This window comes from Pituophis catenifer, unplaced genomic scaffold (genome assembly GCF_029215685.1).
Source record: "Pituophis catenifer annectens isolate HBS135680 unplaced genomic scaffold, rPitCat1.0.hap2 SCAF_2, whole genome shotgun sequence".
Classification (NCBI taxonomy): Eukaryota; Metazoa; Chordata; class Lepidosauria; order Squamata; family Colubridae; genus Pituophis; species Pituophis catenifer.
Genome location: NW_027256882.1, coordinates 277,007,513 through 277,126,619, shown reverse-complemented (window position 1 = coordinate 277,126,619; position 119,107 = coordinate 277,007,513). Strand labels below are relative to the sequence as shown.

At 42.5% G+C, this 119,107-nt stretch overlaps 4 protein-coding genes across 4 annotated transcripts; 1 reads left to right on the top strand and 3 right to left on the bottom strand.

The window, feature by feature from the left end:
• Positions 1-23,028: 23,028 nt before the first annotated feature.
• Positions 23,029-24,378, top strand: RXFP3 (relaxin family peptide receptor 3). Its single transcript, XM_070935960.1, has one exon. It carries the CDS (start codon positions 23,029-23,031, stop codon positions 24,376-24,378), a length of 1,350 nt encoding a protein of 449 aa, XP_070792061.1.
• Positions 24,379-35,130: 10,752 nt separating this feature from the next.
• Positions 35,131-70,532, bottom strand: SLC45A2 (solute carrier family 45 member 2). Its single transcript, XM_070935959.1, has 7 exons — positions 69,927-70,532; positions 65,836-66,012; positions 59,866-60,179; positions 46,650-46,793; positions 42,593-42,716; positions 39,376-39,581; positions 35,131-35,366 (listed from the first exon to the last, which is right to left on the bottom strand). Exons 1-7 carry the CDS (start codon positions 70,309-70,311, stop codon positions 35,136-35,138), a joined length of 1,581 nt encoding a protein of 526 aa, XP_070792060.1. The 5' UTR covers positions 70,312-70,532; the 3' UTR covers positions 35,131-35,135.
• Positions 70,533-77,179: 6,647 nt separating this feature from the next.
• Positions 77,180-92,178, bottom strand: AMACR (alpha-methylacyl-CoA racemase). The gene is made up of 5 exons (XM_070935957.1): positions 91,902-92,178; positions 86,560-86,703; positions 85,113-85,273; positions 82,364-82,550; positions 77,180-77,820 (listed from the first exon to the last, which is right to left on the bottom strand). The coding sequence occupies exons 1-5, from the start codon at positions 92,149-92,151 to the stop codon at positions 77,411-77,413; spliced, it is 1,152 nt and encodes a 383-aa protein (XP_070792058.1). The 5' UTR covers positions 92,152-92,178; the 3' UTR covers positions 77,180-77,410.
• Positions 92,179-100,923: 8,745 nt separating this feature from the next.
• C1QTNF3 (C1q and TNF related 3) lies at positions 100,924-118,654 on the bottom strand. Its single transcript, XM_070935958.1, has 6 exons — positions 118,340-118,654; positions 113,781-113,889; positions 110,425-110,579; positions 108,541-108,670; positions 103,783-103,882; positions 100,924-101,083 (listed from the first exon to the last, which is right to left on the bottom strand). The coding sequence occupies exons 1-6, from the start codon at positions 118,652-118,654 to the stop codon at positions 100,924-100,926; spliced, it is 969 nt and encodes a 322-aa protein (XP_070792059.1).
• Positions 118,655-119,107: the final 453 nt, after the last annotated feature.

Below are 119,107 nucleotides of genomic sequence, written 5' to 3'. Positions count from 1 at the left end.
ATTTGTTAATGGGTTTTAATTCGCACTGTTTTAATTCGGGCCAAAGTATATAATTCTTTTAATTAATTTTAAATTTTGTATTGTTATGTATTTTAGTTTTGGCTGTGCACCGCCCTGAGTCCACTAGGAGAAGGGCGGTATATAAATTGAATAAATAAATAAATAAATAAATAAATAAATAAATAAATAAATAAATAAATAAATAAATAAATAAATAAATTACATGTGGCAGAGTTTCTTTATTGCAAAAGTTTTACAATTACATTTTCACCCCTTTTTTCACCCCCCCACCTCCCTCCCCAAACTTCCCATCCTCCCTAACCCTCCCTAACCCTCCCCCCCCAGACTTCCCTATTACATACTCATAACTAATAACACTAATATATAAACCTGAACCCATCCCTCCCCCTATATAATTTTTCCTCTTTGTCTCTTTACATTAAAATATTTCTAATACATTATTTTCAAATAAAAGCTATTTGATACTTTCTAGTTTGGTATTTGTTCTGAACATATTCTATCCACCTTTTCCATTCCCATTCATAAGTCTCTTGTGAACAATCTTTTAAATACGCTGAAATCTTCGCCATCTCTGCAAAACTGGCCATCTTCAAAGTCCATTCCTCGATAGTAGGCAAAGCTTCATTCTTCCAGTATTTACCTATCAACAATCTTGCTGCTGTTATCATATACAATATTAGTTTTATTTCACCCCGTGTGAAACCCTTAACTATACCCAATAAAAACAATTGTGGAGAAAATTGAATTTTTTTCTTCAAAACATTCTGCATGACCCACCAAATTTTTATCCAAAAAGCCTTAACTTTCCTACAGGTCCACCATACATGATAATACGTAGCATCCAAACATTCGCATCTCCAACATTTTGGCTGAACATTAGGGTACATACATGACAACTTTTTAGGATCCAAATGCCATCTATAAAACATTTTATAAAAATTTTCCCTCAAATTCTGCGACTGTGTGAACTTAACATTCTGAACCCAAATTTTTTCCCATGTTTCCAACATCACTGGTTCTTCAAAATTTTGTGCCCACTTAATCATACAATCTTTAACTAATTCAGTTTCTGAGTCCCTTTCTAACAAAACATTATAAAGCCTTTTAATATGCATTGGACCTTTCTCTCTTATATGTCTAACTAATTCTTCCTCATGCAGTATAATACCAGTTTTTTGGTCCTCTTTCCATCTCATTTGTAATTGATTATATTGTAACCAGGTTAAATTAATCCCTTCGTCCAACAGTGTCTGCAATGTCTTCAGCTGCCATCTGCCCGCATCTGTAAAAAGAACCTCTTTGTATAAAAACCCCCCGAGTGACATTATATTTGTATTCCACAAGGTATGACCAAGATCCAGCCATAGCGGTATTTTATAATCCCATTTGAGTCGGTGCTTCTTCCAAACTCTCATCAAAGAATCTCTGAGTATATGACTTTTAAATACTTTATCAACTTTATCATCATAAAATAAGTAAGCATGCCATCCAAATTCAAGATCAAAACTTTCTGCATTCGATATTCCAGCATGTGGCAGAGTTGACTACACTTGGGAAGTTGCTGACATGTTGCTCCAAATAAATAACTGGATTTCTTTTGAAACTTGGCTCGAGGCTCATGAGTTAATTAGGGCAGCTCTCGGAACCCTGACACCACATGTCATACAAAATATAGTTATTTTTCATTGATTTGATTTGATTTGATTTATGTAGCCACCCATTTCATAATAGTGACTGTGGGCAGCTTACAACATTTAAAAACAATATAACATAATATAAAATATAAACAACAGTCCAGGAGCCATTATATAAATGCCTATTGTACAAATCCATCTGTTAGATCTTTATTCGACCTTCTTAAACTAGGGGTAAGCACAGCCTCTGCCTTCTGCAACCTGTATAATTGCAAATCAATACAAATATTGAAAACAACCTCCAGTGACCTCTAACATCTGTTGCATTTCTGATGCTTCTCAGTGCTCTGGAAAGTAGGACAAGCGTAACTTGTTTGCCCCAGTTTTCCAGTTCAGCCAGTTAAACAGAGCTAAGTATTCCCTTTGTTATATGCTCTGGTCTACATAACCATAGACAATTGGGAACTCAATTGGGGTAGGTGGAAGGGAGAATTCAACTTTTACAAACTTACATGACCAAGTTATTTGTTTTCTATCATCTGTATAATCTAATCTAAGAACTAATAATTAAATATTTCAAAAAATTCCCCTGGGTGCATTGGAGCAAAGGCTAAACAACTATCTGTCAGGAATATTTTAATTGGGAGAAGTAGGGGTTTAGACTTTGATGGCCTAAAGGAGTATTTCTCAACCTCAGGAACTTTAAGATGGGTCGACTTCAATTCCCAGAATTACAGTCAGCTGGCTAAGGAATTCTAGGAGTTGAAGTCCACCGACTTGAAAGTTCCTGAAGTTGAGCAACACGGGCCTAAAATCCCATTTTCAACTTTAGGATTCAATCAGGGATGGGCTGCTGGGGGTTCGCAGGGGTTCGGGAGAACCTCTAGCTAAGATTCTGTGCAGTTTGGAGAACCCCCAAATCCCACTCCTGGCTGGACCCACCCCTCCCAGGAGTCACCTTGGGGCCTGTTTTGGATACAGGAAAGTGCAGAGACTTGGGGAGGGTGAAAAATGGGCCTACCAGAAGTTCAGGAAGAGGGCCTCCAGAGCCGGGGGAAGCCGTTTTCGCCCTCCCGGAGGCTCAAAGAAAGCCTCCAGAGCCCAGGGAAAGTAAAAATGCCCCCCTGCCATGGTGCAGGAGGCCGACTAGGCCACACCCATCATGGCCAAGCCCACCCAGCAACTGGGCAGAGAACCCCTTGCTAAAATTTTTGAAGCCCACCCCTGGATTCAACTACCTGAAAAATATCAGAAGGAATCTGGTTGCACACAAAAGCCATTTTAATAAAATGTGTTAGTGGGGAAAGGTGCTACCAGCTTCCCCCTGATTTTTTGCTACTATTAACCAAGATGGCTCTCTATGATCTAAACAAGTTTTTGAAAGCATACTGTTCGCACCTATGCTGAGCCATCATCTGCTAATCTGCACAACAAATGAAAAGCCCGTTTCTTCTCTCGCCATCCTCCCACACAGTTCTTTTTCCCAAAATGCCTACGACAAACACGTATTATTCATTCCTATCACTTTGCATTTCCTTTTAAAGCCTCTTAAAGGATGGAAGCAGCTTTTCATTTTTATTATTACCATAATGGTGTTCAGAATGGAAATTTTCTGTTCCAGCACTTTGGAAAAAGAAGAGATCTGCATCATCAGGTTGTTTATGCTGCCTCTTCGAAGAAAGCCTTTTAAAAGAAAATATATCTTAAGCCTCATTGGTACACATCATCATCATCATCATCATCATCATCATCATCATTTTATTTCTATACCGCCCTTCTCCCGGAGGACTCAGGGCGGTGTACGGCCTATTAAAAGCACAAAGACAACCATCAATTAAAAATAATTAAAATTATTAAATAGTTTCAGCTCAAATTTAAAACCTCCAAAATTTAAAACACCTAGTTTAAAATCATTACATTGATAGCCCGGCCAGGTAGAACAGCAGGGTCTTGAGGGCACAGCGAAATACACGGAGGTCAGAGATCTTATGCATTTCCGGAGGCAGTTCATTCCACAGGGCAGGGGCTCCCACAGAGAAGGCCCTCCCCCAGGTGTCGCCAGCCAACATAACTTAGCCAATGGCACCCTGAGGAGACCCTCTCTGTGGGAGCGGACTGGTCGGTGGGAGGCTATTGGTGGCAGAAGTTGGTCTCGAAGGTATCCGGATCCTATGCCATGGAGCGCTTTAAAGGTGGTAACCAGCACCTTGAATTGCACCCGGAAGACCACTGGGAGCCAGTGCAGCTCGCGCAGGAGGGGTGTCAGATGGGCACAACGGGTTGCGCCCATAACTACCCACGTGGCCGCTTTCTGGACCAGTTGGAGCTTCCGAGTGCTCTTCAAGGGGAGCCCCATGTAGAGAGCATTACAATAGTCCAGCTGGGAGGTGACAAGGGTGTGAGTGACCGTGCGCAAGGTGTCCCGGTCCAGAAAGGGCTGCAACGGCCATCAGATGCTCTTCTAAAGACAGCGGTGCATCCAGGAGGATGCCCAGATTGCAAGCCCTCTCTGTGGGGGGCAGAGATTCACCCCCAATAGTCAACGATGGCACCAGCTGACTATATCAGGACGCTGGAAGCCACAGCCACTCGGTCTTGGAAGGGTTGAGTCTGAGCATATTTCTTCCCATCCAGACCCGCACGGCCTCCAGGCAGCGAGACATCACATCAAGGGCATCGTTGGGGTGGTCTGCGGTGGAGATGTACAGCTGAGTGTCATCAGCGTACTGATGGACTCTCACCCCAAAACCACGGATGATCTCACCCAGTGGCTTCACATAAATGTTGAACAGAAGGGGCGAGAGAACCGACCCTTGTGGCACTCCCCATGTAAGGCGCCTTTGCCCCCCTGCCAACACAAACTGCCAACGGTCGGAGAGGAAGGAGGAGAACCACTGCAGTACAGTGCCCCCTATTCCTAACCCGCTCAACCGCTGCAGTATGATACCATGGTCGATGGTATTAAAAGCCGCTGAGAGATCTAATAGGACCGGGACAGGGGTTGCTCCTCTGTCCTCCAGAGATCATCCACCAATGCGACCAATGCCATTTCTGTGTTGTACCCCTGCCTGAAGCCCAACTGGTACAGGTCCAGTTAGATAGCTTCATCCAGGTGCCGGGGAAGCTGTCGTGCCACCACACTCTCAACAACCTTCGCCACAAAACGAAGGTTGGAGACCGGATGGTAGTTAGCTAATTCAGCCGGGTCCAGGAAAGGCTTCTTGAGGAGGGGCCTCACCACCGCCTCTTTCAAGGTGGCGGGAAAGGCACCCTCACTCAAGGAAGCACTTATAATCCCCTGGAGCCAGCCTCCTGTAACCTCCCGGGAGGCCAGTACCAACCAGGAGGGACACGGGTCCAATAAACACGTGGCAACACTAATCTTACCCAGAACCCTGTCCAGATCCTCGGGAGCCACAGGATCAAACTCCTCCCAGATAATATTCTCAAGACCTACCCTCGTCTCCTCCCCCGGACTCGCCTAGTCGGAGTCCAAGCCTTCCCGAATCCGAGTGACTTTATCATGCAGGAATTGCACAAAATCCTCAGCTTGACCCTGCAAGGGATCTTCCTGCACTCCCCCCCGAAGAAGGGAGTGGGTCACCATAACAGAGGGGCTGGGCGGTTCTCTGCAGATGCGATAAGAGTGGAAAAATGGTTAGATTTCACCGCTTTTATCACCACTAGGTAGGTCTTGATATAAGACCTCACCTGTGTCCGGTCAGAATCAGATTGACTAGTCCTCCAGATGCTCTCTAGGTGTCTTTTCCAACACTTCATCTCTCTCAGCTCTTCGGAGAACCAAGGAGCCAATTGAGATCGGCATCAGGTTAGAGGCCGCAAAAGCACGACGCGGTCCAAAGCTCCGGCGGCCGCACTCTCCCAGGCGGCCACCAGGTCTTCGGTCGAGTTGTGTGCCAGAGTCTCAGGAAACGGCCCAAGCTCCGTCAGGAACCTTTCGGGGTCCATCAGGCACCTGGGATGGAACCATCTGGTCAGTTCCGTCTCCCTGCGGCGGGGAGAAGCAGCTGGAAAGTCCAAGTGAAGGAGCGAATGATCTGTCCATGACAAGGGTGGACATCTCAGAATTCTTCAGTTTTTAAAAAGGCAAGAGCATTGTTGATTTGCAACTTTGCAGATTTTCTTGCCTGCTTCTACTCTCACTCTACATTACTCTAGAACATACAAGTTAATATATATAACTTCATGTATATACAACTTAATGTGATGTATGAATCAAGCCATAAAATTTTGTTCAACATATACATAGTCCTCCTTATAACCATTCGCTTAGTGACTGTTCAAAGTTGCAACAGCACTGAAAAAAGTTACTTATGACCATTTTTTACACTTACAACTGTTACAGCCTTTCATGGACTATGAACGTTAACATGCTTGTGAGGAAGGCACAGAAGAGGCTGTACTTCCTGAGAATGCTCAGGAAGATAAATCTATCTCAGCACTTACTTCTGTTCTACTATCACAGCACCATTGAGAGTGTCCTGACATACACCATTCTTGCATGGTATGGGAGCAGCTCTGTAGCGGACAAAAAAGCTCTACAGAGAATCATTAAAATTGCCCAGAATATCATCGGGCTCCAGCTACCAGCCCTGGACAACATCTTTGCATCTCGCTGTTTGAGGAGATTGCATAACATTCTCAGAGACTCTTCCCATCCTGCTTACAATCTTTTTGGACTGTTGCCTTCTGGCAGAAAATACAGAACAATTAAAACTCGGGCCACACATCTTCTGAATAGTTTTTATCCCAGTTCTACTTACCTTTACTACCAGTTCGCAGCGGGGCCTTGTGCGCATTCACTTCGCTTGCATGTGTGTGCATGTGCTCTTCTGCGCAAGTGCAGAAGTTTCTGCGCATGCGCAGAAGCATTTTGATGATGTCGGGGTCAGTGGGCGGAGCCTCCCACTGGTTTTACTATTGGTTCTATAGAACCGGTGCGAACCGGGGGCAACCAATCACTGCACTGCAGCTGAAAAAGGAGCTCACGAGGCCCACGGGTGGCCCTCCTGAGCTCTGTTTTTGCTGGCAGAGGTTTGCAGGAGGCCGTCGCAGGCGAAAACAGAACTCGAGAGCCCATTTTCGCTGGCAGAGCGCTCGGGCCGCCACAGGCGCCCCCGACATAAGTCACGTTGAGCTGGCCATGCTCATCCTGGCCACAACCACCCCAGTCTCCTGAGGTCAAACATAACCCTAATGTGGCCCTCAATGAAATCGAGTTTGACATGCCTGGTATAGACTTATATAAGGGTATTGGTCAGCCCCATATAAAAAAACCAGCTAACACAGTTATTTCTGTATTCCCATGTTAAAATACAATTATTTTCAGGTGCTTTGGGTGTTTTTTTTCTTTTCCTCAACCTCATGCAGTGAATCACACATGCAATCCCTTAGCATTCATGTAACATTTGGATTAATTCCTGTAATCAGAGGATCAGTATTACCACAAGATCTGTATTAATTAACAACCCGGAAATTGATTAATTGTACTACACACTATAAAATTCATTAAGATACGGATTGCAATGTAAACATGCTTCAAAGGGAAATGGCAAATGAGCGGGAAACATTCCAATTGATGAAAAATGTGAAGGGCTTAACATTCATAATGTCAGAGAAACAAATTGTGAGGGAAAAAAGGGTTACCCATGCAAGGGAAAGTCAAATCTAACAACAGGAATATTCCAATATGCAGAGGAAATAGCTTGTTGTTTTTAACCTGTAAATAATTTACTAAGAGTTACAATAAATAACTCGTCAACACAGTGACAGGCCAATTCTTCCTTTCAGGTAGGACAATGTGATTCATTCTGCATTATACCTTTGAGACTCATACTGAACAATACAAGCAGGAGCTTAAATTAACACTTAGATTTAGCACAATCTAATCTTATTTAAAAAGAAATTAGTATTACTTCCTATTTATTCTGATGTAAGATCGTTTACCAGAGACACTTTGGTGCAGTGGTTAAGGCATCAGGTTAGAACCTGAGAAATGGCAGTTCTAGTCCCACTGTAGGCAGAAAGCCAACTGGATGACCTTGGGCCAGTCACTCTCCCTCAGCCCTGGGAAAGAGGCAACGGCAAGTGACTTCTGAAAAACCTTGCCAAGAAAACTGCAGGAAAATTTGAAATCGGAAGTCAATACTGACTTAAAGGTCCAAAAAATAAAAAAATAAAAATTTCTAAAGCAAAAATAGTGTGATGGGTTTCTTCAATGTTCAAGCCAACACAGTTCTAGGCTAAGATGTTCTCAACATTCTAAGATGTTTGAGACTCTAGAAAGAGTGCAGAGAAGAGCAACAAAGATGATTAGGGGACTGGAAGCTAAAACATATAAAGAACGGTTGCTGGAATTGGGTATGTCTATGTCGAGCCCAAGCCTCCGCTCGACAATAATGGGATGGGGAGGAGGAGAAAAAGAATGGGCACACGTACCTGATACTGCAAGACTGCGCCCAGCGAACCAAGCAAACAAGGACGCAGGACTGCAGCCAGATGCTGAACACAGAAACTCACAAGTGGTGGTGGTGGCACCGGGGTTTTGCGGCCGGGGCGGCGGGCTAGGGAACGGCGGAGGAGGGGTGGTGACCGGGGCGCTCCCAGGAACGAGGCACCCGGAAGAGAGGCGTGCGTGATTGCCTGTCACAGCTGAATGCTCTCTGACCAGTAAATTAGGGAGGGGGTGGAGCAAATGTATAAAGGGCGCTTCGTAGCCGCTGTTCGTAGCGCCAACTTTAAACTACTATAGCGCTCAGCGTTGTTCCGGAGCTCCTGCTAAGCATTAAACCAACTTCACTGAAGACCCTGCATGCGTCCCGTTGTGTTTTCTTGCTACCTGCGAGTCGCCCGGGAGAAGGAGCTGAGAGTCTAGTTTAATGAAAAGAAGGACTTGGGGTGACATGATAGCAGTGTTCCGATATCTCAGGGGCTGCCACAAAGAGGGAGTCAAGCTATTTTCCAAAGCACCTGAGGATAGGACAAGAAGTAATGGGTGGAAACTAATCAAGGAGAGAAGCAACTTAGAACTAAGGAGAAATTTCCTGACAGTTAGAACAATGAATCAGTGGAACAACTAGCCTCCAGAAGTTGTGAATGCTCCAACACTGGAAGTTTTTAGGAAGAGATTGGATAACCATTTGTCTGAAATGGTATAGGGTTTCCTGCCTAAGCAGTGGGTTGGACTAGAAGACCTCCAAGGTCCCTTCCAACTCTATTATTCTATTCTATTCATGCATTTATAGTGAAATGGCAGTCTTGTAAGGGCACTTGGGTATGATGTTGCACCTAACCAATGGGAGTGAGACTTTTATAAATGTTATTATTCTGTACAGACTTGATGCGATCAGGGTTACTATATTTTTTTTTTTTGTAATTGTGAAGCGACAATTGAAAAGGGATTCCAGCAAGGACACCATTGGAGAGTAAGGCACATATGGTGAATTTTTCTTTTATAAGAATTTAAATGTCAGCACTTCAACCTGCATTTACTCTAGTGCTGACATAAGAAGGAGAAGCGAAGGTGTCTGGAAAGGGATGGCTGACTTTTCACCTACTTATTTTCCCTGGAGATAATGTTTCCGAGGAGATGAGATGGGAGGGGGGAATTCCTTTGAGTTGGAGTAGATTAGGGGTAGAACGACTTGGAAGATGGCCAATGAGTGCAGGGGAGTGGGGAATGGAAAAGGAGGGTTTTGGGGCTGGACATCAGTGTTGGCTTCGTATGGAGTCATGTTAGGATGTCGTGCTCAATAAAAAGGAGTTTTTTCTGCAAAGATTCTGTTTGAAATGCATTTTATTCGAGACGACCACGAAACTTGACATTAAATTTCTTTTCTAGTTCTTTGCATTTTACAAGTATTGGGACAGAAATAGGATATAGATATTTTACTAGCTGTGAGACAAGAGAACTAATAATGACCTCTAATGACCAAACACCCCTTCATGGATTACTGCCTTGTTGTGGTGGAAGGGGCTTGCATAACACAATGAAGCTATGAGCTATGCCATGCAGGGCCACCCAAGATGGACAGGTCCTGCGAGTCCCTTGGACTGCAAGGCAATCAAACCGGTCAGTCCTAGAGGAATCAACCCTGACTGCTTTTTAGAAAGCCAGATCCTGAAAATGAAACTCAAATACTTTGGCCACCTAATGAGAAGGAAGGACTCAATGGAGAAGAGCCTAATGCTGGGAAAGATGGAGTGCAAAAGAAGAAGGGGACGACAGAGAACGAGGTGGCTGGATGGAGTCACTGAAGCAGTAGGCATGAACTTAAATGGACTCCAGAGGATGGTAGAGGACAAGAAGGCCTGGAGGAACGTTGTCCATGGGGTCACAATGGGTTGGACATGACTTCGCAACTAACAGCAACAATGACCAAACAGTGAACTTTGCAATAAACAACCATTCTTTCATTAGGATTCTCATCAATGTAGTCAACCCAAAGAAACAGATAGGATTCAACTGCTGTAAACTAGGGGTGAAATCCAGCAGGTTCTGACAGGTTCTGGAGAACCAGTAGTGGTTGCAGAAATTTTGAGTAGTTTGGAGAACTGGCAAATACCACCTCTGGCTAGCCCCAGAGTGGGGTGGGAATGGAGATTTTGCAATATCCTTCCCCCAGGAGTGGGGAGGGAATGGGGATTTTGCAATATCCTTCCCCTGGAGTGGGGTGGGAATGGAGATTTTGCAGTATCCTTCCCTGCCACGCCCACCAAGCCACACCACACCCACCAAGGCCACACCCACAGAACTGGTAGTAAAAAAAAAAATAGTGGATTTCACCACTGCTGTAAACCCAAACTTGAGCACATTTATAGTAGTCAAATTAAACACAGACACAGATTAACAGAGTGGGAAGGGACCTTGGAGGTCTTCTAGTCCAACCCCATGCCCAAGCAGGAGACCCTTCACCATTTCTGACAAACGGCAGTCCAGCCTCTTCTTGAAAGTTTCCAGTGATGAAGCTCCCACAACTTCTGCAGGCAAGCTGTTCCATTGGTTGATTGCTCTCGCTGTCAGAAAATTTCTCCTTATTTTTAGGTTGAATCTCTCCTTGTTCAGTTTCCATCCATTATTCCTTGTCGGGTGCTTTGGAAAATAGCTTGACCCACTCCTCTCTGTTGCAGCCCCTCAAATATTGGAACACTGCTATCATGTCTCCCCTGGTCCTTGTCTTCACTAGACTAGCCATGCCCAGTTCCTGTAACCGTTCTTCATATATTTTAGTCTCCAGTCCCCTTAATCATCCTGGTTGCTCTTCTCTGCACTTTTTCTAGAGTCTCAACATCTTTTTTATAGTGTGGTGACCAAAACTGGGTGCAATATTCTAGAGTTATGGTCTTATTAAGGCTTTATAGAGTGCTATTAGTACCTCACTTGATCTTGGCAGGGTATAATGTGCAAACCTCTAGGTCAGTGATGGCTAACCTTTTTGCCGTTGCGTGCCAAAAGCGGGGGGGGTGCGCGTGGGGGGAGCGTGCGTGTGCTCACACCCATAATTCAATGCCCCCCCATGCCCCCGCGCATGCACTCATGACCTCCCCCTGCTTTTGGCACGCAACACCAAAAGGGTTAGCGGTGGGCCCAGTAGGCCTGTTTTTTTGCCCTCCCCAGGCCCCAGAGGCTTTCTTGGGTGGGAAGTGGGAGGGCAAAAACGGCCTTTCCCACCTCTCCAGAGGCCGGAAACGGCCCGTTTCCTGACTTCTGGTGGGACTGGAAGGCCCGAAAATCAGCTGATCGGCGCACGGATGCACACTGGAGCTCAGCTAAGACAACGCTCGTGTGCCCATAGATATGGCTCCGCGTGCCATCACGGTTCTAGGTGATCTCTAGATGGCAGCATATCTGATAAACCTGGCAATTATGGTCATAAGTCATAATGTTTGTAAAGCAGGTCACCATGCAACCAGACCCATTTTTATTATCTTTTTGCAGCAGTCCTTAAAGAAACATGGCGGTCATAAAGCAAACGGTAATCATAAAGCAAGTCATTAAGCAAACACCACAGTTGTTAAGTGAACACTGAAGTCATCAAGCAAGGCCATTGTTCAGCCATAAATCAAGGACTTCTAGTATTCTAAATAGTGCTTCTCCATCACCTTAAAAAAAATGCATCAATAACAAAGTGAGATCCCTGCAGGAATAGTACTCAAAAATCAGTTGCACATGCATCCATTTCATTTTAATTTCCAAACAAATTAGTCATCTAGAAAATCATGCTACATGAAGCATCTCAAAACACTTTGGAACTTTTCTAATTGCATGCACCCAAAATAGTTTCCTCATAATTAACAAAATGAGAAGAATGTGAGTAGATACATTTGGCACCTGTGATTGTGCGAGACGGAGCAAGATGATACTTCAGTTGCTGTCGTCATAGAACAACTGCATCCAGATAGTCCTTGCTTAATGACCAGTCAATTTAGTGACCATTTGAAGCTACAATTGATGACCATAATGACTTATTGTGGAACTTCTGGGCTCCATTATGGCCATAACCTGAAGACTACCTCTACTCTCAAAGACTATATGCTTTGCGAGCCAACAGTTTCTCACAGCCAATCTGTTTTTCCAAAGAAAAACAAGAAAAAGAAAACGAAGTTGGAGAAAGAGGACCAGCTTTAGTAAAGTGTTAAATATATAACACGTGGTGGCTCAGTTGCTCGAATGCCTAGTGCCGTGTAACAGGGTGAGCTCCCGTTACTTGTCCCAGCTTCTGCCAACCTAGTAGTTCGAAAGCACGTAAAAAATGCAAGTAGAAAAATAGGGACCACTTTTGGGGGGAAGGCGTATTCCATGCGCCTTTGGCATTTAGTCATGCCGGTCACATGACCACAGAGACGTCTTTGTGCTGGCTCTTTGGCTTTGAAATGGAGATGAGCAACGCCCCCTAGAGTCGGGAATGATTAGCACGTATGTGCGAGGGGAACCTTTACCTTAAATATGTTCCATTCAATAGAAAAACCCAGGCCACGATTCTGTTTGTAAGCAAGGCACTATCAACCAGGGTTCCCTTAGGTCCAATTAGTGTTGGTTCCAGGCAACTGCCTCAACTAGTCCCTACAATTTTCTTGGCAAGATTTCAGAAGTGACTTGCCCTGACCTCTTTCCTAGGGCCGAATAATTTACAGCAAGCCATGAAACAGTTGAGAGGTTAGCTAGAGGTGAATTTATCTGTATTGCCCGGAGCTGCTTGGAAGAAAGAAGAATGGATGAAAAGGAGTTTATATTTAGTAAATGTCTGTACTGCTATATTCAGGATTTGCAATAAATAATAGTATACATGGCTGCTACTTGAGTAATGTCTAGACAACCTCCAAATATTGTGTGTGTGTGTGTGTGTGTGTGTGTCAGTGGTGGGTTTCAAAAATTTTTACTACTGGTTCTGTGGGTGTGGCTTGGTGGGCGTGGCATGGCATGGCTTGGTGGGTATGGATTGGTGGGCGTGGCAGGGGAAGGATACTGTAAAATCTCCATTCCCTCCCCAATCCAGGGGAAGGTTACTGCAAAATCCCCATTTCCTCCCGATCAGCTGAGACTCAGGAGGCAGAGAAGAGATGGGGGCGGGGCCAGTCAGAATTTTTACTATCGGTTCTCCGAACTATATATATATATATAGTTATATAGTATTATAACTATAATATATATATAACTGTATAAATATATATATGACAACTGGCTCTTACCTTATGTGGTATTACATATACAGTAACCTATTTAGATGTTCTTCATATATAATATTATATATACAGTATATTATAGTATTATAGGTTATATATAATCTATATTATATAATAATTTTACATATATATATATATATATATATATATATATATATATATATATATATATATGTCTTCTCAAGTTTTTGCCAGTGTGTGTATGTAAAAAGTTAAAATCTCGGGTGTTTTCCTGTGTCATTAAAAGTCATTAAATAGGCTGAGAGCTCAACAGGCAACCAGTGGTGTTGTGATGCCTACCAGAATTCTTCCCTCTTTGCAGTTGACAGTAATAGAGAACCAGAGAAAGCTGGGCCTTTAGCACACAGTCAGGCTGCAGCTATGATAATGAAGCAGAAGAAAAAAACAGCTGCCCTCCAATCAGGACACAGAGTTGCAGGCTAACCAGCATACGTCAGCAGCAGCGAACAGAGAAAAGCGACAACTCCGACCTCGCAGCATACCCACAGCTTCTAAACTGAAAGTAGGGGCCCGATGATGACAAGTTAGAGAGCTTGTCGAAACGTTGCCAAAAAAAAAAAAACCTTTAAAGTGTTGGTTAGGATTTTAGCCAAAGTTTTAAAAGACCTTACAAAGTGTTTTGTTAGGATTTTAGAGGATTTTGAGCCTTGGTGTATTCAGGTCTTTTCCCGTGTAAGATTGAGAGTATCTTGGCGACGTTTCGACGAGGTGCCACTCGTCATCTTCAGGCTGATGTCTTCGGCTTCGTGCATGTGCGAGCAAAGCGTGATCGGAGATGCTGTCTCTCTATAAATACTGGTGGGGAGGTGTGGAGTGCTGGCTTTGTTGTTGTAAGTGAGTTGGTTGGCTGTGTTATTACATCTTGATTAGTTGATGGAGTTGATGTTTGCAGATTAGTGCAAAAGAATAATGGGCACACAGCTAGGATCTTGGCCACACAGGATGTTACGAAACAGCCGACTAGTTCTAGGTTGCTTCTCTCCTTGATTAGCTTCCACCCATTGCTGCTTCTTCTGCCTTCAGGTGCTTTGGAGAATAGATTGACTCCCCTCTTCTCTGTGGCAGCTCCTGAGATATTGGAACACTGCTATCATGTCTCCTCTAGTCCTTCTTTTCATTAAACTAGACATACCCAATTCCTGCAACTGTTCTTCATAAGTTTTTAACATAATATCATTTCTATTATGCAAATACAACCAATGTTAGGTCTGATTTTGATCTTAACGTCATGCAGAAACCGGGGAAGAGACGTTTTAGAGAAAGTCAGTGCATAAGTCATCTATGGTCACATTTTGCCTTCTTATCCCATTTTTGCCTCTAGTCAGCAAATTCCAAAACTTTTATCAGACTGCTGGAAAAAATATCCATCTGGTTCAGTTCCAAGCAGGGAGAAAGACACTGGAAACATGGAGGGTGATTGGAAAGATGGTTTAATGAAGCAGAACCATCAAGCACATGGTCCTGGTGCAGCTGATCACATGGAGTTGAGAGAGGGGGTTATTTATACCCTCTCTTGGGCTTTTCACTTGAACTTCCTGTTCCTGTGCAAGAACATCTATTCTATTGGCTGTTGTAGGGGGTCATAGCTAACTTTGTGGGTTGTCTTAGTCAAGCTTGGTTGAAGCTTTCTGGGTGATGCAATGAAGGGGTTTGTTGGGCAATTCCTATTGTGGCTGAAGGCTAGTTCTACCTTTGTTCAGAGCTAGACCTTGCTGCAGGCAGTAATGGATTACCAAATCTGCATTTCTAAAGCTGCCCTAAACTCAGTATCTGCTGGCGGGGTGTGGGGTGGGGGTGGGGGAGAGCAGGGAACTGAGGCTCTGAATATCTGTCTTTAAAATATTATTCTTCTTTTATCATCCAGGGAAATATAATATTCTGCCTTTTTAATATTTCTTAAAATATTTCATTCTTCGGGGGTGGGGGTCTCAACTTTCTACAAGACTTCTTTTGATAGACAAGCTTTGCTAAGCTTGGAGAAAGTACGTTACAATTATCTCCAGGATTGTTAAGAAGATCTGACAAACGATGGATAGATAGTCTGAATATATTTTATTTATTTATTTATTTATTTATTGGTTCGATTTATATGCCGCCCTTTTCCGGAGACTCAGGGCGGCTTACAATGCGTTAAGCAATAGCCTTCATACTTTTGTATATAACTGCTTAGTAGGGCTTTCGCCCCCCCCCCAGCAGTGTTCTTTTTTATACAAAGTCAGCTTATTGCCCCCACAATCTGGGTCCTCATTTTGGGTCCTCTAGGTCCTCACCTACCTAGAAAGGATGGAAGGCTGAGTCAACCTTGAGCCTGGTGAGATTTGAACTTGCAGTAATTGCAGGCAGCTGGTGTTACTTAACAGCACTTTAGTCTGCTGCGCCACCAAGGCTCTTGGTGTAGGCTCAAGGCTCATATAGTCCATGTTTGGGCCTCTCTATGTCTCCTGTGGTTGTTAAATTTCTTGTACCCTCTAAAGAAGTGTATCCTCTTTTTACCCACTCAGATTCTTCAGGTTTTAACGTCACTGGATGATTATTATAACTTTATTGTCATTGTACGTATATACACAGTATACCCATACAACGAAATTCACATAACACCTAAAGACCAGGCTCAATACACATAACAATCTTCAAACACCCCACCACCACCACCACAAATTCCCTGCCCCTGAACCACCCAAACATCCACACAACAGACCAACAGCTCACTGATGGTGGCCCTTTAGTTCATTGTTGAGTGCAACAGTGGTGGGTTGCCCCCGGTTTGCACCAGTTCTATAGAACCGATAGTAAAACCGGCGGGAGGCTCCGCCCACTGACCCCGACGTCATCAAACCGCTTCTGCGCATGCGCAGAAGAGCACATACGTGCAAGCGAAGTGAGCATGTGAGTGGCCTCGCTGCGAACCGGTAGTAAAGGTAAGTAGAACCCACCCCTGGAGTGCAATTATAGCTCTGGGATAAAAACTATTCAGAAAACGTGTGGTCCGAGTTTTAATCGTTCTGTATCTTCTGCCAGAAGGCAACAGTCCAAAAAGATTGTAAGCAGGATGGGAAGAGTCTCTGAGAATGTTATGCAACTTTCTCAAACAGCGAGATTCGAAGATGTCATCCAGGGCTGGTAGCTGGAGCCCGATGATATTCTGAGCAGTTTTAATGATTGTCTGTAGAGCTTTTTTGTCCGCTACAGAGCTGCTCCCATACCATGCAAGAATGGCGTATGTCAGGACACTCTCAGTGGTGCTGTGATAGTAGGACAGAAGTAGATGCTGAGATAGATTTATCTTCCTGAGCATTCTCAGGAAGTACAGCCTCTTCTGTGCCTTCTTCACAAGCATGTTAGCATTCATAGTCCATGCGAGGTCCTCCGATCATTTGTCAAGTGACAAAAATCTTGCCTTTTAGATCAGGAAAAAAGCCCTTAAACTTTGCCTTGAATGATGTTGTCTTGCTTCCAGGCTGTAACTGAGTATAGCAAATTTTCTGGAAAGAGCCCCCGACAAGGATTTTTGAAAGTTTAAGTAATATTAAGCAAAGCTTTCTTCATACTTTCAAGCCTGCAACAATGAATAGCTACTACAATACAACATTTCATTATTTGCCCTTGCCAGAACTGTGGTAATCTGTAATAATGTTATAACGAACGCAACAGCAGGTTGCGAGAAGGATATTTATTCTTATTAATTTATATATTATTACTTTCCTCAGTTCCTCTGTAACTCCTGTGACCTCTAGGGGCCAGTGCTAGAACAACACCCAGAATTTCCAAATACAGATTGAATTCCAAAATCTACCTCACGAAAAGATTTTCCGCTCAATAATTTTAGCATTCATCCCTTTAACTCCCTGGATGTTCTCTAAGAGATCCATAAGTTCTGAATACTGAAAAGTATTACGCTACTGTTATAAATTATTTTAGAATTTTAGTAATATGTTTATAAACAGACTCCTCAAACAAGGGATAAACACATGTCTATCATCTGATAAAAATGTAAAGATAAATAAAAAATAAAATAAGTAATAAATAAATAAATTACAAAGAAAACAAAAACCAACCAACCAACAAAAACTCAAATGGACTGCTGGGTCTTTTTCTGCTGTCAGTTTTCTATGTTTCTAAGAGCTCTGACTATCCCACATTCTGTTCTGTAGATCAGCAGCCACCAACTGGTGGTCCGTGGACCACCGGTGGTCTGTAAGAAAATTTTGGTGGTCTGTAGAAAAATTATTTGCATTTTTTTATATTGCCCTAAATCAGGGGTCCTCAAACTACGCCCCTGGGTCAGATACGTGCAATGAACGTTTGTGTTGCTGCAGAGAGTCTCCCCCTTTGAGGTCTTTTTGTGAGGGTCGGAGTGGGACAGAAATTCCTACTTGGGGTCTGCTTCAGCCTCCTGGTGCGGGGCTTTGGATGAAGGCTGGAGGGAAGTGCCGCTGGTGGCGAAGAGCCAGAGGACCTTGTTCCAGTGGGACTGCATCATGGCCTGGAACTGGCTGACCATCTCAGCCCTCTGAGCCTCCAGGTGTCAGTACCTGGCCTTGCACTCCCACAGGTCTTCCCTCTGCTTGGAAAGCCTATGCTCATAGTCCTCAGTGAGGTGCTTCTGCTGAGCCTTCTTCTCAGTCAGATGCAATTTGAACTGAGCCAGCTGTTTTGTCAACTCTTTCTCATGGTGGCTGCTTAGCTCCTACAACTGCTTCCTGTTGGGGCCCTAAGGAGCCTAGGCGGGCAAGTGAGGAGTGGCTGGGAGGGGAGGGGTGAGTAGAGGCTGGCGAAGCACCCCTCGACGTGAGTGACATCAAGTTGGCCACACCCACCCAATCACATGACCACCTAGCCACGCCCACCCAGCCAGTCATTAGGCAGATCATATTAGTGGTCCACAGGATTTAAAATTATGAATTTAGTGGTCCCTGAGGTCCAAAAGGTTGATGACCCCTGTTTTAGATGGCCTGTAATCAGCACTTGTTCTCCAGCAACAGTATTAAAAAGAAATCATATTCTGAAAATTTGGGAGAGAGAGAGAGAGAGAGAGAGAGAGAGAGAGAGAGAGAGAGAGAGAGAGAGAGAGAGAGAGAGAGAGAGAACCTGAGAGAGAGAGAGAACCTGAGAATTTTTAGAAATCCTTCAATAGTTGACGAATTTTAGAAGACCCTTATCTGATTTTGCTTGATCCCAGAAAACCCAACTAGGATAGGATCTGGTTAGAATTTGAGTGGAAAATCATAACATCCCAGATCAAGTTGGACTAAGAAGACAAACAAGCATCATAGAAGGCAATGGCAAACCCATTTCTGTATTGCCAACATAAGTGTGTTTGTGAAGTGTCCAGTATTTGATCCTAACTCAAGAGAAATTTTACCTTTGCTGAACCAGTCAATATTTATTCCATTCATATTCATTCTGAGTATACATAGAGAATCAATTCAAGAAATTGGCTTAATTTATTCAACTGTTGTTAATTAGGGTATAATCGTATGGCATTTTGAATAACCTCCCAAGGGCCATAGAACTTATTTATATTCATCACTTCTAACCCTTAAAGAGCCACTCAGTCCCCAATTTTTGTACCAACAGTGAGTGAAATTGAGGCAGGATAGTACTGGATCCAAGACATTTCAATTCCAACACCTCCTGGATCCTTTAAGTAATCTCTGCCAAAGGAATAATTATTCCAACCATCATTAATGATCTGTTCAATTATTTTTAATCCTGGTAATCAGAAAAAGAAATGGAGAAAATAAATCCAGAAATGCAAAGAATATCTATTTTCTCTCTTCTATTCTTCCTAGTTTCACTGGAGGTTGCTGGGCTTTGGAGAATGTTCTAAAATATACTCTACGATGGCCTTAGCATTAACCTATAAAAATATTTCTAACTTATTTTCCAATTATAGTTGCCCAAGATAGTTTAAACCACTGATTTAGCTTCAATTAAAAAATTCAATATCCAACAAATAAAGGTAAAGGTAAAGGTTCCCCTCGCACATATGTGCTAGTCGTTCCCCACTCTAGGGGCCGGTGCTCATCTCCATTTCAAAGCTGAAGAGCCAGCACTGTCCAAAGACAACTCCGTGGTCATGTGACTGGCATGACTAAATGCCAAAGGCGCACAGAACGCTGTTACCTTCCCACCAAAGGTGGTCCCTGTTTTTCTACTTGCATTTTTTTTTTGAACTGCTTTCGAACTGCTAGGTTGCCAGAAGCTGGGACAAGTAACGGGAGCTCACCCCGTTATGCGGCACTAGGGATTTGAACCGCTGAACTGCCAACCTTTCGATCGACAAGCTCAGCGTCTTAGCCACTGAGCCACCGCGTCCCTTATCCAACAAATACTAAAACTAAAAACAGTAATCTCAATAAAACTAAGCAACCAAATCAAAGGATAATCATATCAAAATTACATAGATAAAGAGAGAGGGGAGGAGAGAGAGATTGAGGGGTGGGCTTTAATTAAATTGTATTACTACAACAAATATTTGAAATTTATTTTGATTAAGATACACTATTTATACAAGTTTAAGAAAATTTGCAAAAAGACATGGGTTGGGTGGATCATTATTAAAACAATGATGGTCCCAGGCATAATCATAATTAGGAAAGCATTATAGACGTACAGGCTACCATAGGAAATTTCTCCTCTTTAATGCCATTTGATTTAATTCTTATGTCAATCTCTGCCTTAGATTCTACCAGAATAGGGAAGCTGATAGATGGCCCTTCAGACATGGCCCTACAGGATATGTAGAGCTTTAGCTATTAGTACTGACTTGCATCTGGGAACTAGTACATATCTGTCAACCTTCTAACTCTACATACTTTAAACCTTCTTAGAGCAGCTTTCATAATAAATTTTTCATTGCACTCCAGCAGTGTGGAACACAACAATGCTAATTGTTAGCACATTTCTTAGTGCTACCCAAGTGGGGTAGCACATTTCTTAGTGCTACCCAAGCACTACCCTTAGTGCTTAGTGTGGAATAATTTAGAGCAGGGGCCTCCAACCTTGGCAACTTTAAGACTTGTGGACAAGTCTTAAGTTACCAAGGTTGGAGGCCCCGGATTTAGAATACAAAGTTGTGGCAGAAGTGATCTCCAATTGCAGTTACATAGCTGGCTTTGCCATAGTGTCCTAGTTTTCACATAAATCTAAGCCATATAACTCCATTTACATATTACAGTGCGCAACAGGTTAAGCCAAAACTAAACAAATTACATAATGATTGATTAGGATCATTCATTTTGCGTTGGCTGGCCATTTTAAGAATGAGAAAGGGATTGATTCTGAGAATTGGGTTGAGTTTACATTACTATGCAAAGCCAGAATGTGGTTTGGTTAGTTTGGACTGAATCTGTTGCATGAACCCAAATACTTAGGGTCTTGCGTGAAAACAGGGTGAAACAAAAACTGATGACCTCCTTTTACCAGTCCACAATAGAAAGCGTCCTCACTTATTGCATCACGGTATGGCATGCCGGTTTGACAGCCTCGGATAGAAAAACATTACAGAGGGTGAGGAGAACAGCACAAAACATCATGTCCTGTCCCCTGATACCACTAGATGAGATCACTAGGGTTCGCTGCCTTAGAAGAATGAGGAAAATCCTCAGGGATGACTCTCACCCTGGTCATCACTTCTTTATCCTCCAACCATCCGGAAGGAGATATAGAAGCATAGCCAGCCACACGAACAGGCTGAAGAACAGTTTTTACCCATGGGCTGTCAGACTCCTGAATGAGAAATAACATCGTACCTACATAGTCCGATGGACTTGCAGGGCCAGCGCAATGTGTAACATGTTCACGCTGGTGCAATAGGACTGGGTGATTGTTAATATGATTTATTGGGTTAGGAATTTTCTGTCTTCACTGTAAGTTGCATTGTGTTGGGGGTTCCACCAATCTCATTGTACATATGTTGTGCGATGACAATAAAGATTTTAATTAAATGCATTGTGAAAGACAGATTTTAATCATTTTTAAAGTATACCAGACAGTTTTATCAAGTCTCTGAAGCCCTTTGCATAGCAAAGAATCCGGACAGTTGACCATAGTCATTCTGGAGCAAGACAATGAAAAAAATTACTTTATATGTGCTCTTGAGCCCACTTTCAAATCCAGTTTAAACTTTTTGCATCAGATTGCATATATATTTACATGCTGATTGCATTCTGTCCACAGGCCCATAGCCAGAATAAGTCCCATTTAGCTTCTTAAAATACTCGTTATGATTGCACTGACTTCTGAAGTGTATCCTACTGAATTCAGTGGGGCTTCCTTTTGAACTAATTTATATACAGTAAGATTACATTGCAAGGCATTGAACAGAGTAACTTGCTCTGAATTATGTTGGTTACCCAAATGGGTAGATGTGGAATATGTAGTTGCATTTTCCTCATTCTTTGATTTTCTAAAACATTTGAAGTTTGCACATATTTTTTTTTTTTTTGCATTTTGGTTGGTTCTAATAAATATTTTATTCACCAGTGGTTTTTGAATGTATTTTTCCACTTTCCTTTTAAAAGTGAATATAATAGCGGAAATCCAAGTTCCACAAATAAGTAAAACATTATAATAACTGAAATCAAAAATGGCTTGTTTGTCTAAATTCTTGTATTTCCACTTGGCACATTAAAAAAAAAAAATTCCCCTCACCATCACTCCCACTGTCCATAAAAAAAAAAATCTCATCACTACCACAGCCCACCAAGTTAAAGCATATTTGTGACCTTTCTTGAAAAAACAACTTGGGGGTGTACTTCGTGATGAATTTATAAATAAATTTTAAAAAAGCACATTTCACGTACCTATGAAATGGGGATAGCAGTCGCGGGATGAAGGGAAGAGAACTGCAAAAACAATACGAAACAGTTCAAAAGAGTTTTACCCAGTTAAGATACGGTACAGTTAAGAAACCTTTGGAAGTTTAGATTAAAGCAGATATCTATCTCGGTGACGGGTAAATTTGGTTGTAAGAGGAGAAGCGGGGAGGGGGGCCGCGGGCGTTGCAGCACCTTGGAGAGCACCAAGAGCGCGTTGTTGCGCGCGCACCTTTAAATTAAAAAAAAAGCAGCCCGCGGAGTCAGATACGCAGTAGAACCGTCTGCACCGGAGCGGGAGGCAAGATTTGTCTTGAGCCGGAGTTGCAGGTTGGACAGAAGGGTCAAGAAACGCCGCTGTTTGGGAGATGGCTGGAAGAAGAGCCGCGCTCAACTTCAACCTGGCTTAGAGTTAGCTGCATGCACGAGCTGAGTAGCCGGCAGCGATGTCTGGAAGGCTCCGCTGCTACATCTACCCCAACAGTGAGTGACTTTCCCTTGGAGCTCCCCCGAAGTCTGTGTCTGGTTCCCCGCTTTTGGATCGGGTCTGGGCGTCCGGCTGCTTGCGCTGTGTTCTCTCTCTCGCTCCCGAGAAGATCAGCTGTGATCTTCTTCGCGCTGCCACCCGCTCCGTACCTTTTCTTCCCCAAGTCCCTGCCAAAGATCTCGCAGCCAAGGTGGACTTGCCAGCTGGCCGGCCGAAAGGAGTCTTTCCTTTGATTGGGGACTTCTGGAAAGAGAGACTTTTTGGGGGAGAGGGGAGGTGTCTCGCAGTAGCAGCTTGTTACCTGGAGCTGAGAAGACCCAAACATTTCCCCCTCTGCCATGGGATGGATGCCCTGTGTGAATACAGCTACTGCTCGCTTGCAGCTAGCATAAAGGAAGCAGAAGCCGGAGAACTCAACGCTTTCCCCAGCCGGCTAGAAGAGAGGCTGTTAAGCAATGGCACCAACGAGTCCCTGCAGGAGTTCTGGAGGAGCTTCCTCAACCTAGAGAGAGCAGATGGATTACAGGGAGGCAGTTCTATCCTCCTACGGATCTTCATCTCCATCATCTACTCTGTGGTGTGCGCCCTCGGTCTAGTTGGCAACGTGCTGGTGCTCTACCTGATGAAAAGCAAATGGAAAAAGTCTTCCATCAATCTCTTCGTGACCTGTTTGGCGGTGACCGATTTCCAATTTGTCCTGACTTTGCCTTTCTGGGCAGTGGAGAATGCTCTGGATTTCACCTGGCTCTTTGGCAAAGTCATGTGCAAGATGCTTTCCTATGTGACAGCCATGAACATGTACGCCAGTGTCTTCTTCCTCACTGCCATGAGCATTGCCCGCTACCATGCGGTGGCCTCTGCCCTGAAAAGCAGGAGGCAAGGAGGGCTCTTGGATGGCTGCTCTTCAGCTAAATGGTTGTGTGCCCTCATATGGATCCTAGCCATTCTAGCTTCTCTGCCCAATGGCATCTTCTCCACCACCTCCACTATCTTCGGTGAGGAACTCTGTCTTGTCAAGATACCTGATAGCCAAGGCAACAATACTCCATTCTGGTTGGGGCTCTACCATGCCCAGAAGGTCCTATTGGGCTTTCTATTGCCTTTGACCATCATCACCCTTTGCTACCTTTTGCTGGTGCGCTTCATCAGTGACAGACATGTGGGTGCCGGTTCCTGTGGGCCAAGCACTAAGCGTCGATCCAAGGTGACCAAATCAGTGACCATTGTGGTACTGTCCTTCTTCCTTTGCTGGCTGCCCAACCAGGCACTCACCACCTGGGGTGTCCTCATCAAGCTGAACCTTCTGCACTTCAGCCATGCCTACTTTCTCTCTCAGGCATACCTCTTCCCCATCACCGTCTGCCTGGCACATTCCAACAGCTGCCTCAACCCCATCTTCTACTGCCTCATGCGCAGGGAATTCCGTAAAGCCCTCAAGAAGCTGTTGTGGAGGATTGCTTCACCCTCCACCACCACCATGCGCCCATTCACTGCTACCACCAAGCCAGAGCAGGAAGAGCAGGCACTGAAGAACCTAATGACCATTCAACCCGCAAGCAGTTCTGCTCCTCCTCCTCCTTCTGCTAGAGCAGGAGATGTTCCTGATGCCGTCTGCTATCCCCCTGGGGTGGTGATGTACAGTAGCTGCTCCAATATCTTTCCTTCCATCACCTCCACTGAGATGCACTGTTGAGTCTGAGGGACCGGCACCGAGGAAGAAAGAAATCACTTGCTGTCCCCTGAATCAGTCGATGTGGTTTCCTGTGTTGGAGCATTCCTGGAACTGCCTTGTTGTGGGATCGGGATGGGGAGTAGGTCCATGTCTGAAGAGCCATGCTTCTTGGTTCTTCTTAGTTGGGTGTTTATCAGCATGGATGAAAATGAGGACGGTGCATTCTAGCACTTAGGGAAGCAATGTGGGAGTGCGGGGAAATTTATGGGATGGCTTCACTTGTAATGCCAACTGCTGCACCTTAAAGGTGGGGAAAGTGCAGACAAGAGTGACCCAAATGATCAAAGCCTGAAGTAACTTCAACAAGAGGAAAGGTCACATTGTTTGCAATTCTTTATATTTGGGGGAGGGGATGTGGAATTAGACATGGAAGGGAAGAAGTGGGCAGGGAGAAAGTCAGGATTCTAGACGACGACAAAGGATGATGGGAGAGTCAGGCTGGATAAAATAAGTATCTAGATAGTGACATTGACACCGTGATGGCCATGACCTTCAACAATTTTATTTGCGAAGGGTAAAGCTAGGCATAATGAGTCCACAGTACCTTCAGAAGTAATGTTTCTGAATACAACAAGGTGAGAGGAAACAATAGTGAGGAAAGCCCTTGCTGTCATATCCTGCTTATGAGCTTTCCATAGGCATCTGGCTTGCCGTTCGAGTAACTGAAGAGTAACTGAATCAACATTAAATTGATTCAGATTAGATGAGCTTTTGATCCAATCCAGCAAGCAGACTGTTTTTATGGGCTTATGAGTACAGTAATGGGGTGTGAAATTGAGTGTTTTAAGGAAGTTGGCTTTTTTTAGATTAGTCCAGATAAAATAATATTTGCATCTCCAATTATCCTGGTCATTGGAATTAAGAAAAACCTCTCTACCTGACTCTGTTTCCCTTCCTCGTAAGAAAAGTGAAAGGCTAAGTTTAATGGTCTGGAAATTCATTCACCCCAGTTAGAGGGGATAATTCATAAATTGGGGGGGGGTATATTTATTGTTGATCCTCATTAAAACAATTCCATCTTCATAGGATGGAACACAGGATTTTAAGATGAACTATATTCGGATTTCATGTATTAGGACTAAGCTCTTTTTAGTTTCTTCAAAGTATAGAAGAAGAGAAGGAGGAATGGAGGAGTGAGAGAACAAAAGAGGGAAAAAGCAGCTCTGCTAAATTGTTCCGCTCTTGAATCTAAGATTGAAAACAGGAGAAATTGTCCTTGTAACTTCAGGATGCTATTGCTCTGCTACTGGACTGCCTGTCCATCATTTACTTTGAAATGATTTCATTTGTAAAACTGTGGGGGAAAACAGACTGGACTTCAAAAGATTGATAAAAGTCAAAGGCAGATTGTGAAAGAGGCTTTGAAGAAAAACCCCAAGAACTGGCATTAACAAACTGTACCTGGCAAGCATGGATTTAAGACTGTCAAAGATCCTCATGGTAGTCCAGGCTGATGTCTATTCTGTTTAGGTAGATGACACCCAGTGGTGGGTTGCTACCGGTTTGCCCCAGATCAGGCGAACCTGTAGCGGCATCTGTGGGAGGCTCCGCCCACCCGCGTCTGTAAGTGTCCACGAGCAAATCGGTAGTGACGGGATTTGCAACTCACTACTGATGACACCTAATTAGAAATATGGAAGTGCTATATAGTTGCTATGATTCTGAGTGTTGGCAGACCTATCTGGATATGAGTTAAAGACATTCAAAATATGCCCTTCGCCATACTTTATCTAGAAAGATGTTCCTCCCTAGCTCCAATTCCAGATAATGATCTTTTAAACTCCATTCCCCATTTAGCAACAACATGGTGGTGATATCAATTGCCCTTGCAGCTGGCAATATTTGTACCTTTGAGCAAATACCTCCTGTAAATTGAAGGACTGGCCTGATGATTAAGGATGGGACATAACTGATTGAAGAAAGAAGGAGGCATAACAGTATATTTTCTGTATCAAGGTTGTCTCATTACATGTGAACTATTAAATCTCTGTATCCATATCAAGCATTGTCACGTCTTTACAAAAACAAGGTGATTCTGTGGCTGGAAAAGGTCTGATGGCTGAAAGAAGCAATTATGCAACTTACTGGAAAGAACCAAAACGAAGAAGTTTTGTGTATAGCTGGTAATTTCAAGTATTTTTTGTCATTATTATGAATAGGGATGCCAAGCTGAACTAGGCAGGAAAAAGTTAAGTTATTCTGATATGAATGCAAGAACACAAGACTTTTTCCTCCTCCTCGGAGTGTACAAGAAACAAAGCAAAATACAGAAAATGGTGAGTCCTACCCTGTTAATACGTCATGTATTTTGCAACAAACACTTGTAATCACAAGAAAGGGTAATTCCCCTTTGTCCACTGCAGTCATATTGAATATGAATTGCTCTAATTTTACACTAAAAATGTAATCTGGAGACGTTTCTCAGCCATTTGCAAATGGCATCACACATGTCAAGCTTAAAGCACTTTGATGTCCTATCAGCAAACAGTTTAGTCTTTGGTCATGGACTAATCAACCCATTCATAGAAATATCGGAAGCCCTGGGGTTTTACTGAAAGGGCCATTTCTGTGTCCAATGCCCATAGGCATTGTGCTCCTTTCCTGTGAAGGTCATCCTCAATTTCTGGAGGGGTTGGGGGAAATGATGGGAAAACATCAAGAAGACCCTGTAGACATATGCCTCCATAAAATTCAATGGGTGAGACAGAGGATTACATGATGAATTCATAACATGACCAATGCAAAGTTACAACATCAAGAGGCCCAGAATGATCTGCTGGTTAAGATGTTGGGCTAGGAGGACCATAGAGATCCAGCTTCAAGTCCACTCTCAACCTAAGAAGCTTACGGGGTGAATTTGTTCTAATCTTTCAACCCAGTTTATCTCACGGAGTGGTTGAGCAGGTGCTCAACCTATATAATTTGCCTTCAGAGGGGACAATCTGCATCTGGTGTCTCATTTCAAAGGTCTCTGCAAGGAATTAGCCTACCCTACTACTCAGGAAAATGGGGAGAGGGGTGTGTAATTGCACAATGTTTCCATCATGCAACCTCCAACAATGATTTATTTTGACATGGAAGGGTGATTGAGAAGTTCAGGCAAGCATTTGTTCCAGGATGTGAACCATAGACATTTTAACACAGGGTATCTCAACCTTGCGAACTTTAAGATGTGTGGGCGTCGACTCCCAGAATTCCCCAGTCAGCATGCTGGCTAGGAAAGTCTGGAAACTGAAGTCCATATATCTTAAACTTTACAAGACAGAGAAACACTTCCTTAGCTTTAGCCTTTCAGTTAGATTCTGAAAAGGATCTCCCTTTCTTGGGGTTTTAAGTGGTGGCTCAGTGGCTAAGACACTGAGCTTGCCGATCAAAAGGTCGGCAGTTCAGTGGTTCGAATCCCTAGTGCCGCGTTAATGGGTTGAGCTCCCGTTACTTGTCCCAGCTTCTGCCAACCTAGCAGTTCAAAAGCACGTAAAAAATGCAAGTAGAAAAATAGGGACCACCTTTGGTGGGAAGGTAACAGTGTTCCGTGCGCCTTTGGCATTTAGTCATGCCGGCCACATGACCATGGAGATGACTTCGGACAGCGCTGGCTCTTCGGCTTTGAAACAGAGATGAGCACCGCCCCCTAGAGTCGGGAATGACTAGCACATATGTGTGAGGGGAACCTTTACTTTTTAAACACCATTCAAAGGAGAGAGAAAAATCTCAGTTGTTCCACAACCGATGATGCAGCCCTGCCTATTTTATCCAGGAAAAATATGCCGAAGTTTCAGCTTGTCCTAAATTAAGCTGTATACAGGGCTGCCTTGGTACAGAATCTCTCTCAGCGGGCCTTATATTGGCTCTTTTTGCCCTTTCCTGGATGTCTTCTGGGATGCCTTGTTTTCCAGCCATCTCTGTCTTCCATTAAGCAGGACTTTGGGGCAGGATGCAAGAAGCTTTGTTAGTCGAATTAGCAAAAGCAAAAGTTGCAGCAGGCCTGCTTAGCACCTTTTAAAGCAATATGGAATTAGAGGTCATAAGATAATTAAGACTAGAGTTGCACATTAGCTGATGGCATTTTAGAGCATCACTTTGAGAGCAAGTAGCTGGTAGCAACAGGCCAGCCTAAGCTGACCTTGGAACTCTAAACTGTCTCAAGCCTCATTAGCACTCGGAGGGGAGGCCACCAGGAAATGCCAAGGCCATGGACCTGTCCCAGGAGTTAAATCAGTTCTGTGTCACTGCCAAGAAAATTACATGGAGGCATCCACAAAGCTGCCTGCAATTGGGTTTGACTTGAAGAAGCCTTGCGCGCAACATCGAAGTGGTGAGTACTGGTAGGACTGAAATTGAAACAGAGACACTGAAAGGGAAGAAGGGAAAGTACAGGTAGTCCTCAACTTACAACAGTTCATTTAGTGACCACTTGGCACTTCTAAAACTGATTTATGATTGTTTTTCACGCATCCATTGCAGCATCCCCATGGTCATGCGATCAAAATTCAGACACTTGGCAACTGACTCATATTTATGATGGTTGCAGTGTCCTGGGATCATGTCATCACTTTTTGCAACTTTCTGACTTAACAACCGTGTTACTAATTTAACAACTGCAGTGATTCACTTAACAACTGAGGCAAGAAAGGTCATAAAATGGAACAAAAACTCACTTAACTAATGTCTCCCCTAGCAACAGAAATTTTGGGCTCAATTGTTGTCGTAAGTCGAGGACTACCTGACCCAGCATGTCTGTAATGGTATGTGGGAATGTCCTTAGGGGGAAGAGCCATAGCCATAGACAATGGTTGGATAAGGGGCAGCTGAGCCCTCGGAAGGAACCCTCTCTAGTGTCTTGGGCTGTAAAGACAAGGGGGAAACAGTTTTATAAGATTCTGCTAATGAAGCTTTAATGAAGCTGACTATAATATAAAGATAACTGTATACACATATAATCAGAATATATTATATTATATTATATTATATTATTATTACAATATAATTATTATACTATTACTAGAATTGTAAAAATATATGAGAAGGCAAATATTGAATAGTGAATTACAAAAGCAGAACATACATGCTGATACAGAAAGCTGTAAAATTATACTATATTGTTGTGTTGTTTGTGTATTTTATCTGTTTGCATTTGTATTTTTTTTTTATTTATGTAATTTATATGCCGCCTTTCTCCTGAAGGACTCAGGGCGGCTTACAAGAATGAACAAAAAATTACATAAACATTAAAATCAAATTAAAATTAATTAAAATTAATTAAAATCATTTAAAATCACCCCTACGGATTCAGCCCATTTGGTGAAAAAGCCACGTCTTCAATTCACAGCAGAAGGAGAGGAGGTCAGGGGCTGTCCTGAGGCTGGTGGGCAGCCCATTCCAGAGGGTCGGTGGTCCTACAGAGAATGCTGTCCCCCTGGGGGCCGCCCCTAATCATCTTTGTTGCTCTTCTCTGCATTCTTTCTAGAGTCCAACATCATTTTTACATTGTGGCGACCAAAACTGAATGCAGTATTCCAAATGTGGCCTTACCAAAACTTTATAATGTGGTATTAACACTTCACGTGATCTTGATTCTATCACAGCCTAGAACTGTGTTGGCTTTTTTGGCAGCTGCTGCACACTGCTGGCTAATAGAACAACTAAGTTTACATAGGTAAAACCTGGCTAGAAAGAATATGCACATAAAAGCCTATGAAAAAAGAAAAAAGATACATTATGCCTTTTACAGGGAGGATAATTGGGAAGTGGGTGTGGCCCACTGATGATGCCTTAAGAGGTAGAAATAGCTATCTGGGTCTCCCAGGAAGCAACACAGAGTTGCAGTTTGTCAGCAGAAAAAGGGCCCAAGAACTTGTGAATGAGATTTCACAGAACCTAGGGCTGAAGAACAACTAAGTTTACATAGGTAAAACCTGGCTAGAAAGAATATGCACATAAAAGCCTATGAAAAAAGAAAAAAGATACATTATGCCTTTTACAGGGAGGATAATTGGGAAGTGGGTGTGGCCCACTGATGACGCCTTAAGAGGTAGAAATAGCTATCTGGGTCTCCCAGGAAGCAACACAGAGTTGCAGTTTGTCAGCAGAAAAAGGGCCCAAGAACTTGTGAATGAGATTTCACAGAACCTAGGGCTGAAGAACAACTAAGTTTACATAGGTAAAACCTGGCTAGAAAGAATATGCACATAAAAGCCTATGAAAAAAGAAAAAAGATACATTATGCCTTTTACAGGGAGGATAATTGGGAAGTGGGTGTGGCCCACTGATGATGCCTTAAGAGGTAGAAATAGCTACCTGGGTCTCCCAGGAAGCAACACAGAGTTGCAGTTTGTCAGCAGAAAAAGGGCCCAAGAACTTGTGAATGAGATTTCACAGAACCTAGGGCTGAAGAACAACTAAGTTTACATAGGTAAAACCTGGCTAGAAAGAATATGCACATAAAAGCCTATGAAAAAAGAAAAAAGATACATTATGCCTTTTACAGGGAGGATAATTGGGAAGTGGGTGTGGCCCACTGATGACGCCTTAAGAGGTAGAAATAGCTATCTGGGTCTCCCAGGAAGCAACACAGAGTTGCAGTTTGTCAGCAGAAAAAGGGCCCAAGAACTTGTGAATGAGATTTCACAGAACCTAGGGCTGAAGAACAACTAAGTTTACATAGGTAAAACCTGGCTAGAAAGAATATGCACATAAAAGCCTATGAAAAAAGAAAAAAGATACATTATGCCTTTTACAGGGAGGATAATTGGGAAGTGGGTGTGGCCCACTGATGACGCCTTAAGAGGTAGAAATAGCTATCTGGGTCTCCCAGGAAGTAACACAGAGTTGCAGTTTGTCAGCAGAAAAAGGGCCCAAGAACTTGTGAATGAGATTTCACAGAACCTAGGGCTGAAGAACAACTAAGTTTACATAGGTAAAACCTGGCTAGAAAGAATATGCACATAAAAGCCTATGAAAAAAGAAAAAAGATACATTATGCCTTTTACAGGGAGGATAATTGGGAAGTGGGTGTGGCCCACTGATGACGCCTTAAGAGGTAGAAATAGCTATCTGGGTCTCCCAGGAAGCAACACAGAGTTGCAGTTTGTCAGCAGAAAAAGGGCCCAAGAACTTGTGAATGAGATTTCACAGAACCTAGGGCTGAAGAACAACTAAGTTTACATAGGTAAAACCTGGCTAGAAAGAATATGCACATAAAAGCCTATGAAAAAAGAAAAAAGATACATTATGCCTTTTACAGGGAGGATAATTGGGAAGTGGGTGTGGCCCACTGATGATGCCTTAAGAGGTAGAAATAGCTATCTGGGTCTCCCAGGAAGCAACACAGAGTTGCAGTTTGTCAGCAGAAAAAGGGCCCAAGAACTTGTGAATGAGATTTCACAGAACCTAGGGCTGAAGAACAACTAAGTTTACATAGGTAAAACCTGGCTAGAAAGAATATGCACATAAAAGCCTATGAAAAAAGAAAAAAGATACATTATGCCTTTTACAGGGAGGATAATTGGGAAGTGGGTGTGGCCCACTGATGATGCCTTAAGAGGTAGAAATAGCTATCTGGGTCTCCCAGGAAGCAACACAGAGTTGCAGTTTGTCAGCAGAAAAAGGGCCCAAGAACTTGTGAATGAGATTTCACAGAACCTAGGGCTGAAGAACAACTAAGTTTACATAGGTAAAACCTGGCTAGAAAGAATATGCACATAAAAGCCTATGAAAAAAGAAAAAAGATACATTATGCCTTTTACAGGGAGGATAATTGGGAAGTGGGTGTGGCCCACTGATGACGCCTTAAGAGGTAGAAATAGCTATCTGGGTCTCCCAGGAAGCAACACAGAGTTGCAGTTTGTCAGCAGAAAAAGGGCCCAAGAACTTGTGAATGAGATTTCACAGAACCTAGGGCTAAAGAACAACTAAGTTTACATAGGTAAAACCTGGCTAGAAAGAATATGCACATAAAAGCCTATGAAAAAAGAAAAAAGATACATTATGCCTTTTACAGGGAGGATAATTGGGAAGTGGGTGTGGCCCACTGATGACGCCTTAAGAGGTAGAAATAGCTATCTGGGTCTCCCAGGAAGCAACACAGAGTTGCAGTTTGTCAGCAGAAAAAGGGCCCAAGAACTTGTGAATGAGATTTCACAGAACCTAGGGCTGAAGAACAACTAAGTTTACATAGGTAAAACCTGGCTAGAAAGAATATGCACATAAAAGCCTATGAAAAAAGAAAAAAGATACATTATGCCTTTTACAGGGAGGATAATTGGGAAGTGGGTGTGGCCCACTGATGACGCCTTAAGAGGTAGAAATAGCTATCTGGGTCTCCCAGGAAGCAACACAGAGTTGCAGTTTGTCAGCAGAAAAAGGGCCCAAGAACTTGTGAATGAGATTTCACAGAACCTATATATATATACTGAGCTGGAGCTACAAAAAAACCTTGGCTACGTAGGGAAAACCTGGCTAGAAGAAAAACATATATATATATTTATGTAAGTTTTCACGGGTATGTATGTGTGTATAGTTAATATTTCGGGTTTCTTCCCGTGTAATTGTGGATATATCCCTAAAAGGGTAGAAGCGACGTTTCGGCAGAATCCCATCTGCCATCATCAGGCTTATGCCAGTAGTCATTTTGCACTAACTGACGTTGGAATTTCAAATCTGGTGTTGGTATTCTGGGATGGCTCAAATATATATATATTTCATAGCATGGGTGGGAACCCCGCCCAGGAGCCCCCTTAACAAGTATTTCCCGAATTTCATCCTGATCTACCAACATTTTTTTTTAAAAAAAGTTTTATCCCAAGTTTTACCATTATTGAGAAATGAATTCTTAACCACAAATTTATATCAGCTTTTATGTATTTAAGAATAAACCTTCTGTTGTTTGAAAAAGTACTGAAAATTCTCATGTAAAACAGAGATTGATGAGAAGGATATCATGATCTGAACAATCTAATAAGACAGGAAAAATACTGACCCCCTGATCCAGAATGTGATAGCACCATCATGATATACATAGGTAATGGTAAAGATTCCCCTTGCACGTATGTGCTAGTCGTTCCCGACACCAGGGGGTGATGCTCATCTCCGTTTCAAAGCCGAAGAGCCAGCGTTGTCCGAAGACGTCTCCGTGGTCATGTGGCCGGCATGACTAAACACCGAAGGCGCATGGAACGTTGTTACCTTCCCACCAAAGGTGGTCCCTATTTTTCTACTTGCATTTTTTTTTATGTGCTTTCAAACTGCTAGGTTGGCAGAAGCTGGGACAAGTAACGGGAGCTCACCCCATTACGCGGCACTAGGGATTCGAACCGCTGAACTGCTGACCTTTCGATCGACAAGCTCAGCATCTTAGCCACTGAGCCACCACATCCCTTGTGATATACATACATGTATAAAATTAAGTGTTGCTAAGGCTAAGAATTAAAATACTTAGTTGTAGAATGAGGAGAAAGATAAACCTCTAAATAACAGAACAGCATATAGAGTTGCAGTAATAAGGCTTGTTAGAATTCTCTAGGATTTTATGTTGTGCCTTTCTCAAAAGTAATCCTTTAAGACCACATTTGGGGACATAAAATTAATTCTGGAAATATTAAATTGAAATAAAATTCCAACACAATTGAAGAAATTATAAAAGAACTCCAGCCAAGCATACCACATTTGTTTTCCTTCTTCATAGATGGCTTCCCTGTGCTGACTTAGCAACATATAGAAGAAAGCATGAATTTCTGTATACACACAAATGATCATAATAATGTATTATACTAGCCAATTTCCAAACTCAATTTCCTCTTTAAGAACTTCATGATAACTTCTATAAATAAATGTATAGCACACGCTGATCAACGGTACAGGTCAATAAAAACAAGGACAAATAGGCTGAAAAACAGCTTCTATCCCAGGGCAATAACCATATTGAATTCTAGGGTATAGTGCAATATCAGGTTTTCAATTTCAATTATATAGAATTTAAAGGATGTATGTTTGTGTTTTTATTTTTATGGTTATAATGTACACTGAAGACGGCATTTAATTTTGTTGTACCATGTGCAATGACAATAAAGTAAACTATAACTATCAGTGGTGGGATTCAATTTTTTTTACTACCAGTTCTGTAGGCGTGGCTTGGTGGGCATGGCATGGCATGGCTTGGTAGGCGTGGCTTGGTGGGCATGGCATGGCATGGCTTGGTAGGCGTGGCTTGGTGGGCATGGCATGGCATGGCTTGGTAGGCGTGGCTTGGTGGGCATGGCAGAGGAAGGTTACTGTAAAATCTCCCTCCCAATCAGCTGGGGCTCGGGAAGCAGAGAATAGTTGGGGGCGGGGCCAGTCAGAGGTGGTATTGATCGGTTCTCCGAACTACTCAAAATTTCCTCTACCGGTTCTCTAGAACTAGTCAGAATCTGCTGAATACCACCTCTGATGCTGATACCTTATTCTGGGTATCACAACCCATCCGTAATCTAACCTTCCAATTTCAATGAATGATTTAATGTCTACTGATCCCAAAAGATTTGTGCATCGTGGTTTGATTCAAGAAGCGATTTCTCATATTGTTAAACCAAGGCATCAATTCCGGGTCCATTTAACACACAAATCCAAAAAGACAGCTAAGAGATCATGTGAGGACTGTCTTAAATATTATTGACCAAAATACACCACTGTTCTTCTTTTTTTTTGAGGTAAGAAAAGGAGCAACGACTGCCACCAATCAACTATTTATTGCTTTCGTCAATGTACCGAACAAACAAGGCTACAAAGCAGGAACCCAGCAAGGCAACGGCAGAGGCAGAGATCACTACCACCACCACACTGCCAGCAGCACTGACCAGGAGACCCAGGCCCACCCCAACGATGATTTGGGCCAGTTGGACCATACAGGTCAAAGCAGCACAGTCAATACCCTTTCCTCGGTTGGCGTCTGCAGCTTCATCGGGTTTCTGATTCTGGAAGCAAACAGAGAAGGATATGAAGCCAACTGAATCAATATTACCATTCAGATCATCTAATCATTGTCTATTCACTGGTGTCACATAGCCAAAGTTCGATCCTAGGTAGAGGCAGATATTTCTCTCTCTGGGCACAATGAGAATATATCTGCTGAACAAAACTCCGCATTGGTGACAGGAAGGGCATCCGGCCATAAGCATTCTGCTAGCTCCATTCAGTTGCCCAGACTCCACCCCGCAAGGGATTATGGGGTCGTTAAAAGGTGATGACACAGCCAAAGCACATCAATATTAAGACCATTTGGAACCAAGTATTATATAAACTTCAGTAATGTGTACATAGAAAGATGGAGTATAAATGTAACAGAAAGAAAAAGACAGTGACTATGGAAAATACCAAAGCAGTTCACTCTCATTACATAATAATTCCCACATAGTACTATAATGATTTTATTCTATTTAGGAATTTTGTGAGGGTGTTAATATTGGAAATCGGTGGGAAGAAATTATTTCTTGATGTAAGATTAAGCATTTAGTTTTCTTTTTCTAAAAAAAAATCTAGGTTAAATTGTTTTACAATGCTGAAAAACAAATAATTTTAATAACAAAAATAACTCCATTGTTAAAAAGTTCCGAGTGATCTTAATTTGATATATACAAATTCATTTACCATAGAAGTTTATAAATATTAGAGATAACGTAGAAATGTTTCTGGAGGAAAAGATCCATTTTTCTCTTAAATCTTTTATTTTGGGGATAGTTTAAAAAGAACAGTTGAAATCAAACTTTCTCATGTAAATCTTTTAAGAAAGCTTCTTAAAAATTGTTCGAAAGATTTTCAAAATTACAAAAGCTCTTAATTATAGTCTTGTGCACTTTCACTGGAAATCTCTGGTTGGTTTTGAGAGAACTGTATTCAGTATGGATAAAACTGTAACAGTTCCATTCCTTGCCATTTTTGCTCAGAATTTTCACTCTATTCAGTGGATCATAGCCCCAGGAAAATTTTGTAAGATGAAATTTTTGTTTAAGATTTACCTCAGGGATGATTGTGGCTTGAAGAAACATGTTGACATGTTGACAGGATAACATTTGGCTCCATATCATATGCTGAGGGATATATACCTTAAAGGATCTGGAGAAATGTTATTCCAGGAGAAATGTCCCCATTGATTTAGACTTTAAAACCTGTGGACTTCAACTCCCAGAATTCCTCAGACAGCCATGGGAATTCTGGGAGTTGAAGTCCATAGGTCTTAAAGTTGCCAACGTTGGACTCCCTTGGTTTTGATAGTGCTCCATTATTTGTTAATGAGGCAATATGCATTTTCTCATGGAAAAATTTGTATTTGAGAAAATATTTTTTGTAAAAACTAATTTACTTTAAAATATCAGTACATGGTAAATAAATATGGTTAGATTCTGCATGAAACTGTAAAAAGACATGTTGAAAACCTTCCTAACCACTTTTGAGAAGCGTTTTCAAAAGATTTTCATGAGAAAGTCTTGTTTCAAGTGTTCTTTCTAACAGCTTATAAAATTAGATGGTAATTGACATTAATCTACAAAGTTATTTTTTGTTCCTCAGAAACCCCATAATGGATAATTTAAACTCTTATTTTCCATGGGATAAAAATCAAGCAATCAAACGGGCAGATATCAAAGTTCACAAAGAACTCTGCTATTTTCCTCACCAGATGAAAGTTTTAATATAAGTGGCGCTAGATGGAAGATTCTTTCAAGTTACCGTTCTTATTTGAAATTGATTAAATAGGTAAAAATTCTCTGATTGTCACGCTGAGATATGAGACACTTTAAACTTAGATTTAGCATATTTAAGAAAGAAAGAGAAAGTCTCCATTCGATTCCTCCAAAACACACACACACACAGGCACTGATTATTGATTCTGGTCATATCCAATTTGCATGTTCAACACAGCACAATAGCAAAGTTCATCGTGAGCCATGGAAGGTTGCTGCATGACTTTGGGGCAGAAACTGTTTCTCAGTTCATCCTGGGCTTTATTCTGGTCACATCAGAGAGGTTGAGAACATGTTCAGCCCAAGAATTTATAAAGATGTGGCATTCTGTAGCGTAGTTATCTTGACTCGCTTTCAGAACAGCCTGAAGATTAAGGATGCTTTATTCAAGAATGTTAATGACATGTAAATGAAATAAACAATACACTCCATCCCATTCTGAGTCTTATCTTGCAGTAATGACACGGAAGTAGATAACAGGTTATAAAACAGAGCATTACATAAATGTGGGGAAGAAATTGCAGACAGTGTGATATTTTGCTTCGTGGGTTATTTTAAATTCAAAGCAACCCCGTTTGAAACGGCATTTAGTAGTAATATGAATGATGTAGGAATAGTACAGGGTCAGCTATATGAACACTGAAGGACCCTCTTTATTCACATTATTATAAGAAAGAAATGTGCTTGTTTAGAGATTACACTAAGTCAGCTAAATTCCATTCTTGGTAATATATATCTTCTGAGGGGCCTAGTTGTCAAGAAGGCAAGGACATCCATATGAAACAAAAGTTACTTATTATCCAAAGCAGCCATGAATCTACGCATCAGCAATCACAGAACTGAGGAAGGTTGTTTAGCTAAGATAATCTTATGAACTAGAAAATAATGTAGGAATTTAGTAATTTAGAAAGTATCAATTATCATGTAACAAATGTAGGTTAACCATATATGGAAAATTGCTGTGCTCACAAAATCCTTTGTCTTGGATATGTATAAAAGCAGTTGTATCAGAGCTCTTCTTGGTTCAGAATTGCAGATACAAATCTGATTCTGAAACTGCGCAATAAACTGTCTCTGGCTGATCAGGAATGTTGTTTGGTCCCATCATTCCATAACAGTAGCATTATGAGAGGTGTCACTGCTTGGTTTGATCAAAATAAAGGTAGTTCTCATTCAAATTTATGATGGGCCTTCCTGGAGGTACAGTACTTACGACCTGGTTCTGAAGCTCTGATGGCCAGGGCACCCCACAGTTAATGGAGCCTGCTGTGCATTTTGGCACTCAACAGGCTCCATTACAGTTGTAACACAAGGACTACCTCTATCCAAGTGCAAAGTGGAAGCAAAGATAATGGAGTGGATTATTGCTTTCTCCTAATCAGGTGAGGGTCAAGTAAGAATGAAACACGTCGATCAATGGTGGTCTTCAAAAATTTTTACTACCGGTTCTGTGGGTGTGGCTTGGTGGGCATGGCAGGGGAAGGATACTGTAAAATCTCCATTCCCTCCCCAATCCAGAGGAAGGTTACTGCAAAATCCCCATTTCCACCCGATCAGCTTGGACTCAGGAGGCAGAGAATAGATGGGGGCGGGGCCAGTCAGAGGTGGAATTTACCAGTTCTCCGAACTACTCAAAATTTCCACTACTGGTTCTCCAGAACTGGTCAGAACTTGCTGAAACTCACCTCTGACATCGATCCCTGGCCTGCGAATCTAAGCTAAGGGTGTCAAACTCGATTTCATTGAGGACCGCATCAGGGTTGTGTTTGACCTTGGGGAGCCAGGGTGGGCATGGCCAGGGTAGGTGTGGCTAGCTCAACGTCACTAGTGTCAGGGGCCCGATCGCTCTGCCAGCAAAAATGGGCTCCCGAGCTTCATTTTCGGCTGCAACGGACTCCTGCAACCCTCTGTCAAGGAAAATGGAGCCCAAGTTCCATTTTCCCTGGCAGAGGCACTGTGAGCCGGTCCTTTGCTGTTTCCAGGGTGGCCCTGTGGGCCAGATCTAAGCACCCCTCGGTCCGGGTCCATCCCCCAGGATTTGAGTTTGACACCCCTGATCTAAGCAGTATCTACAACTGGATTCAAGAGCAGTCAGATAGTTTCTAAGATATTAACAGTAAAGAAAGTTGGTTGGACTCTTTCCTTTACTTCATCTTCACTCACCCACTTCCCTCCACTTGAAGGTGAGCTGCAATGAAGGATTCCACAACCAATGATAAGACAACAGCCTTCCATTTCAACTCACCAATTCCTCCTTGTGGTAATTAGCAACAAGGTTGAATGGTATCGTGTACAGTGTGCTGGACATGACACCGAACAGGGAGCACAGAGTCAGAGTAGGATGGACTTTGGGAAACAGCCCAATAAATCCAGTGCCTAATCCAAAAAGGAGATAGCCAACAAAATAGAGTCCTTTTAATCCTAGGAACGGTAGCAGAGCTCTTTGAACATCTGGTGGAAGAAAAAAGATTGGGAAGAGAAATTAAAATGGCAGCCATTTTTACCTCTGTTGAATATTAATGAAAATCTTTATGGCTCCCCCCCTTTTTTTTGTTGTTAATAACAGTTTCTTTTTTTTTAGAAAACAGATTTTCATTTCATTTTATTGAAAGATGATTTAGGTCAGTGTTTCTCAACCTTGGCAATTTTAAGAATGCTCAAGCCAGTTTCCAAGGTTAAGAAACACTGTTTTAGGTTGCAAGTAGTCCTTGACTTATGACGGAACACTTAGCGACTGTTGGAATGGATGCCCCAGAACTAATTATGACTCGGTTTCAAATTTCCAAGAGCTGGTTTTCCCTTGTGGTCACATTTTGGATGCTCAGCAACCAGCCTGCACTAAAGACTTATGACTGTTTGCACTGTCCCATGGTCACATGACTGCGATTTACATTTTTTGCCAGAACCTGGGGTTTTACTTCTGGTTTCTGGCAGAAAACACCCATTACAGATAATGAATTTGCTTAATGACCATTACAAAACAAGTTGTAAAATAGGGCATGGTGATCTTAACAACCTGTTGTGGCCCATCAGCAGCCGGTGCAGCTGGTGGCTGATTCCAACTGCGAGGAGGCTGGTATGGTGCTGGGCCAGCAGCCTGTGCAGCTGGCACTCGAGTCAAACAATGAGGAGGCTGGAGAAGATGTGGTGCCAGAGGCGGGGATTCAGCCAGGGCCTTTAGAACTTCCAGAAGCTCCCTTAAGTGAAGAGGACGAAGAGGAGGAGCCTCTTCTTGATGCAGGGGCGCGCAGAGCTGCCAAAAGGCAGGAGTGGCTCCTCAGGAGGAGGTCTCCTCGAGAGTAAAGATTGGGGCTAATTGGCCACCACACCAGCCTCCTCGTCGTCAGAATCAGCTACAATCTGTGCAGGCCGCTGGCGGGCCACAACATTATTATTATTATTATTTTATTCATTAAACATGAAACTCAGTCAACTGAACATTTAAAAATGTGTCACAAATATGATTGACAAATTATTATTATTATTATTATTATTATTATTATTATTATTATTATTATTATTATTATTATTATTATTATTATTATCTTCCACATTTCTTTCCATGTGATCTTTGGGATTTGGGGATTTTTACTGTAATCAATGTAGAGGACTAGACTGGACATTTCTTTGCCCAGTAGAAGTCCGTTTCAATCTTTCTTTTTGTATTTATATCAACAGTGAGAACTAAAGAAATCCTAAAGGGATAGGAAAGTCCACTTCTGAAACTAAGCATCTATTCATACATCAAAATGTAATTCTTTATTTTATTTATTAATCACATTTGTTGACGGAACAACTCTGTCTAGCATATACTGTACATTACACATGCCCTCAAAATATTGATGAATAGATGAAATATATACAAAAATGGAGGATTTTTGTTTAACAAAACAACTTCAGAATATTTTAATGATGGAAGGCACATCTTATTAAATTTTCTACCTCTGTGAGATGTTGTCATGCATACATGTATTTTCCATATCCAGTTTTTGAAGTTTTGTTTTCAGCTGCAGGCAAGGGGAGCTTTGTTCCCAGAACTATTTTGGAATTATTTTGGCAGCCAAGCCCAGGTAATCTTGTCCCCAATATTTCATAGTGTGCAGTCCTCAGAATAAGGTATTGTTCAGAAAGCTTGCCACAGAGGATGTGAATGCTATCTAGAGCAGAAAAATAGCTGCTGTAGTTTTCCAAGGGTATCTAATGAATCTAGCTATTGCTCCATGGTGGATAGACAAGCAACGGGAGAATTAGATCTAGCAGGAAACATGGCTCCTTAGCCAATTGGGGGTGGGGATAAGCACCTCTCTGGCCAATGAAAAGGGAGGTGGATATCACATTCACAATCCATCAAAGCATCACATTCTGGCTGGAGGGAGATCGTCATCTGAGTTTAGGGGCACATTCATTGTGGCACTTAGCAAACACACCAGCATATTCAGACCCAAGCTTTATCCTTATAACTGGAATGAAAAGATAGCAATTGCAATAGCAGTTAGACTTGTATACTGCTTCATAGTGCTTTACAGCCCTCTCTAAGAGGTTTACAGAGTCAGCCTATTGCCCCCAACAATCTGGGTCCTCATTTTACCCACCTCGGAAAGATGGAAGGCTGAGTCAACCTTGAGCCTGGTGGGATTTGAATTGCCAGATTGCAGTCAGCCGGCAGTCAGCAAAAGTAGCCTGCAGTACTGCACTCTAACCACTGCGCCACCGCGGCTCTTCTACTGATACTGATCTACCTAAAGAGTTGCCTCCTCCTCTCCCACTACCAAAAAAGCTATATCCTGGTCAGGCAGGGAAGGCATATTACAGATCCCATCAGCTAAAGAATTCTAACTGATAGGGGTCAGGAAAAGAGCCTTCACTGTGGAACATTTTCCCTCCAGAGGTGAGGTAGGCCCCCAGTCTCCTGGCCTTCTGGAAAAGTATGAAAACCTGGCTCTGCAGCCTTGCTTGGGGTGCACAGTTGTGGGGCTGACCAGCACTCTGAAACACTATTTTTTTTATACAACCTCCTCTTTTTAAACGTTTAAATTATATATTTTATGTATTAATATTTCATTTGTACACCACCTAGAGTCCCACTATGAGGGAAATGGGTGGTTATAAAATGTGATAGCTATATGATAGACCAGGGATCGGCAACCCGCAGCTCTGGAGCCACATGTGACTCTTTCATCCCTCTGCTGTGGCTCCCTGTCGCTGGTTGGCTCCACAATTGATAGGGCTTTCAGTTAGGACAGGTGGAGGAAATGGACGCCGCACTAGAAGGAGATTCTATAGTGGGGGAATCGGACTTCCGGTCGGCTCCAGAATTGAATGGGGGGCTTCTGTTAGGACCTTTGTGGCTCTTTGAGTGTTTAAGGTTGCCGACCACTGTGATAGACAGACAGGCAGATGTTTAGCCCTATATATTTAACTCTTGCTTTCAGGAATTTCAGCCAAATTGAAATGATACTCACAGGAATAGACTGAAGAAGAAATGGCATTAATGCACAAACCCCAACATCCAATCTCTACACCCTTTTTATAGGTCAGATAAGCAGTGGAGTTGTGAGGGGCATAAGGATCACCTTCGAACACAATCTGAGAAGAATCAAAAAGACAGGATTAAAAAGTGGTTGTGACATGGAACCTATCCAAATTTCATTGCTAAAGAAAGTAGAAATCCCAAAGACCAGAATTTAATATACAGCTAATCCTCAATTTATGACCACAGTTGGGACCAGGATTTCCATCACATGTTGTCGCAGTCGTAAGTCAATAAGTCACATCACCATTTTAACCACAGTCATTAGTCAAGACACCACAGTCATTAAACCAATCACATGCTTGTTAAGAGAGTCTAGATTCCCCGGTGGTTATTTTTGCCAGAAGCCAGCAAAAGACATCACAAATCACAATGATGTGACTGTGGGATGCTTCAATTGCCATAAATGTGAACTGGTTGCCAGGTGCCAAAATTGCAATCACATGATCATGGGAAACAGTGCAACAATTTGCAACACTCATGAATGCAAATTTAGATCATAAGTGATTTTTTCAGGGGGGAAGCCTCCGTAATTTCAAACAGTCATTAAATGAATAAACATTCATTTGTATAAACAGAGGGATAGAATCAAGATCACGTGAAGTGTTAATACCACTTTATAATGCCTTGGTAATGCCACACTTGGGATACTGCATCCAGTTTTAGTCGCCACAATGTAAAAAAGATGTTGAGATTCTAGAAAGAGTGCAGAGAAGAGCAACAAAGATGATTAGGGGACTGGAGGTTAAAACATATGAAGAACAGTTGCAGGAACTGGGTATGTCTAGTTTAATGAGAAGAAGGACCAGGGGAGACATGATAGCAGTGTTCCAATATCTCAGAGCTGCCACAAAGAAGAGGGATTCAAGCTATTCTCCAAAGCACCTGAGGGTGGAACAAGAAGCAATGGGTGGAAACTAATCAAGGAGAGAAGCAACTTAGAACTAAGGAGAAATTTCCTGACAGTTAGAACAATTAATAAGTGGAACAACTTGCCTCCAGAAGTTGTGAGTGCTCCAACACTGGAAATTTTTAAGAAGATGTTGGATAACCATTTGTCTGAAGTGGTGTAAGGTTTCCTGCCTAAGCAGGGGGTTGGACTAAAAGACCTCCAAGGCAGTGGTGGGTTGCCCCTGGTTCACACCGGTTCTATAGAACTGGTAGTAAAACCTGTGGGAGGCTCCGCCCACCGACCCAACGTCATCAAAACGCTTCTGCGCATGCACAGAAAAGCGTGCGCACATGCGAGCAAAGAGCGTGTGGCCCCCACTGCAAACCAGTAGTAAAGGTAAGTAGAAGCCACTCCTGTTCCAAGGTCCCTTCCAACTCTGTTATTCTATTCTATTCTAATAGTTGTAAGTCGAGGACTACCTGTACTGATCTAGAAAATAGACAATTGGAAATACAAAGCAATGCAGTGGTGGGTTCCAACCGGCGTTACTACCGGTTCTCTTCATGCACGCACTTCATGCGCGATCGCCATGCGCATGCTCGCTTAGCTTGCATGCACGCCAAACTTGTGCTCCGCGCAACACATTAGGTATCTACTCAGCTGAGGTGCGGCAATCCACTCTGCCGCACCTATCAGCTGGACTAAAAAAGAAGAAATAAAAGTAGGAATAACGCGGGGGCGGGCAGGAGGGCCCAGCTCCCAGACAAAGAGAACCGGTTTGGTGACATTACATTGTCATCGCTACAGGTTTGGCCAAACCGGGCCGAACCGGGAGGAACCCACCACTGAAGCAATGGAAATATCAGGACAATATATCTGTAATGGTTTTCTCTTGGTTCATCTAGTTTTGGGATACCTTGCTCAGTCCCCAAGTAAATAATTGCCCAGTGCGGAGTGTATACTGCAAATACACATCAGTATGGAATAAGTGGAATCACTGCCTGTTTGAGTTGATCAATGACATTCATTGCAATGCTGCCATGTTCAGCAAAAAAGTCTTTTGGTAATCCAAATGGGTTGAATGCTCCATCAACTTCAAATCTTGGCAATTTTTTTTTACTAAAGCAGGACTGCTTACTCCTGGAAAAACGTTTTGTAATTGACCAGGGAATTTTTCAATTTAATGAAAAGAAATGTGGCCATCTGAATTTATGTAAAACTGGAAGTCTTCCCCCCCCCCTAAAAAAACCCCACAATGATTAGCTTTTAGGATATATCACAAAGTTATTTATATATTTTTTAGAGTTTCTCATTGTAAGAGAAAATCTAAGAAAAAGGCCTTGTGCATACTTGGAATGACGTCTGTTGAAATCAGCACAATATTCTTCTGGGTAAGCATGCAGAGGACCAGGGTGGATAAAAATCAATGATTTTTTTTTAAAAAAAATCAAAAAAATCAGATTTTTTTTAATTTAAATCGGATTTTTTTTATTTAAATCGGATTTTTTTTATTTTTATCGAATTTATTTTAATAAAAAACTTTTGGGGTAAAAATCTATCATAAGATAGTTTTCTATTTAAGATACATAAATAATTTAGTTTATTCAGCATGAAATGGAACTTAGTTATGTAGCATGAGGCTGTATACTCTGCAACACTGGGACTATCGGTGAGTCAGCAGCGGGTCAAAGGAGTAGCAGAGATGACAGTTGCTCTTTAAAAATTATGATTTAAATCGAGTTGATTTAAATCAAGCCTTTTTATTAGTGATTTAAATCATGATTTAAATTGTGATTTAAATCAGCTCGATTTAAATCAAATCCACCCTGCACAGGACTATATTATATTGTTGTTTATTTGCTCGTACTAGTTTTAGTTGTTTGTTTTTCTAAAGCAGGACTGCTTACTAGTTATCTACTGCCTGCTAGATGACAGCCTCCAACCAACCTTGGTTGATCAGAACAAGCTAAACAGGATTGAGATTACGCGCGGCTCAGCTGGGCATGGGGGGGGGGGCAGGGATTTTTGCTACCGGTTTTCCGAATCACCTGCCGCCATCGCTACTGGATCAGGCGATCCGGTCCAAACCGGGAGCATTTCACCCCTGAAGCTGTTCCATTGGTTGATTGTTCTCACTGTCAGAAAATTTCTCGTTTGTAGGTTGAATCTCTCCTTGATCAGTTTCCATCCATTATTCCTTGTCTGGCCTTGGAAAATAGCTTGACCCCTTCCTCTCTGTGGCAGCCCCTCAAATATTGGAAGACTGCTATCATGTCTCCCCTGGTCCTTCTCTTCACTCGACTAGCTATGCCCAGTTCCTGTAACCATTCTTCATATGTTTTGGTCTCCAGCCCCCTAATCATCCTGGTTGCTCTCCTCTGCACTTTTTCTAGAGTCTCAACATCTTTTTTATAGTGTGGTGTTATTATAGTGTGATCAACTAGTCCCTTCTTAGAATGAAGAAGAAAATTCTGGAATTGTAAGATAGACTAGAAAGTTGAATAAACTTCCCAGTAAACAGTTGCAAACTACTTCCCTATTTTCCCCAAGCAAATCACACGAATATATCCATTAAGTCTTCAGTTGAGGTTGATTCAAAGGAGAAGTTATCACTACTGATGAAAAGCAGAAAATAGGGTCAATAGTACATTTTCAGTCCACCTCTCAGCTTTTAAGTGGAACTGCATGTGTTTGGGAGCTCCAGGGAATCATCATTTTAAACACTCGCTGACATTTCATATTTTGGAGAATATGGAAGATAAAAAAGGCAAAGATTTTCAAATAAAATGCAAATGAATTCCCCAGCAACCCAGCCTTCCCAAATCTATATAGAAAGCCTGAAGTCATCTATTCCCCTGGGATCGCTGCTTGAGCTGTTAATGAATAATTCTGCATGTTGTCAACAAAAATACAAGTATCTTCTGTAAATGAAGAGTCCTGGTCTATTCCTAGGATGATGTATTCAGAAACTCAGAAGCTGAAGAGACATTTGTTATAGTATAGATACTTTTAACTGGATTCTTGCACTGAGCCCACAATTGGATCAGTCACCTATCAAGGACCTTCTAGCTCCAAAACTTTTTTTTAATTTCTTTACCTGTCCCATAAAATCTGTGAAGAAGAGCATGTTGGAAAGGAAAGCTGTCCATCCCATCAAGTGACTCAGGCATAAGCTGCGGTAGTGAGGTGGCATGTTTATAAGAGCTTCTAGGAGAGACGTAATGGTTATCTGCCTTTGAACCTGGAAAGGGGAAAAATGCACAAGCCTTGTAAACATCTGGATAGTAGATAGTCAAATATTCTCCAGTGAAAGATCTGTTTTATGTCTGCTGAAGTATCTAAAATAAATGCCTGGTTTCAAATGCCAACCCAACCCCCACTGCTCAACCTATTGTGAGCCACACCAATCTCCATTGTTGTGTCTACAGAGCAACTACCCAAAGAGCCTCCTGAAATTTGAAAAACTTCTAAACTTAACCTTTTCATCCAGTCATTTCTTGCTCCCATGTTTTAATGAATACCCTTTAATTAATGTTGCTTTTTAGTATTTTAATATATTGCTTTAAGTATTTATTTCTTCTTTTACAGTTTTGCCATTATGTTTTACCATTCCTCTAACTGCAATAAAATACCTTATGCCACCAGACTCCAAATTTTGGGCTTAGACAACTTAGAACTACGCCAATTTCAGTCTGATCTAAGCATAGTACATAAAATTATCTGCCACAATGTCCTTCCTGTCAACGACTACTTCAGCTTCAACCACAACAATACATGAGCAAATAATAGATACAAACTCAAAGTAAATCACTCCAAACTCGATTGCAGAAAATATGACTTCAGTACCAAAGTGATCAATGCCTGGAATGCACTACCTGACTCTGTAGTTTCTTTCCCAAACTCCCAAAACTTTAACCTTAAACTGTCTACTGTTGACCTCACCCCATTCCTAAGAGGTCTGTAAGAGGCGTGCATAAGTGCACCAGCGTGTCTACCGTCCCTGTCCTAATATTCTTTTTTACTTATTCTTTTCATGTATTCAAATTATGTTTATATTTTTACCTGTTATCTTATATATGCTTGACAAATAAACTTATGACTTATGATTTAAAATAAGGTACTTTGACACAGGAAGTAGTATATGAATATGTTAAGTGAATGAATGAATGAATGAATGAATGAATGAATGAATGAATGAATAATAGAAGAGTGCATTAAAATTCTAGCTACATAAATTATATTTAGGTTTCATAGCTGAAGGGTCAAACCTCACATCCAGTCCCCAGAACTGATTTTTCTGGCATCCAAATTTCCTGTCAAATAGACAGGGTGAAATAGTCAGTGTTTTAAGGAGCTAAGGAATGAAATGGGTAATTATTTCATCTCTTGAAAAAGCCCAATCCCTTCCAAAAATTTTTTGAATCCCATCACTGATATAAATGAATAGTTAAGAAATATGGAAGAGTCTAAGGAAAGTTTCTGTATGTATATGCTGCTATGTGTCTAAACCTTTACCTACTTGCATTCCAGGGGTGGGTTCTAAATATTTTTACTACCGGTTCGGTGGGCGTGGCTTATTTTGTGGGTGTGGCTTGGAGGTCATGTGACTAGGTGGGCGTGGCTAGCTGGTCAGAGTCATTTCTGGAAGGTCCTCGCACTTACAACCAGTCCTCGCACTTACGACCCGACTCATTTGTTTGCTTTTAACACTGATCAGCTGTAGGACGGCCCTTTGAAGCCCTGCGGCAAGAGTTTAAACAGTTTTTTTCCCTTTAGTCATCAGCTGGGACTCAGGAGGCAGCAATAGATTGGGGGTGGGATCAAATAAAAGGTAAGAATAACGTGGGGGGGGGGAGGGCGGGGGGGGAGAACCGGTTCGGTGACGTCATATCGTCAAAGCTATCAGCTCGCCTGAACCGGACCGGGGGTGGGAGGGCGGGGGGGGGAGAACCGGTTCGGTGACATCATATCACTGCTACCGGCTCGGCCGAACCAGACCGAACTGGGAGGAACCCACCACTGTTGCATTCCCTAATCTGAGTCCCTTGCTGCAGTTTGCTAAAGAATACATGCTTTTTCTCCAGCTAGCAAATTTAGCTAATGTATATTTGTCACACTGATGACTTGCAATATATTTTCTCCTTGTTCTCTTAAATGAACCGTGAAGCTGCTGGGCGAGATCATCCGTGGCTTTGGGGTGAGATACCATCAGTACGCTGATGATACTCAGCTGTACATCTCCACCCCAGGCCACCCCAACGATGCCCTTGAAGTGATGTCCCAGTGCCTGGAGGCTGTACGGATCTGGATGGGGAGGAACAGGCTCAGGCTTAACCCTTCCAAGACTGAGTGGCTGTGGTTCCCGGCATCCCGATATAGTCAGTTGACTCCATCACTGACTATTGGGGGCGAGTCTTTGGCCCCCACAGAGAGGGCTCGCAATCTGGGAGTCCTCCTGGATACGCAGCTGTCCTTGGAGGAACATCTGACGGCTGTAACCAGGGGGACCTTTTATCAGGTTCGCCTGATCCTCCAGTTGCGGCCCTTTCTTGATCGGGATTCCTTGTGCACAGTCACTCATGCCCTTGTGACCTCTCGCCTTGATTACTGCAATGCTCTCTACATGGGGCTCCCCTTGAGGAGCACCCGGAGGCTCCAACTGGTCCAGAACGCAGCAGCGCGGGTAGTGACGGGAGCAGCGTGGTGCTCCCATGTAACACCGCTCCTGCGTGAACTGCACTGGCTCCCGGTGGTCTTCCGGGTGCGCTTCAAGGTGTTGGTTATCACCTTTAAAGCGCTCCATGGCATAGGGCCTAGCTATCTTCAAGACCGCCTACTGCCACCGACGACCTCCCACCGACCCGTGCGCTCCCACAGAGAGGGCCTCCTCGGGGTGCCATCAGCCAAACAATGCAGGCTGGTGACCCCCAGGGGGAGGGCCTTCTCTGTGGGGGCACCTACCCTCTGGAATCAGTTGCCCCCTGAGATAAGGAGAATCCATGACCTCAGTGCCTTCCGCCGTGCCCTTAAAACTCTCTTTTTTCAACAAGCCGGGCTGGCTTAATTTCTTTTTAAGGGTTTTATTAATTGTTCTGTTTTGCTTATCGTTTTTAATTAATGGGGCCAAATCTATATATATTTTTAAATGTGTTTTAATATTTGTATCTGATGTTTTTATCTGGCTGTTCACCGCCCTGAGTCCTCAGGGAGAAGGGCGGTATACAAATTCAAAAATAAAATAAAATAAATAAAAATAAAAATAAAATAAAATGTCCCAGTCCAGCAACGGAGGTCACATAGACCAGAGTTTCTCAACCTTGCCAACTTTAAGATGCATAGACTTTGGCAGCCCATTTCATTGCTGAGACTCCATTGCTGAGACAGATGTGAATTGGGTTGTGGGTCGAAATCCCCACTGTGAGATTTGTAGAAACTCTTTGACTTGCTTGCTTGGCCTTTGTAAGGCATGCCCTATTTTCCCTGGACTGGTCTTCTTGAACCTGCAATTTCTGGATGTACTATATTGAAAGCACAATGCAAAATTCCCAAGCCACAGATACCAGGAGAATTAATCCTAGATTATACATGCTGTGTCAGGGTGTGCAAGCTGTACAATATACAAGTGTCATTCAATATTCCTTCCATATTAATCCTTTTTCTCTCTCCAAACCATTATTGTCATTCAACTGTCAAGGATCTTGAAGGTCACAAATATACAGGCAAGAGTGTAACACAACAAAGACAACAGTCACAGAATTACAGAATTTCTGCAAAGTTAATACAGAAGTCAACACTGGTCTGTTCAGTTTTGTAATGCTGTAATTTCCCAAGGTCAAGGTTGCTATTGATTGCAGAATGTTGTTTGTGCACTCTTCTTCCTTGATTTGACAGCTTAGTTTTGATTAGAACAAGATAAAGTGAGGCCCACTAGCCTAAACCAATTTTTTTTATGCAGAGAATCCTCTCACAGGAAGGTGGCACTGTTGAAAACACTTAGGCCAAATATGCAGGTGGTGGCTTATGCAGATTTGGATGGAAAGTGATCTGAAAAACATCTTTATTTGTCTTTCAGAAATAAAGTGCATATTAACATTTCATTTTAATTGTATTTCATTAATACAATTGAGCGAGTCCAGAGGTATTTCACGAGAAGAGTCCTCCACTCCTCTGCTCGCAATAGAATCATTTATTTATTTATTTATTTGTTTGTTTGTTTGTTTGTTTGTTTATTTATTTATTTATTTATTTATTTATTTATTTATTTATTTATTTATTTATTTATTTATTTATTTATTTATTTATTTATTTATTTATTTTTAAATTTGTATACCGCCCTTCTCCCTGAGGACTCAGGGCGGTGAACAGCCAAATAAAAACATAAACTACAAACATTAAAATACAATTAAAAAGATATGTATAAATTTGGCCCCATGATTAAAAACAATAACAAACAATTAAAAAACATTTTAAAAAGTGTTAGGCCAGCCCGGCTTGCTGGAAAAAGAAGGTTTTAAGGGCACAGCGGAAGGCACCGAGGTCTTGGATTCTCCTTATCTCTGGGGGCAGCTGATTCCAGAGGGTAGGTGCCCCCACAGAGAAGGCCCTCCCCCTGAGAGTCACCAGCTTACATTGTTTGGCTGATGGCACCCCGAGGAGGCCCTCTCTGTGGGAGCACACAGGTTGATGGGAGGCCGTCGGTAGCAGCAGGCGGTCTCAAGATAACTAGGTCCTATGCCATGGAGTGCTTTAAAGGTGATAACCAACACCTTGGTTATCACCTTGGTTATCACCTTATGCCACCAGGCTTGAAATTTTGGACTTGGATAACCTTGAACTACGCCGCCTACGATCTGACCTAAGCTTAGTACACAAAATTGTCTGCTACAACATCTTACCTGTCAATGACTACTTCAGCTTCAACCGCAATAATACAAGGGCAAACAATAGATACAAACTCAAAGTGAACCGCTCCAAACTCGATTGCAGAAAATACGACTTCAGCAACAGAGTGGTCAATGCCTGGAATACACTACCGGACTCTGTTGTTACGTCCTCAAATTCCAAACCTTTAACCTTAGACTGTCTACCGTAGACCTCACCCCATTCCTAAGAGGTCTGTAAGGGGGCGTGCATAAGCGCACCAGCATGCCTACTGTCCCTGTCCTACTGTTCCCATTTATTCATACTCATTTCTTATGTATATACTTATACCTGTTTATACTTATGTTATATTCATACTTATACTTGTTTTCTCATACATGCTCGACAAACTAAAATAAATAAAATAAATAAATAAAATTTTCCTAGACTTCATCTACTGTAGAATGTAACCCAAGAGTGTCAAACCCATGTTATCACGTTGTCAAGTATCACAACTTTTCCCCCTTTGCTAAAACGGGAGTGGGCGTGGCCAGTGTGTGATGCATCCGGCCCATGGGCTGCGAGTTTGACACCCCTGATGTAACCTATTGCTTTCTAGGATTAAAACTTACTGTAATGTAAAATCAAACTATGCATGCATAATTCGATTTTTTTTCACTGTTTTCATATGAGTGCCTAACTGAATGATATAGCACAACATTGCAAAATTCATTCTTTTCACAACTGCAAAGCATAAAATCAAATCAAAAGTAATCAAGCGAACGAATGTAGCCAGGCACACATATTGCTTTTCTGGAATCAATGCCAAAGATATATCTTCAAAAATTAAAAACGGAAGATTTTATTGAGCAGAGCTTCTATCTTCATAGTTGCATTAATGTAGGATTAGCAGATATTGACATAATAGGTTTAAAAAGGGGAATAAGCAAGCTGACACACAGCCGATGTTATTGATGCCCACGCCTCACACCTGCTATACAGCAAAAACCAATAAAATATTTTTAGCAGATGACTTTTGAGACATCCTTCACAGATTTTGAGGGAGCTAAGATTTAAAATAACATCCAGAAAGGCCTTTTTTCTTTGTTATACTTTACTTTACCCATGTTGAGGCCTACTGCACCAGTCGAGAGCAATACCTCTTCCAGGGGCATTTCCAAAATGTTTTAAAAAGTCAAGACAATGGCTGTGCTTGTTTCAATTGAAGGTTGGTCCCCTTTTTATGTGTGTGTTGCAGGTGCAGTGTTCATAAAAAGGGCTGGGGCTTCAATCCTGTAAGCCCAGTCACCATCTTGATTGTTTTTTCTAGGAGTATATGATATCTGAAGTCTCGTGATCTGTGGAATATAATCCAGAAGAATTTAAGACTGGAATCAAGGGAATTTGGCCACTATCAAAGTGTCAGCCCTGAGACCATTTTGGGAGCATCTTCAGGGCTGCCAACAGCAAGGCTGGGTAGAGCTGTGGAACATGAGAAGGGAGATAGACATAGCTGGGGGATGTGTAGCCAAAATAGCATTCCTTCCCATGGGAGTCAAGGACATTCTACCAGGTGTTGGAGGGCATAGACAAAAGCCAGCTGGAGTTGGGACTGCTGTTGTCCCCAATTCGGGTCTGAGCCTGGTGCCGAGGCCAATGAAGGACACCAGACACGAGGTGCAGGTTTTGATTGCTTTTTATTGGGGTACCCCAAAGAAAAGGGCTCCTGGCCAAAATGCCAAGAGAGCCCAGAACAAAGGATTAAGAAAGCTTTATACATTTTCACTAAAGGAGAAGGCGGGACAAGGCAGGATAACAAGAAATATCATCTAATAAACATTTTAGTAATAATTCTACAATTTGTTCTATTGGTCTCTAGCTGTCCCTATTTCTAAGCCTTGGCTAATGAATGCCCCAGGAGTTTTCTAATGCACATTTTATTTGCTGCAGGCCATCTCTATTCCTAACTTTTAGCTGAGGTGTGCAAGTTGCCTAACTCTTGCTACTTTTATCAGCTTTCTAACTACCCAGAATTGTTAAAAGCTTTACATATGCATATTTCCTGTGGATAAGCAATCTTTGTTCTTGCCAGACAGACTCCACAATTACAGGCTTCTAGATTTACTTTCAAGTATGTGCCATGACCTGGCTTTATTTTAGCAGACAATCCATCACTGCAACCTGATTGGACCACGTGATGGATGTGTGACCTGGGAGAAAGATCTTTGGGTTTTGATTTGGGTGGGGAAAACCTCGGGTCCTTCAGAGTCGGGTTTTCACCAGCTGTGCCAATATGACATTCCTAATAAAATCATGCTTTGAGGAAACTCTAGGCCGCAGGGTTTTAATTGCTTTGGGTTTGTTACTTGAAACCCTGACACAAAGACTGGTAAGTTTACATAATGTAAATAGTTGTGTTTTGTTCCTTCTAACACCAATTTACAGAGGAGTTGTGTGGCTTGGCATCACCTGGCAGGACAAAGTTCCAAATAGCGCAGTCTTGGAATGTGCTGGAATTTCTATATATATATACACTATTGAAACAGCGACGTCTACACTGGCTGGGGCATGTCGTGAGAATGGCTGATGGTTAAGGTGACCAGATTTTAACATTGGTAAAGAGGGACATTGTGGGCGTGGCTTATTTTGTGGGCGTGGCTAGCTGGTCATGTGACTGGGTGGGCGTGGCTAGCTGGTCATGTGACCGGGTGGCCATGGCTATGTGTATAGGGTAAGGTGAACAGATTTTAACATTGGTAAGAGGGACACCATTGTGGGCGTGGCTTATTGTGTGGGCATGGCTTGGAGGCCATGTGACTGGGTGGGCGTGGCTAGCTGGTCATGTGACCGGGTGGCCATGGCTATGTGTATAGGGACTACTCAGAGGGCTGGAAAGTCATTTCTGACAGGTCCTCACACTTTTGACTGGTCCTCACACTTATGACCATCCTCACATTTATGCCCGTGCAGCATTTTTAACAACCATGTCACTCATTTCACAACTGCTTCTCTTCACCATGGTGATAAGATAGGGAAAAAAACGTAAAATGTGAGGACAGTCGTAAGTTCGAGGATTGGTCAAAAGTGCGAGGACCAGTCAAAAATAACTTTTTCAGCCCTCTGAGTAGTCCATATGCACAAAAGGACTAACCAGAGAGCTGAAAAAAGTCATTTCTGACAGGTCCTCACACTTTTGACTGGTCCTCACACTTATGACCATCCTCACATTTATGCCCGTGCAGCATTCTTAACAACCATGTCACTCATTTCACAACTGCTTCTCTTCACCATGATGACAAGATAGGGCAAAAATGTAAAATGTGAGGACAGTCGTAAGTTCGAGGACTGGTCAAAAGTGCGAGGACCAGTCAAAAATAACTTTTACAGCCCTCTGAGTAGTCCATATGCACAAAAGGATTAACCAGAGGGCTGAAAAAAGTCATTTCTGACAGGTCCTCGCACTTTTGACTGGTCCTCACTTATGACCATCCTCACATTTATGCCCATGCAGCATTCTTAACAACCATGTCACTCATTTCACAACTGCTTCTCTTCACCATGGTGATAAGATAGGGAAAAAAACGTAAAATGTGAGGACAGTCGTAAGTTCGAGGACTGGTCAAAAGTGCGAGGACCAGTCAAAAATAACTTTTTCAGCCCTCTGAGTAGTCCATATGCACAAAAGGACTAACCAGAGGGCTGAAAAAAGTCATTTCTGACAGGTCCTCACACTTTTGACTGGTCCTCACACTTATGACCATCCTCACATTTATGCCCGTGCAGCATTCTTAACAACCATGTCACTCATTCCACAACTGCTTCTCTTCACCATGATGACAAGATAGGGCAAAAATGTAAAATGTGAGGACAGTCGTAAGTTCGAGGACTGGTCAAAAGTGCGAGGACCAGTCAAAAATAACTTTTACAGCCCTCTGAGTAGTCCATATGCACAAAAGGATTAACCAGAGGGCTGAAAAAAGTCATTTCTGACAGGTCCTCGCACTTTTGACTGGTCCTCACACTTATGACCATCCTCACATTTATGCCCGTGCAGCATTCTTAACAACCATGTCACTCATTTCACAACTGCTTCTCTTCACCATGGTGATAAGATAGGGAAAAAAACGTAAAATGTGAGGACAGTCGTAAGTTCGAGGACTGGTCAAAAGTGCGAGGACCAGTCAAAAATAACTTTTTCAGCCCTCTGAGTAGTCCATATGCACAAAAGGACTAACCAGAGAGCTGAAAAAAGTCATTTCTGACAGGTCCTCGCACTTTTGACTGGTCCTCACACTTATGACCATCCTCACATTTATGCCCATGCAGCATTCTTAACAACCATGTCACTCATTTCACAACTGCTTCTCTTCACCATGATGACAAGATAGGGCAAAAATGTAAAATGTGAGGACAGTCGTAAGTTCGAGGACTGGTCAAAAGTGCGAGGACCAGTCAAAAATAACTTTTTCAGCCCTCTGAGTAGTCCATATGCACAAAAGGACTAACCAGAGAGCTGAAAAAAGTCATTTCTGACAGGTCCTCGCACTTTTGACTGGTCCTCACACTTATGACCATCCTCACATTTATGCCCATGCAGCATTCTTAACAACCATGTCACTCATTTCACAACTGCTTCTCTTCACCATGATGACAAGATAGGGCAAAAATGTAAAATGTGAGGACAGTCATAAGTTCGAGGACTGGTCAAAAGTGTGAGGACCAGTCAAAAATAACTTTTTCAGCCCTCTGAGTAGTCCATATGCATTAAAGGATTACAGCAATAGAGAGGGATGAAGGAATGGAAATTAGAGTAGGAGTGAGGGTAAGAGAGGGAGGAAGAGAGGAGGAGAAGGAGAAAGAAAGAGGAAGTAGGGAGGAGAAAAAGAGGGTGGGGGGAAGAGAAAGTAAGAAGGAAAGAAAAGAGAGAGGTGGTAGGTTTGAGGAGAAAGATTGCTGTACAATAAAAAAGATGAAAGGGAAGAAAGCCAACCCCAAGCAAATATAAAGATATTAAGATAAAGAATGAATTGTTAAACTTTAAAGAATAAAAGAGAACAAATATGAATAAATAGCAATAATTAGAAACACACATACAAACATACAATGTATTTTCTTTGAACAGAATATTTGGCTGGTTCACAAATTTAAACAGTGGTTAGTCATTTCAATTAAATTTACAATTTCTATATTTCCTTTTTGCCATATTTATTCCTCATCTATTTTTTAAAAAAACCAATATTACCCTTCATCCTCATCTCTAATCTTAATCAAATTCAATTTTTCCCTTCTATTCTATATTATACCCCTTCTCATTTTCATCTATTTTTATATCCATCCTCACATTGTTTAATTATGTAATACAGTTGTTTAATACAAATTCAACATTTTAATATAAATCAATTAGTTATAAAACTATCTTTTTTGTATATTAATCAATATGAACATGAATATTCCAATTATTTCCATGCAATCCAATTTCTTACAAATCAATTAATTATATTTACCAATAATAATAAACCAAATAATTTCTCCCATATATTCCTCCGAACCACAACTTAACCATTTCTGCTTTCAACACAATATACAATTAATAGTATCTCAATTATTACAATTCCCTAGTTAAATACAGCTTTTTTTCCTTTGTGTTTTAAAATCTTGAACTCTCCTCCTAAATTTCCCATGTTTGCAGTTTTTCACCTACCTTTTTTGGGGAGGAAAAATAAAAATAAAAATAAATCTCTCTCTGCCTCATTTTGTCACGCTGCACCAAAGACCCTGGTTTCGGTTTCGTTTTCGTTTCTGAAGCTTAGCTAGGGGGAAAAAAAACTGCTTTACACTGATTGCCTGTAGGGCGGCCCTTTGAAGCCCCGGGCAAGAGTTTAAACAGTTTTTTTTTCTTCTAGCCATCAGCTGGGGCTCAAGAAAAATCGGGACTTTTTTGAAACGCCGCGGGACGCGGGACAAATTGCTCAAAAGCGGGACTGTCCCGCCAAAAGCGGGACGTCTGGTCACCTTACTGATGGTTGGATTCTGAAAGATCTCCTGCATGGAGAATTAGTGCAGGGAAAGCGCCTCAGAGGGAGACCACAGCTGTGATATAAGGATATCTGCAAGAGAGTCCTAAAGGCCCTGGGAATGGACATTAGCAACTGGGAAACCTTGACCTCCGATCGTTCAGCTTGGAGGCTAAAGAGACAGCATGGCCTTCTCCAATTTGAAGAGACACTTGTTCGGCAGGCTGAGGCAAAGAGGCAGTCCCGGAACCAGCGAAATCTGGGGGCTGGGCAGGGGACAGAATGTATCTGCCCTTAATGTGGAAGGGATTGCCACTCTCGAATTGGCCTTTTTACTCACACCAGATGCTGTTTTAGGACCTCTTTCCAGAGCACGATACCATAGTCTCTTGAGACTGAAGGATGCCAATGTATGTGTGGTTTGGGAGTAATTTCTGTAATGCTGATTTTACTTTCCTCTTAACTGAATCCTGAAAGACCTTCAGCAAGAGAGAGTAGGGCCCCTCGCTTAATCACCCTTGCCATCTTTTATCTTTATTTTTTAAGTTTTGTTGAGAGGGTTTTTTAAAATATTTTTTGGATTGTTGTGAGCCATCCAAGTTGCTGAGAATTGGGCAGCATAAGAGTTTAACAAATTATTATGGTTGGTTGCACAGTCAGCCAGACGTTTAGACCGGACTTGGCAGTTTTATTTACCTTTTGAGTCCTTCTCAATAGAGTTGCTATTTTTATTATTACTATTATATGACATGACCAATTTTCCGTTTCTCAGGAATTAGGAATGTAATTCCTAAGAATTCTACTGTATGAACCATCTTGCCATAATTTGATATTCCCTAGATCAGTGGTGGCGAACCTTTTACTCACCGAATGCTAAACAGGTATGCGCTTCGCACGCGAGCATGCTATTCTTGCTAACGCGTGGCTCCTCCCACGTGTGCTGCGTGTGCAACCACATCATCTGCACATGCACATGGCTTTTGCGCGTGCCTCCGTGTCCTGCATGCGCAATGACACCATCTGCGCATGTGTGCAGCTTTCGCGCAGCTCCCCGTGCACTGCTTGTGCATTCACACCATCTGTGCATTTTCGCAAGTACTCATGCGTGCATGCACAAACGCATGTGCAGGTGCGCTCCAAAGACCAGCTGGGTCCCCTGAATTGCGCGCATGTGCACCAAAGGCACAAACACCAGCTGGGGCATGCGCACATATGCAGCTGCAGGTGAGTTGGGCGACAGCTCGCATGCCCAGAAAGATGGCTCTGCGTGCACGCATGCCATAGGTTCGCCATCACGGCCCTAGATGTATTGAGATGGCAGCTGCCATTTGGTTTAGCCCACATGGCTAATGACAAATACCCTTTTTACATTTTTATGTTATTTCTGACAAGAAATATCAAAGTGGCAGTCCAAAACATCTGGAGGACATCAGATCTATCTTTGGTCTAAAATAGTTCTGTCAATCAGACACATAAAGAGAAAAAGAGAGAGAGAAATATTTCTCATGTTTTCACAATCACATGGCAAGCACAAACCTTTCATGTACACAAAATAGTAATATCTTGGAGAATCCATTGGGAAGAGTCAAGCAAAGTCAACAAAACCAACAACAAACCAACAAAGACTACTAGCCTAAACTTGTAGAGATGAAACCATGTCATCAAAGTTAACGCTACGCTACGGATACATTCCATTCAGAAAAATGGATTAAATCTCATCCCAGTTGTTTTTTATACAAGTAGTTCTCGACGTACGACCACAATTGTGCCAAAAATTTATGTTGCTGAGCGAGACAATTGTTACGTGAATTTTGCCCCATTTTACGACCTTTTTTGCTACAGTTATTAAATTAGTAACACGGTTGTTAAGGGAATCTGCCGTTCCCACTGATTTGGCTTGCCAGAAGTTCACAATAGGTGATCACATGACCTCGGTACACAACAACCGTCATAAATATGAGTCAGTTGCCAAGCTTTTTAATTTTCATCGCGTGACCGTGGGGATGCTGTAATGGTTGCAAGTGTGAAAAATGGTCATAAATCACTTTTTTTCAGTGCCGTTGTAACTTTGAATGGCCACCAAATGAAAGGTTGTAACTCGAGGACTAGCTGTCGTGATGACATTTTCTGAATTGTGCACACAAAAAGAATAATTCATGACAATTCACCATTTATTTATTGGATTTATTTGTATACTACCCATTTATTATTTATTATTTATTTATTATTTGGACTTATATGCCGCCCTATCTCCGAAAGGGCTCAGGGCAGCTCACAACAATAAAACCCACAACAAACCCACATTTGCAAAGATTCCAATCCCGATTCAGGATTAGGGCTTTTTCTGGATCACATTGACATTCCCAATGAACTTTTCATGAGATGGGAGACAGCATTTCAATAATTAAAATAAATGGTAAGCTTAAAAAGCGCTGTTACCTGAATGTCTGCTTTTGTGGTGAGTTTCTCCTCTTTGGGTGAAATCTGCATTTCACCGTATTCACTGTTATTCTTGACACTTTCTATGGCACCATATTGATCAGGCTGAGAGCTTTTCACCAGGATTTTAGTCTCGTCACTGGTGTGAACAAGAGGGGATTCACGGATGCTGCACAAGTGCACCGTAAGACAGAGCAGGAACACAAGGGCACCAAAAAAGAACATCACATGGAATTCTGACCCCAAATATTTTCCCAAAATGGTTGCTCCCCAATCAATGGCCCCCGTCAGGTATCCCAGAGCACCTCCAAGACCTACAAGAAAAAAAGAAAGAAAAATGCTGCTCACTTTAACATAGGCAGTTTTGGTCACCACACTATAAAAAAGATGTTGAGACTCTAGAAAAAGTGCAGAGGAGAGCAACCAGGATGATTAGGGGACTGGAGACTAAAACAGATGAAGAGCGGTTACAGGAACTGGGCATGGCTAGTCTAGTGAAGAGAAGGACCAGGGGAGACATGATAGCAGTCTTCCAATATTTGAGGGGCTGCCACAGAGAGGAGAGGGTCCACGATCCAGAGAGAATCAGCTGAATCCCACCACTGATAAAGTCAAGCTAATAGACAGCAACTGTCACCAACTGTACGGCTGAGGGTGGATTTTTTAAACCTGTATCTCTACAGTCCTAGTCCAGCATTCTAAACACTACATTACAAAGGCTTAGCCCCCAACCTGGTTTGACTCCCTGTCATGATTGGTAATTGCCAATGGGCAGAAATCTTAACTGGTAGATTTTGACCTAGGACTAATGTCATTTGGCGTACCAAGGAAGTAAAAGTAGCATGAGTGTGATAAAAACAACTGGTAGTTTCAAGAAATCAAACTGTGATGAGCAAAATCCAGCTTCTGCTGCAAATATACATTAACTTCAAATCAAAATGAATCTGAGCTGCAGTGGGTTAGTTTGGAACCTGGAATGGTGGTAGGTGGATATAACAACATTTTCTCTGGGATTGAAAAGTGCATTTCCATAGCTTTGCCTAAAATAAGAATGAAAATATATTCTTATATCTCCATAGACAGGAAGCTTTAGGAAACAAGTATAACAATATGCTTGCAGTTATTCAAGTGCCATTCAGGGAATGAAACCACCATCATTAACATCATATGACTCAAGCTTCTTTCATCTGAAGTAATATAATATTTGCTATAATTGTGTTTTTGTAGGCGCGAGCAAAGCACACACACATGTTGTAATGTGCTGAAAAGGTCAAATTCACATAATGTGATACGGAAATAATTCTTGATTATTGGCTTGACACTGGGGCAACAGAATGGCCTAATTTGTTCTTTGCTTCAAGGGTGAAGAATTTGGAACCTTTTCAGAACAGAGGTGTGTTCTTTTCAATCTAGTAAGAAAATGAAAGGGAAATGTATAGAAAAAGCTGTAGCAAACTATCCTGTTTCCCCGAAAATAAGACCCAACCAGAAAATAAGTCCTAGCATGATTTTTCAGGATACTTGCAATATAAGCCTTACCCCCAAAATAAGCCCCAGTTAAGATTGTCAGTCAGATGGGTGCTTTTAGTACTGTATTTCCCTCAAAATAAGACCTAACCAGAAAATAAGCCCTAAAGCATCTTTTGGAGCAAAAATTGATATAAGGCATAGCCTTATTTTTGGGGAAACACGGTACTTGTTTTCTTTTTTTCAAGAAAACAATGGTTTTTGTCTATTGGGTCCTCAGCAGATGAACCTGGTTTACAGGAGTCTTTACTTTTAGTGAGACTAAATATATAGCATAATCCTCTTCTCCTTGACTCCAATTGGATTCTGTGAAGTTGATTGCCCTAGGATAGGGGTGTCAAACTCAAGGCCTGTGGGCCAAATCCAGCCCACAGATGCTTAGATCTGGTCCACGGGTCCGTCCTGGAAACAGCGAAGGATCGGCCCGCAGTGTCTCTGCCAGCGAAAACAGCTCATGAGGGAGTCCTCCCAAGCTCTGTTTTCACTGGCAGAGGGTTGCAGGAGCCCATTTTCACTGGCAAAGTGCTCGGGCCACCACAGGTGCCCCTGACATGAGTAATGTTGAGCTGGCCACACCCACTCTAGCCCCCCTGAGGTCAAACACAACCCTGATGCATCCCTCAATGAAATCGAGTTCAGGGTCCGCAGCTGATGTTGTGTAATGCCAGGTCGGTTGTTAATAAAGCCCCCCTCATTTGTGATCTTATTTTAGAGGGGGGTGCGGACCTGGCAGGTATTACGGAGACCTGGTTGGGCCAAGGGGGGGGTTCCCCTCATTGAGATGTGCCCACCAGGTTTCCGTGCATTTCATCAGCCAAGGGCCCAGGGGAGGGGTGGGGGAGTGGCGGTAATTATTAGGGAGAGTCTTTGTCCGAGGGAGACCACTGTTCCTCAGATAGCCGGATGTGAGTCCCTCTTTGTGAAGTGAGGCCATGGGGTGCAGATGGGTTTGCTGACTACGTACCTGGCTCCCTGCCACGTGGCAGCGACCCTGCCCGAGCTACTCGACATCATTGCCGGGGTGGCGGTTGATACCCCCAGACTTATTGTCATGGGGGATTTCAACCTTCCGTCTGCGGGTGAGGCATCAGAGGTGGCTCGGGAGTTCATGGCTTCCATGATGGCCATGGACCTGACCCAGTTAGTTCAAGGCCCGACTCACATAGGGGGACACACTCTGGACCTGATTTTTGTCTCTGGTCAGTGGTTGAATGATCTTGGTAGAGGGGACCTAGACATCAAACCCTTGTCATGGACAGATCATTCGCTCCTTCACTTAGACTTTCCTACCGCTTTCCCCCGCCGCAGGGAGATTGAACCAACCAATTGGTTCCGTCCCAGGTGCCTGATGGACCCCGAAAGGTTCCTGACGGAGCTTGGGCCGTTTCCTGAGACTCTAACACACAACTCGACTGAAGAGCTGGTGGCCGCCTGGGAGAGTGTGGCCACCGGAGCTTTGGACCGCGTCGTGCCCTTGCGGCCTCTGACCCGATGCCGATCTCAATTGGCTCTCTTGGTTCTCTGAGGAGCTGAGAGAGATGAAGCGTCGGAAAAGACTCCTAGAGAGCATTTGGAGGACTAGTCAATCTGATTCTGACCGGACACTGGTGAGGTCTTATATCAAGACCTACCTAGTGGCGATAAAAGCAGCGAAATCTAACCATTTTTCCGCTCTTATCGCATCTGCAGAGAACTGCACAGCCGCCCGGTTTAGGGTGACCCACTCCCTTCTTCGGGGGGGAGTGCGGGAAGATCCCTTGCAGGGCCGTGCTGAGGATTTTGTGCAATTCCTGCATGATAAAGTCGCTCGGATTCGGGATGGCTTGGACTCCAATTGGATGAGTCCAGGGGAGGAGACAGGGGCAGGTCTTGAGAATATTATCTGGGAGGAGTTTGATCCTGTGGTTCCCGAGGATGTGGACAGGGTTCTGGGTAGGATTAGTGCCGCCACATGTTTATTGGACCCGTGTCCCTCCTGGTTGGTACTGGCCTCCCGGGAGGTTACACAAGGCTGGCTCCAGGGGATTATAACTGCTTCTCTGAGTGAGGGCGCCTTTCCCGCTGCCTTGAAAGAGGCGGTGGTGAGGCCCCTCCTCAAGAAGACTTCCCTGGACCCAGCTGAATTAGCTAACTACCGTCCGGTCTCCAACCTTCGCTTTGTGGTGAAGGTTGTCGAGAGTGTGGTGGCACGACAACTGCCCAGGCACCTGGATGAAGCTATCTATCTAGACCCGTGCCAGTCGGTCTTCAGGCAGGGGCACAGCACAGAAATGGCATTGGTCGCATTGGTGGATGATCTCTGGAGGGCTCGGGACAGGGGTTGCTCCTCTGTCCTAGTCCTATTAGATCTCTCAGTGGCTTTTGATACCATCGACCATAGTATCATGTTGCAGCGGTTGAGAGGGTTAGGAATAGGGGGCACCGTTCTGCGGTGGTTCTCCTCCTTCCTCTCCGACCGCTCGCAGTTCGTGTTGGCAGCGGGGGCAGAGGTCGACCTCAAGGCGTCTCGCATGGGGAGTGCCACAAGGGTCGGTCCTCTCGCCCCTCTGTTCAACATTTATGTGAAGCCGCTGGGTGAGATCATCTGTGGTTTTGGGGTGAAGTGTCATCTGTACGCTGATGATACTCAGCTGTACATCTCCACCCCAGACCACCCCAACGATGCCCTTGATGTGATGTCTCGATGCCTGGAGGCCGTGTGGGTCTGGATGGGGAGGAACAGGCTCAGACTCAACCCGTCCAAGACCGAGTGGCTGTGGCTGCCGGCGTCCCGATATAGTCAGCAGGTGCCATCGCTGACTATTGGGGGTGAATCTTTGCCCCCCACAGAGAGGGCTCGCAATCTGGGTATCCTCCTGGATGCACGGCTGTCTTTAGAAGAGCATATGACGGCCGTGGCCAGGGGGGCCTTTTATCAGGTTCGCCTGATCCGCCAGTTGCAGCCCTTTCTGGACCGGGACATCTTGCACACGGTCACTCATGCCCTTGTCACCTCCCAGCTGGACTATTGTAATGCTCTCTACATGGGGCTCCCCTTGAGGAGCACTCGGAGGCTCCAACTGGTCCAGAATGCAGCCGCGTGGGTGGTTATGGGCGCAACCCGTTGTGCCCACGTGACACCCCTCCTGCGCGAGCTGCACTGGCTCCCAGTGGTCTTCCAGGTGCGATTCAAGGTGTTGGTTACCACCTTTAAAGCGCTCCATGGCATAGGACCCGGGTACCTTCGAGACCGTCTTCTGCCACCAATAGCCTCCCACCGACCAGTCCGCTCCCACAGAGAGGGTCTCCTCAGGGTGCCATCAGCCAAGTTATGTCGGCTGGCGACACCCAGGGGGAGGGCCTTCTCTGTGGGAGCCCCAGCCCCGTGGAATGAACTGCCCCCGGAAATACGTAAGATCTCCGACCTCCGGGTGTTTCATTGCGCATTGAAGACCCTGTTGTTCCACCAGGCCGGGCTATCAACATAATAATTTTAATTGGGGTATTTTAAATTTTTGGGGTTTTAATCCGGCCAAATTTATTTAATTATTTTAATTTTTAATCATTGTTGTGTCTTGTGTTTTTTAAATTGGCTGTACACCACCCTGAGTCCTTCGGGAGAAGGGTGGTATAGAAATAAAATTATTATTATTATTATTATTATTGACACCCCTGCCCTAGGACTATAATTTTGATTTTAAAAACAAATTAAAAACCTTCAGTGTTGAATCTTTTCTACCTCTGATAGTAAGCCAAGAGAGAGAAGACCCTTCAGATTATTTTAAAAAGACCCCAAAAATCCACTACTCCTAGAGCAGGGATGGCTAAGCTTTTTGCAATCGAGTGCCAAAAGTGGGGGGAGCCCACACCCATAATTCTATGCGCCCTGAACCCCCTCCCCTGCCTTTTGGCACATGATGGCACGGTGGGCCCGGACCGGAAGTCAGCAAATGGGCCATTTCCGGCTTCCAGAGGGCCTCCGTGGGGGTGGGGAAGGCCGTTTTCACCCTCCCCTGGAGCCTGGGGAGAATGAAAAATGGGCCTTCCCCACCCCCACGGAGGCCCTCTGGAGGCCAGAAACAGCCTGTTTCCTGACTTCTGGTGGGCCCAGAAGGTCCGAAAATCAGCTGGCCAGTGCACATATGCAAGCTGGAGCTGAGCTTGCGTGCCCATTGATATGGCTCCACGTGCCACCTGTGGCACGTGTGCCATAGGTTCGCCATCATGGTCCTAGACTATTCCAGAGTTGTAAGATCGGTGTTCAGTGTTCATTTTGGAAGAGGTTTTCTTCCCTTCCACCAGCTCCAGTAATCACAAGATTACTTTTCTAAATAAGGCTTGCAATGATGCTCTGAATCAGCTGATCCGCGCAACCCAGACCTTAAGGGTGGGAAGGAAAACTCACCGACCAACATCCGCATTTCCGGAGGAGTAAACAAGAAGAACTATTATCTTGGGGTTTACCTGTCAGGAGCGCATGATAATGGAGCCCCTTTTGCTTGTCCTGATGAGTGCAGACATCAAATAAATATGCCTTGATGGGACCGTCAATAAAATCAGCAGCAAAATCAAACAGCACGACTCCCAGCATGGTAATAATTATAGCCCATGTTTTCCAAGTGCCTCGATCAACAACCAGAACTGTAAGAGAAAACATCTGGCTTTGTTGATAGTTATTTTTTTATGCCAACCTTCCCCAACTTGCTGAGGTTCAATTGACCAGGTGAGGAAAGTACTTTTGTAACATAAAAACACATTTAACATGCATTTAACTCAACTGGCACAGCTAATGTTTAATAAGGTGTACCATTACAAGATAGGGATGCGGTGTCTCAGTGGCTTAGATGCTGAGTTTGTCGATTGAAAGGTCAGCAGTTCAGCGGTTCGAATCTCTAGTGCCGTGTAACAGGGTGAGCTCCCATTACTTGTCCCAGCTTCTGCCAACCTAGCAGTTCGAAAGCACGTAAAAAATGCAAGTAGAAAAATAGGGAGCACCTTTGGTAGGAAGGTAACAGCGTTCCATGAGCCTTTGGCATTTAGTCATGCCAGCCACATGACGTCTTCGGACAGCGCTGGCTTTTCGGCTTTGAAATGGAGATGAGCACTGCCCCCTAGAGTTGGGAGCAATTAGCACATATGTGCGTATATTTGCCTTACCATTACTAGATTAAATCATGTGTATCTTTACTAGAGTTTCTATTTGAACACTAATAGCCTTATAAGTAGACTTTGACTTTCAACCACAATTGGGACCAGCATTTCTGTTGCTAAACAAGGTGATTAATAAGTGAGCTGTGCCCAATTTTACGACTGTTTTTTTTGGCTGCAGTTATTAAGTGAATCACACTGTCAAGTGAATTTGGCATCCCCCATTGATTTTGCTTTTCAAAAGTCAGTTAGAAAGACAAAGGCCGCCAACATTGAAAGTAGTACCCAAAAAAGACTTAGCACCTATTATGAAGGATGTGAATAAGGTGTTTACAAAGATTAAAATAACATCTATCAAACGGACTAAGCAGCCTGCTTACAGCTATAGCACTGTTGGTTACAGAAGAATTGGACATCCAAATTAGAAAAATAAAAGCACGATCATATTCAATCTCAAAAATGGGAGATCACACTTGAAGCCAAGACAAAGAAATTAAAATCAGATGTGAGTAATTTAAAGAAAATGAAAGAGCAAAAACTGAAGAACGTAAGGTTCAAGACAAGCCTAATTTTTTTTTAAAAAAAGAAATTGATTTAGCACCAGAAAGAAGCAGCTTTGGAAATCAAAAGCAACACATAAAATTGAACAGTATGAGGTACAATCATCCAAGTTAACCAAACTTCACTCTTTCAATCCGATCAGAGGTAAAAACCAAACAGAAAGGAATCAATCCAGTTTTGGAAATATAACAGTGGACAATACCCAGGATTATTTAGAAGAAAATAACATCTTTCCAGTACAATAAAAGGAAAAGCAGAAGTACAAAAAATACATTTCTGATTGATAAAATAGTTTTGGAAAATTGCAAATAGTGAAAAACCAATTTATATATGGTCTGGATCGATTATTTTTTTAAAAAAGGGTTTGATTCATTATTACCATATAGTAGTAATGTTTGGAAATAATTGGTGTTAGTAACAATATGTTATTAAAATGTTAATAGAAAAAATTGAAGCAATGGAAGACAGAATTGATGGTTAGAAATGAAAAAATATGGGCTTGTTAACATTAGGAAGGGAAATCTTCTAGGACCGTGATGGCGAACCTATGGCCACAGCTGGCACGTAGAGGCCTTTCTGCGGCGTGAGCTGTCAGCCAGTTTAACTCCATCACGCATGCACGCGAGCCTCCCACAGGCCAGCTGATTTTTGCGATATGTGGGGGGTGGGGGCTGCACGCAGACACACGGAGGGTGGGGGGAGCGTGCGGCTGTATGGCGCACCCCACCCGCGCCCTGTTTTTGGGCCCAGGAGACTACAGGGAGGCCTACTTTTAAATTTTTGGGGTTTTAAATTAAGCCAAATTTATTTAATACTTTTAAATTATTTTAAATTGATGTTTATTCTGTTTTTAATTAGGCTGTACACCGCCCTGAGTCCTTCGGGAGAAGGGCGGTATAGAAATAAAATTATTATTATTATTATTATTATTATTATTATTATTATTACTAGGCCCAAAATGGGGCATGGGGGATGCGGCATGCCCCTCCCCCCACAGCCCATTTTTGGGGCCTAGGAGGCTGCAGGGAGGCCTACTAGGCCCAAAACAAAGTGCAGGGGGGTTCATGCGTGCATGCGTGGGGGGAGCATGGGGGGGTCATGCATGCATGCGCAGGGGGGCTGCATTGCATTATGGGTGCTGGCACAGATGCATGCTGTTGCATGTGTGAACGTGCACTTTTGGCACATGACGAGAAAAAGGTTAGCCATCACTGTTCTAGGACAACTCATTTATCCCTCGTATTATTTGCCATTGCTATGATCCACTTTCAGTGATTCTGAAGAAAACAAATCTTGGCTACCAAACAGCAAAAAATGCTACGCAAAAAGAACTCATGTTTGCTTTATATGATCTGAAGCTTTATGGAAAATCAAAAATCAAAATCCAGTCATTGACTGGAATACTGCAAATACTGCAAGAATTTTTAGCGCAGATCTAGCAATGGAATTTAGCCTAGGGAAATGGGCCACGGTAGTAATAAATCAGGGCACACTCACAAACGGTAATGGAATAGAAATGCCAATTGCAAACGGCTACCCTGCTTGGATTCACACATATACAGGTAGTCCTTGACTTACAACAGTTCATTTAGTGGCCATTCGAAGTTACAACGGCACGGAAAAAAGGGACTTATGACCATTTTTCACACTTATGACCTTGAATCATCCCAATGGACATGTGATGAAAGTTCAGACGCTTGGCAAATAACTCATAATGATGACGGTTGCAGTTTCCCAGGATCATGTGATTCCCCTTTTGTGACCTTCTGAAAGCAAAGCCAGACTCATATCCCAAAAACATATCCCAAAGAAATAAAATACTTGATGATACATATCCTAACTGCAGCACGAATAACATACGCAAAAAATTGGAAACAGGAAAAAATACCAACGGAAGAAGAACTAATAGACAAAATCGTACAGTGTGCTAAAATGGATAGATTAACGAAAGAAATTAAGGAAAAAGAAGAGACAGATTATTATAGAATATGGAACAAATGGTATCAATGGCTTAACACCATCAACAAAGAAACATAAATATAAGAAGAACAGAATAAAGATGTAAATATGTATATAAACAATTCCTTATAGGCATATAAATATGAATATGGAAATCCAAAAAATAATGGTATAATCAAAACACATAGATCTCTAAAGGGGGAAGCCCAAAGGGAAAAAAAAAAAGAAAAGAAAAATAGGAGGGAAGGAAAAAGGAAAAAAATTACTAGGCTAAGAAAAAGGGGAAGAAATACAAAAGTATTAGCTGGAAAACCACTATGAAACAATGCTTAAAAAGAATAATTCATCTTTTTATCTTTATGTCGTATGTTGTGTAAATGTTTTATTTGTGTTTTAATAAAGCGTATAATTTTTTTTTTAAAAAAGAAAGCAAAGCCAGACTCACTGAACAGCTGTGTTACTAATTTAACATCTGCAGTGATTCACTTAACAAGTGTGGCAAGAAAAGTCAAAAAATGGGGCAAAACTCACCTAACAAATGTCTCATTTAGCAACAGAAATGTGAGGCTCAATTGTGTTCGTAAGTTGAGGATTGCCTCTACTACATCAATACATTATGATATTCTTGCTGGAACTGGGTATGTCTAGCCTGATGCTAACAGTATTCTTGCCAAGCTAACCCCACATTTAAATCTACCCTTTCCAGCCTGAGATTCAACTAGATTTCTTTCTTGTTTATATATACAAAGTCTATGCTGTTAAACCCTGCTGACCGATCTATTGCACAACTAACACGCGTAACGGCTTCAAAAATGTTCACAATCTCCAATCTCTCTCTTTAACCTTCAGTTTGCTTTTCCTGACTCAGCAACAGGTTGTGTACTCACCTGAGATGAGTGCATCTCCACTGAGGTACAAAGCCATCCCCAGGAGCATCAGAAGGCCAAGGATCAAGATAAAAGGTCTTCGCTTGCCCCACCTAGAAGTACAATTGTCACTGACCGAACCCACCACAGGCTGCAGGAGAAATCCTAGGATGGGACTGATAAGCCATACGAAGCTATAAAGGCTTTTGGGGAGCCCCACGGTGAGCAACACGGGGGTGACAAAGGCAGCTTCGACCGCGTAGCAGAACTCACGGCCAAACATGACTGTGCTGTGCATAATCAACTGGCCTGTTCTCTTCTTGGAGAGCTTCACTGGCTTAAAAGGATCTTTCCCAGGTAAGGGTTTAAACTTTACGGTTTCTTCTTTCCTGCTGAGGGGTCCCATTCTGGCAATGCCCAAATCGCAGGACTGCAGAAGCTCGGCTGTTATCCTGCTGGGTTAGAGTCATTGGGCTCTAACTAGGAGGTTGTTCCATCAGGCATAAATCCTTGGTCAGGGCGTAGCAAAGAAAAAGAGCCAGAGGGGCCACGCATATTTCCCATAGCTCGGGAATCACAAGTTACAGAGAAGGGGGAGTGGTAGGGGAAATGCGTCTGTGTCTCTGAAAGAAGATTAGCACAGTTAGAGCTCCTGGCTGGAAAGTGCCCAGCTCTTTATCACTGGAGGATTATGTCTGAGTGGATCACATGTCTACATATGGCAGGCTTCAAAGTTCTTTTGAAGCCATGTGTATATTTATGGCATAGAACAATTTAATAAGTTGTCTCTTCTTATACTGCAAGCAGTCAGGGTGTTAATGTATCTGTCAATGGTGTCAGCAAAAAAAGAAGAAGAAATCTCTGATTTTATTTCAGATGATAAACAAAGTGCCAAGCAGCCTTCCAGGAGAAAAACCATAGCATGAGATCTACTAGTCTTCCAGTGGGCAAAGGATCCTATGTTTTAATGCTCAGGTTTTCCTTCCTTGTGTTGCCATGGTCTATGAATGTTTGGGGTTCTTTGCCTGGATGGAGAGGAAGAGAAAGCTTCATTCAGTTTACAGTTCTATTAAATCCGTTTGAACCAGGGGTGAAATGCTACCGGTTCGCACCAGTTCGGGCCAACCGGTAGTAAAAAAAAAAGCTACCAGTTCCTCCAAGCCAGTATTTCCAACGATCAACTGTGCCACGTGATTTAAAATCCCTAGAAAGCAGGAAATCCTGTTTTGTAGTGAATCTAAATTGTGCGGCACAGCTGTCCCACCCCCCCACTGTTCTACTTACCTTCCCAAACCTCCTTTTTCTGTGCGAAGCGCACATTTTGTGTGTACTGTGCATTCATGCGCATGCAGCATGTGTTTGGTGTGCACTGTGCATGCGCACGCAGCATGAATTTGACGCATACTGCGCATGCACGGGCAGTGAACTGGTGGCCAACCACGGAAGATTTCACCACTGATTTACAACCAATGATAATCCAAGCCTATGTGATTTGCTGTTGTTTAACCATCACAAAGACTTGAAAATAAGTGCAGTACAAATCATAGAAACAACAGGAACTCTAAAGCTAGAAACTTTATTTAGAATATAAAGAAGACCAAAATCCAAGGCTGAGTTAGCATTGGACATGAATCTAAACGATCTACCCCAGGGGTGGGTTCTAAAATTTTTTACTACCGGTTCTGTGGGCATGGCTTATTTTGTGGGCGTGGCTTGATGGTCATGTGACAATTCTTTAGGATTTAGCAGAGGTACTGGTCTACCAGGCTTTTAACTGCTTGCAGAGCTGTACCGGTTTACTCATTTATTTTTGGAGGCACTGGTCTACCCATTTGTTTTTGGAGGCACTGGTCTACCCATTTATTTTTGCAGGCACCTGTCTGCTCATTTGTTTTTGGAGGCACCGGTCTACCACCACACTGCCTTTTAACACTGATCAGCTGTAGGGCAGCCTTTTGAAGCCCCGCGGCAAGAGTTTAAACAGTTTTTTTTCCTTAAAGCCCATCAGCTGGTACTCAGGAGGCAGCAATAGATTGGGGGTGGGGCCAAATAAAAGGTAAGAATAACACGGGGGAGCAGAACTGGTTCGGTGACGTCATATCGTCACCGCTCCCGGCTCAGCGGAACCGGGCGGAACCAAGAGGAACCCACCATTGATCTACCCATTATTTACCATGGACATGGGCCAAATCTCCATTCTAGAACCTCAGTGTCACCTCAGTAAAACCTCAGCTTCTCAACTGAGTTTCAAATTACTCTATAAAGGTTGCATCAATACAACCAGGGCTGCAAGATGCTTTGCTGATTTAGGACTGGAATTCTGTGCACAATTACTTGGGGGAATGTCCTGAAGAATTTGAAACTTCTCAAATTAGAGACAGGGTTGCCCACAATTGTGGTGCAGCCTTGGAGGCTGATGGTTGGCTACTTTGTGTGGGGGTCTTTGTGGGTTTTTTTCCCACACGGATTTTAGTTTTTTGTAGATAATTATTCTTCAAAGTGGAAAGCTGCATCAGAAGAAAAGCAAGATGCCAGACGTGTGAAAAAGGTCAAACAAACATTTTCTCAAAGATTAAACAATAATGAGCATCAAGGTGAAATTAATTGCTTGTCACAGAGCAACAGAACTTGGGTTAACAAAGAACATTTGGAAGCCTGCAGAAATATTTAAATATGCTTTTCTTTCCTAGGATGAAAAGGGCATTTTTCCAGGCCAACATTCTTCCCCCTGTACTGTTACAGGATAGATATTCCAAGCCGTGTAGATCCAGGGAGAAAGGAAAAGTTTGACTGTTGTGTTGCTATTCAGAATAGTCCTAACTGCAATTGGTTATATTTGCATCAATTCCCAGGAAGAAGTGGTCATTACGTGATTTTCATGTCTGTTCACCTGTGTGGCAGCCATAATGAAAAAGCAGTGGCCGATGCAGGTTTGAACAGCATCTGTTTTTCCTTTTTAATTATGTGCTTTTTAATTTCCTGATTGTCAATCAAAAGAATTTTTCACTGAGTAAACACACATACATATTAGGGGACATATTTTTAAAGGGCAACAAGTGTGGAGTCCACACCCATTTGCACTACTCAGGTGACCCTGAGGACACAGACAAACTTCCAAGCGGCCTCAACACCTCACTAAAAAGAATGCCAATGACCAGCTGTATGCAGGGAGTATAAATCCCTCCATTCCCCATCATCCAGTCAGAGCTGAAGAAAATTCCTGGATGAGAAGTGAAATGTCTTCAGAAGAAAAAAAAAACAAGAAAATCCAGTTGCCTCCTGAGAAAGCTCCTTTGGGATTGCAGATAATATGACCCATCTTAACAGAGGCCTTCTACCTTCACTCTCATATAAAAGTGATTGTCTTTTCCAAAATGGTGATATGCACATGGATATGCATGACCTTAAAACGTGTGTTGTTTTCTAGGCTGGGTTTTTTAACACAAAGTTTTATAGATTTCATATAGTTAACAGCAGGGGTGAAATCCAGCAGGTTCTGGAGAACCTGTAGTGGAAATTTTGAATAGTTCGGAGAACCAGCAAATACCACCTCTGGCTGGCCCCAGAGTGGGGAAGGAATGGAGATTTTGCAGTATCCTTCCCCTGGAGTTGGGAGGGAATGGAGATTTTGCAGTCTCCTTCCCCTGCCATGCTCACCAACCCACACCACACCACACCACGCCCACCAAGCCATGCCCACAGAACCAGTAGTAAAAAAAAATTGGATTTCACCACTGGCAACATCCCAGGACTCTGCAATGCTTTGGATCCAAAGAACATACATAGCACGGGTGTCAAACTCATGGCCCGGTGACCGGATGCGTCATGCACTAGCCACGCCCACATCCAGTTTAGCGAAGGGGGGAAAAGTTGCAATACAACACGTGATGTGACGACGTGAGTTTGACACCCCTGGTATATAGTATCTACTCCCAACTCCTTAAATTAAACATAGCTACTCCTGGGATCATGCAGCTAATCTACTAACAATATTTATGGACTGCCCCAATCTGATGGGAATGCTGATGCTTACTCTTTTCCCTTTCAAAGTACTAAACTACATCCAGCACATAACTGAAGCAGAATGATAGCTTTTTTTGGGGGGGGGGGGAAAGTGACTCAGCCAAGCAGGGAGCGAAAACACAGCATGAAAATCAATTTCAGACACATTATGTGAAGACGATCAGTACGTGAAAGCACAATCTTGCTCTCCCATCCACATAACTCTGTGATGACTCTCTGGGATGTTTCTTTCAGCTTTCCTCGTTCTTTGGAACCAATTTGCCGCCTTGTCTTCTTAGGCCACCATGCCATTCGTACGCCCGACATCCTTTCTCTAATTCCATTTCTTTGGATATGGCACTTAGCCTCAAGACGTGCCCCAGCAGCAAACTAGGACTTTTAAAACATACAATGTTCTCTCCGGATTTTAAAACTTGACTGTGTGCCATCAAGTGGATGTCAGCTTTTAGTAACCACACATATAGCTTTTCTCCATTGCAATCTGTCCCTAACTTGGTCCATCAACACTGGCCATGGCTAGTCTAGTGAAGAGAAAGACCAGGGGAGACATGATGGCAGTGTTCCAATATTTTAGGGGCTGCCACAGAGAGGAGGGGGATCAACCTATTTTCCAAAGCGCCCGACAAGGAATAATAGATGGAAACTGGAGAGATTTAACCTAGAAATAAGGAGAAATTTTCTGACAGTGAGAACAATCAACCAATGGAACAATTTGCCTTCAAAAAGTTGTAGGAGCTTCATCACTGGAGACTTTCAAGAAGAGACTGGACTGCCACCTGTCAGAAATGGTGTAGAGTCTCCTGCTTGGGCGGGGGGTTGGACTAGATGACCTACAAGGTCCCTTCCAATTCTGTTAACCTATTAATCTGTTACTGAGTCCAGTCCATCCACCTTGCTGCTGATTATCCTTTTCTTCTTTTTCAGATTTATAGCTTTCTCCAGAGGTGGGTCTCTGCTTTAAAACTTATTGGTAACTTATTAGCTGCAACCCTTTACTAGAACAATAAAACAATAATGTGCATCACTTTGCAGAGTTATAACTTTTCCGTTAAGTTTCTGTTTCTTTTTTTAAATAATCTTTTTATTCTTTTTCTGAGAAATCAGATTGCTGGATTAAACTCTAAAAGGTGTGGGTTTGCTTTTTTTTTTTTTTTTTTCTTAAATTGAAAGCAATGTAAATGTATTTCTTGACCTCGGCTAAACTACCTTCTCTCCGAATAAAAGGAAGAAGCATTTAAATGAAGTTTTCTATTCTTTTTTTACATACTGTGTAACTGCCTTTGCCCTTTTCTTCCCAGGCTGGTAAATGGTTTTAAAACTTTCTCCATTTTTTGTATGCACCTTTACTATAGCTTAATAAATTATGAAGAATATACATTTACATTTTTTGTAATGTACAATATGCATCTTTGCAGCCTCATGCTCTGTGTCTGCTGTTGTTCATGTGTCCATTATAAACGGTAGCTTAATGTTGTATGAAGTTATACATTCTAAATGTTTCATTGGGTAATTGGAATTTGCGTATCAGGAACTTTGAAACCGTGCCGTAAACAGTTGTTTTGGTGGGAGAGGGTCTCTTGTAAATCAGATCGGTCATAAGTCAAGGAATCCTTTGTAAGAGCAAAACCAACACTGAATAAGCCATCCAAAGGCTGGCATTATGTAAAAGATTCAAATACTGGTTATTGACAGGTGGGCCAAGAAATCCTCAATTTTCATTCTCAACTCTTTCTTGCCCCTGATGCTGATATAGGTTTTTCTCAAGCAAGGCTCTACCTGATGAAATGCCTACGTCTTTTGCTTGCCATGACTGGACAAAGCCGGCAGATGGCTACCGTATTATCACAATATTGCCTCGCAGTATACATTGCATTTCTCTTTTCGGGCAAATTTAAAAAATGAGGGATCCTAGAGGCAAAGTTGAACTGTTTATGTTACAATTTAGTCTATGAAAGTGTTGTATTTTTACACATTTATTTGCCTTATTTCAGTCCCTTGTATAAGTTGAGAGCTTGAATGATTGATCTCTTCCATTTGATATAAGGTCAGCCATAATGGGACACTAAAGTTGTTTATTCTGCAGATGCACCAAGTCTATTTTTGTTTAACCCCCAGGAAGTGTTAAAATAAATTAAACTGGGAGCAAATCTCTGTTTCAAATAAACTTCCTGAGCTTTAACTGGCTTTGATTTACAAACTTCCTGTCCTTCCAAGGACTATTTCCTCAAGGAACCTTATATAACCATGTTGGCACATGTGCCAGAAGTGGCACGCAGAGCCATTTTTCTGGGCACGCGAGGTGTCGCTAAGTTCACCTGAAACTGTGCATGTGTGCGCACCCCAGCTGGTGTTCAGGCCGCTGGTGCGCATGCACGCAATTCAGGGGACCTAACTGGTCTTCAGAGCTCTTCTGCGCATGTGTGCATGTTTGTGCATGCACACGAGATGACTGGTGCGCAGTGCACACATGCACAGACAGCATTTGTGCGCATGCATTGTGTGCACAAAAGCTGTGCGTATGCGCATATGGTGAGGCAGAGTTACGCGTTACCGCAGATGGCATGTGAGCGGGCGCAGCGCACGGAGCACGTTCTTGTTTGGCACTCGGTAAGTAAAAGATTCACCACCATTGCTATATAATACCTGTTTCAATCACTTTCAACACTCTTAGCTCTTGCTAGCTAGAAACCCACTGATCCCTGCTGGCCGGCTGGATCCTGTATAATCTCTTTGCCTTATTAGCATTTGGAATACTGCATCCAGTTTTGGTCACCATGATGTAAAAAAGATGTATAAAGAGTGCAGAGAAGAACAACAAAGTTGATTAGGGGACTGGAGGCTAAAACATATGAAGAACGGTTGCAGGAACTGGGTATGTCTAGTTTAATGAAAAGAAGGACTAGGGGAGACATGATAGCAGTGTTCCAATATCTCAGGGGTTGCCACAAAGAAGAGGGGAGTCAAACTATTCTCCAAAGCCCCTGAGGGCAGGACAAGAAGCAATGGGTGGAAACAAATCAAGGAGAGAAGCAACTTAGAACTAAGGAGAAATTTCCTGACAGTTAGGACAATTAATCAGTGGAACAATTTGCCTCCAGAAGTTGTGAATGCTCCAACACTGGAAGTTTTTAAGAAGATGTTGGATAACCACTTGTCTGAAGAGGTGTAGGGCTTCCTGCCTAAACAGGGGGGTCGACTAGAAGTCCTCCAAGGTCCCTTCCAACTCTGTTACTCTATTCTATTGCTCATGCTGAGTTTTTGCCACCACAAGAGGCATTTTATTAGCAGTATCTTTCAGTAATTACAGAATAAAACCAGAAATTGTTCGTAGAAATTCATTTTAAAAGGGTTGTTTAGAATCCACAGCGAACTAGTAATGCAAATTCCGAAGATTTCGATGAAATTGGACATATCTTGCTACAATAAAAAAAAAAAAAAATACGATTTGCCGAAGACAAACTCTTGATTTGCAGGACTTCATATTACAAATTTGCTTTAAGGTTCTTTAATTCAATTACTCGGAGCGAATGGAGCTGTGAAATCTCTTTTTTGGAAAAACCGTACTCCAGGAGAACTTCCTCCGTATGTTCTCCTATCGAAGGATCTCTCTTGAATGAAGGTGTAGCCGGAGTTCGGGACAAAAAGGGAGATGGTCTTGGACTGATCTCCTCCTGATCATTTTTAAGAAAAGACCCCCGCTGTTCATTATGGGGATGAGAGGCAGCTTCGTCAAAAGTCAACACTGGAGTCACACAGGCGTCAACACCGTCAAAGATCTCACACCATTCCGCTTGGGATTTCTTTTTGAATACATCTGTAAATATCTTCTTCATTTCAGGCCAATCTGAGAAACTCAACTGACTGGGAAGTTTCTCAAGATCCAGTCCCAAACCTGGAGATTTTAAAAATAAACATATTGTCAGGTTTCGATGCTATCTCAAAATAAATGAATTTTCAAACTGCCGATCTTTGAGGAAATTTTCTATAGTGATCTGTCCCTGGCTCTTTCGCTGTCAGCACTGACCTTTGCCCCCCAAGCCCTCCCTTTCCGATCCCCAATTCTCTGCGTCTCATTGGCTATCTTCCAAGGCACTCTCCTCATCCCATCTCCGTCAGATCACAGGAATGTCTCCCCTCCTCCCATCTCCGAGGAAACAGAATCTTCAAAGGAATTAAATAGGCAAAAGTTCAAGCTTCTCCTCTCTTTTCATATGTCAGCGTTGGAATGCTGACACATATAGTCCAATTTAATGAAATGGGTGTTGCAAATAATATGCATTGGGACAGGGGTGAAATGCTCCCGGTTCGGACCGGCTCGGGTGAGTAGGTAGCGATGGCAGCGGGCAGTTCGGAGAACCGGTAGCAAAAATCCCTGCCCCCGCCCCCCCATGCCCAGCTGAGCCCCGCGATCATCAGAGCCTTTTTTTCCTTTTAAATGGCTCTGACCAGCCAAGCTCTGACATCCCAGCTGAGTTGCCTGCTAATCAGGCAACTCAGCTTGGATCGCCAGAGCCATGTAAAAGAAAAAAAGTTTCTTTTTTTCTCCCCCCCCCCCACGCCTCCAGCTTGCTTACCTTAGCTGCTGATCGCATGACGATCGCAATCCATGCATCAGCAAGCAACTGAATCTCCCTGCCTGCAATCAAGCTCATCGGTGAGCAGCTCTTTCTGCTGCCTGCCTTCCTGCCTAGACTTGTGGACTTCAACTCCCAGCAAAGCTGGCTGAGGAATTCTGGGAGTTGAAGTCTACAAGTCTTAAAGTTGCCAAGGTTGGAGACCCCTGTTCTATTGGGTAAGTTTTTTTCCCCTTTGGGAGGTTTAAAAAAAATAGTTAATTGGGGGTTTTTTTAGTTGTTCTTTTTTTAGACCTAGCCATTTAAAGTTTAGGAAGTTTTAAATTTAGCTGCTTTTATATAAAAATAAAAATAAAATAAAATAAAATAATACTTGTGCAGCTTTCTGAGATTTAGTGTGTTTCTGTAGTGTTTCACTCTAACTACACAAACACACAAAATCTCACAAAGCTGTATGTAGAATTTTGTGTGTGTAAAGTGTAAAAGTTGGTTTTTTGGGCTTTTTGTGGCTGTGTGAGGTTCCTGTTTGTTGCAGGGGCCATTTTGGGTGTAGCACAGCTGCTTTTACATTGTGGGTGAGCCAGTTGTGTTGTGTTGTGTTGTGTGTGTGTAAAGTGTGAAAGTTGTTTTTTTGGGCTTTTTGTGGCTGTGTGAGGTTCCTGCTTGTTGCAGGGCCATTTTGAGTCTAGCACAGCTGCTTTTACATTGTGGGTGAGCTAGTTGTGTTGTGTTGTGTTTTGTAGGTTAAAAAAGGGCAAAGAAGTGACATTAACTTGGCCACGCCCACCCAGTCACCTTACCACCAAGCCCCGCCCACTAATTAAGCCCCGCCCACAGAACCAGTAGCAAAAAAATTTAGATTTCGCTCCTGCATTGGGAGCAACAAAAAATATAAGGGAAGCCAATTGAAAAGGCAGATTAGGAATATGGGGGAAATGCATGTTTTCCCATAAAGGTTAATGCCTGCTAATTCACAAAATCTGCCTACATGGTCATGGTACAGATGTTATTAATCTGATACAAGACTGTTAAGACTGGCTTAACAAAAAAAATTCCAGATTGTCCCCAAGGTACTTTTTCAAGAGGCAACTGGACTTTCTGGTTTTTCTTTGAAAACGTTTCACTTCTCATCCAAGAAGCTTCTTCAGCTCTCAGAAAAGCTTCTTCAAAGCTGAAGAAGCCTCTTGGATGAGAAGCGAAATGACTTCAAAGAAAAACCAGAAAGTCCAGTTACCTCATGAAAAAGCACCTTTGGGACAACCATGACCTAGATCAGGGGTCTCCATTCTTGGCAACTTTAAGCCTGGAGGACTTCAACTCCCAGAATTCTTTGCTGGCTGGGGAATTCTGGGAGTTGAAATCCTCCAGGCTTAAAGTTGCCAAGGTTGGAGACCCCTGACCTAGATAACTAAGAATCCCCATTGAAAAATTCCAAGTTATTTCAATCACACATATTAATTAACTTGAGTCAAACACAAATTTGTTATGCATCTCTGGAAAAATGTGGACATACCTATAAGGCCCTTTCTGTAACCAGACAATTGCAACCGACAACTCTTTTTTATTGGTGTTCAAAGCAGGGATAGCAATACAGGTAGTCCTCTACTTATGACCACAATTGGGCCCAAAATTTTTGCTGCTAAGCGAGACAGATGTTAAGTGAGTTTTGCCCCCATATTACGACCTTTCTTGCCACAGTTGTTAAGCGAATCACTGCAGTTGTTAAATTAGTAACACGGTTGTTAAGTGAATCTGGCTTCCCCGTTGACTTTGCTTGTCAGAAGTCACAAAAGGGGATCAAGTGATCCCGGAACACTATAAGTGTTATAAATATGAGTCACTGGCCAAGCATCTAAATTTTGATCAGGTGACTATGGGGATGCTGTAATAGTCGTAAGTATGATAAATGGTCATAAGTCACTTTTTTCAGTGCAGTTGTAGCTTTGAACGGTCACTAAATGAACTGTTGAAATCAAGGAGTACCTGAACAATAAAAGTCATTTCCCAGTGATAGTTGGGAAATAGAGAAGCGCAATAGCTGCTTGTCAGACAGATACCACCGTATGTCCCTCAGAGGCATTTCTTCTGCTCTAAAATGCTTTCACCTTAGCTAGTGGCAATAATTAGACTGCTTTGGTTTGGAAGGTTAAGTAGCTTTGGACTGGTTTGAAGTTGAAATGGAGTCCATCAAACCTGGAAGCTGAAGTTGAAAAACCACTTCCCTACTATGACAAAAAAACTGCATTAACTGCAGTTCAAATCTCACCAGGCTCAAGGTTGACTCAGCCTTTCATACTTCTGAGGTGGGTAAAATGAGGAACAGGAGTGAAATTTAGTAGGTTCTGACAGGTTCTGGAGAACTGGTAGCGGAAATTTTGAGTAATTTGGAGAACCAGCAAATACTACCTCTGGCTGGCCCCAGGAGTGGGGTGGGAATGGAGTTTTTGCAATATCCGTCCCCTCGGAGTGGGGTGGGAATGGGGATTTTGCAGTATCCTTCCCCCGGAGTGGGGTGGGAATGGGGATTTTGCAGTATCCTTCCCCTGCCACGCCCACCAAGCCACGCCCACCAAGCCACACCACGCCCACAGAACTGGTAGTAAAAAAATTTTAATTTCACCACTAACGAAGACCCAAATTTTTGGGGAAAATATGCTGACTCTGTAAACCGCTTAGAGAGGGATGTAAAGCACTGTAAAGCAGTATATAAGTCTAAGTGCTGTTGCTATTAAGATACCAGTAGGAAGTCACCAGTAGTCAAGTTTAAATCAAAGACCTTCCCTTTTTTAAATGCTTTCACAGAAGCTGCAAGATCCCAGAATGGATTCTCTGGGGCTCTCCTGAACAATAGACCAACCCCCTGACTGTAAAAGTGAAAGAAGAGACAGAATGAGTGCTGCTCTAGCATTAATCTGCCTCTGGCACCTGGAATTTTTGTCATTGTTACATATCTCTCTGTAGTATAGCTTGCTTAATTTCTTCTGCATTCCCAGAAAACAAATTAATATGCACTACATAGCTTTGTTCTTCAAAACTAATTCACTAAACTCTTTATTTTGAAGAAAGGAACCAAAAAAAAAAAAAAAAGGACTCAGCATGTTAGGATTTTAAGGAAAAACAAAAAATGACAGCTTTTGTTGTTCTGAAGCCTAGCTGCCTAAAGAACAGTAAATAAATGCATATACATGCTCATTCATTTGCAAATTGCTTTTTACTTAGCAAGGCAATTTCTAAAGGGAGCAATGCCTTTAAAAACAGGTTACTTGCCATACAGATACAGAATAATCAGTTCTCATAAAAGTTACCATACAAAAAAAAAATAAACAACCCAAGCGCATGTAATAAGATTCTGAGCATATTTAGTATAGTTTATACTTTTCTAAAAGAATTTCCATTTACAAGCAAATAATTTCTCTGGCATTTCATGTTGCACTATTTGTAATACAGTTATCCTCTATCTGTTATCCTGTTTTCTAGATTTGTTTTTTTTTTTTTAATAGCCAAGGATGGCCCAAAATTATTTTTTAACAATGCAATTGGAAAAGGTAAAGATAAAGTGTGTCTGTTAAAAAGATATACAGAAAAATATCCAAGTTATTGGGAAAACCGACAGTAACTCGGTTCAGCAAATTAAACAACTTCTAAAACTCCCATCAGAAGCAACTGTATAGTAACAATAAGCACGTTGATTCCCAATTCTAAGTTTCTTTATTGATAAAATGAGACGTTTGCTCTACACTCTACTATGCAAAGAGTTGCTAATAACTGTACAAACATTATCAGCATATTTTAGGTACACCTGGCATCAGTCCAAAGTCTTTTGTGGTTCTTAAACTGATTAAATGGTGCAGATTAATTTACCTCTGATGAACTGCTCATAAAATTGTGGTTCCAGTGCACCGACCGCCATGAATTTCCCATCTGAGGTCTTGTATATTTCATAAAAAGGGGCTCCGCTATCCAGCAGGTTCTCCCCACGGCCTCTGTTCCAGAGGCCCAAGTTTTGAGATTTCCACACAAAGGAACTTAGATATGCTACACCTTCTACCTTAAAGAGACAACACAGAAGCCATTGTGTAACATCCTATGTAAAGATAATGCCACTAGGAATATGTAGTACTATTGTACTAGATCAGAGATATCAAACTCAAGGCCCAGGGGGGCAGATCCGGCCCATGGGGTGCTTATATCTGGCCTGCGGGGCCGACCTGGAAATATCGAAGGACCGGCCCACAGTGCCTCTGCCAGCAAAAACGGAGTTCAGGAGGGCCGCCTGCAGCCCTCTCGAGCTCCATTTTCACTGACAGAGGGTTGCAGGAGGCCATCGCAGCTGAAAATGGAGCTCAGGAGCCCATTTTCGCTGGCAGAGCGCTTGGACCACCACAGGTGCCCCTGACACGAGTGACGTCAAGCTGGATGAAAATGAGGATGAAGTAAATGCTCTCATCATCATGGGGAAGCTCAAAAACTTCAAGACGATGGCCATTTTTTTTTTTATTTGATTTATATGCCGCCCTTCTCCGGAGACTCAGGGCGGCTTACAATAGCCTTCATACTTTTGTATATTTATACAAAGCCAGCTTATTGCCCCCACAAACTGGGTCCTCAATTTATCTACCTTAGAAAGGATGGAAGGCTGAGTCAACCTTGAGCCTGGTGAGATCCGAACTTACAGTAATTGCAGACAGCTGGTGTTAATCACAATGCTATCAGTCTGCTGAGCCACCAGGCCATGATGTCATAGCTGCCATCTTGAATCATCCTGTTTTCCTAATGCTTTCTTGAAATCCTAACAGCAAGGTTTATAACTTTGGTGTATAATTTTTTTCACATTTATCTCTGGTGGGGTTTTTTTTTCAGTTATTGCCTTTCTATTCTTTAGCTCTCTGTATCCTTCCATGAGATATTTTTTTTATTGCCTGTATTCTGAAAGTAATTGCCTGTGGATCAACAAAAGCTACGGACAAACTGTATACAAACTCTCTTGTTAAAGGAACACCATAAAGTTTCATTAAAACATCTCTATAACAGTAGTCCTCAACTTACGACCACAGTTGAGCCCCAAATTTATGTTGCTAAATGAGACATTTGTTAAGTGAGTTTTGCCCCATTTGATGACTTTTCTTGCCACAGTTGTTAAGTGAATCACTCCAGTTGTTAAATTAGTAACGCGATTGTCAAGTGAATCTGGCTCCCCCATTGACTTTGCTTGTCAGAAGGTCGCAAAAGTTGATCACATGATCCCAGGACACTGCAACTGTCATAAATATGAACCAAGAGCCTTGGTGGCGCAGCAGACTAAAGTGCTGTTTAAGTAGCACCAGCTGCCTGCAATTACTGCAAGTTGAAATCTCACCAGGCTCAAGGTTGACTCAGCCTTCCATCCTTTCGAGGTAGGTAAAATGAGGACCCGGATTGTGGGGGCAATAAGCTGACTTTGTATAAAATAGAACACCGCTGGGGGGGGGGGCGGGGGGGCAAAAGCCCTACTAAGCAGGTATATACAAAAGTATGAAGGCTGTTGCTTAACGCATTGTAAGCCGCCCTGAGACTCCGGAGAAGGGCAGCATATAAATTGAACCAATAAATAAATAAATAAATAAATAAATTTGCCAAGGTTGATCACATGACCATGGGGATGCTACAAGGGTTTTAAGTGTGAAAAACAGTCATAAGTCACTTTTTTCAGTACCGTTGTAACTTTGAATAGTCACTAAACGAACTGTGGCACATTGAGGACTACCTGTATAGATATTGTGCCTATACCCATGATGGCGAACCTATGGCACACGTGTTGGAAGTGGCATGCAGAGCCATCTCTCTGGGCATGCAAACTGTTGCCTGTTGCTCTTTTGGGTTCCGGCGTGCCGGCCAGCTGGTCTTCAGGTGGTGGGAGTGCCGGAAACCGGAAGAGCATCAGCCCAGTGCGCATGCGTGTGTCAGGAAGACGATCTTCTGGTTTCTGGCGCATGCATGTGTACCGGCCACCTGGTCTTCGCGGGTGCATGTGTACATGCACCGGAAACCGGAAGATCATCTTCCTGGCGCGCGCATGCACACATCCAGTTTCTGGCATGCGTGTGCGCGCACGTGCACACTCCCGTTTTGCCACTCGGTGCCGAAAAGGTTCGCCAACACTGACCTATACGAATACATGTTAATACAGTAATTTTTCAAGAAAAAGTGAACAAGCTCACTGTTATTTAAGTACCACAGCAGACGCCTGGGGACAACTTCCCCCTTTGCAAGGGGAAACCATGCTTCCATTTCTAGTAACTATAGCTTGCAAGGGCTCACCAGGAATTCAAGAGAGAACTACAAGGAGAAAGGCTGAATATCTTTTCTTTTATGTACACTGAGAGCATATGCACCAAGACAAATTCCTTGTGTGTCCAATCACACTTGGCCAATAAAAATTCTATTCTATTCTATGTTGGCTGCCTGGATTTGTAAAAATAATAAAGACAGGATATAAACAAATAAATAAACGTAGCACAAAATAAAGATCAAATGGAACTTGGACCAGGAAAAGCCTTTAGGACTGAGGAGGTCAGTTTCCTAAGACAGTTTCCTTTGTTCTTCTTGTATAAATAAATAAATAAAAACTTACCATGCTAGCATCAATGACCTGCCCTTTTCCAGATTTCATACGTTCATACAAGGCCATGATGATACCCATTGCACACATGACTCCTCCACCAGCAAAATCAGCCAGAAGATTGACTGGAGCATAAGGATTTTCATTTTTTCGGCCAAGTTTAGACAACACGCCTATGTACAAGAAATATTCATTTTTTAAAAAGTGCCCAGGCAGTTTAGTGTTTTTTTTCTCTATCCTTTTAAAATGTAAATGATACTTCCAATTATGAAATTCGAGGTTCCCCCTCATTCCTGACACTAGGGGGCGGTGCTCATCTCTGTTTCAAAGCCGAAGACCCAGCGCTGTCCGAAAATGTCTCCGTGATCATGTGGCCGGCATGACTAAACACCAAAGGTGCACGGAACGCTGTTACCTTCCCACCAAAGGTGGTCCCTATTTTTCTACTTGCATTTTTTACATGCTTTCGAACTGCTAGGTGGGCAGAAGCTGGGACAAATAATGGGAGCTCACCCCATTATGCAGCACTAGGGATTCGAACCGCTGAACTGCCGAACTTTTGATCGACAAGCTCAGTGTCTCAGCCACTGAGCCACCGCGCCCCTTTTCAATCCAACCTATTGTCTTTTAAATTTAGATATATGTTCACAGAGAACAGTACACTGACAGGGTTCCAATAATGCTATTTATTGTTGTAGAGTATAATACCAAAATCCTGAAAGCCTGAGGAATTTTCTCTCTGTCCCACCTTTTGTTGAATAAAATCTAGATTTATTTGCAATTCCTTTTTCATGCTTCTTCACTCTTTGGATAGGGTAATCCAGCATGTTGGCTAAGGAATGCTGAGGTTGAAGTCCACTCATCTTAAAGTTGCCAAGTTTGAAAAACACTGATTTAGCCAAGGACAAAATGTAAGCCATTTCTAGAAATCCAGATGTCATCCTGTAATAGTGAATAAGGGGTTGGACTGGGCTAATCTCTGGGTGACTTTGGGAAAATTACTCCTACTTTCTCTCAGCCCAGCCTAATTCATAAGATACTTTTATGGGGATATTTTGGAGATTCCCATGTAAACAGTCACAAACTCTTGAAAGATAGGCTATACCTGTAATGAATAAATAAATTGCTTTAGTTTTGCTGCGCTGAACTGAGCTATGGACTTTGCTCCATGGCTCAATGGAAGAGCAAATGAAATATTTGTTAATCTTTCTAAATATACTCTGGATGGTGTAATCCAGAACACTGGCTGGGGAATTCTGAAAATTGCAGGCCTCTCATCTTCAAATTAACAAATTTAAAATAATGAGTCGCAATCAGGCACGTATTTATGAACTTCGATTATCCACTGGCTTAAAAACATATACAAACAAAAACAAAACCTTCACCTTATTTTTAACTATGTACGTTTTGGATATTTAACTTAGAAATTTTCTATAATGGAGGTTATACAATCACATACCTGACACTGCCAGGTAGTTGATATCATGGCCTGCCAGTCTGGCATATTTTCCTGACTGGCCAAATCCTGTCAACCTGGCATAGATGAGCCTGGGATTATCCCGGAGGAGGAGATCTGGATCGAGACCAAGTTTTTCCATGGCACCTGAACAGGGAAATGAAATATCCAACTTCTGTGAGAACTAAAAATTAGATTGACAAATATGTTATACACATATTATGCACATGGAATATTGCTAAACGTGAAGACCGAGTTGCTTCTAGGTTAACCTTAATGTTGCATTCATCCTGGTGGGCTTCTCATGAGTCCAGATTAGGAAAAACACAAGGACAGGTGTTTCTCGGGATGAGAAAGCAGCGAACAGAAGGCTGCCATCTCTTTTATTAGTTATCAAAATACAGCGTCATCAGAAGGCGTTATTATGGCTACACATCTCATATCACATACAAGAAATAGAAAAGCATCCATATATTCTCCTTATAGGTTTCACATTCTTACCAATTACAGTAAATCACGTGAATTCTAGGAAAGCGAAAGTTAAGGAAAAACTAAACTCAATTCTCCCAGCTTCTGCCTTCTGCTAGCAGAGAGGCCCATCTCCTCGTCTCCCCGCTATCAGAGATTACCTCAGCCCTCAGGAATGTAGCAGAAGGAGATGTCTCTGGTTTTGCAAATGCAGTCTATGTTATGAACAAAGAGAGAACGAATAGGGCCCTTCAGAGAGTATCCATATGAACCCGCTTTTTCTACTCAGATTATTTCGGTGCCAAGCTCCATACAGTGTCCAACCAGTTAGACTGGTCTATACATGTACTATGGCCACCGCATTCCCACACCTTAAACTCTAGGTAGTCCTCAGATTACGACGGCAGTCGGGATCAGAATTTCCATCGCTAAGCAATGCAGGCATAAAATGTGATCTCTTGCTATGGTAACCCAGAGACTGCATGGGTTTATAAGAGAGGGCCTCACATGACTGGAGTCCTAGGCAAGCAAGCTGGCAGGACAGTGGGTGGATGAATACCACGTGTGGTTTGGCAAGGATCACAGGCGGGCTGTTGTGGCCTGTCAGCTGCTGGCCCCTCCAGCAGCCGAATCAGATGAGGAGGACGCGTGGAAGTGAGGGTCAGCATCAAGGCAACCTGAGAGCTCCAAGGGGCAGAGAGAAACAGACAGAGGCGGAGCCTGGGCCAGCCGTCAGCCCTCAGATGAAGAGTCAACAGCCCCCCAGAGGTGGCTGATGAGGATGAGGAGGAACAGATGGGTCCAGTGCCTGACAGGCAGATGCGCAGAAGGCAGAGGAGAGGAGAGCAGTGGAAATCTGTGGGCTGATCCTTGGGAGCCCCACCCTAGCTCTGGGGATAAAAAAGGCAGGGGGCAGAGATGAATAGATATGGCAGACAACTATTCATCTCCCTGCCGGACAGACTTGTTAGCTTGCTGTGAGAGAGAAATTTTTTGCCGGGGCTGCTGGCGTTCCTAACAAAGGAATCTTTGAGTTACCTTCAGAGGGTTTGTCATGTTTGGGAAGCTGGATCAGAACAGAACAGGTTTTAATGTTTTTAATGTTTTTAATTTTTAAGTGCTTTTATAGTGATTTTTTGAGTGTATTGTGAGCCGCCCTGGGTCTTCGGAGAGGGGCGGCATATAAATTGAATGAATGAATGAATAAATAAATAAACAAACAAACAAACACAGGCACTCCTGAACGTGGGCAGGCAAGTGGGTGACACAGACTGGTACTAATTATCAGGCAATCCAAGACAGGCCATTTCATAGCATGGGGAGGCATGGGGTGCTCTACAGTATAAGATATATGGGTTTCTGTACACTGTAGTGTAACTTTTTTGTGGTGAGGAAGTGATGGGAATAAGTTTCGGAAGGAATTTTGAGATCTTCCCTGACTGTTTCTCCATTGACCATTGACTTATGGGAAGCCAGCAGGGAAGGTCACAAATGGAAGTTATGTGATTGCAACTTGTTGTGATGTCATAATCCGCAGCCGGGTGTCTGAGCATCCAGACTGTGACCACCTGATCACAAGGAAGATGCAACGGCCTCAACTTTGCAGCTCCTAAATTAGCTTTGCTTTTATCATCATTGCCTAAAGGAGATGACCTTGGCTAATCTTTCTTGGTAACTGGATGGGAGACCACCAGGAAACTCCACAGCTATTGGCTATACTGGGAAGTTTTTTTTAAAAAAAAAAAACACCCACAGAAAGCAATGGGCAACTGCTTTCACAATGTTGCCAAGAAAATCTCCGGAGAAGGGCAGCATATAAATCAAATTTAAAAAAAAAATCACATGTATAAACCACCATAGCCTCCAGAAGGCAAGCTGGAATTCAAGGTATTTTTTCCTGTGATAGGATGGCCTTTCCAGTAGAGAGCCAAACAACCAAAAACACTTTAATTTTGTCAGGGAAGAAAATTAAAATAGAATCAGGAAGTGAGTTGGGAGGAAAGAAACACGGAAAATCCAAATGAATTGTAGCATATGAAGCTATCTTCAGAAGGGTTGTTTTTCCTTCCTAACCTTTTTCTGCAGGTGCTAGATCCATTTTTTTTCAGATCAACTGAAAGTTGATCCACTGGTTGCAGCAGGAATCGACTGACCAACTTGTCACTCAAGCCTTACATCATGGGAGAGTGATTAATTGAGTCCCCAAGCCGACTTTCATAACTAAGGCAGGACTAGAACTCACTCTCTCCTGGTTTCTAGCCCAGAGTTTTAGCCACCCAACCAAACTGGTTCTCTGCCATCAGTAGTTACTACCCAAAGTACAGGTAGTCCTCAACTTACAGCAGTTTGTTTAGTGACCGTTCAAAGTTACAACGGCACTGAAAAATTTGATTTATGACCATTATTCACAGTTACGACCTTTGGAGCAACCCCATGATTCTGATCAAAATTCAGATGCTTGGCAACGGGTTCATATTTATGACCTTTGCTGTGTCATGTGATTACCTTTAGCGACCTACTGATAAGCAAAGTCAATTGGGAAGCCTGGCCTAAATCTTTTCCCCTTTTTAAATGTAAATTTTAATTTGTTTTTAAATTATGGGGTATTTTAAATTTGTTCAGCCAAATTATTTAATTCGTTTTTATTCTATTTTAAATTTTTGTATTTATGTGTTTTATCCTGTGGCTGTTCACCGCCCTGAGTCCTTTGGGAGTAGGGCGGTATAGAAATTTAATAAAATAAAATAAATAAATAAATAATAAATAATTCACTTCACAGTAACAATTGGGTTACTAACTTATTAACTGCAGTGATTCAGTTAACAGCTGTGGCAAGAAAGGTCGTAAAAATGGGGCAAAACTCACTTAATAAATGACTCTCTTAACAACAGAAATTTGGGGCTCAATTGTGGTCATAAGTCGAGAACTATCTGTAATTGGAAGAAGTCAATATCTGTAGCTGGGGGATTGAAGGGATGGTTTCTTGGTGTCTGAGCTTGGTTGTTTTCCTGATGATGTTTCATTACCCAGGTAGGTAACAACATCAGATTTGCAGGGAGAATGGATTTTGAAGCTCTTTATCTAGTAGTTTGTCCTTGTTCTGCCCCAGCTACTGCCCCAGCTTGTTCTACACAGGCCGCGTATGGGCCACAATAGTCCTGTCAGTCTTGAGGCAGAGCAGAAAGAAGCTACACCCCATTAATGCTGGCAGGAGAAATTATGATTACACAGCCAGCAAACCTCCTTCTCCCTCACACTGCTGATGTTATTTAGCTGGGTGACGAAACATCTGCAAGAAAACAAGCAAGTCCCAAGAGCAGGAAGAACCAGCCCTTAGTATGTCGGTACTTAGCACTGTGATCTTAGTGCCAAGTGAGAATAGACATTGCAATATTGTTTATATAATCATTGCCTGAGGCGAAGAATCAGTCACATAAGTATTAGTAGCGCCTTATAAAAGCTTGGTAACACCACATCTGGAATACAGCACCCAGTTTGGTCACTACATTACAAAAAAGATGATGAGACTTTGGAAAAAGTGCACAGAAGAGCAACTAGGATGATTAAAGGCCTGGAGACATATGAAAACATGAAGAACGGTTGCAGGAACTGGGCATGGCTAGTCTAGAGACTAGGGGTGACATGATAGCAATATTCCAATATTTGAGGGGCTGCCACAAAGAAGAGGGGATCAACTTATTTTCCAAAGCACCAGAAGGTACTACAAGAAACAATGGATGGAAACTCATCAATCAGAGAAGCAACCTGGAATTAAGGTGAAATTTCCTAACAGGGAGGGCAATCAACCAATGGAACAGCTTGATGTCTATGGAGGCTCTCTCAGTCATCCAGGTCAAAGGTGTTTTTTTCAAGAGGCAACTGGACTTTCTTGTTTTTCTTTGAAGACGTTTCGCTTCTCATCCAAGAAGCTGCTTCAACTCTGGGCTGGCTGAGAAATGAAATGTCTTCAAAGAAAAACAAGTTAAGTCCAGTTTGCCTCTTGAAAAAGCACCTTTGGGTCAGTAGAACAGCTCAGCTTCAGAAGTTGTGGGTGCTTCATCACTGGACCTTTTTTTTTTGCAAAATGTTTTTTATTTTTTAAAAACACAAATAAACATACAATACATCTTTTCGGAACGGAGCATTGATCCGGTCCTAAATTTGTTCAACTTTTGTTCATCTTTAATACGATTTTATATATTCTATTTTTGCCATAACACTTATCACATATCTCAACTATTACCATCTTATAGAAAGCTAAGTCATATTAACTTGATCAAAACAATTACCCTTATTAATCCACCTTAAATCTTGATTCAATTAATACCTCATAGTACATTTCACAATTCTTACCCTAAATACTCACTATTAACAATACAATTCAAACCTGTTTATATTTCTAAATCTCATTTCCATTTCTAAAACTGCCTTACGTTTTATTATTACTTCATATCATATTCATTAAATCTTTATTTAATTATTACTTCATCAAATTTAAGTCTTATCTCTAATCTTGAAAATATACCAATTTAACATTTAAACAGAGTTCTTAGTTCAAATTAACACAACTGTAATACAATTCACGATTATTTCCCTCAATATCACGGGACGTTTTTAAGAAGAGCCTGGACAGCTCCTTGTCTCCAATTGTATATAGGGTCTCCTGCTTGAGTAGGGGGTCGGTCTAGAAGACCTCCAAGGTCCCTTCCAACTTCTATGAATTTGATTGAAAAACAGCAAGAGTTCATGCAAGGTCTCTCTGCACTTGCATGGATCGCCTGCACATACTGAAGGGAGCTCTTGAAATGCAATCAGCGCTGCCTCCTCCGGCAGGAAAGCCGCCCACCCTCCCGGCTCCCCGCCTGGCGAAGAAGCACCTGGTCGGAAAGGATCCACCAGGACGTCCGCTCGCTGGGCCATCCTGCGCAGCGTGGCGCTGCCCTGGGGCTGCTTCAGATCCAGAGCGACGGAGCGCTTGCCGCGGCCTTGCACGTCCGGGCTGAAGGGTGTGCGGGGCCAGCGGTCCACCCGCACCACCTGCGCCCCGAAGTCAGCCAGAATCAAACCGCAGAGAGGCGCCGGCGCCAAGCCGGCCATCTCCAGCACCCGCACTCCCTGCAGCGCCATCGCGGACTGAGCTTTAGAAACGGCGCAGGGCGGAGAGGAAGAAGGCCGGACCGGCTGGGAGGAAATGGAGGGCTGGCGCCGTTGCCGCCGCCTCCAGCCCGGGCGCCTCCTCCTGGCGAGCTCTCGGCTTCGAGAGATCCGGGCAGATGCGGACCCCCCGGCGGCCGCATCATTGCTCGTTTGGCCCCGAGCTTTCTTGCCGCTGCAGCTCTCCTGGCCTTGCAACCCCCTGGAACTCCCCCCCCCCCAGAACTATTTAACTATTTAATTTGAACATTTTTTTTCCCGCTTGAACAAAGAAAAAAACTTTTACGTACATGAGAGCGTATGCACCAAAGACAAATTCCTTGTGTGTCCAATCACCCTTGGCCAATAAAAATTCTATTCTATTCTATTCTATTCTATTCTATTCTATTCTATTCTATTCTATTCTATTCTTCTTTTTATTTTAAAAACAAAACTTTTTAGTTTTTTATTTTAGTTTATTTTGGATTTATATACTGCCCTATTCCCGAAGGACTCAGGGCGGTGAACAGCCAAAGATAAAACACATATAATATAAAATTTAAAAAACAATTTAAAACACATTAAATAAATTGGGCCCATACTGATTAAAACACCCCTGTTTAACTTTATTAAACATATAAAAAGTAAAATATTATACCATGTATATACAAGATACATATATATTAATACAGTCGACAATACATAAAAAGAAAAAGTGACTTTGGTCACATCCATGATCTTATTAACGGTGCATATTTGTTAATTATTATTGTCATACAGAATTTTACATTTACTCTCATTTCTGCAAGTTATCCAATCATACTACCTATTCCACGGTATATAACATTTTGAGTCTACCTTGTCCTTCATTTCAAATGTTAAGTTTGTCCATTTCCGCGCAGTTATAGATTTTTTGGATTATCAATTGATCTGTTGGCAGTTGATCAGTTTTTCAATATTGGGCGAGCGGCAATCTGTTCTGTTCTATTCTATTCTATTCTATTCATAAAGTTTAATAACTTTATTAATGTTTTAAGATTAAAAAATAACAAACGAATATTTGGAATGTAGGTATTTCTTAAAATTGTACATAATGTTTCGATTTAGTAGTTTAAATATTTGAAGTACAAGGAGGAAGGAATACTACATGTTCTCCGGGTTTTGTCATCTATGACATAATCAAAGGTAGGTTTTGAAAAAAATGAAATATTTAGAAAAAAGAAAGAAGAGAAAGACACAAGTGCAGGGGGGGGGGGAAGAAAATATGAAGACATAGTTCTGATTTTATTTATAGCCACTATAAGTATATAAATTAGCCTCTTATCCTGTGGTTATAGCACAACATTTTTCTGTAATCATGTTTTTTTCTAACCATCAAACTATATATCATAATTTCATTTTTTTTTTGTTTCGTTCAAAATGTCTATAACAATTTCCAGTCAGCACGAAATGTAGATCATGTCTTTTAGCTGATCAAAGTCAGTTTGAACATCTCGGCAAGTTTCATCATATTCACCATAACATTTTTGTTTCAAAAGGGGACAAACTAGTTTGGTTTAGTTTGTCCAAAGATTTTGCTCTTATAATGTAAACATATTCTAGGAAAGAAAGTTGATACTCAGAAGATATCTCATGCTGGGAATGATATTTTGATAAAGAAGTACACCTACTCCATGCCCACTGTTTCATTCTTTTGATCTGGGAAATAGATGTTGTAATTAATCACCATGCTTTTAATTCAGATTACAGATTAACAGAGTTGGAAGGGACCTTGTAGGTCATCTAGTCCAACCCCCTGCCCAAGCAGGAGACCCTACACCATTTCTGACAAATGGCAGTCCAATCTCTTCTTGAAAGTCTCAAGTGATGAAGCTTCCACAACTTCCGAAGGCAACTTCTGTTCCACTTCTGTTCCACTGTCAGAAAATTTCTCCTTCTTTCCAAGTTAAATCTCTCCTTGTTCAGTTTCCATCCATTATTCCTTGGCCTTCAGGTGCTTTAGAAAATAGCTTGTCCCCTTCCTCTCTGTGGCAGCCCCTCAAATATTGGAAGACTGCTATCATGAGTCCCCTGCTCCTTCTCTTCACTTTAATTGGTGTTTTTTGAAAGCATGGTCCAAGGAACCCTGAATGTTCCCCAAAACACTTTCAGGGAACTGCAAAATCAAAATTATCAGCTCAGCTTATGCTGAAAAATTAATACAATATTAAAATAAAAAAATCACGAGAAGCAGTTGTGGCAGCAAATGTGTCAATTGCAATTTTTACTAGGGTAAATATAGGTAGTCCTTTAGTCTTACAATAGAGCCCACATTTTTTGTTGCTAAATGATAATTTGTTGAGTGAATTTTGCCCTATTTTATGACCTTTCCTGCCACAGTTATTAAGTGAATCAGTGCAGTTGTTAAATGAGTGACACGGTTGTTAAGTGAATCTGGTTTCTCCATTGACTTTGCTTCTGAGAAGGTCTCAAAAGATGACCAGGTGATTCCCAGGACCCTGCAACTGTCACAAATATGAGTCAGTTGCCAAGTGTCTGAATTTTGATCATATGACCATGGAAATGCTGCAACAGTCATAAGTGAAAAATAGTCATCTCACTTTTTTCAGTGCAGTTGTAACTTTGAATGTTCACTAAATGAACTGTTGTAAACTGAGGATTACCTCTATTTTATTTATTTATTTTATTTATTTATTGGTTCGATTTATATGCCGCCCTTTTCCGGAGACTCAGGGTGGCTTACAATGCGTTAAGCAACAGCCTTCATACTTTTGTATATACCTGCTTAGTAGGGCTTTTGCCACCCCCCCAAGCGGTGTTCTTTTTTTATATATATATATACAAAGTCAGCTTATTGCCCTCACAAACCGGGTCTCATTTTACCTACCTCGAAAGGATGGAAGGCTGAGTCAACCTTGAGCCTGGTGAGATTTGAACTTGCAGTAATTGCAGGCAGCTGGTGTTACTTAACAGTGCTTTAGTCTGCTGCGCTACCAAGGCTCTTGGTAATTGATAAAAATAGCCTATAGACAAAAGCACTTTTGGGGTCCTCCTATTTTTAAAAGTGGGAAGGGTTCCTGAGAGAAAAAACAATTTAAGAAATGCCGGCTTCAATCAATGCCAATTACTTTATAAAACTGGCCCTTTCATTCAGCCAAGCCAATTCCGCATACCCCCAGGAAAATATTCACCATCTTAATTTATAATTGTGTTTTTATTTCCAGAAGGAGATTCTACATGTAAAAAATAAATTGGATAGCCTGGATTTGCAGCTTATATTTGCTACTTTTCCTCAGGCAGATAAATATTTTGGATGAGCGTTACTCGCTGTAAAATTCAATACTTGCCAGTAACATAGTTTAAGCTAAGCAAAATTTGTTTTTACAAAGAGTGTGCTATAGCAATATGAATATTTATGTGCCTGTCGATGTGCCCTTTAGGTAGCAGAAAACACCTTTTTCCCCCGGTTTCCTTGCCATGTATTTTGATCCAATGGTTACACGGCCTCTATAGACATTGGTATTTGAAGATAGATCTTTTTAGCATATTTCAGACCATTGGGTAAAGATAGTCTTCAACTTATAACCATGATTGAGCCTAGAATTACAGTCATAAGTTGTTGCGGTCGTTAAGCAGGTCATCAGGTCACTGACCTGATTTCATAACATTTTTTTGCAGCAGTCATTAAGCAAACCTTCAGTCGTTAAGCAACCATAATCATTGTTAGGCAAACCCATTGCCTGCAATATTTGTGGTTTTTTGCCAAAAGTAAATGCTAGTTTATGGCCAAAAATGTAAATCATGATCACATGACCTCAGAACAGTTGTAAATGCAAACTGGTTGCCAAGCGCCCAAAATCTGATCACAAAGGTGGGGGCCACTATTAGAATTTCAAATACAGGTTGTAAATACCTTTTAGGGGGTTCATCATAACTTTAAACAGTCATTAAGTGACTAGTTGTAAAATTCTGACTTGTTCATTTACAGAACTGGGAGACATGTTGAAGTTGGGATATGCTAGTTCATGCTATGAACGAAAGAAAGTAACAAAAATGTGCTTAGTATAATTTCAATAATGCAAATTTGTCATCTAAAGATCAGGTGTGTAGATAATGTTCATATTAAGCTATAATCATGCAACATTAGAAGATTAAGTCATTACAAGTAAGATCAAATTGTTGTGTTCTGTAAGATTTGGGATCAAGGCAGTGGTGAAATGTCAAATTTGTTACTACCAGTTCTGTGGGCGTGGCTTGATGTGTGTGGGGGTAATATGACTGAGTGGGCGTGGCCAACTTTTTTTTTTTTAACTTTTACTTTTAAAACCATTTTTTCTACAACCTCTTCGGCTGAAGCGGTTGTAAAAAAAATGCTTTTAAAGCCTCTGACGATCCCAGCTGACTTGCCTGATCGGCAGAGGCTTTTTTTCCTTTTAAAAACATTTTTTCTATAACCTCTTCGGCCGAAGAGGTTATAGAAAAAATGTTTTTAAAAGCCTCTGATGATCCCAGCTGATCCGTGCGATCATAAGAGGCTTTTTTTTTACTTTTAAAAGCATGTTTTTGGCCAAAGATGTTGTAGAAAAAATGCTTTTAAAAATAAAAAAAAGCCTCTGATGATTGCGCGGCTCAGCTGGGCAATGGGGGGGGCAGGGATTTTTGCTACCGGTTCTCCGAACCACCCGCCTCCATTGATACCGGATCGGGTGATCCGGTCCAAACCAGGAGCATTTCACCCCTGGATCAAGGATGTGTGAATACCAATTATGGCAGAGATTGAGGTAGCTTTAAAATGACTCCAATAATCAGACAATAATCACAAAGATATTTGCTACTGAACAAAATATGGCATGTCAAAATACCCCCACCCTGCCTCTGCTGCATCCAGGAGATAAAAATCATGTAAGACATAAATTACCATACTTTTTGGAGTATAAGACAGACTCCCCCACCCCTAAAATTGTGGTGTGTCTTATACACCGAATGTTGCCAAAGCCCACCCCACCCATTGGCCCCCACCCTTTGGCCTTTTTCGGCCTCCGGGTGTCACGTTTTCGGTCTCCGCACCAGGGGTGAAATCCTCTGAAGTCTGCTACCGGTTCTATGAGTCTGCTACCAACTTGAGGCGTACCCGCGCAACGCTAAAAAAGGAACATTTTGAAGCCTTCCGAGTCTGCAAAGGTAAGTAGAACAGTGAGGGGGGAAATCTGCTGTGCCCTGCGATTTAGATTAGCTAGAAAGCAGGAAATCCAATAACTCTAGCTAATATAAATTGAATGACACAGCTGATCATCACGCAGCTGATCGTCGGAAATACCAGTTCGCTTAAACTGGTAGCATTCTTTACTACCAGTTCGCCCAAACCGGTCAGAACCGGTAGCATTTCACCCCTGCTACGCACGCCCCATTTTAGACCTGTTCCAGGCTGCAGGGATCGCCACAGCACATTGCCGCCTATCGCTGCCTCCGTGTGTCGCATTTTGGCCTCGGCATGCCCTTTTTGGCCTCCCTGCATTGCATTTTTGGCTGGTTCCAGGCAACAGGGATCGCCACCATCGTCGATCCCCTCTGCCTACAACCGGCCAAAATGCAATGCATGGAGGCCATGCGGGGCATGCAGAGGCCGAAAATGTGACGCGCAGAGGCCGAAAATGCGACACGCTGAGGTGGTGAGCAGCAGCGATGGGCTCTGGTGATCCTCGCAGCCTGGAACAGCTGATTAGCGGTATTCCAGGAGGCCAATACAATCGCCAATCAGCTGCTCGTGCTGAATCAGGCTGCAATAACGTGCTGAAGCTGATCAGGCTGTTTGCTGTTTGCTGCAAGGTTGGTAGCCATATGAATTCTGATGGATGATGGTAGGCAGAGGCAGAATTTTTTTTTCTTGTTTTCCTCCCCAAAAACTAATGTGCGTCTTATACTCCGGAGTGTCTTATACTCCGAAAAATACGGTATATGATTGCTCAAATTTCACTGTTACTGCAGTATATTGCGTGGACTGCATTATTGTTTGTTTGTTTTTTGAGTCGTCTCCCACAGCCAAAGTCTCGTCCTTCCGCTCTTTATTTCTAAAGATCATTTTCAAAAAAATCCAGTCTAAAGTACAGAACTTCAGTGTATTTTTCTTTTTGTGCGCAAAATACTTATTCAAAATGGTCTTTAATTAGTAAGTCTTCTGTACAAAATAACCAGATGCTTGAAACACATTTCTAATAACAAAAGGCAAAAGGCATTCATAGTAAGAACAGGGGTCAGAATATATTATTAGTAAATGACGATGAGAGTAAAACTACATTTTGAAAGCATGCCATCATCTTGCTAATATACTTTTAAAAGTTTACATACGTCTTTGGTGCATTCCAAACAAGGCTTCATTTTTTTTTAATGACATCTACTACGGATTGCAACTCCTGCTAAGTCTAAAGTATTCAATGTACCAATGTGTATTTAATGTTTTTAAAAGACAAAGTCTTGCAGTAATATATAGTCTACCAGCTTCAAAAAGACTATACTTTGTTACTCTGCCAATGGGTAATTTACCAAAATCCAAGTCAGCTTGTTTCCTAAATATACTTTCACACAGGGTGAAAATAAAAATCAGCCCTAAAATTGATATATTTATTTTTCAAAGATGCAGAAGTGAAAATTAGCAAATCCACTGCAAATCTTCAGCCAAGGCAAAATGTACACATCATTTGCCACAGGATACACACACAAACATGTACATTTTGAGATTGTTGTGCCTGTTTGAAGCCAACCAATTCAATTTTACCTAGTTTAAACACGTTCAAAAATTTAAATGCATTATTTAAACTTTTAATCAAAAGTTAAAAATCTCACAGTTGTTTGTTTGGTATTTTAAGAGCTGTTTGCTAACAATAATCAAGATTCACTGGATTAATCGGGAAAGCTTTTGCTTTTTTCATAAAACTGTCTGAAAAAATGCAGCTAGTATATGCATATCAGGGGTGAAATGCTCCCGGTTTGGACTGGATCGCCCAATCCGGTAGCAATGGCGGCGGGTGGTTCGGAGAACAGGTAGCAAAAATCCCTGTGCCCCCCCCTCCACCATGCCCAGCTGAGCCGCACAATCATCTACAACCTCTTCTGACGAAAAAATGCTTTTAAAGGTTAAAAAAAAAAGCCTCTGATGATCGCGCAACTCAGCTGGGATCGTCAGAGGCTTTTCAAAGCATTTTTTTCTGCAAACTCTTGGCCAGAGGTGGTAAAAAATGCTTTGAAAAGTCTCTGACGATCCCAGCTGAGTTGCCTGATCGGCAGAGGCTTTTCATCATTCTATAAAATTACCAGGAGTAGGCATTTGGTAACTATTCAGTATCCATTAGCAAGAAGGCAAGAATGTGTGGTGATAATGTAATGAAGTGGGCTCTGATGGATGACCACTGGATAACTTTCTATTCACTCTATTCTAAAAAGCAATGCATCCGGCTGGAAAGAGTACAAACTCAGCCAAGGTCCTTTTGGTTCCTCTAGGAGGCCTCTAAGTTGTCAGAAGAAAGGAACATTCTAATGACATACAGCTTAAAGGTTGGTTAGGTCAAGGGGATCCACATGAGTTAAAAGTTGTCCATCGTCAAAAGATAAAAGAGATGCTTCAGTAATCTACAAAAAGAATTATGATTGTTTTGCAAAGAAACTCTGTAATGTCAATTAAAATTGATAAATGTATAGGACCATATGAACTGCTGACTTCAAAAGAATCCTTTGTCTAGAAGGGTATAAAACCATTGTACCTAATTCCTGTCTTTGTTCAACGCTTCATGTACAGAGCCTTGAACCTATTGCGCAATATATAAAATCTGTCTCTGATCAACCCAAAAGTTGTGTTTGTCTTATTAAATCCACAACAGTGAGATGCACAATGTCATTAAAAGGGCATAATATAAATTCAGGCCTAACTTCTTCTTACCACATTTCATAGTTAACAACATACTGGTGTCAAGACAGAGCCTGGGATTTTAGTACAGGTAGTCCTCGACTTACGACCACAATTGAGCCCCAAATTTCGGTTGCTAAGTGAGACATCTGTTAAGTTTTGCCCAGTGGTGGGATTCAAATAATTTAACAACCAGTTCTCTGCCCTAATGATCAGCTGGGTAGGCGTGGCTTGGTGGTCATGTGACCATGTAGGTGTGGCCTACTCAACGTCACTCATGTCAATGACATTTCGCTTTAGCTGTTACAGTGTAATAAGGGTTAACCAGAGAGGCAGTTTCTGTAAGCAAGGCAATAAAGATTGGGCTAGAAAAAAACACCAGAATGTTTCCTTCTTGCCTTCCTTACAGGATTAGCCCTGTCAAGTGGAAAAAAAAACCAAAATAAGATTTCTTCCAACAACCGGTTCTCTGAACTGCTTAGAAAGTTAACAACCAGTTCTCCCAAATAGGTGCGAACTGGCTGAATCCCACCACCGGTTTTGCCCCATTTTACGACCTTTCTTGACACTGTTGTTAAGTGAATCTGGCTTCCCCATTGACTTTGCCGGTCAGAAGGTCGCAAAAGGTGATCACATGATCCCGGGACACTAGCTGACATAAATACGAGTCAATTGCCAGCTATTTGAATTTTGATCACGTGAAGATGCTTCGAGCATCATAAGTGTGAAAAACAGTCATAAGTCACTTTTTTCACTGATGTCATAACTTCGAACAGTTGTAAGTCGAGGGCTACCTGTGCATTCCCAGGAGGATCCAAAGAGCAGGGAAACTGAGGAGCGACGTTGTACTGCATTTCCAGTGAGTAGATCTACTTCGTTTCGAAAAGAAGGAAGCCAGCAAAAGTGGAAAAGCGTTGGTGGTCTCCATGCAGGGCCCCATTGCCCATCCGCAGCCACACTTCGTCTCCTTTGGCAAGTTTAAGCACTGCACTGTTGCTTGACGAGTCTGATTTTCCTTTGGATTCGTAGCTAAGAGCAGAGGTACAGAAGGTAAACTGGTTTGTTCTTCACATTTTAAGCTTTGTTCCAATCCGTAAAGGTAGTCCTCATTTAGCAACTGCCTTATTTAGAGACCGTTTGCTGTTACGGCTGTTAAAAAAAATAACTCTGCAACCAATCCTTGCATTTACGACCTTCAGGGGAGCGTAAAGTGCAAAAAAGCTGAAGCAAGATAATAAACACAGTCACCGTTTCACTTAATGACTGTTTTGCTTAACGACCAAGTTGAGGATCCCGATTAAATGAGGACTACCTTTAATGCCAAAAGATGGTCTAGCAGGTTGGGTTGCAGGGAGGTGGGGGAGGAAGATTTAACAAAGGGAAATTGATGAATAAGGAAATAAAAAAATATTGTAATTATGAATGAAAGAATTATCCTTGCCTCTTATTTGCAAATCACCTCTTTCTGTACAGCTAGTCCTCATTTTAAGACAGGAATTGAGCCAGGGATTACGGTTGTAAATCATGCTCTTAAGCAGATCATCATGTGACCGGACCTTCTTTTGTAAAGTGAATGCTGCAATCATTAAATGAACCCATTGCAATGGGCATTTTGTGCCAGAAACTGGAACTACCGTATTTTTCAGAGTATAAGATGCACTTTTTTCCCCTCTAAAAGGGGGTGAAAATTTAAGTGTGTCTTATACCCCGGATATAGCCTCACCCACCCACTGGCCCCCACCCTTTGGCCTCTGCCTCGCAGCAGTTACCTCCTTGCAAGCAAACAGCAAGAAAAAACAGTTCCTTTCAGCTTCAGTACAGCCTAATTAGCACAAGTTGATTGGATCGGCCTCCCGACTCTCAGCTCTCAGCTGTTTTGTGCGAGCCTCTGCTGCTTGCTGCAAGGAGGTAAATTGCTGGAGCAGGTTTTTTTTCCCTTGTGCTAATCAAGCTATGCTGAAAACGAAAATGAAAGTAAAGCAGGCTGTTTGCTGTTTGCTGCAAGGAGGCAAAATTGCTCAGAGGCAGAGAGAAATTTCTTTTTCTTCTTTTCTTCACCAAAAAAGGTAGGTGCGTCTTATACTCCAAAAAATACAGTAAATACCTGTTTCGGGGGGGGGGATTATAAATCATGGTCACATGACCGTGGGATGCTGCAAACAGTAGTAAATGCAAGCCGGTTGATGGCATCCAAAAGGTAATCACATGGGGGGGGGGGCAATTGGAATTTCAAATCCAGTTCATAAGTGCCCTTTTTAGGTTCCATTGTAACTCCAGTCGCTAAGCAATTAGTCATAAATCAAGGACTAGCTGTATCCCTTTGCAGGCCTAAAGCAGCAGATTGGCAATTTCAGCCCAGGCAGTAGTAATTAATGGTTCCGACTTCATCTAAAGATGAATACAATCACCCTACTTACCTGACAACACCTATTTTAGAAAATGTGCAGTTTTATATCACGCCAGATGAATTCTTCATAAAATCTATTACTGGTCATTTTTCCAACTTGGTGCTCCTAATTCTTAGCCAGGTCATCTATGCTATGGGATAGCAGCATTCCCTAGTGCCGCGATGGCGAACCTATGGCATGCGTGCCACAGATGGCACGCAGAGCCATATCTGTGGGCATGCAAGGGTTGCCCTAGCTCAACTCCAGCGCACATGCGCACGCTGGCCAACTGATTTTCAGGCCTTCCAGGCCCACCGGAAGTCAGAAAATGGGCTGTTTCTGGCCTCCGGAGGGCCTCCATGGAGGTGGGAAAGGCTGTTTTTGCCCTCCCCAGCTCCTAGAAAGGGTCTGGAGCCTGGGAAGGCGAAAAATGGGCCTTCCGGTCCCACCGGAAGTTAGGAAACGGGCAGTTTCTGGCCTCTGGAGGGCTTCCATGGGGGTGGGGAAAGGCCATTTTTGCCCTCCCCAGGCCCACTGTCCCATCGTGTTCCAAAAGTGGAGGGAGCACGGGAGGGTCACACGCACATGAGTGGGGGGCAGGGCACATTGAATTATGGATGTGGGCACGCATGTGCGTGACCCCCCCGCACTTCCCCGCTTTTGGCACACAATGGCAAAAAGGTTAGCCATAATTGCCCTAGTGGTTTGTCCTTATAACCGTAACCTATTTCTTTGGAGGATTTAGGGCAGCAATCCGTAACCTTTCTACCACGGTGGCCCAGAGCGTGAGGGTGGGGGGGTGAGTGGCAGGCACTCACACAAGCGCACAGCTCCATTGGTGGGCGTGTGCAAATGGAGTTTCACATGTGAGCAGAGGATGCTTGCGCTCACACACGAAGATCCACTTGCACGAATTGAGCATCACACAGGAGCGCAAGGGCCCACCATTCACGCGAGTGGGGCTTTGCATGGGCCGGTTTCAAAAAGGCCGCCACCTGGTAGTCGGCCGCATGGCCCAGGAGTTGGGGACTCCTGTCTTAGGGACTGAAGCTGAGACACTTGAAAGGCATCTCATCAGAGGTGGGATTCACTTACCTTCCCTACCAGTTTGCAAATGTGAGCATGCGCGCGCTCGCCCACGCCACCTCTGTGCATGTGCATGGCCTTCTGCGCATGCACAGTAGTTGTGCATTGCATCCAGGTGGGTGGGCGGAGCCTCCCGCAGTCGCCGCTACCAGTTTGTGTGATCTGGAGAGAACCAGCTGAGCTCTACCCCTGAGTTTCAGTTCCTCTCCCAAATTTATTTCACATATTTGAAAGCCCCAAATGCACCCCACCCACCTGAATAAGCTGAAGACCGTGTTGCCATTATGCATCAAGTACACATAGACTTCTTCGACATCTTCATGCTTCATCATATTGAAGGAGAAGAAATACACCCCTAGAAGCGAAGAGAAAAAAAAATATATAGTACAATTGAATAATTCAGTGGCACAGGTAGGTACAAAATAAATCAGGCTGTTTCTTTGCAGCTGCTTCAATAATCTCCTCTTTCTCCATTCCCTCTCCCTTGTAATTCCACCCCCCACCCCAACCCCCAGAATCACAACTCAATGGCAGTGAAAGATCTCTGAGGAAAGATCTCTGAGGAAACATGCACAGTCCAACTAACACAGGGGTGTCAAACTCGAGGACCCCGGGCAGTGGTGAAATCCAAATTTTTTAACTACCGGTTCTGTGGGCGTGGCTTGGTGGGCGTGGTATGGCTTGGTGGGCATGGCAGTGGAAGGATACTGCAAAATCTCCATTCCCACCCCACTCCAGGGGAAGGATACTGCAAAATCTCCATTCCCACCCCACTCTGGGGCCAGCCAGAGGTGGCATTTGCCGGTTCTTCGAACTACTCAAAATTTCTGCTACCGGTTCTCCAGAACCTGTCAGAACCTGCTGGATTTTACCCCTGATGCCAGCCAAGACCCAAGACAAGGGGTGCTTAAATCTGGCCCGTGGGGCCGCCCTGGAAACAGTGAAGGACTGACCTGCGGTGCCTCTGTCAGTGAAAACAGAGCTTCAGAGAGCCATGTGCAGCCCTCCTGAGCTCCATTTTTGACTGGGATGGCCTCCTGCAACCCTCTGCCAGCAAAAACGGAGCTCAGGAGGGCCACGTACCCCCCAGAGGTGCCCCCCAACACAAATGACTGGCCACATCTATCCTAGCCACACCAACCCCAGCCCCCCAGCTCCCTGAGGTCAAACACAACCCTGATGCCCTCAATAAAATCAAGTTTGACACCCCTGAACTAACCTCTGGCTAAAATCAATGTATTAGGATTGTGTATTAGGATTGGGATTGTACCAAATCGACTGTTATAGTAGAATACTCCTTAGCCTGGTTTAGATGTATATGTAGTCCTTGACTTACCACAGTTCATTTAGTAACCGTTTGAAGTTACAGTGACTCTGAAAAAAGAGACTTATGACCGTTTTTCGCACTTGCGATCACTGCAGCATCCCCATGCCATGTGATCAAAATTTGGGTGCTTGCCAACTGGTTCATATTTTTGATGGTTGCACTGTCCCATGATTCCTTTTGGGAATCTTCTGACAAGTAAAATCAATGGGGAAATCAGATTTACTTAACAACCATGTTACTAATTTAATCACCAGAGCGATTCCCTTCACAACAGTGGCAAGGAAGGTCGTAATGGGGCAAAATTCACTTCACAACTGTTTCACTTAGCAATAGAAATTTAGGGCTCAATTGCGGTCATAAGTTACACAAAAGAGATGCTTCATTCAGGCTACCACGCATTCTGAAACATCGGCTTCAAAATGGTTGGTCATAAAATGGGGTTGCACCCCATTTTATGACCTTCCTTGCCACCGTTTTTAAGCGAATCACTGCAGTTGTTAAGTAATATGGTTGTTAAGTGACTCTGGCTTCCCCGTTGACGTTGCTGATCAGATATTCGCAAAAGGGATCATGTGACCTTGGGACAGTTCAACCATTATAAATAAGAGTCAGTTGTCAAGAATCTGAATCACGTGACCAGAGGGATGCTGCAAGGGTCATAAGTGTGGGGAAACGGTCATAAGTCATTTTTTCTGTGCCACTGCAACTTCGAATAGTCACTAAATGGACTGTTGTAAGTCGAGGACTACCTGTACATATATTCAGAATTAATCCTTACCAAATATAATAAGAATCTAAACCTAAGAGGTCTGTAAGGGGTGCGCATAAGCGCACCAGGGTGCCTACCGTCCCTGTCCTAATGTTTCCTTTTATTCGTATCCTTTTCATGTATTTATAATTATGTTTACACTTGTATCTGTCATAAAATACATGCTTGATGAAAATAAATAAATAAATAAATAAATAAAATTCTTCCAAACTTAAGAGTGCACACATCTATCCACAATTGTTAAGAATTCATTCATCTTCTCAGAGACGAATAGCCACATATTTTGTTTCATCCCTGAAACAATCCAAGATGAGGTAAACTGTTCCTGAAGCTTAGAATCTATTTTGGTATCTTAAAACGCTATCATTATTTTTTTAATGCCAGTCTGGCCCAATTTCTAAACTCTTGTAAGCTGCATAAATTGAAGATGGGGGAAAAGGAGAGGCATAAAAAGATGGATATGTTCTTGTGACTGACAAGATCTCATTTCCAGTCTACTATTAAGTTTACCAATGAATGTGGACCTATTGAAAGAACAGTGATTAATAAAGGCACGCTGTTTAATTTATTTTAGTGTGGTAAAAGCAATAATAGCTTAACTAGGTTGCCTTTAAAACATTTTAGGAAGAATATTATTATTTTCTGGGTATCCAAAATCTAATTTTTGGACTGTTTACAGCTTCTGTTTTGATATTGTCTTGAGCTTGTTATTAGTTATTAGAAGCTAATAAAACAACTTAATATACTTAGCAGCTGGGTTCTTGTATTGATCAGGTTTTTCTACAGATGTTTTGCCCGGCATCCCACTAAGGCTTTGCCAACCTGCAAAGAACCTGATCGATAATTCGTTACTGATCTGCTGAAGCCTGGAGAATCAGATTATTAATATGTACAGCAAATTTGAGTTACCATATTTTTTAGAGTATAAGACGCACCAGACTATAAGATGCACCTACCTTTTTTGGTGAGGAAAAGAAGAAAAATAAATCTCCCTCTGCCTCTGCCTCTGCCTCTGAGCAATTTTGCCTCCTTGCAGCAAGCAGCAGAGGCCTGCGCAAAACAGCTGAGAGTCAGGAGGCCAATCCAATCAACTTGTGCTAATTAGGCTGTGCTGAAGCTGAAAGGAGCTATTTGCTTGCAAGGAGGTAATTGCTGGGAGGCAGAGGCCAAAGGGTGGGGGCCAGTGGGTGTGCGGGTCTACATTCGGTGTATAAGACGCACCTAAATTTTCACCCACTTTTAGGGGGGGGAAAGGTGCGTCTTATACTCCGAAAAATACGGTGCTTCTATTCCAAGAAATTCATTAAAACCTTTCCAGAATGTACTCAAGAAATTATGAATGTATACCACCTGCATTACTCTATTGTATTACCATGGTATTGTCCTAATTCAATGTTGTTTTATTTCTTTATTGTAAACTGATAGGAATGCATACAGAGTACAGCAGTATAAAAAGGTCAGAGATAAATACATTTGCAAAAATCAAATATTGGCTTTTTTATTCTCTTTATTATACCTTCAACTATTTCCTGTTGAAATTTTATAGCAATAGCACTTAGACTTATATACCGCTTTACAGTGCTTTACAGCCCTCTCTAAGCGGTTTACAGAGTCAGCACATTTCCCCCAGAAATCTGGGTCCTCATTTTACCCACCTTGGAAGAATGGAAACTTGAGTCAACCTTGAGCCAGCGAGACCCGAACTGCTGCACTGCTGGCAGTTGGCAGTCAGCAGAAGTAGCCTGCAGTACTACACTCTAACCTCTGCGCCACCACAGCTCATAGGCAACTTACACAAAGACATTTCTCAGTTGAAAATTACATTCATGCAAATTGCCTACGCAAGAACAATAAAGGAAAAAACTTTCAATTTTTTTTAAAAAGGGTCCAAACAGAATTTGTTGGGGTTTTTTTTATAGAATCTGGCAGTATGCATCCTTTCTGATCAAGCAATCACAATTAAAATGTTAGGTGGCACAGTGGTTAGAGTGCAGTACTGCAAGCTACTTCAGCTGACTGCTAGCTGCAGTTCGTCAGTTCAAATCTCACCAGTTCAAGGTTGACTCAGTCTTCCATCCTTCCGAGGTGGGTAAAATGAGGACCGGGGTGAAATACTCCCAGTTCGGACCAGATCGCCTGATCCAGTAGCGATGGCGGTGGGTGGTTCGGAGAACCAGTAGCAAAAATCTCTGTCCCCCCCATGCCCAGCTGAGCCGCGCGATCATCAGAGGCTGGTTTTTTTACTTTTAAAAGCATTTTTTCTACAATCTCTTCGGCCGAAAAAATGCTTTTAAAAGTTTTTTTAAAAAAGCCTCTGATGATCGTGCGGCTCAGCTGGGATCGTCAGAGGCTTTTAAAAGCGTTTTTTTCTGCCACCTCTTCAGCCGAAGAGGTTGTAGAAAAAAAATGCCTTTAAAAGCCTCTGGCGATCCCATCTGAGTTGCCTGGTCGTCAGAGGCTTCTAAAAGCATTTTTTTCTGCAACCTCTTAAGGATGTAGAGAAAATGCTTTTAAAAGTTAAAAAAAAAAAAGTTGGCCACGCCCACCCAGTCACATTACCCTCCCCACCAAGCCACGCCCACAGGACTGGTAGTAACAAATTTCACCCCTGATGAGGACTCAGATTGTTGGAGGCAATATGCTGACTCTGTAAACCACTTAGAGAGGGCGGTAAAGCACTGTGAAGCGGTATATAAATCTAAGTGCTATTGCTATGGACATCATAGTTCAATCAATTAAGGAGACATCTTTAGAAAACATCAGAATGTTTATCTTTGTGTTTGGTCCAAAGTAAAACACATCAGACTGAAGCTTCAAGGGGAAAAAAATTCTGCTGGATTGCAACAAGAATGTCCAATGCAAATTATTGCTTCTTTTGCACAAAATTCGCACCGAATATATTATCTGCTGTACTCACCATTCACTGGCGCTCCAAATCGTCCAGTCATTACATCAAAGAAATTGCCAACGTTGGTTTCCACACTGCTGAAGATTATTCCGCTGTTCTGATTACTAAAGTGGGTGGCCATTGAAGCCATAAATGCAACCTAAGCGAAATAGAGTTAGCATTTGAAAAACAGGAGAAAGGCAGATTGGAAGACATGGTTGAAAGCAATCGATTCTGTATTAACTTCTTTCCCAGTTTAGTTGGGGAAGGAGGAGAGAGGAGAGAGAAAGGGAGATGAACTTTAATTTCCTAAATGCATTGCTAGGAGTTGGGAAAGCACTTAGCGAACCTGACTAACAAAACTACCATCAATTTATGCATGAACAGAGAACCACTCATAAGAAGAAAGAAAAACATCTAGATCAGGGGTGTCAAACTCAATTTCATTGAGGGTTGCATCAGGGTTCTGTTTGACCTTGGAGGACCGGGGATGTGTGGGGGTGTGGCCAGGGGTGGGCGTGGTCATGATGGGCGCATCCGGGTGCTCCTGCAGCACTCTGCCAGCCAGGGGTGGGTTCTACTTACCTTTATGACTGGTTCTCTTTGTGTGCACACTTCGCGTGCGATCGCCTCTTCAGTCACATGCTTTGCGCACGATCGCCGCACGCATGCTCGGTTTGCTCGCAGGACACCAAACTTGCACTTCACGCAAGCGCGGATCTGCCCAGCTGAGGTGCGGCAATCGACTCTGCTGCACCTCTCAGCTGGGCGAACAAACCGACATATAAGGTCGGCATAATGCCGGGGTGGGCGGGAGGGCCCAGCTCCTGAAGACAGAGAACCGGTTTGGTGACATCATATCGTCACCGCTACCGGCTCTCGCAAACCAGGCTGAACCAGGAGGAACCCACCACTGCTGCCAGCCGAAAACGGTCCATGCAGTCGCCTCTGCAAGGCCCACTTTTGGCCAGCAGAGGCACTGTGGGCCAGTCCTTTGATATTTCCAGGCCAGCCCCGCAGGCTAGATTTAAGCACCCCATAGGCCGGATTTGGCCCATGGGCCTTGAGTTTGACACTCCTGATCTAGATGGACATCTAAAAAACAGCTCCGTTTAAGATTACAGTATAGTTTAACATAGCAGCTGAGTTGGTGGACTTCACTTCATGCCGTTTCAGCCAGAAGAAGGTTTAGTGAGATTTGTCAGATTGGCCCCAGGATGGAGGGAATAGAGAAGAAGTCTTACGTACAGGTTTACTTTGGCTTGCAAAATAAATTAAAGTGTGCCCCAATAGCGATAGCAAGGGTGTCCAGAATGTTCAGTTAGTCCTTGACTTATGACCATAATGGAGTCTACAATTTCAGTCATAAGTCTTGACGATCACAAAGTGGGTAAACCTTAATTTTGTGACCTTTTTTGCAATGATCATTAAGCAAATGCCGTGGGTGTTAAGCAAAGTAGACATGCCATATATACTCCTGGTTGGCGCGTCTTGTCAGAACTGCCTCAAAGAGCTGACCCAGCCCACCCACCCACCCCCAAATCCTCAGTATCATAGCCAGGTAAACATGAGCCACAGTGGCGCAGTGGTTAGAGTGCAGTACTGCAGGCTACTTCTGCTGACTGCCAGCTGCCTGCAATTTGGCAGTTTGAATCTCACCAGGCTCAAGGTTGACTCAGCCTTCCATCCTTCTCAGGTGGGTAAAATGAAGACCCAAATTGTTGGGGGCAATAGGCTGACTCTGTAAACCGCTTAGAGAGGACTGGAAAGCACTGGAAAGCGGTATATATAAGTCTAAGTACTATTGCTATTGCTAAACAAACAAATACATAACCCATACATAAATTTATGGAATTGTAACAAGCAGTCACTTTTGGAAAAATCATGCTGTCATGAAAATTAGGGGGAAATTACCTGAAGCTCTGTCGGGATGCCAGGATAACCTTTTTCTCCTTTATGTCCTTGAGGGCCTCGCTCGCCTCTGGGTCCCAAATCCCCCTTGTCTCCTTTGTCACCTTTCGATCCTTCTGTGCCAGGTAATCCATTATTCCCATTGTTCCCATGGTTTCCTTAGAGCAGTCAATCAATAGGTTGCTCGGTGAAATGCAAGCTTTAAAAGACCCCATGCAAGGTTTTCTTTTCATTTTTAATCTAGACTTCTTTAGGCAAAATTTGATTTAACCTTTCTTATTCTGGTATCCTCTAGATATATATTCTATTACAGCACCCATCTTCCCTAATCACCAATGACTGGGAATGACGGAAATTATAGTTCAATACATCTAGAGGACTAGTAAGTATTGAGGCCCGGATATCCTTTCTAAAATAGTAGGAAAAAGGGCAGTGGTAGATAAGAAGCAGCTTGGTAGGAGCTGGATTTTTTAACATGCTGGCTGGGGAATTCTGGGAGTCGAAGTTCACACAGTTTAAGGTTGCCAAGGTTGAAAAACAGTGGGGGCTCCCCCTCAAAATTAAGAGTATGTTGAGAAGCAAAACTATATTGATGAACCAATAATAACGATGGCTTTCTTGGACAATAGGGGAATTTCCTTCATTTCTGTCCTAGGGTCTTTTTTTCTACATATAGCATTGACTTTGTTGTAAATCAACTGAGAAGATGTAGGAGAGGAGCAGGCAGAGTCAAGCAAGTAATCAGCCTAGAATCATTACATTCCCACAAAAGGTCTAAGCCCAACCCCTCTTGAATTCCACTGATTCTTATCTAGCACCAATTTAGTACTGACTGATTCTTGTGTATAGGCATGAGCAAAAGTGCCTGAATTTTGATAATGTGACTGTGGGGATGCTGCAACATTTATAAATGCGAGGAGCAGTCATAAGTAACTTTTTTCAGTGCTGTTGAAACTTACATCTTTGTAATGTAGTAAATACGTTGCAACTTATTTAAAGTTGTATAATAGGAACAGAACTAAGTTTTCTTCATTTGCCTGTCTCATTAAAGTAGCTAATTAATTACTGTAGTTGATGAATTATATCAGTATCTTCCGAAGAATATTTTCATGTTTATTTAACTTAATACACCACATCATTTTATTGCATTTTTTCCTCATGCCTTCAGTCATTTACGGATCTATGATATGAAACAAGAAATTCACCGAATGTATGGGCATTGCTGTTCATATAAATGAAATCTAATATTGCATTTTGGTTAAGGCTTACGGTTTAGCTATATAATAAATTGTCTTCACTTTGGGTAAAGAACTATGTTATTTGAACCTGTTGCCCTCCAAAGCTTCTGATAAAAATATTTTATTCAGCTCAGAAAAGAATTATTAGAAGGGCTATGATGAACTAAAAAAAACCCTGCATAGCAAGAATTAAAACTGCTGCTGCTGTCAGTCAATTAAAAAAAAAAAAAAAGAGTAGGAGAAAAAACAGGTACAATCCAAAGACTTCTTTGCAGTTTTGAATGTGTACCTGGTTCTTACACAAACAGGGTATTGCAAAAGCGAAGCTGTCACGGCTACCTATGTTAACATCAAGGCATTGCTTAGCCTAAGGAGAACATTCTGATCCCTTTCCCATCATGTAACTGGTGTTAAATTAAACATGGATCCTCAGATGTTTGGAGGGTTGGTAGGCCTTCGGAGTTTTGAGAACAAACTGAGAACACTCTTGCAAAATGATAGTTGGGGAGTTTGCTGTTTGCAAAATTGCTAGCATGGACAATTTAAGCCAGGGCTCAGCAACTCTGCTGCAGCTCCCTGTCACTCAATATATGTGTCACAACCGCCAATGTGTGACACCCACCAACACACAGTTTATTGAGCTTTTCAACCCCCGGTAGGCCAACCATGGATAAATCCAAGACAAGAAAAGTTTCAGAAGAAAACAGAACATTTAATTCAACTACCTATGCTAGTTTTGTGGCCACTCAAGAAATAGTCAGGCACGGGAAGAGTTTTGTGGCTCCCAGTGTTTTCTTTTCTGTGGGAAACGGGTCCAAATGGCTCTTTGAGTGTTTAAGGTTGCAAACCCCTGATTTAAGCAATTACAAAGTAGGGTTTTACAAGCATAGTTGCTGCCATTCACTCTATCTCCCACGTCCTTTTGGCTGATGATGACGCTGTCAACCATTATTTGGCATTTTGCCCTAAAGCACATCAGTTTCACAATGACTTAAGATTTAACTTTTAGAAGGCCAAATGTTGACGGGACCAGGAAGGTCAGCTGGTGGCAAGGTACGCAGGGAGACTGCATAGTAGGTTGTCCAATCTCTTCTTAAAAACTTCCAGTGTTGCAGCACCCACAACTTCTGGAGGCAAGTTGTACCACTGATAAATTGTTTTGTCAGGAAATTTCTCCTTAGTTCTAGGTTGCTTCGGTCCTTGATTAGTTTCCATCCATTGCTTCTTGTCCTGCTGTCAGGTACTTTGGAGAATAGCTTGACCTCCTCTTTCTTTGTGGCAACCCCTGAGATATCGGAACACTGCTAACATGGCACCCCTAGATCTTCTTATTAAACCAGAAATTCATTCATTCATTCATTCATTCATTGGAATTTGTCAAGCAAAAACAAGAACAAGAATAAGAGAATAAAAATACAATGACAGGGACGATAGGCATGTTAGTGCACTTATACACAGCCTCTCTACTGACCACTTAAGTATGAAGTAAGGTCCACGGAAGTTGTACCTAACATACCTAATTCCAGCAACCGTTCTTCATATGTTTTAGCCTCCAGTCCCCTAATCATCATTGTTGCTCTTCTCTGCACTCTTTCTAGAGTCTCAACATCATTTGATTCAAGAGACTGAAGGAATAAGGAATAGGAATAAGGAATGCCATTACAGGAATGGCCAATAAGGAATAAGGAACAGGATAAGGAATGCCATTACAGTATTCCAGATGTTCCAGGTGGTGCACCATTTAGAATAATAGTCCAAGAGCACTGTGATGTGATGCAGCAGGAAACCCTGTATACTGTATTTCCCCAAAAATAAGCCCTCTCTGAAAATATTTAACCGCATGCGCAGCTGGTCCCCGTCATTTCCTCAGGTTAGGGTTAGGGAGACAGAGCTCGAAATCAGGTAAGATGGTAAGAGGAGCCCCATCTTGCTCCACGTGCTCCAAAATAATAAGACTTCCCCGAAAATAAGGCCAAGCGCTTATTTTGGGGTTCAAAAAAATATAAGACAGGGTCTTATTTTCGGGGAAATACGGTATCTTCTCTGCTCTGCAAACTGCCACAGAAACCAAGCAACCCCTTCAAGTGTTCATCACTATACAATTGCTTTCTAAGTATTTACCTGGGATTCCGGCAGGTCCTGGAAGTCCAGGTGGGCCTTGATAGCCTCGAAATCCAAAATCTCCCCGGCAACCGCATTCCGGTGGGCTTTGAGGTCCACTCTGTGTTGTCTGTAAACACATCGTTCAAAGACAATTTATAGGATATCACAGTTGTGGCATATAGGTAGCCCTCAACTTACAACTACAATTGGGATCAGCATTTTCATTGCTAAGCAAGGTGGTTGTTAAGCAAGCCGTGCCTGATTTTACAGCCTTTTTTGCCATGGTCATTAAGCAAATTGCTGCAGTTGTTAAGGGAAGCATGTGATCATTAAGTGAATCCTGCTTCCCCCATTGACCTTGCTTGTCAGAAGTCAATTGGGAAGATCGTAATGGCGATCACGTGATCCCAGGACTCTGCAATCACCATAATTCCATGCCAAGACCCCAAATTTTGATCATGTGTCTATAAATACGTTGTGATCAGGGATGAAATGCTACCGGTTCAGACCGGGTTGGGAGAACAGGTAGTAAAAAATGCTACCGGTTCAGGCAAACCGGTATTTCCGACGATCAGCTGGGCGATGATCAGCTGTGACACGTGATTTATATCAGCTAGAGTCGTCGGATTGCCTGCTTTCTAGCTAATCTAAATCAGGTGGCACAGTGGATTCCCTCCCCCTCGCTGTTCTACTTACCTTTGCAGACTCTGAAGGCTTCAAAATATTCCTTTTTTAGTGCTGTGCAGGCGCGTCTTGGGCGCGCCTCGGACATACATGCGCTTAAAGCGCACTTGGTAGCAGATTCAAAGAACCGGTAGCAGACTTCAGAGGATTTCACCGCTGGTTGTGATGGTCGTAAGTGCAAGGAAGTGTGTATGTAAGTCACTTTTTTCAGCACCTTGGTAACTTTGAATGGTTACTAAATCAAATGCTTGTAAGTCAAGGACTACCTGTAACAGATTATCTGCAGCAATAGACCCCATTCCTGAAGAAGCTTCTTGGATGAGAAGTGAAACTTCTTCAAAGAAAAACCAGAAAGTCTGGGGGCCTCTTGACAAAAAGTCTTTGGGACCCCATTTCTTCCTTGTTACATAAAGAGACGGCTCCATCTCTGCAGTGCCTCATTTTTCTATAAGCTTGCAATCTGGTGATAAATAAAAGGCTTTCTTTCGGGGCCATCAATAGCAAATCAGGGTGTCTGTCAGCGCTTCGACGCTGGCATAGAGAGCAGAGGAGAGAGAGAGATAAGCTCTGAACTTTTGCCTGCTAAATCCCTTTGAAGTCGGGTTGTCGTGGAAATGAAGGGGGGAGGCATTCCTGGGAAATGACGAGACAAGAAGTCTGAAGAATGACTTGGAAGATAGCCAATGAGAAGCAGAGATTTGGGGATCGGAAAAGGAGGGATTGGGGGGCAAAAGGTCAGTCTTGTCCACATCGAGTCATGATCCGGTGGCTGTGCTCAATTAAAGAAAAGATTTCCTTAAAGATTGGCAGTTTGGAAATTCATTTATTTTGAGATAGCATTGAAGTCTGACAGATGGACAAGACTGACCTTTTGCCCCCCAATCCCTCCCTTTCCGATCCCCAAATCTCTGCTTCTCATTGGCTATCTTCCAAGTCATTCTTCAGACTTCTTGTCTCGTCATTTCCCAGGAATGCCTCCCCCCTTCATTTCCACGACAACCCGACTTCAAAGGGATTTAGCAGGCAAAAGTTCAGAGCTTATCTCTCTCTCTCCTCTGCTCTCTATGCCAGCGTCAAAGCGCTGACAGTGTCTCTTAATCCCTTCTAGAGAGAAATGCTTGTGGCTTGCAGCTGAAAAACGAGGCATGGCAAAGATTGGATCAAACCAGTGGTGAAATCCAAATTTTTTTACTACCGGTTCTATGAGTGTGGCTTGGTGGGCGTGGTGTGGCTTGGTGGGCGTGGCAAGGGAAGGATATTGCAAAATCCCCATTCCCTCCCCACTCCTGGGGGAAAGATATTGCAAAATCTCCATTCCCACCCCACTCTGGGGCCAGCCAGAGGTAGTATTTGCCGGTTCTCCGAATTACTCAAAATTTCTGCTACCGGTTCTCCAGAACCTGCTAGATTTCACTCCTGGATCAAGCAAGTAACATATTAAATCTGCTGTTCTCATTTTAATAAAGGCAGTTCCAGCCAAGAGCAGAATGCTTCAGAGCAGGGGTCTCCAAACTTGGCAACTTTAAGTCTTAAAATTGCCAAGGTTGGAGACCCCTGCTTCAGAGAACAGTACGCACATGCAATTGACTATAACTTATTCCTTCTTTGGAAGAAATCCAAGGGGACAGTTGACTAAATTCCCAAGCCAACTCCATTCTCCATCCATCAAGGGGAAATATAGATCTATCATGTTTGAGCTGCAATAATATAGACAGTCTCTAAATGGCAGCAAAGAGACAGCATGTGGACATCTGTCTTTTTACAGCCCGGATATGGTAGCTTTAGTTAAAGAACAGGCCTGGCACAATTGCTTTCACAGTTAGGCCACCTGACAGAGTATCTATAGGGTATGGTCCACAAAGTCAAGATATTGGCCCCAAAGTACATCTAAAGTTAAGAGTTTGCGACTGCTTGGCTATTATTAACTGAGCTTAAAATACTACAATAGGTACTGGACACCGACTTCCACAAATACAATGACATTCCAATTAGAAACCTCTTTTCTGCCAAGAAAATCCTTAGTTTAAACCTGGAAACAATTCAAAATCAGTACAAGAAAAGTACTTTGCTTATCTCTTTATGCTCTTTAATATAATAAATTGTCTTCACTTTGGGTAAAGTACCATGTTATTTGAACCTGTTGCCCTCCAAAGCTTCTTATGAAAACATTTTATTCAGCTCAGAAAAAAATTATTAGAAGGGCTACGATAAACTAAAAAGTCAGGGACACGGTGGCTCAGTGGCTAAGAAGCTGAGCTTGTCGATCGAAAGGTCGGCAGTTCAGCGGTTCGAATCCCTAGTGCCGCGTCACGGGGTGAGCTCCCGTTACTTGTCCCAGCTTCTGCCAACCTAGCAGTTCAAAAGCATGTAAAAAATGCAAGTAGAAAAAATAGGGACCACCTTTGGTGGGAAGGTAACAGCGTTCCGTGCGCCTTTGGCGTTTAGTCATGCTGGCCACATGACCACGGAGACCTCTTTGAACAGCGCTGGCTCTTCGGCTTTGAAACGGAGATGAGCACCGCCCCCTAGAGTCGGGAACGACTAGCACATATGTGCGAGGAGAACCTTTACCTTCACTTTAATGAACTAAAAAAAAAACCCTGCACGACAAGAATTAAAACTGTTCCTGCTGTCAGTAGTCAACATTTTTTTTAAAAAAGCGTAGGAGAAAAAACCGGCACAATCCAAAGACTTCTTTGCAACTTTGAATGCGCACCTGGTTCTTACACAAACAGAGTATTGCAAAAGCGAAGCTGTCACAGCTACCTATATTAACATCAAGGCATTGCTTAGCCTAAGGAGAACATTCTGATCCCTTTCCCACCATGTAACTGGCGTTAAATTACAATATGGATCCTCAAATGTTTGGAGGGTTGGTAGGCCATATCTAAATTAATGTGTATGAACTGATCACACTCACTGGCCCATCTCTAATACCTACTATCTGAAAATTCTTTTATAAAGTAGTTTTGGTCATGTGAAGAAGTAGCCTGAACTACAGTACTTGCGTCTACAGTATTTGAAGTAGATTCCATACAGTAAAGCTGGTCTTAATTAAGTGATTTTTAAAAAATGTAATAACAACAGAATCAATAAGCACAGTAGTTCTGGTGTCTAACATCTATTGAGCTGAGAAAGGATTATAGGGTAGTGCATTTAATCATTTAAAAATTATAAAGCATACTCTCTTCTTTCAATTATAAAGCATATTCTCTACTTTAAAAATAAGTGTTATCTTTTGCCATTCTTATGAACAGAATCCTCTGCATAAATTCTACCTTCAATTAAAAACCATCTCCAGTAAATGTTTGTGCAAATTACAATCCTATGCAAATTTACATAGAAGAAGCATTGAAAAATATTGAGATACAGAGAGTTTTTCCTTATTCCACTGAAGTATGCAATCTTTCCTCATGTCTGACAGCCTGTTTGATAAAGCTATCTGTTTATACCATGAGGGTTTATCCCATGCATCTTGAACAAAATTTGCTCCAATACAAAATACTTTTCTCATAACATTTCTAATGTATCAGTATGGCACAATCTGTAGAAAGTTAAAATTAAGACCCTAATTTTTACTATGATCTGAAATGCTTAAAACATTGAATGGATTGCCCCATTAAGATGTAAACCCATACACCGGGACTTAACACCTAAATAAACATGCATAAATTGGATTATAGGTAGATTAAAGATAGTTGATGTCATAAAGGGGGGAGAAACATCTGTATGGAAAATTAAACTCATAGAAAAGTCCTATCCTGAAAGATATCTGTGCATAGTATGGTCATCCTATCGTTAGGAACCCATTGCTTCTGAGAAATATAGTGCTAATGTTAATAAAACGCTCACACACTTTCTTAATAGCATCTTAGAAGATTAATTCAGAGTACCTGGACTCTGTCTGAGGTAGTCTGTGCTACATCATCTACGTCTGGTTTCAAGGCATTTTGTTCAGTAGAAGGACTATTATCATCAACTGCCTCAAAAGTCCACGTATACAGTTGGCTCCGCTGTCTCAAGTTTTCCCTGCTGCTGGCACCTTTATGACCGGCCTGGTGATGGCTCTCCAAAACTTTGGCCATTGGACTATTAGCTCTTCTGCTCACCTCCATGTTTTCTTCTTGGCCCAGGCAAAAATGAAGAAACAGAAGCAAAAGCAGGAGACTCCAGTTGAGGTTGTCCTTTGGTGCTATCTGACTCAACATTGCTAGCTCCTTTAGAGTGAGGTCCTTCTGCTAGGAGAAAAAAAACAAAACCTCTGCTGTTGGTGTGATGAAGCCTTGGAGAACGTTTCTTCTACCGAGTGTGCCAGCAAGACCTGCTGACCATCACTTTATATGCTCCGTGTAATAAATTACCCTGTGAAAATGTCAGAGAGGCAGAAACCTTCATCCCAAATCCGTCATGCTTCCAGAAACAACCCAGTCATTATTCACCGCATCCCCCTGTACCAGAAAAATTGATTTGCATGCTGGAAATGTCCACCACATTTAATGGACAGCTGTAGTTCCTGTTGGAGGGGGGCACTGACAAATGTTATTCCTTCTTTTTTTAATGGGGGAGGGTTTTTTGGTTTGTTTTAGCGTGATGAAATGAAGCCCATATGGCAAATGCTTTAGGATTCTGGATTAGATATAGAGAGGGCTAGCCACTCAAAT

Coding starts and splice junctions, on each gene's coding strand:
- RXFP3 (XM_070935960.1), top strand. CDS start 23,029: ATGGATGCCCTGTGTGAATACAGCTACTGCTCGCTTGCAGCTAGCATA.
- SLC45A2 (XM_070935959.1), bottom strand. CDS start 70,311: ATGGGACCCCTCAGCAGGAAAGAAGAAACCGTAAAGTTTAAACCCTTA. Junction 46,794..59,865: donor CCACAAAAGCAGACATTCAG/GTAACAGCGCTT, acceptor TCCCCTTTCCAG/GTTCAAAGGCAGATAACCAT. Junction 35,367..39,375: donor ATTACCACAAGGAGGAATTG/GTGAGTTGAAAT, acceptor GTTTGCTTCCAG/AATCAGAAACCCGATGAAGC.
- AMACR (XM_070935957.1), bottom strand. CDS start 92,151: ATGGCGCTGCAGGGAGTGCGGGTGCTGGAGATGGCCGGCTTGGCGCCG. Junction 86,704..91,901: donor GGTGGATCCTTTCCGACCAG/GTGCTTCTTCGC, acceptor TTCCCTGTTCAG/GTGCCATGGAAAAACTTGGT. Junction 82,551..85,112: donor AGGTCATTGATGCTAGCATG/GTAAGTTTTTAT, acceptor TGTCTCTTTAAG/GTAGAAGGTGTAGCATATCT.
- C1QTNF3 (XM_070935958.1), bottom strand. CDS start 118,654: ATGTTGAGTCAGATAGCACCAAAGGACAACCTCAACTGGAGTCTCCTG. Junction 110,580..113,780: donor AGGACCTGCCGGAATCCCAG/GTAAATACTTAG, acceptor GACTGCTCTAAG/GAAACCATGGGAACAATGGG. Junction 103,883..108,540: donor ATTTGGAGCGCCAGTGAATG/GTGAGTACAGCA, acceptor CTTCGCTTCTAG/GGGTGTATTTCTTCTCCTTC.